General features: G+C 52.4%; 5 protein-coding genes across 10 annotated transcripts; 4 read left to right on the top strand and 1 right to left on the bottom strand.

The window, feature by feature from the left end:
- The first annotated feature begins 2,989 nt into the window (after nt 1-2,989).
- Nucleotides 2,990-14,394, top strand: Sh2d3a (SH2 domain containing 3A). The gene is made up of 10 exons (XM_041669564.1): nt 2,990-3,121; nt 8,348-8,481; nt 9,416-9,765; nt 10,005-10,078; nt 11,045-11,514; nt 11,961-12,076; nt 12,226-12,400; nt 12,487-12,598; nt 13,049-13,234; nt 13,862-14,394. Exons 2-10 carry the CDS (start codon nt 8,392-8,394, stop codon nt 14,020-14,022), a joined length of 1,734 nt encoding a protein of 577 aa, XP_041525498.1. The 5' UTR covers nt 2,990-3,121; nt 8,348-8,391; the 3' UTR covers nt 14,023-14,394.
- A 413-nt stretch (nt 14,395-14,807) lies between these two features.
- Nucleotides 14,808-27,933, bottom strand: Trip10 (thyroid hormone receptor interactor 10). Of its 2 annotated transcripts, XM_041669701.1 has the most exons (15): nt 27,830-27,933; nt 26,528-26,643; nt 26,374-26,430; nt 24,242-24,389; nt 24,105-24,167; nt 23,411-23,515; nt 23,197-23,325; nt 22,461-22,607; nt 22,152-22,346; nt 20,667-20,834; nt 20,346-20,455; nt 16,830-16,962; nt 16,496-16,641; nt 15,960-16,078; nt 14,808-15,247 (listed from the first exon to the last, which is right to left on the bottom strand). In XM_041669701.1, exons 1-15 carry the CDS (start codon nt 27,851-27,853, stop codon nt 15,099-15,101), a joined length of 1,809 nt encoding a protein of 602 aa, XP_041525635.1. In that variant the 5' UTR covers nt 27,854-27,933; the 3' UTR covers nt 14,808-15,098. The 2 variants fall into 2 exon arrangements, with proteins under 2 accessions (XP_041525635.1, XP_041525636.1); XM_041669702.1 differs by lacking the exon at nt 20,667-20,834 and having other exon boundaries at nt 14,809-15,247.
- A 1,883-nt stretch (nt 27,934-29,816) lies between these two features.
- Gpr108 (G protein-coupled receptor 108) lies at nt 29,817-81,637 on the top strand. 5 transcript variants are annotated; one of them, XM_041669009.1, is made up of 17 exons: nt 29,817-29,983; nt 30,587-30,706; nt 32,175-32,225; nt 32,375-32,457; nt 33,320-33,444; nt 33,540-33,733; nt 33,819-33,923; nt 35,355-35,488; nt 35,590-35,665; nt 35,966-36,039; nt 36,135-36,252; nt 36,652-36,782; nt 36,905-36,948; nt 37,195-37,244; nt 37,324-37,407; nt 37,486-37,610; nt 81,475-81,637. In XM_041669009.1, the coding sequence occupies exons 1-17, from the start codon at nt 29,849-29,851 to the stop codon at nt 81,545-81,547; spliced, it is 1,722 nt and encodes a 573-aa protein (XP_041524943.1). In that variant the 5' UTR covers nt 29,817-29,848; the 3' UTR covers nt 81,548-81,637. The 5 variants fall into 5 exon arrangements, with proteins under 5 accessions (XP_041524943.1, XP_041524944.1, XP_041524941.1 ...); XM_041669010.1 differs by lacking the exon at nt 81,475-81,637 and adding an exon at nt 38,354-38,825 and having other exon boundaries at nt 29,817-29,974; XM_041669007.1 differs by lacking the exon at nt 81,475-81,637 and adding an exon at nt 38,274-38,825 and having other exon boundaries at nt 29,817-29,974.
- On the top strand, nt 46,021-79,050 carry LOC121459351 (complement C3-like). Its single transcript, XM_041669004.1, has 41 exons — nt 46,021-46,145; nt 47,165-47,354; nt 48,115-48,277; nt 48,373-48,443; nt 49,169-49,263; nt 49,361-49,443; nt 49,554-49,644; nt 49,730-49,832; nt 50,011-50,137; nt 50,252-50,367; nt 50,452-50,598; nt 51,084-51,293; nt 51,836-52,042; nt 52,439-52,597; nt 52,820-52,949; nt 53,453-53,524; nt 53,672-53,872; nt 54,518-54,626; nt 55,043-55,128; nt 55,792-55,934; nt 56,027-56,239; nt 57,141-57,207; nt 57,303-57,389; nt 58,459-58,662; nt 59,212-59,287; nt 59,563-59,722; nt 60,676-60,774; nt 62,320-62,476; nt 63,121-63,284; nt 64,847-65,005; nt 65,454-65,513; nt 65,620-65,710; nt 65,822-65,873; nt 70,535-70,622; nt 70,723-70,812; nt 72,070-72,175; nt 72,668-72,757; nt 73,305-73,388; nt 78,473-78,556; nt 78,636-78,771; nt 78,869-79,050. Exons 1-41 carry the CDS (start codon nt 46,069-46,071, stop codon nt 79,008-79,010), a joined length of 4,989 nt encoding a protein of 1,662 aa, XP_041524938.1. The 5' UTR covers nt 46,021-46,068; the 3' UTR covers nt 79,011-79,050.
- A 7,251-nt stretch (nt 81,638-88,888) lies between the features above and the next one.
- Nucleotides 88,889-116,326, top strand: LOC121459724 (complement C3). Its single transcript, XM_041669699.1, has 41 exons — nt 88,889-89,015; nt 90,034-90,223; nt 90,954-91,116; nt 91,212-91,282; nt 92,027-92,121; nt 92,219-92,301; nt 92,412-92,502; nt 92,588-92,690; nt 92,869-92,995; nt 93,110-93,225; nt 93,310-93,456; nt 93,942-94,151; nt 94,857-95,063; nt 95,874-96,032; nt 96,255-96,384; nt 96,888-96,959; nt 97,107-97,307; nt 97,952-98,060; nt 98,499-98,584; nt 99,245-99,387; nt 99,564-99,776; nt 100,655-100,721; nt 100,817-100,903; nt 101,992-102,195; nt 102,792-102,867; nt 103,143-103,302; nt 104,290-104,388; nt 105,846-106,002; nt 106,647-106,810; nt 108,210-108,368; nt 108,815-108,874; nt 108,981-109,071; nt 109,183-109,234; nt 110,537-110,624; nt 110,725-110,814; nt 112,074-112,179; nt 112,652-112,741; nt 113,709-113,792; nt 115,749-115,832; nt 115,912-116,047; nt 116,145-116,326. Exons 1-41 carry the CDS (start codon nt 88,939-88,941, stop codon nt 116,284-116,286), a joined length of 4,989 nt encoding a protein of 1,662 aa, XP_041525633.1. The 5' UTR covers nt 88,889-88,938; the 3' UTR covers nt 116,287-116,326.
- The last annotated feature ends 10,987 nt before the right edge of the window (nt 116,327-127,313 follow it).

Here is a 127,313-nt window from a genome sequence, read left to right as displayed (position 1 = left end):
GCTGCGAAAAGCCTTCTTCCCAGCTTGTCATGAGGGCTGTGCTCATGAACTCACACCAGGGAGATGAGCTAATCTTCCCACAGGCGACAGTAATGGACGCGGTGGGGAGAGTGAGAAGGGAGTCCAGGACTCATTGAGGGTTTCTGGGGAAAGTAAGGGGGAGTTGAGGGTAAGTACGACCAAGATAAAGCGCTAGTGCAGAGCACTCTACATGACAGTCAAGGAATGTGAATATAAATATACAGTAGAAAGGACACTCTGCTTTTACAGCCAGGTTTTCTTTTTCATTTTTGTTACATTTATTTGCGCACTTTGCATGTATGTATGTATGTGTGTATATATGTGTGTGTATGTATATGTCGTTTGTGTGTATGTGTGAAGACATGCTTAGGACACAGTTTCTATGTGGCAGTCAGAAGTCATGAGGGAGGGAGTCTGTTCTCTCCTTCCACCGTGTGAGTCCCAGGGATTGAACTCAGATCTTCAGGCTTGGCTGCAATCACCTTTGTCCACTGAGCCCCTCTCACCACCCATTTTTTCTTTTTCCTTTTGCTCTTGTGCTGTGAGCGCCATGTGTTGGTGCGCGTCTGTGTGTGAGTGTTGGTGCACACCGTACACACACCTTGGCTCGTGTGTTGAGGTCACAGGACCACCTCGGTGCAGGAACTCCCTTCCGCATCACTTAGGGCAGGGTCTTTCTCGCTCTTTCTCTTGCTCCTGGCTAGCTTGTCCTTGAGCTTCCACAGTTGCCTCCCCTCCCATCTCATCCTGGGAGCCCTGAGAATCAAGTTCAGACTACCGCCTCTTGCTTAAGCCCTGGGGATCTGAATTCAGGTCTCTCATCTACATAGCACACATGACTAAACCATTTCCTGAGTCTCCAAATGTCATTTCTCCCTGAGGTATTCCCAAATTTCAAACCATGGCCTTTCTCCACCCTTTCCTTTCTTTTCCCTTCCCTTCAACTCTGATACCCAATAAATCTGACATCTTCCCTGCTGTGAGTTCCCCTCCGAGCCAAAGCCATTATTGCCCTTTCCTGTGATCCATTAATTCACTTGTTTAACAAATATTTACTGCCTTCCTGACTATACTTATTATTTAGCTCCTACTACTTTGGCAAGGAAACCTCTCTCCAATTTAACCTACCAGGTTGCAAGTAGCTCCCCTTTCACTCCGTCTTTTCACCGTTATGGCCACTAGGCGGCGCTAGACTGCTTCCCTGGGCCGGCCTGACTCTGATTTGCATAGCAGGGAGTTGGGGAAGGGGTGGGCACAGCCTGGAAACCCTCTCTTTTGCAATTCTACAGGCGAGGACAGTTTCCATTCCCTATTTTTGGCATCTGCGACTTCCTACGCGTCCTCTCCCTCTTCTATAAACTGGGTAACAATTTACTTTCTCTGCACACGGTCAGGGTCGGAGATTAGCGGGGGCGGCCAGGCTGTAAAAAATGAGGTAAGCATGAAGGCAGCCACTAAGACACCAAATTCAAATTCCGTCCCCACGACTCCCAAGCTGTGGTACATATGCACGAATGACTTGGCTACCCCACCCCCATGCCTCAGTTTCTCCACTAAGAAAATGGGGGTGGGGTGGGTGACGTGAATAGTATCTATCGTATCCTAGAGGGATATGAGTGAAAATTAACCCGTTGGGGCACGGCTACCAAGCTGAATTGTCTTGGTATACAGCAGGTGTTCAATAAGCGGTGCCGCTATCATATAGAATACTTTAAAGCCGGGCGGTGGTGGCGCACGCCTTTAATCCCAGCACTCGGGAGGCAGAGGCAGGCGGATCTCTGTGAGTTCGAGGCCAGCCTGGTCTACAAGAGCTAGTTTCAGGACAGGCTCCAAAAGCTACAGAGAAACCCTGTCTTGAAAAACCAAATAAATAAATAAAATACTTTAAAGACTTTCATATAGCCCGGACTGGCCTTGAACTTCACTACACAGTTGAGGCTGTCTGAACTTCTGATCCTCCTACCTCCACCTCCTTAGTGCTGTAGTGACAGGTGTTCTCCACTCCACCTTTATACAGCACTGGCCTTGGAACCCAGTTCATGACTGCTGGGCCAGGGCTCTAGCCACCGAACACCCGCCTAGAGAGACTTGAATAAACGTGGCCTTTAAGAAACGTAGTATTGCCTCTCTTGCCGCAGATTCCCAACCTCCAACTTCCTCTGCCTCGTCTCTAGGCATCAGGATCGAGTCCCACCCCAACCTGAGAACCCATCAGAACCCTCTGTCCTCATCCTGGCTCAAACTCCCGCCCTACTCCATCTTTGACGGAGGCTGTCGCTTTTCCCCACAAGTCTCTCCATTCTAAACCCAGGCAGGATTGGCGCGGGGAGGGAAGGGAGGGAATAGCTGGAGGGAGCAGGAGTTGACCCCACAGTCCAGGGCTGCTCTGAACTGATCTGGATCCCTGGAGATTTGGAGAAACACCCTCAACTCGGCCAGATCCTAGGAAGACATGGCATGCGGTAAAAATCGTTCTAGAGCTTGAGGCTGGGGCTCACTGGGTAGAGCGCTGTCCAGCGTGCACGAAGCCGGGGGTTCGGTCCCGGGCACCGCATAAACTAGATATATAGATGACAGTGCACAACTGTCCTCCCAGCACTCGGGAGGTGGAGGCGGGAGAATCAGGAGCCCAAGGTCCTCGGATAGGTAAACGAGTGCTATAAAAATGTGGGGGAGCGGGGAGAAAGAAGGAAAGGGAGGAAGAATCCCAAACCGTGGTACTAAGGGGGGCGCAATGGTGAGCAGGCGTGGCGCCTGTTTAAAGAGCGGGGCTGTATGGAGTTGCCAAGGACGAGGAGTCTATAGAGAACAAGAAGAGAGCGCGCTCACTCACGCAGAGACTTAGGGGCTCGGCTACGGGCAAAGACAGGTTCCCAGAGGGCGGGGTGAGCGCCTAGGAGGTTCCTTTGGAGGCGGGGCCTGAAGGGGAGGGGCAGGTGGGGCGGGGCCTGGAGGGGCAGGGCCAGGTGCCCAGCCTGGGCTCCAGCCAGGTGGAGGACTGGCGAGGTTGAGCCTGGTTGGGGCGTGGACAGTTCGCACCTCAGCTGCTGAGCCTCCTGATTGAGTCCCGTCGGATCCCCCACAGCAGAATCCGGACCAGGTGAGTGTGGGGGTGGTCTTTGGTAGATCCAGGGGTCCCTACTGGGATGGGGTGGGGCCGTTAGCTCTCAGGGAGAACCCGAGTATCCATCCAAGAGAGCCTGCGGGGGGGGGGGGGGGTCGGAAGAAGTCTCCAAGTGAGTGGCTGCGAGTCCTGCGTGTCCGGGAACCCGGGTGTGTCTTGGGTGGCCCTCGCGCAGCTCCCAGCGTGTTTCCTGCTGTCTGCGGAAATACTCTCGGCTTCCACTTTGGTGCACGCTAGCGCAAATCCGGATCTGCCCCTCCCTGGCTGGCTGCCCCAAACGCTTCCTAAAGTCGCCTGTGGTCGCCGGTTTAAAACGAGGTGCTCCCTTTACTGTGAGGTCTCCCCTCCTAGCCTTTTCTTTACCTCTGGTCCCTCCTCGCTCACATTAGCACGTTGTGAAAACATCAAAAAACGCCCGTCTAACGGCCTCACCCTTATTTCCCTCATCACACACACACACCCAGGCATCCCAAAGCTCTGCCTTGCTGCCTCAGTCCAAACCTAGGTCTCAGCTCTCGGGTCCTTTCCTCCTGGAAAGGGTCTTTCATACTTAAAGAACACCAGTCCCCGGGGCTGGTGAGATGGCTCAGCTGATAAAGGCGTTTATCCCTGTCCCTGAAGTCCGCTAGCCTGAGTTCCGTCCTGGAATCCACGTGGAGACCAGAGGAGGAAACTGTCCATTGGCCTCCACCCTCGAACCCTGGCACTCCCGCACACGATAAACTTTAAATTAAAAAAGAACCCTGCCCCTCTAGCCTTCCGTACCGAAATCTTCCTGTGTCACTATTTGCACTCGGAACTCTTAGAAATGATCTCCTCTGCTCCTCTGTTGGTTGTTGGTTGCAGCTGAGGATCGGTTAATTGGGTCTAGGACAGGTTGGTGTTACAAAGTAGGTCTTAAATCACCATATCAGCTCAGAGTTGAAGGTGAGATCCCGGAACCCCAACTCTACCTGCATCTGTCTGTGAGGTGTCTGCTGGCCACTGCACCCTGAATGTGTGCAGACACAGGAAACCTACACACCTCACTCGAGTTTGCCTGTCCCCTTTCCTGGTTCCCCTCCCCTGCCCAAATAAGTTATCCCCCAAAAGACCCAGACGACAGTTTCCTTGACGTGGGGCTGCACCTGTGCCATAATATACTCCTTGAGCTCCCCAAACTTGGTTCTGCCTCGCCCCCATTCCCGCCGAAGGTTATTGGCGAAACAGGAATTTGTCAGTGTGACTGCCACAGCCGCGGGCCCCACCCAGGTGACAAACAGGAAGTGTACACGTTTGGGAGCACACCTGGCTTCAGGTGTGCAGTGCCTGCGGCAGCTCTCTCCCAGCCCCGGGGCCCCAGGTCTCAGGACTTAGTTGAGGATGCCCCGCCCCCCTGTCCTGGAAGCAGTGACTCACGAGGCAGGAATCCTGCTGTGCCTCTCCGCAGCCTTGCCAGGGCCAAGACTCTGGAGATAGGTAGACAGACACACACAGATACAAAGATCCATTGCTGGATGGGTATATAAACAGACAGACAGACAGACAGACAACTACGATAAGATAGCCAGCCCTCCCTCTCACCCAAGATAATTTTTTGAACAGATATTTGAGGCACAAGCTGGGGCCTGTGGAAAAATGTCTGAGATCTAAAATCTAACCATAATATACTAACTAAATAGTTGAGTTACCAAACACAAAAAGAAACTCAAAATGTAAAGTCACCATTTGCCGATCAGTCTCCAAGTTTGACTTTTAAACGGTCTTGAAGGCAGGAACTATGCGGGAGGGTGGGCCTGCAAGTCAGAGGTAGAGTGCTTGCTCACTTAGCGTACGAAGCCCTGGGCTCCATCCACAGCGCAGCACCTAAAAACCCCAGCCTAGGGGTTCAGGCCTTTCAGTCCAGCGCTGGGGAGGTGAAGACAGGAGGATCAGGAGTTCAAAGTCATCCTGGGCTGTACAGTGAACTCCAAGCCAGCCTGGGCTACAAGAGAACATCAAAACAAGCCTTGTGTTCTGCTGAAGAGTTATATAGTTAAGAGTAACATGTTGCACCTTGGCAAGGAGTCTCGAAAGTGCAGTTGCTGGTGTGAGATGACTTCGGCCACTATTTGATTTTATTCTTACTGTTTGAGAGTTGTTTTTTCAGATTGGGTCTCACGCCACCATAGCCCAGGCTTACCTTGACTCAGGACCCTCCTATCTCAGCCTCCAATGTGCTGAGTTTATAGCTGTATCCAATTTAAATAGTGATAACTAAAGTAAGCGAGTTACTTATGCCCACATTTATCTATACATTTCTGTTATTTCAACATATACATTGTTTCTCCTTTATATGTGAGTGAGTGTCAGCCCATAGTGGGCAGTGCCACCCTGTGCAGGTGGAGCTGGGCTGTATAAGACACTGGCAGAGAGCCAGTGAGCAGGCCTCCTGAAGTGTTCATGTGTTCTTTCTGCTTCAGATACTATATACATACACACACGCGCACACACACACACACACACATGCATATATATATATATATATATATATATATATATATATATGTATGTGTGTCTGAATGGATGCCGTGTGGACAGGGGATGTGGATGTGTTTGGAGGTCAGAAGTTGTGGGATCCCCTGGGGTTGAGGTTACAGACTGTTGTGGGTTGCAGTGTGGTCGCTGGGATCTGAACTCAGGTCCACTCTTGTCTGCTGGACCCTCTCTCTTGCCCTCTGCCTCCATCACTGCCTGAGTTCCTGCCTTGACTCTCCTTGGGGATGGAATGTGACCAGGAAGTGTAGCCCAAATAAATCCTCTCCTCCACCAAGTTGCTTATGAACAGTTTCCTCCCAGACAGGACAGCACACCAGGACAAAGGCAGACCATTTTATGTAAGATGTACTCACTTGTAAATAAGTGTGGTGTGTTTATTTGTATATAAAAATTTCTCATCCGAGCTGGGAGCTGTAGCTCAATAATAGAACTCACGCTTCTCATGGCCATGGCCCACAACCCCAGTGTGAAACAAGGCCTACACTATTAATATTGAGATATTTAAGCTGGGCGGTAGCTCAATGTCTGTCCCTGCCAGGTGCTTAGGAGGCCCCAGGTTTAAACCCCAGTTATACACACACACATTCGCTGTGCATACTGGCACACACCTTTAATCCCAACACTCAGGAGGCAGAAGCAGGTAAATCTCTGTGATTTCCTAGCCAGTCTGGAATACACAGCCAGTTCCAGGCCAGCCAGTGTGACTATGTTCAAAATATACAAATATACATACATGCATGCAAATATGGCTGCAAATTGCTTGTTTAATTTATCATATGCATTCATTTCGTGTGTGTGTGTGTCATAATATAGCAGCATCTGAGCTGTGCTACAATATGGACTCTTTACAAGAGCCCAGTGTAGAATCAGGCTAGATGTCCATCAACACAGAAATCAGAAAGATATGCAGCTCAGCACTCAAGACATGGAGGCAGGAGTTTGAGACCAGCTGGGCTATATGATCTCCAAAGTAAAAAAAAAAAAAAATGGGAGAGGAATAAAAGGGGGATGTGGTGGGTGCGTGCGTTCATATGAATATTATGCAGTTATAGAGAAAAATATATAATTTGCAGGAAAATTGATGGGACTGAGGACTGTCATGTTAATTAAAATAAACCAGACCCAGAAAACAAATACTATGTTTTCTCTCACATGTAAAATACATATAATCAAGCACTTATTATATGTACACACAAGTACATATATAATGTGAAATTAAAAGATGAATTACTGCCGGGCGGTGGTGGCGCACGCCTTTAATCCCAGCACTTGGGAGGCAGAGGCAGAGACAGGCGGATCTCTGTGAGTTCGAGACCAGCCTGGTCTACAAGAGCTAGTTCCAGGACAGGCTCCAAAACCACAGAGAAACCCTGTCTCAAAAAAGCAAAAAAAAAAAAAAAAAGATGAATTACTTAGACATGAAACTGAACAAGGATAATTGGGGTGTGCAGGCAAGAGAGGGTAATGGGGGCCCAAAAACATGATTGGGGAAATTGTGTTTGCACAATTGTCCCCTGCCCCCACGTAAAATGCTGGCTGGCCATGGTCACACATTGCAGTAAGCCCAGCCTGGGGCAGGCAGAGACAGGAGGCCAAGGAGCCTGGCCAAAATGACAGTCTCTTTGTTCACTATACACCCAACAGCCTCTCAATTCAACATGCCTAAGGGTCCAAACATCTGCGTGCACACACATGTGCACATACCACATGTACATAAATAGAGTGGGTGATGGGGTGAGTATGGGCGAATTATATTATAAACAGGGATGACGATGTCATGATGGAATTCACTGTCATGTGTGCTGAACACAGGATTGTTCTAGCTTCATTCCTGTTGCTGGGGTAAGACACAGACCCAGAGCCGCTTAGGAGCAGACAGGACTCTACCGCAGCTTCCAGGGCACAGTTTGTCACTGAAGGAAGTCAAGGCAGGAACATAGGCGAAGCTTGTGGCAAAAAAGGTGGAGGAAGCCTGTTTGCTGGCTCTCACACAGACCCACATCTAGCTTCCTGATACAGCCCGGCACCACCTTCCCAGGGGATGAATCGTACCGTCCACAGGGAGCTGTCCCTTCTACACAATTAACAATGAAGACAATCCCCCCACAGACATGCCCACATGTAAATCTGATCATGACGAGACCTTACCCAAGACTCCCTTCCAAGGTGACTTCACACTGTATAAAGTTAACAGTTAAAAATGACTAGAGCATCGGGAACCCACTAAGGCCAGCTGGCCTGGGTCTGAAAAAGCATGGGATAAAACAGGACTTGCTGAACATAGCGGACAATGAGGACTACTGAGAACTCAAGAACAATGGCAATGGGTTTTTGATCCTACTGCACGTACTGGCTTTGGGGGAACCTAGGCAGTTTGGATGCTCACCTTACTAGGCCTGGATGGAGGTGGGCGGTCCTTGGACTTCCCACAGGGCAGAGAACCCTGATTGCTCTTCGAGCTGATGAGGGAGGGGGACTTGATTGGGGGAGGGGGGAGGGAAATGGGAGGCGGTGGCGGGGAGGAGGCAGAAATCTTTAATAAATAAATAAATAAAATATGTTTTATCTTGAAAAAAAAATGACTAGAGCAAAGCTAAAATGAATAGTGGAAATTTCAAAAACGAGATGATGGAAGGATGAGACCCAACCCCTCAGTGTGCAGGACTCACCGCTCCCATTTTGCAGATGTGGAAGACTGAGGCAGGGTGGATGTGCAAAGTTCGGCCCTGATGCCTTTTGCCAAGAGCTCCATGCAGGCACCACAGGATACAGACAACCTTACCTGCCAGCCCTGGTACCACGGTCAGCTGTCTCGACAGGTATGGACCCTGTAGGCGAGTGGGAAGACTGTCCCACATGAATGTGGGAAAGTCTGGATTTTAGGTGAGCAACTTGGAGCCAGGGTCTGTTGGGGACAGGTGGGCTGGAGGACGGGAGACACTCTTGAAGCTTGGCCTAGTGGGAGCTATCGGATGAACAGAAACCATCCCCGTTTCCCGGGATACTGCTGCGGATGGTAATGGAGACTGAACAGACCCCATACTCTCTGACCCCTGTGTGTCTCCCACCCTGGCCCCATCTCCACCCTGGCACTTTCCTTTGAGGTTGAGCCCCCTTGCCTCTACCTCCTTACTGCCGCATACTCAAGATGGGACCCTGAAACATACAATAAAATTATGGCAAACAGGAAGTTAAGTGATTGCCCAGAATTCAGACATGCTGAGTCCAGATCCTAGCCCTACAGTTCACATTCTGTGGGACTATGGACAATGTATTTGAATTTTCTGAGACTCAGTTTCCCAGTCTATAGAGTGGGGACCAGCCAGGTAACCTCAACACTGCAGAAGTTCTGCAGTTCAAGGCCACTTTGGGTTACATAGTGAGAGTTTATCTCAAAAATAAAAAGAAAAGATGGCTCAGCGGTTAAGAGCATTGCCTGCTCTTCCAAAGGTCCTCAGTTCAATTCTCAGCAACCACATGGTGGGTCACCACCATCTGTAATGAGGTCTGGTGCCCTCTTCTGGCCTTCAGGCATACACACAGACAGAATATTGTATACATAATAAATATATATTTTAAAAAAAAAGAAAAGAAAATCAATAATTCTAGGGTCCTAACCCAGGAATCAGAACCACTGGAATCCCCCAGTGAGGGGCTGGGGGCGTGGTCAGGGATGGGGCCCCTACTTCAAGGTGCCTTTTGTTGACTGGAAGGGGAGGGTTCTGGAAACACCCAACTATTCTGCATCCTCAGGAAGCTGAAACCCTCCTACTACAAGATGGCGACTTCCTTGTTCGTGCCTCGGAGTCCCGAGGGAGCCACCCTGTGATCTCCTGCCGCTGGCGAGGCAAGATCCTACATTTTGAGGTGTTCCGAGTGGTGCTGCGGCCTAGGCCTGGTCGCCCGCAGGCCCTCTTTCAGCTAGAAGACGAAAGGTTTCCCAGTATGTCTGCCCTGGTCCACAGTTACGTGACCCGCAGGCGACCGCTGTCCCAGGCTACAGGAGCTGTGGCCTCCAAGCCCGTGAGACGTCAGAGGCCGCTGACTCGCAGCTTCAGTGAGGACGTGCTCACCGACATCCCGGCTGCCCCCAGGCCTCTCAGGTATTCAGCACTGAGGCTTCTCCTGACTTACTATTTCGGGCAGGGTCTCATGTATCCCAAGCTGGGCTCAGACTCGCCTGAACTGCAGACGCCCCCTGCCTTTACCTCTGCCAGTCTAGTCGCAGAATGAAGAACTAAGAGATGCCATCACCAAAGTGGCCGGCAGGTTGATGGAACTGGTTGGCAGCATTTTCTCCACTAGGGCTGGACTCACAGCCCTTTGCACCTCTGTCTCCTAGGCCTAGGAAGTGGAGTTCCAGCCAGCCTGCAGGATTGGACCATTCAGGAAGGGGAAAACGTGATGATACAGCAGGTGAGGGGGCCCCCCAGGCCCACAGAGACTGGAGTGCCATTCTACCCTGAGTGAGCTCAGGCCCCTGGATCTCCTCTTGAGACCCTGCTTTCTTGCTCTGGTCAGTTGAGAGCTTCTTGATACTGCTACAAGAGCGTAAGTGTGTATTTGTGTGTGTGTGTGTGTGTGTGTGTGTGTGTGTGTATGTATCAGGTTTGGGTCGCAAGAGAGTATACCTGTGTTTGTACATCAAGCCTGGGTCATAAGTGTATAGTGTGAGTGTGTGTGTGTCTGTGTGGTCTGTGTGTATGCATGTTTGCACCATTCTTGGGTCATAAGTGTGTATTCATGTGTTTGTGCATCAGGCCTGGGTCATAAGTGTGTACTCGTATGTGTGTGTGTGTGTGTGTTAGCCTAACTACTTGAGAGGCCAACACTGGAAGATCTCCAGTTCAAGGTTACCTGTAATATCCACTGAAATCCTCTCCCAGAAAAAGGTGGGGCGGGCAGGGGAGATGGCTCAGAGGCCACAGGAGTATGAATACCTGAGTTTGGATTCCCGGAACCCATGTTTTAAAAAGTCAAGTGCAGTGATGTGTGTTTGTTATCCAGTGCTGAGGGGTGAAGACAGGAAGATCCCTGGGGCTCACCGGGTCACCAGCCTGACACAGCCAGGAGTCCCGGGCCAGTGACACAAACCTGTTCAAATCAAAGCAAATCAAGTCGATGATGCCTGAGGGACAACACCTAAGGTCATCCGCTGACATCCATACCGTGTGCATGCATGACCACACACACACACGAACACAGAATTCAGAACATGCCCCAAGTGTTGAAGGTTTGTTTTCAAGGTGGCAGAGTCTGAGAGGCTGGGAAGGGATCCTCTGTTACTGGATGGAAGCAGGAGAGCCAGAGAGCTGTGCTCACTCCCACCCCACTCTGCCAAGCTCTCTTCTGCAAGCAGAGCCGTATCTTCCCTTGTCCCAGGAGCACCCCCTGCTTTTGGATCTGCCCTGCACCGGACAGGCAGCGAACCCACGTTGCTGAAGGCCCTGCCTCACCTGGGAACTATGGCAGACAGTCTCACGGCCTCTGATGGACAGCTTCATGCAAAGGCTCGCTCCGTGCCCCTCCGGACGCCCTCCTTGGCCTCTGGACATCCCCCAACATACTGTGAACTTCTCCCCCGAGTACCCAGTGCTCAGAGAACGACTCCCAGACCGAGCTGTCCGGAGCCAGCGGTCTGGTGGTGGGAAGCAGAGGAAGACGAGGAAGAAGACAGATGCTTCATAAGACCACAAGCTGAGGTCTCATTTTGCATCCCTGGCCACCCCTCCGGCCTGCTGGGTCCCCAGAACAGACCCTTGGACCCTGCAGTTCTGTGTACCCTCCGAAGCTTGCTGGTGGCACACCATCCTGAGAGTACTGCTCTGCACCTGCTGTTGGTGGACTGCCAGGTGCGGCACCTGCTGGGGTCCTCCACCAGCAAGGGGCTTTTCCCGGGGAGGAATGAACAGATGTCTGTTTACAATAGATAGGGCACTAGCCACAGAAGAAACGATTCCACCTGAGTCTAGTTTAGTGAGCGTGTATGGGGTTACTTCCTGGAGCACCGGTGACTCAAAGACTGCATCCCCTAAAAAGCCCAATGCTACCAAACACTGCATTCCTGGCGCCCCCTGCAGGCAGCTCTAGACATTGTTAGTGCTTATGAATCTTGTGACCCTTGTAATCATCAGACTTCTTGAGACTTCCTCTCTTTCCCTGGCCTTGTTAGTTAACTTCCCTGCTCCATCCAGGAGGGGTTATTTCTGTTAGGAGGAAATGGTTTCACCAGAGGCAGACTCCAAGGGATCATCAGAACGCTTAGTTTGTTCCACGTGTTTTGTGTTCTCTTGTCAAGGCTATAGGCCTGCTGGGGGTGACCAAGAGTCAGAAAAGTGCCATGGGCGTCGCCTCTGGTCTAGAACTTCTCACACTTCCTCACGGTCACTGCCTGAGGTTGGAGGTGCTAGAGAGGTGAGGTGTGGGGTCGGGGCTTGTGACTTTCTAACTCAGTTTCTGCTAACGTTCCCCATGGTGGAGGGGGCTGGGCAATCCACTTCCTGCCCCCTCTCCCATCACAAACTCTCCTACTGTCCCCAGACCCTTGCATTCCACCTCCACAGGATTGAGACCCTGGCACTGGCTGGGGCCCTGGCTGTGCTGGGTTGCTCGGGGCCCCTGGAGGAGCGCGCAGTCGCTCTGAAAGGCCTGGTGGATCTAGCGTTGGCGCTGAGGCCTGGAGCGACAGGGGACCTGCTGGGACTGGCTGGGGTCATGGGCGCCCTGCTCATGCCCCAGGTGTGTTGGGAATAGGGTTGGGGAAGAAGCCCGGGTGCAGGTAACGGGAAAGATGGCACTAGCTGGGCTCCTATCTCCGTGTCCAGGTATCCAGGTTAGAGAGCACTTGGCGTCATCTACGAAGGAACCACACGGAGGCCGCGCTGGTCTTTGAACAAGAGCTAAAGCCTCTGATGCGGGCTCTGGATGAAAGTACAGGTGAGAGAGGTCCTGGGCTGTGCCTCGCCTGCCTCTGGCTTCTTCCCAGCCCCAGGGTCCTGCTCTGATCCAGTCCTCCCACCCCCACCCCACCTAAATTTTCCCTCTCCCTATTTTAGGTTTCTTGCTCTAGGCTGCTAGCTACATCATATGCTCTTCCCCTGCCCCAGCCTCCTTCCCAGCTCCAGGATCCGTCCCAGCCGTATGCCTGACCCAGCCTAGGCTTCTTCCCTGCTCTGGGTCCTGGACTCCACTCTAGCCCTGTGGCTGACCCCATCCTAGGCATTTCTCTTTAAATTCTTCCCCAGTGCTAACCACCTTCCCTACACTAGGCCCTGGCCTCGCCCCTCCACCCTCTGCCCTCCACCTCTGCCTTTGATCACGCCCCTGTTACCACCTAGGCTCTACCCTGTGCCCCATCCCACCATCCAGATCCTACCTTTCCCACAGGACCCTGCAACCCAGGAGAGGTGGCCCTGCCACACGTGGCACCGGTAGTACGCCTGCTTGAGGGCGAGGAGACCTCTGGGCCGCTGGACGAGTCCTGTGACCGGCTGTTGCGCACTCTGCTCGGGGCGCGACAGGTGGCCCGCGATGCGCCTCTGTTCCGCAGGGCGGCAGCCCAGCGCCTGCAAGGTGAGCGATGGCCCCTTGGAGGCCAACCTAGCCCAAGTTTTCCAAAGTCTCACCCAACTGGGACCGCCACACCCCCGGGGGAGGACCCAACCCCAATCATAAACCACAAATAGTGCTCTCCACTATAAAAGGGACCACGGAGCCCAGCGGAGCTATGTCCAGCGGTGTCCCACCCCAACCTCTGGCCTGGGAATATCTGGCCCCATTGGGGTTCCCTCCAACATGACTTCTTCCCCAGTCAAGTCACACTTGCCTCCCACCTGGGCCCAGCCAACCTCTAAGACACTTATCCTGGGTAATTTCTAAGACCTTGGGTGTCCACACCCTGCAAAGGGGCAGGCTCAGTCCAAGGTTTGCTGAGCTAGATGGCCATGCCCTTTAATCCCGCCTCCAGGCGTAGCCTCTAAGACAGGGCTCCCTGAATGGTACACCTAGGCTGGTCACCCTGTCTCGTGTTGTTCTGCACCCTGCCCTTACCCCCGCAGAGATCAAGGGCCCCCTTCCCCTGCTAACCCCTGCCCAGGAGGCACTCCCCACTGGCTCCTATGGGTCAAAGTTCCTAGCATTAAAAGGCAGGTATGGGAGAGGCCTGAGCCACACCCCAAGCGCACGTGACTCTGCCTACAGGATTCAGGCCTAACCCAGAACTCTGGGAGGCACTGACCACCGGTTTCCTGCGCCGCTTACTCTGGGGGAGCAAGGGGGCCCAGGCCACCAGAGCCAACCGCCTGGAGAAGTTCCATCATGTCCTCAGCATCCTGTCCCAACAACTAGAGCCTGGGGGCTGAGAGACTCCAAGGAGGCCACCCCCAGCTATTAAAGAAGCATCTGAATGGACTTGGCGCAATGGTCCACACCCGCAACTCCAGCACTTGAAATGGAGATGGAGGATCGGGAGTTCAAGGCGGGCTCAGCTACCTCGTTTGAGGCTGGCCTGGGCTATATGAAAATTATGGTCAAAGTTTAGAAAAATCTCTGTCTTAAAATGGACCCCAAGAGATTGGGGTATAATAGCTGCCTCCTTTTTACCAAAATGCCTTCTCAGGTAGGGACCCAGAGACCAACCCTCACACTCCTGTATATACATACCCTACTCATCCATGCGTACTTTCTGGGGTATCCAGAAAGCAACCACATGGTGAGCGCTAGACTTTTCTAAATAAAAACACTTTACAGATCTGGTATCTTAAATGCTGTGTGACTCTGAGCAAACCATCTGACATCTCTGTGCACTCTAGGAAAATGTAGCAAAATGAAAGCTTAAGGAACGAGTGAGTTGCCAGGTATATAGGTGACAAGCTTCAGTAATACAAGGAGGGCTTGCCAGGGTGTACCTAGGTTCGCCTCCAAGAAAGGGCGGCTTTTATATTTTTAACTTGGGAAGGGTCTATGCAGGTAAGAGTGCAGTTGCCAGAGCTGGTCACAGGGGGCGCAGTTTTGGATGGCTGTGAGATGCAGACATTGCTGTTCAAAACTAACTCAGGGTCCTCCGTGAGAGACGCCAGCACCCGCTGCCGAGATATCTCTCCACTGAGGTACTTTTTGAGGGTCCATTCCCAATACTGGAGGCACAGACTCCAAGAACTTTATGTAATTATATATACTTTTTAATATAAAACAAAACTTGGCCCAAGCCGAGTGGCAGGAAGAGAGGTCTTAAATGAAGAATATGTACAACCACGCAGGAAGGCACAATGGGTCCCTGGAGGGTGATGGGTGGGGTGGAAGAGAGGGAACAGCGGGTTACACAGGTCTCAGCCAAAAGCCACGAGGGCAGGAATAAAGTGCAAGGTCTTGGGGGCCCCCCTGTGGCCCAGAAGCAGCAGCCGACAGCCCTGCCCCTCGTCACCCGCTCTGGTGGGGTTCAGTTGAGCGTGACTTGGAGGTAGGAGGTGGGCACATAGCCCTCGCCTCCCTGTTTCCGCCTGACCCGTGTCCATCCGTCACCTTTGTCTTCCTCCATCAGACTGAGGTCTTCCCCCTCCGACATGGAGATGGTTCCCTCGCTGGATCCTGTTGGGGAGTAGGGTGAGGATAGGTCAGGTTTGGTGAATGACATCGGAAGTCACAGCTCCGAGCAACTGCACCTGCCCTGGCGCGAGGGTTAGTGCTGTTAGCTTCCCTTCGGCATCTCTTCCACCCTAGAGATAAACCTCCGCCATGTCTGTGAAGGAGTTTCTAGACTGGGCGAATTTAGACGGGAAGCCCCACACTGAATGTGGACAGCACTGTCCCACAGACTGGGGTCCCAGAATGAGAAACCAAGAGCCTGTAAGCCGCTCAGGAGGAAAAGGTGCTAGGCGCCATGTCTGACAACTGGAGTTTGGTCCCGAGGATACGCATGCTCATTCCTGGAGGCTGTCCTCTAACCTCTCTCACACAAAAAATAAGTAAGAATATTTGAAAATAAAAGATAGCCAGGCGGTGGTGGCGCACACCTTTAGTCCCAGCACTCGGGAGGCAGAGGCAGGCGGATCTCTGGGAGTTTGAGGCCAGCCTGGTCTACAAGAGTGAGTTCCAGGACAGCGTGGACTGTTTCACAGAGAAACCCTGTCTCGAAAAAAAAACTAAAAAGATAAAATAACTCTTCCTTATACTGACTCCCCAGGTCCTTCCTTTGGCCAGTACTGGGGACTGAACACTGGCCAGACACCCTCCCACCGAGCTACAGCCTTCACACGAAGCTCCTGTCGTCAAGAAATGGTAACTCATGCACTAGACCCACCTTCAAAGTGGTAGATCGCTACACACTGGCCAATAGGGGAGGCAGGCTCTTCAAAGTCCTCATCAAACTCAGTATAGATGGGGGTGTCCTGGCCTTCCTCTGAAGGGGGCTCTTCTGAGCTGCTTGGACATGGAAGAAAGATGAGGGCCTGACCCTCCATCTAAGCCAGCCCAAGTCCCTCACTGGGGGATTCTAGGTGAAGACTCCATCCCCAACCTCGCCCCAGGCCCTCACTGAGAGATTCTAGGTGGAGCTCCACCCTGACCACACCCCCAGCCCCTCACTGGGGGATTCTAGGTGAAGACTTCATCCCTGACCACTTGGGGATTCTAGGCGGGGCTTCACCCTGACCACGCCCCCAGGCCCTCACTTGGGGATTCTAGGCGGGGCTTCACCCTGACCACGCCCCCAGGCCCTCACTGGGGATTCTAGTTGGGGCTCCACCCTGACCACGCCCCCAGCTCCTCACTTGGGGATTCTAGGCCAGTGCTATACCAAGCTCAGGCCTCATAGCTGCTTCTGGTTTCTCTGCTTACCTCTCCTTATTATCCTGGGATCCACTGTTGCTGCTACTGCTGCTATCAGGTGGGGCAGTAGCTGGGGGATCAGGGGGCCTGGAATGACGGCTCAAGCTGTCTCCCCGGTTACTGAGGACCCGGCTTTCAGCTTCTGCTAACCAAGCCTAGGGTTGGTTGGGGATCACAGCATGAGCTCCAGGCAGGGTACTGAGGTCGGCCCACTCTTTTCTGACATCACCCACGCACACCCAAAATTTGACAAAAGACAGTTAGTTAGGTCCTATCCCTGTCCCCCACCCAGCAGTGACTCAGCTCAGGCTGTCCCCGCCCCTCCCCAGGGCATCCCTCTGACCTCATACTTCTGCACTTCCAGCTTGAGTCTCTCGATGTTGCCCAGGGTCTCAGCAATGCGGGGCTCTAAGCTGGCAGGGTCGCCCATCTGCGGTGTTTTCTCATATACGTCTTTCATCTTCTTCAGGGCCTCCCTGAGACCAGACACACAGACAGACAGACAGACAGACAGGAAGGAAAGCACACACTCCTGTGACCTTAACAAGTGAAAAACAGGGTCGAGGAAAGGAAAGATGCTGGTCATGGGCTCCGATGTGCCTGGGCACCGCACCACGAGCTGAGGCCGGAAAACAGCAGGTTCAAGGCCAGCCTCGGCTAACCTGAGTGACTTAATGAGGCTAGTCTCAGAAATATCAAAACAGGATTGTAGAGACTACTCAGTGGGTAACACACATGCTGCCTACGTGTGAGGACATGAGTTTGGTCCCCACAGCCTAGGTAAAAAAGCCAGGCATGGTGGTGTGTTGTTGCTTGCAATCCCAGCACTGGGGACACAGACACAGGAAGATCCCTGGGGCTTGATGGCCAGCCAGTCTGGCTGAATCTGAGCTGCTAGTCAAAGACCCCATCTCAGACAGGGGAGATGGCTCGGTGGTAAGAGCGCCAGCCTAAGGACTTGAGTTTGAATCCCCAGCACCCATGTAAAAATCTGGATGCAGTTCCCATAGGTGCCTGTAACTCAAGCACTATAGGGGCAGAGACAGAAAGAGGTGAAAACTCAGAGCTGTTGGCTGTCAGTCTGGCTGCTGGTTCAGCAAGCAACCTTATCTCCAGGGAGTGAGAGAGATAGAGCAGCCACCATATGAGATCCTCGGGGCTCTGTGCAGGCAGGGTTGTGCACAGCTGCCTGTGTGCACAGGCATGCGCGCATGCACGCACACACACAAACCACACAAACCACGCCTGAGACACAATACTCAGGGTGTCCTGTGGTCACCACAAGCAAGCACACACATGAACACACATGTGAAATAAACAAATAAGCCAGATATGGTAGCACACTCAAGATCCAGGCCAACCTGGAAAATTTAGCAAGAACCCAGTCTCAAAATAAAACATAAAAAGAAGGGCCAACAAGAGGGCTCAGCAGATAAAGGCAATTGCCACCAAGCCTGACAACCCGAGTTTGACCAGGAATCCATGTATTCAAAGGAAAGAACTAGGGCAAGTTGTTGTTACCTGACATCTACACAGAGACCGTGGCATGTATAAGTAAGCCCATACACAAAATAGATGAATTAATAAAAACAAAATTAAAAAAAATAATAAATAAGTAAGCTGAAAAGCCAGCCTTCTGATTCCAGGCAGGCAGACAGTCCACTCCTCTAGGACCGTCCAGGCTGCACGAAACTCCAAGCATGGCAGAAGTCCCATGATTTCCACTCCGCAGAGGCCACGTGTGAACAGCCAAGCAGAATCTGGCCAGCCACCTGCTAACAAGTGGTCGGCGTCACCCCTATTATGTAACTGGGCTGGGAGAGGTTTCGTTGCTTGGAAAGAATGACTGAAGATTTTCTTGTCTGGCGAATTTTTTTGTGCGTTAATATTTTGCTATCCAGCATTAGATAACTCAGCTCTCTCCCTCCTATTGCACGGTGACTCAAGACTGACAGAGTTCCTGACGTTGAGCTGTCTTGGTAAGACTCCACTGCCTGGGCTTTTTGTTTTGTTTTCCAGTCTACTAAAATCTTTGAATCTGAGCCTAGGTCCCGATTTTGCAATTCCAGCTACTTGGGAGACAGGCGGGAGAATTGGAAGTTCCAGAACAGGCTGGACAACTTATCCAGACCTAGTCTCAAAATAAGTAAAAGAATCCTTAGGTGAGGGGTTGGGGTGTGGCCAAGGATGGAGCCCGGCCTAGGATCCTGCAGGGAAGAAATGGGGGTGTGGTCAGGGTGGAGCCCCGCCTAGAATCCCCCCATGGGGGCGTGGTCAGGGGTGGAGCCCTACCTGGAATTCCCCCATAGAGGTGCTGGGGATGTGGCAAAGGGTAGAATCCTGCCTAGAATGCCCTAGTGCTGCTGAGAGTGGTTCCTAGCCTACAGAGGACAGCCCTGTCACAGAAACTATAATTGTAGCCAAGTATATATTAGAACAGATATAATTTATCTGTTCCCTTAATTCCTATTATACCTGCCTATGTGTGCACTTACAAGCCATCACACGTGTCTGGAGGTCGGAGGACAATTTGTGGGAGTGGGTTCTCTCCTTCTACCATCTGAGACTAAAGTCAAGTCCTCCAGCTTGGGTGGCAAGTGCCTTGAGTCATTGAGTCAGCCCAGTGAGAGCATTTTTGAGAGCAGAAGTGGAGTAATGTGAGCCAGAGATTTTCTTGGTTTTTCCTCAGTGATGTGGGGAGGTGGCAGGGGAGGACGGGGACAGGAAGACGGGCGCACAAGCACTCATACCTCCATCTGCTGCAGTGACAAGTAACCGGTTCTTTCCTGTTTTTACATTTCAGTTCTTCACTGTTTGGAGACTCAAGAAGCCCAGGATGGCTTTGAACTTATGACCCTGCTGCCTCAGCCTCCTGAATGCTGAGATTACAGACAGGCACCACCACACCCAGCTGTGTGATAGGAATCTCCTTTAATCCATCAGAGGCCAGGATATGGCTCGGTCAATAGTGCTCACCATGTAGGCACCATGTCCTGATCTCAACCCCCAGCTCCCATGGACAAAGCCCAGCATGCGACCTCATGTCTGCAGTCCCAGCATTGGGGAGGCAGAGAAAGGAGACCCCAGGTCTCACTGGCTGGCCAGCTCAGGCCACTCAGCAAGCCCAAGTTCCTGTGAGACCCTGTCTCATAAAAAGTCATGTGAAGCTGGTGTCATGATGGACAGAGTCTCTAATACCATCACTTGAGATCTGTGATTTCAAGACCAGCCTGGTCTTCATCAAGAGTTCCTGGCTGCTGGGCGGTGGTGGCGCACGCCTTTAATCCCAGCACTCGGGAGGCAGAGGCAGGCGGATCTCTGTGAGTTCGAGGCCAGCCTGGTCTACAAGAGCTAGTTCCAGGACAGGAACCAAAAAAGCTACGGAGAAACCCTGTCTCGAAAAAAAAAAAAAAAAAAAAAAAAGAAGAAAAAGGAGTTCCTGGCCAGCCAGGGCCACATGGGGAGACACCATCTCAAAAACAAACAAGCAAACCAAAAATAAAACCGACAAACAAAAGGACAAGGTAGGGGGCTGGAGAGACTGCTCAGTAGTTAAGAGCACCTACTGAGCAACCTTGAGGACCTGAGTTCTGACTCCTGCACCCAGTTCCAAGCTGGGTACAGCCACACACCACCTGCTACCTTGGTGGGCAGAAACAGGACAGCCAGCGATTACTGGCTGCCAACCAGACACAAAGTCCAGTGTGAGGAGAGACCCTGCCTCCCAGATAGAGAAAAGAGGATGCTGACCGCCTCCTTTGGCCCAGCATAGCTTTTACAGCAATACACACACCCAGAAGACAAGAATCCCTGCTTCATTCCACATTCATCTCCTGCCTCCTCCACCGCACATGCTCACCTCTGGTCCTCCTCCTTCTGCAACTCCCGGTTCCTCTCTTCCAGCTGTTGTTGGAGTCGCTTTCTCTGCTGCTCTGGGGGCAGATGACTGAAATCTTCAGTGACCACGGTCTGCAAGGTGAAACAAAGGCTGAGCTTGGGATTTGGGATCCTTAAACTTCCGAAGAGCCTCTCTCGCTCCTGAGATACCAGGTCCACCTTCCTCCCCAGTCAGGGCTTTTCGGGAGTGAGGCCATGCATACAGCAAAGCTGGAATATGGGGGGGACGACCCAGCAGGCGGCAGGAAAGAGCCCAGGGTCCCACCATCCGGCCTCAACTTACCCCACGGCCGCCTCGGAGGCTGCGGAAGGATGCTAGCCGCGGTTTGACAGACTTACTGATCTCGCTCAGTATGGCCAAGGGGTCGCGGCCAGAACGGGGGGACGGGGATCCATCAGACAATGTGGAGGGTAGGTGACCCCCCAGGAGGGACAGGGATGGGGGACGCGGCTACCGGTGGGGGCCAGGGAAGTGGGGGGACCAGTCAGGGATGGAGGCGCGAGGATGTAGTCGAAGGATGGATGGACGAAAGGAAGGATGGACGGACGGGACACAGGAAACAGGAAAAACAAAAATGGAGAAAGAGGGAAAATAATGATAAGAAAAATCACAACTGAATTGTAAGATCACACAGAAAAACACCTGTAAAAGCAACAACGGAAGACCTGGGAGGTGCCAGGGAAGACAGGAGATAGGGAGCCAGGGCCAGCCAGAGGGCTCAGCAGGGAAAGGGGTTTGCTGCCAAGTCCTGGGTTCTGATATCCCAGTACGGAAGGAGAGAACTGATCCCCATGAGCTATTCTCTGACCTCCACACGTCAAAACATACATAAATAAAAAAACCCAGTAAGTTAAAAAGGATACGAGGCAGACAGGTGTCCCTTGAGTCTCAAGGACTCATGCAGCACCTGGGGAGACCAGGTACCCATGCTCCTCTCTGCCCTGCTTTCCGGGCTCACCGTCTCTAAGGTAGTGGGACAAGCCTAAGCAAAGGCTGTGGACACATAGATGATCCAGTATGAAAAAGGCTTGCCACCACCAAGCATGACAACTCTGACTTTGGTCCCTGGGACCCAGGAGAGACTTGGAGTCCTGATAGTCCTCCTGTGACCACTACATGTGCACAAACATACAAATACACATGATATACATAAATAAATAAATGTAACAATTTTTTTTTAAAGACTCAGGGTGGTCAGACATATAGGCTAAAGGGGACAGACAGGGGGAGAAGTGGGGGGTAGCCAGTGCTTGCCTACATTGGGAAGTCCAGGCTTAGCAGGAGGGGTGCCGGGTGGCAGATAAGAGGGGTCTCAGAGTCTTAAGTGGAATGGAAAGAATAAAGTGACGGGAAGGAATCGCTAAAGAAGGAGCCATTGTAGAGAGATAAACAAGGGGTGTCAAGGTAGACATTGGACCCTAAAAGTCAAACTCCCAAGGAGAAAATGCACAGGAGGGAGAAGGATTGGGGGGCAATATCACAGCTGTGAGGCCAACATGAGCTCTTCAAGGGTCCCAGGATGCAGCAGAAAATGCCACAGGCTCCCTACCAGTCCCCTCTCATCCTCAGAGGGACTCGCAAGCCAGCCAGTGGGCTAGCAGGCTGGCCTTCCTCTCTTTCCTTCCCTCTAGCCTGGGCCCACAGCCAAGAGGAAAATTCCTGCCCCAGGACTCGGCGTTCCATGTGGCTGGCGCTGACTCAGTGAGGACCTCGGCTGACTGTCACCCCCTCCCACCCACTCCTCACCCCAAGAGCTCCGGACCCCACCTTATTCTTTTTCCCAAAAGGCCAGCGCTTGGCCCGGCTGCGGCTGGAGGCTGCTCGGAGCTCAGGCCTGCCATCCGGGGTGCCCAGGCTGCTGTCGGAGGGCACTCGGCTCATGACTTGACTAAAGTCTTCGAATTCCAAGTCGCCCGGGCGGGCGAACCCTGACTTGTGTAATTCGATGAGGACTTGCGAGTCCTGTGGGAAGGGTCAAGGAATGAGGGACAACCAGCGGCTAGCTCAAGGTGCTCCTTTTGGGGAGCCCCCCCTCAGCCCACACTTCATCCCGCTGGGCCCACAATGAGCACCCACATTCTTAGCGTCCACGGACTCGGCAGCCACCTTCATTCCCTCCAAACATTTGCCGATAATGGGAACCACCTGCAGCTCAGCCTCGGATAAGAGCCCGTACCCGGCGCCCAGGCGGGTGGCCCGGCGTTCATCCATGTCCTGCAGCTTCTGGAGAGCCAAAAAGAGCATGGGGTGAGCCAACCCTGCCAACACCTCCAGGCTGAAGACATCAGCCCCCGCCAAACCCAGGCTGAAGAGCTTAAGACAGAATCATCTGCCCTCACGACCCCTGGGGCAGGGGTCAGAGTCTCAGGGCCAGGAGCTCAGAAAAATTGTCTCAAAAGAGGTTGTTATAAGGAGTCAGAGCATTGAATGAAAAGTACATGCAACACAGACAATCCTAACGCCAGGTTGGGACAGAGAGTAGGGAAGACAACTGGGGAAATTTTGAGGGCTAGAACTTATTAGAGCTGGGCTCAGAAGGAGGAACAGGAATTTCAAAACCAAAGAGTGATATCCCTTTCTCGCTTCCTTCTTCTATCTACCCATCCCTTCCTTCTCTCCCTCCCTTCTGAGGCAGGCTCTCCTGAAACTTGCTATGTAGACCAGACTGGCTTTGAAACTTTGGCTAGCCTCCTGCCTCTGCCTCCAGACTGCTAGAGCTGTAGGTGTTCTCCAATCTTTCTAGAGGTAGGGACGGGACATGGCAGCTAGGGTGCAGACAGCAGTGTAGGCATTAACTAACTCAAGTGCTCACATCGAATATCTGGGGCATCTGTGAGAAGTAGAAGTGGGCCTGGTCTCGGTTGAAGCGCTGAAGCTGGGCTGCGTATTCGTTTTTGCTCTCCTCCGCCATGTGGTTCCGAAGGTGGGCTTGCTGCTTGGCCTGAGAAGTGGGACGGCAAGGTGGAGGTCATAGTCAGGCACTGGCTTCACCCTACTCCAGTGGCACCAGCCTGTCACATACATACCTTCTCCACATCTGCCTTGGTGGCATTAATATCCTGATCCAGCCGTTCGGCGGTGTGAGCAGCTTTCTCGGCCTCGCGGCAGTCTCGCTCAAACTTCCGCTTACTCTACACAAGACACAGGAGGATGAAGGACGTGCCTTCCCCCAGGAGCACTGCGAGGAGGTCTAAGTTTACAGGGAGCTGTGTATCAGGCAGTTACCCCAACCCAACACTAAGGAGGTGGAGGCAGGAGGATCAGGAATTCAAGGCCAACCTGGACCAGCACATGAGACCTTGTCTCAAAAACCAAAATAGAACGAGAAAAATGGCTCACCAGGTAAAAATGCCTCTCAAGAAAATCTGACTACCTGAGTGCATATTCCCAAAACCCCACAGAGGTGGAACAAGAGAAGTGACTCCAGAGAAGAGTAGTCCTGGAGACATACACACATACACACACACATACACACATACATACACACACACATACATACACACATATACACACATACATACATACATACACAAACATACACACACACATGAGTTCAAGGCCAGGCCAGCACGGGCAACATGAGACCCCATCCCAAAATAAAAGGTGTAGGCACAAAAGGTGTGCTGGGTACCCCTGAGGAAACGGGGCCTGGTCACACATGAGTAGCCACCCCCCAGCTCTTCTGGGCCTGAGCTACCAGCTGCCCGCATGTTCACTCACAGTCTCCAGCTGCTTGAAGCCATTTTCCAGCTGCTGCTGGGCCCGCCGGCCTTCCTGGAAGTGCTATGCAAACAAATGGAGACCCTGAGTGAGGTTCCCACAGGGCCCCCAGCAAGCATGGGTGGGAGGGGACTCACCATCTTCCTCTCCTGCTTCATCTCCTGTGAGTACTTGGCCAACTCCAGACACACTCGGATGCCCAGGCTCTCGGCCACCAGTTCTCGCTGGCCTGCGAAATCATTGACCTCCTGGAGAAGCTGAACGAAGGATTGCTGCTGGCTGAACCTGGTGGAAGGAGACAAGCAGAGCTCAGGACCAGAGAGGGGCAAGTGTAAACGCTGCCTGTCATCCCAGGGCCGGGCAGGAGGATGGGGAGTTTGAGGCCAGCCTTGGCTACTTGAGACCCTGGGAAGAGAGGAAGGAAGGGAAAAAGATAGGGAGGGAAGGAGAAAGGAAGGGAGAGATGATTGTAGTTGGAGGCATAATGGTTACAACATCTTTGTTGTTGTTTGAGATAGGATCTCACTATGAAGCCTTGGCTGGCCTCACAGAGACCCACCGGCCTCTGCCTCCGAGTGCTGAGATTAAAGTTGTGTGCCCCCATGCTCAGCCTTGATGACATCTTATATGTGTAACTCCCCTAGGGCTGGTGGCAGAACCCTAGAATCAAATTTTTGTTTGTTTTTGTTTATTTAGGTTTTGAGGCAGGGTCTGGCTATATATTCCAGGCTAGTCCAGAACCCTTGCTCTTCCTGCCTCAGCCTCCTGACTGCGGAAATCACGGAGCTGAGCCACCATGCCTAGCACCCCTCATCAGATTTTACAGTGAGAGGTATGAATACAGTAATCCTTCAGTAGCCATGGCAGCCATTTCTAGGGTTCCTAGAGGGTACCAAAGCAAAGGATCCTGAAGGTCTTCAATGAACAGCAGGGTTTGCACAGACCCTCCCTAGATGACTCAGGGAACCTCATACGATGTAAACACAATGACCAAAAAAAGTCTGCCAATGTTCCAGAAAGGAACAATTTTGTTTTGTTAGTGCATTTTCAGTCCTCAGAGGCTGGAGCTGGAGGCACCGAGTGGGTAGAGAGCCCCGCTAGCATGCGTGAGGCCCTAGCTCCACCACCAGCATAACAGGTACGATGGCTCACATCCGCCACCCAAGCACTCTGGAGTCTGAGGCAGGGAGATCAGTCCTGAGCTAGATAGCAAGTTTGAGGCCAGGTCGGGCTACTTGAGACCGCACACACACACTTTCCAAGCCTTGAAAACCCTCATCACTGAGCGGAGTATCATTCACATCACGTCACCAATCTAACCAGCTATCACAAACAACTATCTTAATTTTTGGATTAAAATTTTTATTTACGTATTTACTAAAAATATAGTCTCACTTATGTAGCCCAAACTGTCCTAGAACTTTCAATCTCCTGGCCTTGGCCTCCAGAGTGCTGGGATAACAAGCATTTGCCACATGCCCAGGTCACCGTTTAGATTTTAAAGGGAAGGTTTCGGAATGCAGTTAAAAGTTCCTGGAAATACCTACAGACTGGCTACCAGTATAGGTGAGCTAGTCCAGAACCCAAGGGTGCTAGAATCACAGCTATGCACCGACATACCCAGCTTTGGCCATTACTTTTAGACACATAAATTCAGTTCATCTTCTCACATACCAGATGGAGTAGGCATCACAGCCACCAGAGCCTTTGCAGATTAGAAAACAGGCAATAAAAGTGACTGGCCCAAGCCTGGCTTAGTGATGCCTGCTGGTCAGGTCAGCTCCTGGGAGCCCAAGCTCAAGGACTGCCTCACTAGAGATGAGTCCTGGCTATGGAGGGAGTAACTGAAGAACCAAAACAAGGAGGCAAAGATAAAGCTAGGGTCAACTAGATGGCTTAACAGGTAAAAGGTGCTTGCGGCTAAATATGATGACCTGAGTGTGATCCCTGGAACCCACATGGTGAGGAAAGAGCCAGCAAGCTGTCCTCTGACTCCCACAAGTGTCCTATGGCGTATATGGGTGCATCTTGCCCTCAAAACTAGAAAAAGAGTAAGTAAAAATCCACTTACCCCAAAGAACTCAGCTAAGCTGAGAATTTACAAAACAAAAAGGGCGCTCTGCTGGAAGGGGGTAAATTCCACCTCGGGTCACCCAGAACTTTAACAGGCGATAGGACTGGAGGTGCACCATAGACGGCCTCTGGGAAGGAGAGAGACCCTCGCCCCGCCCCCCGACCCTACCTCCCAGGGAGTCTTTCCCATTCTTACTTGACTTCGGGGTCATCTTTTGTAGGTCTCTTGGGAAGGTACTTTTTCACCAGGCTCCTAAAGGTGGGCACAGAGGCAGGGAGACTAAGAACCTGGCACTCCCGCTGGCTCCCTGCAGAGTCCCAGAGTGGAGAGCACCAACCCTCGTGCTCACCGGAGTTGCTTGGCATAAGCCTGCTCCACCTCGGCGCGTTCTTTCACGAACTTCACGTATTTGTCCAACAGATCCAGCCCCCACTGCGTGTGGCGTTCCAACACCTCAAACTGATCCTGATTGCAGGGATTGGAGAGGGTCAGTGTCACCTGGTGGGGGGGGGCTACCTAAGACCCAGCGACCCGAAGCACGGAGGCGGGACAGGACACAACCTCGTGGCTCAGCCTTTCCAGCAAGGACTGGCTGGCTTCCCCAGGCACCGCCCCGGCGTGGCGCAGGGGGAGGCAGGAAGCTGGCGGGAACCCCCATCTCCTCCTCCCGGGAAGGGCCTGGACAACAGGGCCAGGGCCCCAGACCAAACGGCGGGGTCTCACAGAGTCGGAGTGGCCAGCAAGGGTGTTGGGAGGAGGCTAAGGCACTCCAGCTCCCCCAAATCCCCTAATCTCCTCAAATTCCGGAAAATTAAGCGGGCTTGGCACAGAGGGGAAGGGTTTGTGTAACTAAAAGTGCGTGGAAGCGGGGAACCTCAATGGCCAGATTTCCCCATTCTCCATGATCCCCCGGGATCCTCCTATGAGTGACTGACTCAGTTTCCCCTGCTTCTGTGATGCCTCCACTTCAGTGGCTCACCCCCAGTACACCCGAAGACTCCACCGCCTCCAGAAAGAGGAGGGGTCAATAGTCCGAAGATTCAGGGAAACTTCGAGGGCTTCCTGGGTGAGGTTAAGTGGCGGGTAAGGGGTGGCTCCGCCCAGCGCCCGGGGCCAAGTTCTGCAGCCCCCCTTCCCCTCCCCCTCAGCGACCCAAGCCCTTAAGGGCAATTGCAAGCGCGGTGGGGGGTGGTGGTGGTGGGGAATCAACCTGGTGAGGCCCCACGTGGGAGAGAAGGTGACCAAAGGATACCCTCCCCCTCCTAGCTGGAGAGGCGAGAGACGGGCAGGGACCCAGGGGCCGTAAGATTAGCCTCCAAGCCAGGCCAGAGCGCTCAAAATAGGTGACCTCGCCCAGCTGTCCCCCCCTTCCTGGCCTGGTCCAGGGACTTCTTGTGATGGCCTCATTCTCAACTCTGTGCCTCAGTTTCCTTATACCGGCCCTAGGCAAAGTATCCCTAGGGCCCTCTGGGCATCTAGAAAGTCCCTAAGGAACTTTTGAAAGAGAGTGCTGAGGGCAGAGGGCGGGGACCCACGGAATCAGCTGCAGGGGAAACCGCGGAGTCCCGGCAAAGGTACATCGGGGACAAAGAGCGGAGAGGCCAGGACCCCAGCAAAGGAGAACCGTGGGAGCTGGGGGTAAAGGACTCACCCACAACTCGGTGCCCCAATCCATGTTGGTCCTGCCGCCGAGAACGCCACCGCCTCCTGCCCGGGTCCCCGCCACCCTCCACCGGAGACTCAGCCCCAGGGCGATGTGCCCAACCCCGCCCCGCCCCGCCACCATGCCACGCCCACTAAACTGGACTGCCACGCCCCTTCGCGTTTTGCCACGCCCCCGCTCCGCGAAGCCCCCAGCGGAGCTTTCCTAAGGGCGGAGCCCAATGAGGAGTAGCTCAAAGGATGCCGCGCCCTCCCTTAAAGGGCCTTTGGCCTCCTTAAAGGACGCCTCGATTTATTTTCCAACCTGTACCCCCATTTACTCTCCTCTGCCATCCCAAACTATTCATCCTTTCCGTTTAACTTCGCATTTCTTATAAAGGATCAAAATATCAAAACCCCAAACCCAAGGAGTCTTTCCCACTTCTCTCTGACTCCATGGCAGGGAAAACCTGCGGTCAGTCACTAGGCTTTTGCGGGACCAACTAGGCTCCAGAAATCTCCATTTCGTCCCACTAATGGTCTGGTTCTCTCCGGCCACAGAGCAGATGGGATGATTTCGATCCAGCCCAGGACGCACCTCCAGCCAAGGCCAGGTCCATTAGCGCACACCCCCACCGCAACCTGACTTCCCTTCCTCCCCGCCAGAGCCTCCTCTAAGAAACTGAGGACAGGTTGCCCTTGGAGCTCCAGTTCTGGATTACACACACACACACACACACACACACCAGCTCATGCTTGCACATGACTGCCCATTTCCCAGCCTCATTCACTGAGGCCCAATCAGTACTGAGCACGGGATTCCCATGGAGTGCCCCCTCCCGCCAGTTTAGACTCTAGGGCCCTGAGGCTCAGAAGTTCGGGTCCTCCCAACCATAAAAGTCCTTTCACACCTTGTAAATCCCCTTGAGGCTCCCAGATGAAAGGGAAGAGGCCCTGGTGGCTCCCACCCTCACTCTCCCGGGTCATAGGTGCTTTCTCCGCTGCTGAAGAAATCTCAAAACATCCCCTAGTGCTTCAGCTGGAAGAGAAGGGCAGTCCGGACGGACTTCTGAGAAAAAAATGCCCTGGAGCCCGGCTGGAAATGAGGCTCTGGTGAACCTTAGCCCCACCTGCTGGCTGCTTGAGGGCTAAATTCCCAGATGCAAAACCAGGCGGGGGCATGGGGGAGGAGGGAGGAAGAGAAGTCAGAGGCCCGACGGGAATAAGGTATCAAACTAGGAAGGGAAGTTTAGCGCCAGAGTCAGCAATTTAATTAAGAGTTGAAGACTTTACAACTGGAGTCCAGATCTGGGGGTCTCAGTAGAAGATGAGGACCCGGTGTGTAAAATGGGATGAGGTGCCTAGGATCGGAATGGAGAACGGTCAGGGTTTCAGTTTGAAGTTAGGGCTCAGCTGCTGCAAGGGAGTTAAGCCTGGGGCGGAGTCTTGCAGGTGGGACCTACAATGGCACTCGGCCTGAGATCAGAGGTCAGTATAGGGTCAAGAATTTTAGGCTTCTCAGTGGCCCAGGAAAGTTGGAACAGGGCAAGCCTCAACAGATGCTTATGTTTACCAAAAGCTCTACTTCTGGCCGGGTGCCACGTTTTGGTTGGGGGTGGAGGTGGGGGTGGGGTGGAGGATGGGGAGGACGAAAGTGCGTCCCTTGGCATACTGGGAAATGTAGTTTTGCGTGCCTGAATCAGCTTTCCCTGGGTTCTGGGTAATGTAGTCTTGGGCCGTTAAGAGTTGAAGAAGGAATTCCGCTTTAAGGAACGGATATGAGTTCCTAGATCATTGGTGAGTCGTCCTGTTCATCAAATTGCATCCGGAACGATTTGTCTAGGGATTGGAGAGCATGAAATAGGGGCTGAAAGGACTAAATACGCCCATTTGGGAGGCCTTCTGTTCATCAAAAAAGCTTCAGTTGGTAATTGGGTGACTCGGCCACATCGTGCAACGATTGGCTGAAAAGTAGGCGGGCCTTATCAGGCGTCAGAGGCGGTGTCGTGGGGCAGTCGTAGCCCCGGAGATGGCAGTGAGCGAGAGGAGGGGGCTCGACGGTGGGAGCCCCGCGCAGTACGGATGGGGACGCTTGTCGTTGCTAGTGCTGATGCTGAGCGGCTGCTCAGGTCGCATCCACCGGCTGGCGCTCACAGTGAGCCTCGTAGGCTTGGCCTCGCCCTACTCCCCACTAGCTCCTCTAAATAGAACTTTCGCACCCCCCCACTGCAGGCCGTGAGTGGTCTCGTCCCGGGCACCCCCACCCGGTGCTCGCTGTAGATTAGCCTGGTTTAGGGGGCGGGACTCCATCTCCCGGGACCCCTGACTCCTGGCCCTTTAAATTCCGGGGGACCCTAGGTAACAACCATAGGACCTGCTGGGAAGAGGGGGTACCTGGTAGCATCTTCCTGGAGTTAACTTCGATAGGCGGTTGGGGAAACTACTTTGAAAATTTAGCCCAGATAGAATCGAAAAGTTTTCTGTGAAGTCGAAACTGATCACACCAGCATGTGTACCTCACTCTCGGGGCAGTGCACATTAACATGGGGCCTTTCACGGGGGTGTCAGGGTTTCACCTGGACACTTAAACACACCCTGTAGCTGCCTGGGAGGGACTGAAGCAAAGAAATACCACCACTGCCGCCACTACCCTGCATCTGGAAAGCCTTTCTCACGTGCTTGTGCCCTGAATAAAAGATGTCCAGAGGCTCTTGGGAACTGGTGGAGAAAATGCCCTTGCCGCCACGGCCTCTCTGGTTTCCTGCAGGGGGAGAAGAGAGCTGACATCCAACTGAACAGCTTCGGATTCTACGCCAACGGGTCTCTAGAAGTGGAACTGAGCCTGCTTCGCCTGGGCCTCCAGGAGGCAGAAAAGAAGTCATCAAAGGTGAGAAGGTTTACGCGAGGGTTCAGTGCACAAGTTCTGGAATCCTGCCCTCGCCCGGTCCCTCACCCATGGGATCTATGGCAAGTCCCATAGCCTTCTTGAGCCTCAGTTTCTCCACCTGTCACTTGGGTATGAATACAATGTCTCCTTGGTGTCCCTGCTGGCTGAGGCAGGAGGATCAAGTTACCCAGCCCCACACTGGGAGATTTCCACAGGTGCTCTACTACTGAGCCACTCCCACCCCACCTCAGCCCCTTTGTAGCACAACACTTTATACATATATTCATAATGTATTTTGACCATACCCCCCTACTCCTCTCCAGGACTCCTCCAAATTCCATGTCTTTTGGTTTTTAAAGATGTAGTCTCACTGTGTAGCCAAGCTAGCCACAGGCTCAGAGATCACCCAGACCTTTTTTTTTTAATATTTATTTATTATGTATACAATATTCTGTTTGCGTGTATGTCTCCAGGCCAGAAGAGGGCACCAGACCTCATTACGGATGGTTGTGAGCCACCATGTGGTTGCTGGGAATTGAACTCAGGACCTTTGGAAGAGCAGGCGATGCTCTTAACCACTGAGCCATCTCTCCAGCCCCCCACCCAGACCTTTTTTATTTTTATCTAGGGCCATAACCTTCAAGAAAACTGGCTGTCCCTCCCCCAGCGCCCATCAGCTAGATGTCAGGGTTCAAGCACCCCTCTTCTCCACATGCTGAAATGCTGACTGGGAGTTGAGCAGCAGCAGTGTCCAGGAGACATTGTTTCTCTCTGGTCCTCCTCAACCTCTCTTACACTCTCCCGTCTCCCTCTTCACCAGTGTTCCCTTGGTAGAAGAGGTGCAATATGGATGCCCGGCTCATGGTAGCCTTATTTTTCCTTTCTTGTTTTCGGTGGGGGGGGGGTGTGGTTGAGACAGGGTCTCACCAAGTAGCTCTGGCTGCCCTGGAACTCACTATTGTAGACCAGGATGGCCTCGAACTCACAGAGATCCGCCAAGTGCTGGGATTAAAGGCGTGCACCACTATGCCCAGGCACCCTTGTTTTGGCAGTTTGCTTTGAGACAGGGTCTCATGTCGTCCAGGTTCGCCTAAAAATCAAGCCCCTCCTGCCTCAGTCTCCATAGCCCATGACAGTGCATGCCCTACCCTGTCCAGCACCATTGGCGTTGTAGGTGGGTAAACCAATCAGGCTGTGAAAACTCTTGCAGAGAGCACTGGGAGTCTGGTGGAGCAGGTCATTGAGCGTCTGGCACATGGTGGGTGTTGAGTACCTGCGAGAGGAGCCAGGTGTGGCGGTACACGCTGAGGCAGTCGGATTGATGCAAGTCTCACAGCAGCCTGGGCACCAGCCCGACCAGCCAGGGCTACCTGCGAGCTCCGCTCTCAAAGCAGAGCAGAACGAGGTTGGATGCCTTCTGCTGCAGAGGGTGTTTTGGAAGCCCCTCACTGTTTTCTCCTTCCATCAGGTGGGGTTCAGCCTGAGTCGCGTCCGATCTGGCAGCGTTCACTCCTACTCGGTGAGTAGCGAGCATCAGAGGGGATGAGGGAACTAATATGGTGTGGAGGGCCTGTCTTCTTCCTGTAAAGAGTACAGCCCTGGGTGAATGAATGGATAACACGCTGAACTAGGCAGTTGTAACCCAGGTCCTCTCTGTCCACTCCCCAGAGCCGGAACTTGCACGGATGTCCTCTGGAGAGAAACAGCAGCAACTTCCTGGTCCTTTTCCTCATTAATATCCAGGACCTGCAGTGAGTGGAGACAGAGGACCCCCCCCCCCCCAAGATCCACAGCCCTAGGGAGAAAGCTAGTCTCTTTGCTACATGGCGCAGCGTGTGTTTGTGTGTGTGTGTGTGTATGTATGTGTGCACCCACACGCATGCTACTGGATATTGAACCTACTGCCTTACAGATTGTAGGCTAGTACTGTAACCTCGCCAAGCCTCCCCCTCAGTGGGGGATTCTAGGCGGGGCTCCACCGTGATCACGCCCCCAGCCCCTCACTGGGGGATTCTAGGCGGGGCTCCACCGTGACCACGCCCCCAGCCCCTCACTGGGGGATTCTAAGCGGGGCTCCACCCTGACTACGCCCCCAGCCCCTCACTGGGGGATTCTAGGCGGGGCTCCACCCTGACCATGCCCCCAGCCCCTCACTGAGGGATTCTTGTGGGGAGACTTCACCCCTGAGCCATGACTCCAACCCTCTTTGTACTTAAAAAAAAGAAGAAAATAAAATGAGCTTTTCACATTCCTATTATAGAAAATATATTAATTTGGGAAAGTAAAAAAATAAAAAAGACAGGGGCTCAATACGTTTTACCAGTTTGGGCCTTGAACTCACTCTGTAATCCAGGCTGACATTGAACTGCCTCTGCCTGCCAAGTACCTTGGATCACAGGCCTTTTGCCCGCAGACCAGGCCATGTTGTCTGCCCTTCCCAGTAGACCGATAGTTGCTATTACAGACAACCAAGAATGTGCCCGCTACCTTGATGGGTAGTGGCCAGATGCTAAGATTTGGTGATTCTCCAACCCCTTCAGGAGGGCATCCACATATGTGGTGTACCTGGCCACAGACTTCACCATCTCCTTTCCCTATTCTCCCTCACCCAAGGGTCAAAGTCCTAAAATTTGGAGAGCAGAGGAAGTTGCTCATTTCCCCTGGTCTCCTCTCGGACGCCCCTGCCCAGTCGAGCCTCCTGAAGTCAGAGCCAGCAGACACCCCTAAGGGGAGCAGTGGTAAGTCCGGGAGGCTGGGTGGAGCTAGCTGCCCTGGATGCACCCCAATTTTCTGCCTGTCTGTCTTTTGACAGTTTCTTACCCATCCCCTACAGAGACTTCTGCAGTCAAGGAAGGTCAGGTAAAGCCTGGAGCACCCCATGTTTCAGGAGAGAAAACTACCCCGGGGGTACATGGACACTCAACAGAGGGCCAGCCACAGAGGCATCCGCCCACACAGGACCTCGGTGGGAAGGAGACGGAGCTGGTGTTGGGGCTGGGCCACCTGAACGACTCCTACAACTTCAGCGTGAGTACCTGCCTCACCCGCATGTCCCCACCTGCCCTGAGCCTCTGCTGGAGGACACTCCTGAGACCCCCCTCCCTGCGACCAGTTCCACGTGGTGATTGGCTCCAGGGATGAGGAAGGCCAGTACAGCCTCAACTTCCACAACTGTCACAACTCCGTTCCTGGCAAGGAGCATCCGTTCGACCTCACCGTGAGTATCCAGGGACAGGGTGCCCCCGCCCACCTGACCGGCATTGTCTCCATCCTGTGCTTACGGGGGGGGGGGGGGGGGGCATGCAGCACAGCACATGTGTGGAGGTCAGAGGAGTCAGTTCTCCCACCTGTGGGCTCCAGGGATCAAACTCAGGTCATCAGCTTTGGCTGCAAGCTTCTTCATCCACTGAGCCATCTTGCCACCTCCTGGATGAACTTCCTAAAGTCCTCTGTTGGGCTTTGGTGACACATGCAAGCTAGGGTATGCACTGTCCTGATCAGAAGTATTTAAGGGAAAACAAAGGTGTGTCTATTTCAGGTGTGTACAGAACGTATGTGTATATGTCCATTCATCTGTGCAGGGGAACTTGTATGGTGTGCACAGGAACTCATAGTCAGCCCCCAGTGGCGTTCCTCGGATGCTGGCCTAGAACTCACTATGTAGACCAGGCTGACCTCGAACTCACAGAGGTCCGCCTGCCTCCGCCCGGTGCTGCAAGTGAAGGTGTGTGCCACCACCGCCAGCTCACCTAGTTTTTGGAGACGGGGTCTCTGACAGACCTCAGGGATCCTCCTGTCTGCACTGCCATGCTAGGATTTTTTATGTGGGTTCTGGGGACCTGAACTCAGCTCCTCACGATTGCAAGGCAAGCACCTTCCCTAGCTGTGTCATGAACAACCTGTAGGCCCGGTTTACGTGTATTTTGGATGTGAGTGTGTGTGCAGTGCGTGTGGAGGTTGGAGGGCAGGTTGCAGGAGTTTGTTCCTTCCTGCCTTCACGTGTGTTCCAAGGATGGCTGCCTGAAGTTGTCCTTGATGCACACACACACATAAACAGAATCACACAGTATGTCCTAGATCAGTGGTGCTCAGCTTCTGAATCTCGACCCTTTGGGGGCCACGTATCAAATATCCTGCTTATCAGATATTTATAGTACAGTTCAGAACAGTAACAGAATTACAGAATTACTGTTATGAAGTAGCAACAAGACAGTTCTTTGGTTGGGGGTCACCACAACATGAGGAGCTATATTAAAAGGGTCGCAGCATCAAGAAGGCTGAGAACCACTGGCCTAAGTGATCCAGTCACAACATGGGTAGTTGTATTGGATACTATGAGTCGTTTTTCTCCTGGGTGGCCCCTCACTGACACCATGTAACACCTCTGTGTCCCTGGTTTACATCTCCAGCCTTCCCCAATCTTCTGGAAATGTGGCAGGCCCTGTGCAAATGCTTGTCACTTTGTACAAAGACTGGGTCCTCCCTGGGTGTTGGTCCTCTATTGCTTCTGGAGTATGGCTATGCACCCATTTGAGAGATGGGACCAACTGAGGCTCTAGCTGGCAAGTGGATGAGCCGGAGACTGGAACTCTCCAGAAACCCAGAGCTAGAGCCACAGGGGCAAGGCCACCTGCCTCCCCACTTCCAGGTGATGATCCGAGAGAAGAATCCGGAAGGCTTCCTGTCAGCGGCAGAAATGCCCCTCTTCAAGCTCTACCTGACGATGTCTGCCTGCTTCCTGGCTGCTGGCATCTTCTGGGTGTCCGTGCTCTGCAAGAATACGTAAAGCGCCTTCCCGCCCTCCCCGCCCTGCCCGCTGCCTCTCTGAGGGCCTCATGTCCTGATCTCAAAGGTGCTCTCCCTCCCCATTCCCCCTCCGGCAGATACAGTGTCTTTAAGATCCACTGGCTCATGGCAGCCCTGGCGTTCACCAAGAGTGTCTCCCTGCTTTTCCACAGCGTGAGCAACCGGGGCCTGGCGGCACAAGGGTGGGATGGTGAGATGGGACATCTGTCCGCCTGCGCACCCTGTCCAGCTCAGCTCAGCTCTCACGGCCTACCCTCCAGGACCATCCGCTGGTCCAGCACTGAGTGTCCCCCACCAGCTGTGACACTCCCCCCCCCCCCGTGGTGGAGGGGATCCATGGCGACTGGCTGTTTGCATTTCCCTCCCCAATCACCCGTCCATCCCACACCTCTGCCCCTGAGCTGCCTCACCCGGTCCTCCTCTCTGACTGCCTGTCCCTCTGCCTGCCTCTAGATCAACTACTATTTCATCAACAGCCAAGGCCACCCCATCGAAGGCCTCGCCGTCATGCACTACATCACACACCTGTGAGTCACCCGGCTCTGTCCACAGGTGGGGGAGGCAGGCGGAAGGGGCTGGGCCCCCACCTCATCACCAGACCTCCCCCACCCTGGCTCCCCAGGTTGAAAGGTGCCCTTCTTTTCATCACTATTGCCTTGATCGGCTCAGGCTGGGCCTTTGTGAAGTATATGCTGTCGGACAAGGAGAAGAAGATTTTTGGAATTGTGATCCCCCTGCAGGTATGTGTGTGGGTTCCTCAGGAGAGAGTGGAGACATAGGGAGAGATTCAGAGAGGAATGCTAAGGATTGATGCAGGGAGGGATGCTGGGGTGGGGTACGGGGAGGGATTCTGGGGTGGGGTGCGGGGAGGGATGCTGGGGTGGGGTAGAGGAGGGATGCTGGGGTGGGGTACGGGAGGGATGCTGCGGTGGGGAACAGGGAGGGATGCTGGGGTGAGATAGAGGAGGGATGCTGGGGTGGGGTACAGAGAGGGATGCTGGGGTGGGGTACGGGGAGGGATGCTGGGGTGGGGTACAGGGAGGGAAGTCCATGGTGGTGGAGGATTTGGCAGTTCATTTTTAGTGTACAGGAGCAAAAGGATGGGAATCAAATCAGGTGGTGTCCTGCTAACCCCACAGGTCCTGGCTAATGTTGCATACATTGTCATCGAGTCCCGTGAGGAGGGTGCCAGTGACTATGGACTCTGGAAGGAGATCTTGTTCCTGGTGGACCTCATCTGCTGCGGTGCCATCCTCTTCCCAGTCGTGTGGTGAGGAGCCGGCCCTGCCCCTCAGCCCCGCCGAGCCCCCCCCCCCCCCACTACCCCACAGAATACTCTTGTTTACGGGGTTGGGGTCATGTTCGCTTCCCACATACTTCCTCCTGCTCCAGGTCCATCCGGCATCTGCAGGACGCATCCGGCACTGATGGGAAGGGTGAGGCCCCTCCTCAAGGGTTTTCCAGCCCTGTGTTCTCTCTGACACCAGGGGCCAGGGCCCGTGTCTTCATGACTGTGTTTGCGTCTCACTCCTCTGTCCCCTCTCTCCCCCTTGCCAGTTGTTCTTTCTACATCTCATCCCGTAGCCTTGGAACTGCCCCCCAGCCCTGTCCCCTCCTCTGTTGCCCTCCCCTCCTACCACTTTGAGTGACCCCCCCCACCCCCATTCTGTGCCCTCCCACAGTGGCAGTGAACCTGGCCAAGCTGAAGCTGTTCCGACATTACTACGTCATGGTAGGATTCCTGCCCTTCCCCAGGCCTGACTCTCCCCACGACTCTCTGCCCCTGACCCCCATGCCCCACGTGTCCCCAGGTCATCTGCTATATCTACTTCACTCGCATCATCGCCATTCTGCTGCGTGTGGCTGTGCCTTTCCAGTGGCAGTGGCTGTACCAGGTGAGCGGAGCAGAGCAGGGTCCCCAGTAGGGTGGGTGGCCAGGGAGTCCCCCACTGATCCTATGCCCTGGCTCCTAGCTCTTGGTGGAGAGTTCCACGCTGGCCTTCTTCGTGCTCACCGGCTACAAGTTCCAGCCAGCTGGGGACAACCCTTACCTGCAGCTGCCCCAGGAGGATGAGGAAGATGTACAGATGGAGCAAGTGTGAGCAAGCTATGGGGTGGGGGGTGGCTGGGGTTAGACCTAGGCTGCTTCTGGGGCTGCGGCTAGACAGGATCATGGGTGTGTGGGGCCAAAAAGGAATAAAGGTGGGGTGTGGGTAGCCTTCAAACTGGTCTGAGTGGCACTTGGAGATAGATAGCCTCTGGGGTGTGCTGAGGAGCTGAAGGACAGATGTTCCACAGGATTCGTAACATAGAGGGCTGGCAGGTCTGGAGTCACTCTGGGCCGATTGGAGCTCTGGTAGGAAGTGATGGGCTCTGTCACCTAGGCCCAGGAGACCTCAGAGGCCAGGTGGGCCGGACCGGGTCACTCTGGAGTGGTAGGCTCTGTCACTTAGGCCCAGGAGACCTCAGAGGCCAGCTGGGCTGGACCGGGTCACTCTGGAGTGGTAGGGGTGTCACCTAGGCCCAGGAGACCTCAGAGGCAGCTGGGTCAGACCGGGTCACTCTGGATTGGTAGGAGTGTCACCTAGGCCCAGGAGACCTCAGAGGCCAGCTGGGTCAGACCGGGTCACTCTGGAGTGGTAGGCTCTGTCACCTAGGCCCAGGAGACCTCAGAGGCCAGCTGAGCTGGACCGGGTCACTCTGGGGTGGTTGGAGCCAGGCTGATTTGACAGCAGGGTTAAGACTAACATACTGACTACAGGCCTAGGTCTGGTTGGGGATGGAGGACTGGGATGGTCCCTTCAGCTCCTGGACCCTGCTTCTGCTGTGTGCCTCACCCAGGATGACGGATTCTGGATTTCGGGAAGGCCTGTCCAAAGTCAACAAGACAGCCAGTGGCCGGGAGCTGTTGTGATTTCCTTTCATCCAGCCGCCACCCTCAGTCCTTCTGCACCCTGCACACCTGCTTTTGTCCCCTGGTGTGCAGGGAGACCTAGGGATTCGTGCCAAGATACACAAGGCGCGGGTCCCCAAGGAGCCTTCCAAAAAATGACGCCCCTCCCCACTCCCCGACACTGCATCCCTGTCCTCTTCAGCCTTTCAGTACAATAAGGACCGGTCTTTTTTTTTTTTTTTTCATTTCTTGAATTTCCTGATGCTGAGGGGTTTGAGTGCCTAAGACAAGCTGCATCTATGATCTCAGATCCTGGATCCTCAGTCCAGGTGGTAGCACTTGCCTGTCATCCTCTGAAGATCCTCATGAAACTTTGGGCTGATCAGTAGACAAATAAAGATAAAACAGAATTCATAGTGAGGAGAGGATGGTCTGTCAATGCTGTGCCGGGCCCTGTGGTGGCTGTTGGGGAACGTGTGACCAAGTTCCCCCTCCCAACTCAACCCTCAAGTCACCAGACCCAGGATGAGGTTCCCACAGGGACTGGCCCAGCCACAGACTTCTGGAAGGTGCGGACGAACCAGTGTCCTCTGAAAACAGGCCTGAGCATGTGACTGAGCTAAGGGAACCCAAAGTGCTTGCAGGTCCCAAACCTCCATGAAGATGGCCTGTGTGCTTATAATCCCACTAGGGCAGTGGGGAGGGCTAGATCCCTGGCCCTGGCCACAGCCTGGGCCCTCAAGACACCCTGTTTCAAAACCCAAGGGACAGCAGACACAGCCCCTGACTGCCTGTGACCTTAGGCCACAGAGAGAAGAGCAGAGCGTGGCGGCTCAAGCCTCTAACTCCAACATCCAGGAAACTGAGGCAGGAAAGTACTAGGGTTTGAGGCTAGCCTGGGCTAAAGAGATCTGTTCATGTAGAAATGGATAGTCATGGCCCTAAGGGTCCAGCACCAACCTTGTCCTAGCCTCTTGGAGACCCCCTTACGGTTAGTTCTTCAAGATGGCTGTCTCTGCCCTCCCTTGAGGATATCAGGAATGTCTTTCAGAGTGCAGAGACACCATGGTGGGGGTGGGGGGATAAGGAGGGGCCAGGGGCCCTGGTTGAAGCTTCCACAGTTAGGAAGTGAGGCCAGCTGCAGACCAGATGAACAAATAGCCCAGCCAGCCTGAAGCACTACAGGCTGGGGAGGGTGTGGAAGGGGGTGGTGGGAAGTAGAGCCAAGCCTGACAGGGCAGCAGCAGGCAGAGTCCTAAGAACAGACTGTGAGGCTTTGTGCCAGGCCCACGGGAGCCATGAAAGAATCAGAGGAGGGTCGGGGCACTGTGCAGCTGGACACGCGGAAGTAGACACGGTGATCACACTCCAAAGATGGGCACACCCTAGTGCTCACCACTTGTGCATGTGTCCTGACAGTGGAGAGGAAGATCTGAAGGGAAGCGATGAGGGCACCCTAGTGGGTTCCAGCGTCCTCACAGGGAACTTGGCCCACCGTGGTGGCACATGCCTTTAAACCCAGCACTCAGCACTGGGGAGGCAGAGGCCTGGTCAACAGCGTGAGTTCTGGGACAGACAGGACTACACAGAGAAACCTTGTCTCAAAGTACAAAACAGAACAAACAAAAAATCCTGGGCAGGAGAGATGGCTCAGTAGTTAAGAGCACTGGCTGCTCTTCCAGACATCCTGGGTTTGTTCCCAGCACCCACATGGTAGCTCAAGATTAACTCCAGTTCCAGGGGTTCTAACACCCTCACAGATACATACACAGACAAAACACCAAAGCACACAAAATGAAAATAATAAACGGGACAAGGTAAGCTGGAGCGGAGGGCAGGCAGGTGAAGTGCTATACATAGCTTTCACACCTGTTCACACCTGTCCTCGCAGTGCCTCGGGTGCCAGCAGGATGTGAGCTTCAGAAAACCTGGTTGTGCAGTGAGACTGCAAACAAAACAGAACAAATCCAAAGGGGAAGACAGAGGAGGGAGGGGAGGGAGAGAGAGGGGGGAGGGAAGGGGAGAGAGAGGAGGGAGGGAAGAGGAGGGAGAGGAGGGGAGAGAGATGGGGAGGGAAGGGGAGAGAGAGGAGGGAGGGAAGAGGAGGGGAGAGAGATGGGGAGGGAAGGGGAGAGAGAGGAGGGAGGGGAGGGAGAGGAGGAAGGGAAGGGGAGAGAGGAGGGAGGGAAGGGGAGAGAGAAGAGGGAGGGAAGGGGGAGAGAGGAGGGAGTGGAGGGAAGAGAGAGGAGGGAGGGAAGGGGAGAGAGGAGGGAGGGAAGGGGGAGAGAGGAGGGAGGGAAGGGGGAGAGAGGAGGGAGGGAAGGGGGAGAGAGGAGGGAGGGAAGGGGAGAGAGAAGGGAGGGAGGGAAGGGGAGAGAGTGGAGGGAGGGAAGGGGAGAGAGTGGAGGGAGGGAAGGGGAGAGAGTGGAGGGAGGGAAGGGGAGAGAGAGGAGGGAGGGAAGGGGGGAGAGAGGAGGGAGGGGATAAGAGGTTATAAGGCACCTACCTGAGGGTTCTGTCTGCAAGGTGTGGTTCACTGTCTCTGGAGACCAGGCTCAGACCTGCAGGGGAGGGATGTAGGGGGGGCCCCAAGTCTGGACTCTGACCCCGCCCCCATCTTTTTGTGCCATCTGGGGTACCCCAAGCCCCACACGGAGCTCAGGGAAGAAGCTGTTGTCACAGCCTTATAGATGGTGCAGGGGTCAAGGTCCCCAAGAGTTAATGAGTTACGGGGTAGGGAGAGAGGTCACCCAGCCTGGGTGCTCGCTGGACAGGAATTCCAGGAACATGGGCTTCCAAGCATGGAGAGAATCCTGTGCAGAAAGGGGGGAGGGGAGCACAGGGATAATCACACCCATCAGTCAGAGTTGAGGGGTCTGCCACCCAGAAATCAAATGCACCCCTTTCTTTCATTCTCTCCTGACACCAAAGCTCAGCACTGACAGGAGAGTCTGCAGCTCCCTCATTCTGTAGTTTGGGACAGGGGCTCTCTCTGTAGCCCAGGCTGGCTCACAGAGATCTGCCTTCCTCTGCCTCCCTGGATATGTGGAACACTGTGAGAGGCATTTCTCTCAGCTTTTTAGCTATGTTTGCGCAAAAATATTTTATTTGAATTATTTTAGTTTTTAGGAGGCATCTCATGTAGCCCAGGCTGGGCATATACTCTCTCTGTAGCCAAGGATATCCTTGAATTCCTGATCTCCCAGGTACTGAGAAGTCAGGCCTGCTTCACCACATCTGACACACTATGTAGCCCAGGATGACTCGGAACTTCTGGTAGTCCTCCTGCCTCAGATTCTCAGGAAGAATGACAGGCACATACCACCATGCCTGATTGTGCTTTCCAGAGAGTGTGTGGGTGCACGTGTGTGTGCGTGTGTAGGCCCTAAGTTGATGTCCAGTGTCTCCACTTGTCACTCTGCACTTCTGTTTACTTACCAAGGTCTCTCACAGAACCCAGAACTCACTGGCTCCCTCTGGTCCAGCAAGCCAGCTTGCCCAGGACCCAGGGAATCCCTGTCTCTCTGCTGGAGTTAACAGAGGATGCCAAAATGGCAAAGTCACTAGATTTGTATCCCCTGAGCCACCTTTCCAGGTCTTGCTATGCACCCAGGTTGGTTTCAAATGGCAATGCTCCCTCCTCAGTTTAAGTGCTGGAGTGGCAGGCATGTGCCACCTCACCTGGCATGGCTCTACCTGTTCAATGTTTGTGTGTGTGTGTGTGTGTGTGTGTGTGTGTGTATGTGTGTGTGTGTGTGTGTATGTGCAGGTGCAATTTTTTTAGCCAAATACTTTGCACAGATCTTATGCAGTCTTGAAGCCAGAACGATGGGTTTGTGGCCCCCACTCCCTGAGAATCCCTGCACATGCTCCCCTCCACACTGGCTCAGGAGGCCCACTCTCCCCCTCCTGATGTTCTGACACAAGTTGTTATTTCCCCAGAGGAAAGGCATGGGGATCAAGAATTCCCCTTCTCTCTCCTCCCAAACCTTCTCCCTCCCAGTGGGCCCTGGTCCTATCATGGCTTCCAGGTTACCTCCCAGCACTAAATGGCTGTTGTGCAGCGACATCCTAGAGATTGGACCCTTCCCACATCACCCCCCAGATCAGAAGCAGGAATGACTGTGAATGCTCAAGTTGAGAACTGATCTCCCACACACACAGCGCCCCCAGCCACAGGGTGAATCCTTTGTATTCAGGCCTACAGGTCACTCACCTCCACAAGACAGAGTAAACAGGTCCACAAAAAACAAACCAAATCTAGTAGCCTGAAAGAAGCCATCAGCAGTAAATCACAAATCCTTGTATTTCAGACTGGAGTAAAACAATGGAACCAGGAAAAAGTCTGGGGTGAGGTGTGGGGTGGACACAAGCCTGGCCACCTGAGTTCTACCCAAGGGACACATAACACTGGAAGGAAGAAGGGGACACCTACAAGTGTCCTCTGACCTCTGCACACACGCCTGAATATATGTAATCATAAATATTTTAAGATGCAATTTTTAAAATACGTGATAAATAGAAATAAAACCAAGAAAGCAAGTGCCTGGGCAGAGGAGGCAGAAGCAGAAGTAAGGGGGAGCACTTGGAGATCCAGTTTCAAAAGTTGGGCCCCAGTTTTGGAGGCAAGCTAATGTACCTCCCCTCCTCCCTCCTCCCTTTCTGCCTTCCACAGAAAGGATGTTGCAATCCCAGCTAAAAGACAAGCCAGGTTTGTTCTAACTCCCAGCCACCCCTGTGCCCCAAGAGGCCAGGAAAACTGAGTGGTTTACAGGAAATCATGAAACTTTCCCCTTAAACCCTTCAGGGGTGTTCGCGAATACCTGTTCTTGGGTTGGGCATCATCACCTTGGTTTACAATGTTCACACACAGCCATTCACGGCTATGTCGCATAGGACAGGTTGGTGGTGGTGGTGGTGGTGGTGGAGGTCGTGGTGGTGGTGGTGGAGGTCGTGGTGGTGGTGGTGGTGGTGGTGGTGGTGGTGGTGGTGGTGGTGGAGGTCGTGGTGGTGGTGGAGGTCATGGTGGTGGTTGTGGTGTTGGCGACAGGAAAGGCAGACAGATAGCTCCACTGGGGTCCAGTCACTACCCACGACTCTCAGAAAGTTCCTGGGCAGGTGGGTGTGACCACTCACCAGCTCTAGGCACTCAGAGCTGAAGGCATGCTGGGGGCAGTGCTTGCCTAGCAAACATGAAGTCCTGCGTTCCATCCCCAAAACCAAATAAACCAGGCATGGTGAGAACCTGGCACCCAGCACACAGGGGGTGACGCAGTAGAAGCAGGGGTTGAGGTCACCTTTCTTTACATGGGGACTCTGAAGTCAACCCAGGCTACAGAAGACACTATCGTAAACCAGAAAAACAAAGAAGAAACAGCTAGATTTCGTGGCTGCCCCTTGAATCCCATTCAGCACTTTGGAGGCAGAGGCAGGAGGACCTCTGAGTTCTCGGCCAGCCAACCCTACATAGGATCCTTTCTCAACAGATCTGAAATTCATCAAGCAAGACCTAGCAGCCACGACTGAGGAAAACTGGGAATTCATTTCCTGGAATTTACAAACCAGCCAGCAGGTGTCTAAATCTGTAGAACCCTCAGGGCGCAAGCTGGCAAGATCCAGTAAGCCCTGGGAGACACCAGCTGTGCTGACACTCTGCTTGGCAGGAAGAAACTGAGGCACAGGTCTCTCCCATGCCTCAAGAGAGTGGCAGCTTAGACAGGAAGTGTCTGCCAGTGAGTGAGGCCGGTGATGGACCGGCTGTTTCCACACCAGGGCAGTTGGCAGGAGTGGTAAGGGTTCTGTGAGCATTGATTTGGAACAGTCTTTGAGGAAAATCTTTCACACACAGAAAACACAGACTATCCAGGGAAGCCGGAAGAGCACAGAGAAGAGGCTAAGAGTTACTGTTGAAGCTGTGGTTGGACTTTGACCTTTCTCTAGGAACAGAGTCGCTGGGGCCAGAGAGATGGATTATTGGTTGTCATCAAGCACGGGTTGCCCATCCAAAAAATTTGTGTTCCATTCCCAGCAACCAAATCAGCTCACCCAAACATCTGAAATTCCAGTTCTAGGGGATCCAACGTCTTATTCTGGCCGCTATAAGCATCAGACATGCATGTGGTGCACAGCCATACATGCAGGCAAAACACACAGACACATACCTATAAAATAAATATTTAAGTTGGGTGGTGGTGGTGGTGGTACACGCCTTTAATCCCAGCAGAGGCAGAGGCAGGTGATTTTCAGTGAGTCTGAAGCCAGCCTGGTCTACAGAGCGTGCTTCAGGACAGCCAGGACTGTTACACGAAGAAAGCCTGTGTCGAAAAACCAAAATAAAAAAACAAAAGGCATGCAGGTGGCAGCACAGGCCTTTAATCCTAGCACTGGAGAGGTAGAGGCAGGCAGATCTCTGTGAGTTCGAGGCCAGTCTGGGCAACAGAGCCAGTTCCAAGAGAGGCAGGAGAAACCAGACTACAGGGAGAAACCCTGTCTTATGAACAAAAAAGAAAAGGAAAGGAAAGGAGAGGGGAGGGAAGGGGAGGGATGGGTAGAGTGGGGAGGGAAGAAAAGGTGTCATGTAGCCCAGACAGGCCTCTAACTTGGATGTGAGGCTGACATTGATCTCTCGATTGTCCTGCCTCTATGTCCTAGTACTAGGTTGATAGGCCTGCAACCTAGAATTGAGTTCCTTGCTACTGAGACCAGTACCCAGTCCTTCATGTGTGCTGGGCAAACTCTTTTCCCTAGCACACTTCTTGGCGAGTGAACAGCCAAGCTGAACTGTCCTCACCTCCAAGAAGCCCTCCTGGATCGTTTCAGCAGCTGAATTCTTTCTTGCTGCAGAAAACATCCCACATAGCTGGGACTGAGTGTTCAGGGGTACCCAACACCAACCCTCCTCATAGGAGAGGCTTGGTTTATAAATGCCTTTGTAAGCTGGCCGTGGTGATGCCGGCAACCAGGAAGGTGGAGCCAGGAGGATTGCTTGGATGCAGGAGTCCAGGAATATTTAGCACAATGGTTCGTAAGCTTCCTGATGCTGCGATCTTTTAATATAGCTCCTCATGTCATGGTGACCCCCGCCAACCACAAAATTATTTTCATTCCTTCATTATGGCTGTAATTTTGCTTCTGTTATGAATCGTAATGTAAACACCTGATATGCAGCCCACAGAGGGGTCATGACCCACAGGTTGAGAACTGCTGGTTTAACAAGACCTGTGGGTGGGGGTGGGGGGCAGGGAGAACCAGACAGACGGACAAGCTCTGGTGCTGGAACCCTGCTCAGTGTGGAAGGAGTCTCTTTAGACTTCAATTGATTTTTGTTTGTTTGTTTTTTGTTTTGGGGTTGTTCTTTTTTTTTTGTAACCAAGTACAATAGTGATCAGCCAATGTTCAGCATTTGGCCTTGACCCCAAGAGGAACCTGAGGCAGGGGAATGCCAGGGAAATGGGCCTTGGGTTACTCCCCCAAGACATGTTGGCCCCAGGCTTGTGAAAAGCTTAGGAAACAGTGTTGCAAAATCTGGGGCAGTCCCTGGATACAGGAATGAGGAGGGCCCAGAGGAGGAGGTCCACATAAGAGGCAGCCCTCTGCAGCCTGGCTCACTCCTGCCTGCCCCTGCCCCTCACCTCTCTCACTCCCTCCACCTTAGTCCTCCACTATGGGACCTGCTTCAGGGCCCCAGCTGCTGTTGCTGCTGCTGCTGGCCAGCTCCCCCCTGACTCTGGGGAGTCTCATGTAAGTAGTTACCTTCTGGGGTGCAGTTCCGGGTAGACTTCCTAAGTTACCTGGGTGAGAGTGCTCTCTGTGGGGGAAGGGTACACGATATGGGCGTTAGGAGTTTGTGGTGGGGACTGGGAGATGGCTCGGTGGGGAAGAACTCTTGCTGCATGAACATGACCCTTGGTCAAACTCCCAGCACCCATGAAAAAGCCAGGAGTGACCTCAGTGCCCGTAACCTCACACTGTATGTGGCTGGAGACAGCCCAGCACCAGGTTCAGAGAGAGAAGACCTTGGCTCTAGGGAGTAAGGTGTGTGAGTGGGAACACAGGACACGTGACATCGCCCTCGGGCCTCCACACGCACGCATGTCAGGAGCATGCACGTGAACATATGAACACACAGAATCTGGTCCGCTTGAGTGTCAGGGTATTTACAGACTCATGGTCATCAAATCCCCTACTGTAGCACTGGGGTGCCTGCTTATAGCACAGAAGATCTGTCGACTTAGTGTGTCTGTGATGCCTCATGGCTTAGGCATTGGTGAGGTTGAGATTTGTGAATTGGGGCACTGTTGGGGTCTGCAACTGTTGACTGTGTGGACTGTCAAAACCAAGCTCAGATATTGCCTGATGACTCTGGCCTGTTATCCCAGCTACTCTGGAGACAGAGGCAGGAGGTGCGCACATTCTAGGCAGGCCTGGACTACATAGTGAATTCAGGGCTAGCTTGGGCAACTTAGCAAGACACTGTCTCCAAATAGAAGAGTGAGAAGAGGTGAGGGTAGCTCGGTGATAGAGCACTTGCTCCTGCGAGCCAAGTGCTAAAACCAGGGAGAGCCAGCTTCCAGTGACTGAGGGGAAGGGAGAGGGAGGGAGGTGATGGTCCTTGGGGAGGAACATGGATCCAGGTGTCTGCTCTGGCACCCAGCACTGAGAGCCCTCCAGAAGCAGCGACAGGGCCAGCCAGGCACTGACGGGTGAGGGCTGGAGTCTGCAGTCTTGAGGTGACATCGTCTCCGGTACTCCTCACGCAGGTATTCCATCATCACCCCCAATGTCCTGAGGCTGGAGAGCGAAGAGACCATCGTGCTGGAGGCCCATGAGGCACAGAAGGACGTTCCAGTATCAGTCTCTGTGCACGATTTCCCAAAGAAGCAGGTGCTGACCAGCGAGAAGACATTGCTGACAGGCGCCACTAAACACCTGGGCACCGTTAAAATCAAGGTGGGCAAGGGAATGTGGAGCTACAGACAACTACAGCCCCTTAGGTCCAGCCTGAGTCCCCTCTCTTGAGTCCCACTCCTCTGAGCCCCACCCCTCATACTCTACCTTCTAAGTCCCTAGCCTCTGTGCCCTGCCCCTCTAAGCCCCGCCCCTGGGCCCCTCCCCTCTGTGTCTCCACTCCTCTGAGCAACTCGCTCAGAATCTACCTTTTAAGTTCTTCCCCTATGAGCCCCACACTCTAAACCTCGCCCCTATGAGCTCCACTATCACGCCCCCAGCACCTCTGAATTCTGCCATCTGAGCCCGTCCCCCATGAGCCCCGCCCACTGAGCCCCTCCCCTCTGAGCGGCATCCACTTAGCCCCTCCCCTCTGAGCCCCTCTCCTCAGAATCTACCATCTAAGTCCCTCCCCTCTTAGAACCACCCCTCTGAGCTCCGTCCCTCTGAACCCGCCCTCCGCAACTCTGAACTCCGCCCCTTTTAGCCTCTACCCTCTTAGCACCTCCCATCAGAGTCCCCACACCTCTGAGCCACTCCCCTCAGAATGTACATTCTAATTTCCGCCACTCTGTGCTCTGCCACTCTGAGACAAACCCTTCTGAGCCCCTCCCCTCAGAATCTACATTCCAAGTCCCTCCCCTCTGAGCCGCTGCAAAAATCCACTCCCTGAGCACCAACTCTCTGACTCCTGCCCCTCTGAGGGGAGATACAGAAGGTCCAGAGGCTCAGACTCCTGACTGCACCCCCGATCCATGTGCAGATTCCCGCCAGTAAGGAGTTCCAGACAAATAAGGGGCAAAAGTATGTGACAGTGGTGGCAAGCTTCGGGCAAACGGTGGTGGAGAAAGTGGTGCTGGTGAGCTTCCAGAGTGGGTACCTCTTCATCCAGACAGACAAGACCATCTACACCCCAGGCTCCACGGGTAAGTGCTGCGGCTGGCTGCACACACCAGGGCTGGAGGACCCTCCCAGAACCTGAGGTCTAATGGGACTCGCTTGTCTCCCCCACACCATCCAGTCCTCTATCGGATCTTCACCGTTGACGACGAGCTACTGCCCGTGGCCAGGACGGTTGTCATCACCATTGAGGTACCAGCTACTGAGTTTCCCAGAGAGCCTCAGAAAGGGGCAAATGGCTACACAGCATGGCCAGTGCAGAGGAGCCAGAGACCTAGGGATCCCCATACAAGGGATACCAATAGGGAAGGTCATAGATGCAGGATCTGAACCCAGAGAAGCTCCCTGAGCCTGTTTCCCAATCAGAAGGTTGGGATGACCCTTAATTGTAACTCCCTGTAGTATAGTCTGCCCAGTAGAGGGCGCCTGGGAAAGCCTGAGTGAGGGTTTCCCCTCCTTCTCCCCAACACTCAAGTGGCTCCCACTTATTTAGAATGAAAGCCCAAGTCTTCCTTGCAGGGCACGAGGGCTGCTCATCCTGCTGCTCATCCTGCCGTGTTCCTTGCCTTCCTCCTCCCTCTGTCTCTCATTCCCTCTGCTACACACACACACACACACACACACACACACACACACCACCCCTGATCTTGTAAATACCCAGGCATTTGCTGGATGAACTATGTCCTAAGCCAGTGAGATCAGGACCTTTTATCTAAACATACCTAGAATGCACAGCACAGAGAGGCTGAGCCATCTGCCTGAGATCAGCCAGCTTGTAAGTGGCACAGTAGGGATTTGAACCTAGGCAGAGTGACCAAGGTCTATGCTTCTAACTGCCACCTCAGCAGACATAGGAATGGTGTGATTGGGTCTCACAGAGTTGCTTTATCCCATATGCCTTTCCTGACTCCTTACAGACCCCCGATGGCGTGCCCATCAAGAGAGACACTCTGTCTTCCCAAAACCAGTATGGCATCTTACCCTTCTCTTGGAACATTCCAGAACTGGTCAAGTATGTCTGGGTCTCCAGGAACGGGACTCCCCTGTCACAGGAGAGGGATGGGGAGGCGCTTGGAGGCCCGGTGGGTCACACTCCTCATTTCTTGCAGCATGGGACAGTGGAAGATCCGAGCCTTCTACGAGCATGCACCACAGCAGATCTTCACCGCACAGTTTGAGGTGAAGGAGTATGGTAAGTCCGGGCGGACCGGACAGGCTTGGGATAAGGACAAGGCTGCTGTGCCTGTGCTTACCTGGCAGCCCTGCCAACACCATCTTTGCCATCTCCACACCCCATCCCAGTGCTGCCCAGTTTCGAGGTCCTGGTGAACCTTGAAAAGCCATTTTATTACATCGACGACCCAAAGGGCCTGGAAGTTTCCATTTCGGCCAGGTGAGGGTCGGGGAGGTGCATGGGGGACGGGTCTCCAGCCACAGTCAGAGAGGTCTTCAGTACCCGAAATCTTCGTCCCTCGCAGGTTCCTGTATGGGAAGAACGTGGACGGGATGGCCTTCGTGATCTTTGGGGTCCAGGATGGCGACAGGAAGTTGTCTCTGTCCCAATCCCTCCAGCGCGTGGTGGTACTGCCCCTGCCCCTGACAGCCTGGGACCTTGCCATCTCCCCTGAGACCACGGCCCCGCCCCAGAGCCTCTCCCACCTCTTAGTCCCTCCCAGTCCCTCCTCTAGCTGGACCCAGCCACTAGTCCTGAGCTCCTCCCCTTCCCAGTTCCTCCCTCAGGCTCCCCTATCCTCCACAGATCGATAATGGTTGGGGGGAGGCAGTGCTCCAACGACAGACTCTGCTGGATGGGGTACGGCCCTCCAACGCTGATGCCCTGGTGGGGAAGTCCCTGTATGTCTCAGTCACTGTCATCCTGAACTCAGGTAAGTCCTGTTTAGGTGAGGGAAGTCAGATAGCAAGGCTAGCCTGAGGGAGGAGGCCTGGCCCTGTGGAGCAGCTAGGGAGCCTGCCAGGACCTTTTCCACTCCTCCCCTCAGGTAGTGACATGGTGGATGCAGAGCGCAGTGGGATCGCGATTGTCACCTCCCCGTACCAGATCCACTTCACCAAGACACCCAAATTCTTCAAGCCAGCCATGCCCTTCGACATCAAGGTAAGATGAGGGGCCAGTCCCCGCTTCCAGCTGCTTCCCTCCGACCACACCACCTGACACTTCCCCACCCGCCTCTGTCCACAGGTGTTTGTGACCAACCCTGATGGCTCTCCAGCCCCCCGAGTGCCCGTCGTCATTGAAGGATATGACTCACAGGCTGTCACCCAAGATGATGGTGTGGCCAGGCTGAATGTCAACACACCCAACAACCGCAATAGACTGACCATCACAGTGAGTGTCCAGAGCTCAGATCCTAGTCTCCATGGCCAGAGAACTACTCAGGGCTCTGCTGGCTCGTGACGGGTTCCGTGGGTCACCCTGAAGATGCCACATCGCTGTAACAAAAAAAACCTGACAAAACCCACTTCAGAAAGGAAGGTGTCCAGAGAGTCCAGTGACTGGGTGGGCACAGAGGCAGGAGACTACCTAAAGCAGCTGTTCACATGCCATCCGCAGAGATGAGCAATAGCATTCGGCTAGGCTGCTTTTTCCTCTTCAGTCCAGTGCTCCAGCTCAGGGGAGGACGGTGCCACCCACAGGGTGGGTCTTCCCAACCTAGAACCCCTCACTGGCATGATCAGAGCTCACCTCCTGGTAGATTCTGCATGCTGTCTAGCTGGCAGTCAGTATGGAGCATCACAGGGCCTGTGTGAGCTTCAGCGATTCCACCCTGGGCAGCGCTGGCAACCAGCGTGCCTCCCTCTTCCTCTACCTAGGTACGCACTAAGGACAATGGTATCCTGGATACACGACAAGCAACCAACACCATGACGGCACAGCCCTATGGCACTATGCACAACTCCAACAACTACCTGCATCTGGCAGTGTCTCGTGAAGAGCTCAAACCAGGGGACAACCTCAAAGTCAACTTCCATCTTCGCACAGACCCGGGCCAAGAAGCCAAGATCCGCTACTACACCTACCTGGTCCGTGGTCACCAGAAGCCTCAGCTCCCCTACACGACTCTCCAGTATCCTAAAGATCCCTGCCTGGCCCCAGGGTCTTCACTGCCTATCTTAGGGATCCCCGCCCAGCCCTGGGGTCTCCTCTAACAATCCTAGTGATTCCCGCCCATCCCATGTTCTCCCCTGCCCATCCTAGAGATCCCCTACCAGTCCTGGGGTTTCCCCTTCCCATCCTAGGGATCCCTTTCCAGCTCCGGGGTCCGCCTAACAATCCTAGGGATCACTGTCCCACCCTAGGGTCTTTCCTAACATTCCTAGGGATCCCTACCCAACCCCGGGGTCTCACCTGCCCATCAAGGGATCCCTGCTCACCCTCAGGATCTCCCCTGCATATTCTAGGGATCCCTGCTCTGCCCCGGGATCTCTACTGCCCATTCTAGGAATCCCTGCCAAGCCCCGTGGTTTCCCCTGCCCATCCTAGGGATCCCTGTACAGCTCCGGGGTCCCCTACCCATTCCACCTAGCCCCATCCTGGTTCTCATGCCAGCCCATCATCCTTTCAGATTATGAACAAAGGGAAGCTACTGAAGGCAGGCCGCCAGGTTCGGGAGCCTGGCCAGGACTTGGTGGTCTTGGCCCTGCCTATCACCCCAGATTTCATTCCTTCCTTCCGCCTGGTGGCTTACTACACCCTGATTGGAGCCAATGGCCAGAGGGAGGTGGTGGCAGACTCTGTGTGGGTGGATGTAAAGGATTCCTGTGTAGGCACGGTGAGTCTCTCTCTCTCTCTTCATCTTCTCTCTCTTTCATGTCTCTTCCCCTCTTTCCTTTCTTTTTCTTAAAGACATTGTCTCACTATATCCTGACTGTACTGAAATTCATTATGTGGACTAGGTTGGGCCTGGAATTCCCAGTGTTCTGCCTGTTTTTCACCTCCATCACTTCAGCCCTTTGCATCCCTTCTTTCTCTCTTCTCTTCCCAACCCTCTCCTGGCCTCGCTCACTTTCACTTATCTCTTCCCTCCACTCCTACCCCATTCTCTCTTCCTCCCACTCTCTCCCCCCATTTTCTCTTTCCCTTTAGTCTGTCTCCCCTCCCTTCCCCTCTCTCTCTGTGGTCCTTCCAAGGTTGACTCATCCATCTTGCTTCTCTGCCCTCCCTATAGCTGGTGGTGAAGGGAGACCCTAGAGAAAACCGACAGCTGGCACCTGGGCAGCAAACAACACTCAGGATCGAGGGAAACCAAGGGGCCCGAGTGGGCCTGGTGGCCGTGGACAAGGGCGTGTTTGTGCTGAACAAGAAGAACAAACTCACACAGAGCAAGGTGAGCACCTGCGTCCCAGAGTCTGGCCTGAAGGAGAGTCTGGGGAAACGAGGGTGTAGGGTGTGCCCGAGGCTGAGCTGGGAGTTTGCTGGGGGCTGCATATGAGCATTTGAGGGATGAGGATGGCCAGGTCGAACATCATGGTGGGTTGCAAGAAGCTCTGCCGACCTGGCCTCTCCCCCTCCCACCTCTGCCACCCAACCCATCTCATGCCACCTGCAGATCTGGGACGTGGTAGAGAAGGCAGACATCGGCTGCACCCCAGGCAGTGGAAAGGACTATGCGGGGGTCTTCGCAGATGCAGGACTGGCCTTCAAAACAAATGAAGGCCTGCAGACTGAGCAGAGAACGAGTGAGAAAGGGAACAGGGGTTGACAGGAGGGAGGACATGCCTTCACCCCCAGATGCCCACCAAGAGCAGGACCCTGAGAGCAGGAAACTGAGTCTCGGCCCCTCCTTCACCGCAGCACCTGCTGTTTTGTTTAAAATTCATTTTCAATTGCATTTAATTGAAGTGGTGTGTGTATGTGTGTGCACGCTTCTGTGAATGGACATGTGCATGGGTGTGCATGCAGATGTGCATAAATGTGCATATGTGTGCACATGTGTCTGTGTGTGCTCACACCACAGCATGCATGTGGAGGTTAGAAGACAACGTGCACCAGTCAGTTCTCAGCTTCCACCACTTGGGTCCTGGCAATCTAACAGGTGATCAGTATTAGCTGCAAGCCCCAATACCAACTGAGCCATTTCACCAGCCTCCATTGGTGCTCCCTGAGCCCAAGTCTCTTCTACTGCAAAAAAAAGATGCAATAAACCCCCGTCTCCCCCATCTCACTCTCTGCTCTCCCTCAGAATCAGAGTGCATCAAGCCAGTTGCCCGCCGCCGTCGCTCAGTACAGCTGACGGAGAAGAGGATGGACAAAGGTTAGGAGTCCTCTGCTGATGCCCATCCTCACCCTGTTAGAATCCCAAGGGAGGCGGGGAAGGTCCTGCCATGGGAAATTCTATCTGGAGCTGGGTCCTATGCTCTCCTGATGACTAAGGCTGACACCAGGTCCGGGCCTCCCACAGCGGGTCAGTACACGGACAAGGGTCTGCGGAAGTGTTGTGAGGATGGCATGCGCGATATCCCTATGAGGTTTTCCTGCCAGCACCGGGCACGCTTCATCAGCAAGGGGGAGAGCTGTGTGAAGGCTTTTATAGACTGCTGCAACTACATCACCGCGCTTCGTCAGAAGCACCAGCGAGACCAAGTGCTGGGCCTGGCCAGGAGTGAGTGGAAACTCATGGGGTGACATTGGGGATGGAGGCTGAAGGGAGAGGACAGGGCTGCTCAGTGATGCAGTGGCTGCACCTTTCTGCTGGAAGAGTAGCCCAAAGACTGTGACCCCAGCCCTGAACCCTGGGAAGACAGAAGGAGGAGGATGGAGGCCAGTTGGGCTACATACCAAGGAAGAAGCTGAGAAAGTGAGGGAGAGCTGGCTTGGGGAAAAGAGTGGAGGAGAGGGAGCTCAGGGCATTCCTCACAATGCCTATGCCCCCATCCCACAAACCAAGGTTAAGCTCTACAACCCTTCCACATTGAATCTAGATGTGGTGGAACATGCCTCTCATTCCAGAACTCAGGAGGCTGAATCAAGAGGATTACTGCAGATCCCAGGCCAGCCTGGGCTACCTAATGAGTTCCAACCAGCTTGGATCATGCTCGTCTTGATTCCAATACATCCGTAGAACATGATTTTTAGTTTTTATTTCCTGGATGGAGAGAGGAATCCCCACAAATCCCCAATGTGTCTGGGACTGGCAGAAAACCCTCACCCCAGGGCGAATGCATTTACACAGCTCAGAAATGCACGCTAGGGAGCCACCCCAGAGTGGATCTTTTCCCAGACCACAGCTACATCTACCCATCCTCAGGTGACATGGATGAAGACATAATGCCTGAAGAAGATATCGTCTCCCGAAGCCAGTTTCCAGAGAGCTGGTTGTGGACCATAGAGGAGTTGAAGGAACCAGAAAAGAATGGGTATGGCTCGATGTTCAGGGATAAAGGTGCTGCCTCCCAAGACTGACGCAGTGGAAGGGGAGAACCAATTCCCACAGGTTGTCCTTAACCTCCACCTGAAGGTCAGGGCAGAAGGATGCTACACTCTCTCTCACACACACAGAGTAGATATATTTTTTAAAATGCAAGTGAGGCTAGGACATCCCTAGTCCACATCTCTGCCAGAGGGCAGAAAGCATCTTCCCAGACAAGCTAATTCGCATATGATTTGCTTGCTTGCACCTGCTAACTTCCTGTCACCTCTGGAGTCACCATGGAGGTCCATGGCCTGCAACCCAGAGCTCCTCTTTAACCTGTCCCCAGGGGGCCTCCCACCTCCACACCCGTCTCCATCCTGCTAGATCTCACCACTTGATTTTAAATTTTTGCCCTCTCAGAATCTCCACGAAGGTCATGAACATCTTTCTCAAAGACTCCATCACCACCTGGGAGATTCTGGCAGTGAGCTTGTCAGATAAGAAAGGTAAGGGAGGGGCTAGGGAGGGAGCTCAGCGGTGAACTGCTCCCTGAAAACATCTCCTAAATTCCTTCTGCAGAACCTGCAGAGAAAGCAGGGTTCCTGCTGCCAGTTGTAATCCCAACTCTGGGGAACCAGGAACAGGAGGAACCCTGAGTCTTCCTTGCCAGGCCGCCAAGCCAATCAGTGAGCTCCAGGGTCAGTAAAAACCCTGGGTTAAAAAATGAGATAGAGGGCCTGAGGAGCTCAGTGTCTAAAAGCATTTACTAATCTTGCAGAGGGCCAGAGTTTTTGGTTCCCAGCCCCCATTTTAGTTAGACAACTTATGACTGAGTGCAGTTCCAGGGGAATCCGATGCCCTCTTCTGGCCTCCTAGGGTACTGCACTGATATGCACACAGACACATGTGTACATACATAAACTTCAATAAGGTGGAAGAGCAATTGAAGATGACACCCAGTGTCAATCTCCTGCCTCCACATGCATGTGCACATGTAAACACACAGGTTGGACACAGCTGGCCGTGATGGCCATGTGCATGTTTAGTCTCTACCTGTCTGCGAATGGGATCAGCCATGGCCGGCTAGGGAACTTGAAAGAGGTTCTGGCTGCCCCCACCCCGCACAGCCCTCCCACCAGGACCCTTCACACTGCTCTCTCTGTCCACAGGGATCTGTGTGGCGGACCCCTATGAGATCACAGTGATGCAGGATTTCTTCATCGACCTGAGGCTGCCCTACTCCGTGGTGCGCAACGAGCAGGTGGAGATCAGAGCTGTGCTCTTCAACTACCGTGAAAAGGACAAGCTTAAGGTGGGAGCCAGTCAGTTTGAACAGGATTCGTGAACCTGCCCTCACCTGCCCTCGTCCCCCCTCACCTGCCCTGGTCCCTTTCTCCCCTGTAGGTGAGGGTAGAACTGTTGTACAACCCAGCCTTCTGCAGCCTGGCCACCGCCAAGAAACGCTACTACCAGACCGTTGAAATCCCTCCCAAGTCCTCCGTGGCAGTGCCTTACGTCATTGTCCCCTTGAAGATTGGCCTCCAGGAGGTGGAGGTCAAGGCTGCTGTTTTTGGCCAGTTCATCAGTGATGGTGTCAAGAAGACCCTGAAGGTCGTGGTGAGTCCTTGGAGGCATCTACTACCCCTAGCCTTCCGATCTCCCTGCTGTTGGCCAGGCTCTGAGACACCAAGGATCATAGCAAGGCCCAGGTGATACAGAACTTAGAACTGGCTGGGTCTCGGTGTGTAGAGCCCTGAACTAGTTCATACAAATCTCTGGGCTCTGGGCTCAATGGGATATGGACTGTCATCCTAGCACTGGGAAGGTGGGGCGAGAGAATCATGGATTTGAGGATGGCAGGGGTAACTCGATGAAACACTGTCTCAATTTTTGAAAAAGGGAAAAGTCCTAGGCAGATGGCTCCCCTGGCCAAGTGCTTGCTGTCCAAACATAAGGACCTGAGTTCAGATCCCCAGAGCCGAAAGGGTAAGACAGAGAAAAAGGATCACTGATTACCGAGAGACTGCCTCAAAAGACAGGATCAGAAGAAGACATATAGCCTTGATATTTTCACATGCACACACTCACATGCATGCACACAATTTGCACATACTAACACATGCATGCACACAATACATACATATGTGTACACAAATGCACACCTCACATCACACATGCACTTACACAGGCATGCACACTCGAACACTCTTGTATACATGCGTGCACACTTATACACACATGTACACCCCAAACACGTGCACTCCCACGTTCACCTGCACATACAAAAATGCTTGCACACTTGCACACACTCACACATACACTCACACACAGATACACACACATACATGTAGTATAAGTCGTCCCCCCCCCCCCCCCCCCCCCCCCCCCCCCCCCCCCCCCCCCCCCCCCGTCTTTAACCATTAAAGTATTCCTGTTACTCTTGAGCTAGCCTGGTTACTTATACCGACCTAATTTGTTACAATGTGTCTCTTGTCATTTAATCCATCCTCCTTCACAGCCTGAAGGCATACGAGTCAACAAGACTGTGATCACCCGTACACTGAATCCAGAGAAGCTTGGCAAAGGTGAGGAGGCAGGAAGAGCAGGCAGAGTGGTGTGGGGCACCAGGAAAAGGGCAGGGGGGCTGGTGCAATCCACCTCTCTCACTCTCACCCTGCAGAGGGCGTGCAGAGGGAGGATGTGCCCGCTGCAGACCTCAGTGACCAAGTGCCGGACACGGACTCTGAGACCAGAATTCTCCTGCAAGGTAAGATGGCCACTTCCTGGCATGAGGGTGCAGGCAGGGGTCAGGGCAGAAGCTAATGGAGCGCCATCTCATGGGGGAAGGGGGAAGACCCTGCACCAGGATACAGGATTCAAATCTCAACTCTACTATGTCAGGTTGATTGATCTGGGACTCATTTCTTAACATAATGCCTCCCCATGCCTCAGTTTCCCCTGTGAAAAATGAGGGCAACGATACTGTCTTAGTCACTGGTCTATCACTCACTGCCCGGAAATACCATGACCAAGGCAACTCATATAAAGGAAGCAGTTACCGGGGGCTTGCTTACAATCAGTCCACAATCATCATGGCGGGGGAAAAGACAGGCATGGCACTGGAGCAGTAACCAAGAGCTACATCCTGATCCACGGGCAGAGGGAGAAGGAGCGAGGCTGGGCCTGCTGTGGACTTTTGAACCCCCTAAGTCCACCCCAGTGATGCACCTCCTCCAGCAACGATTAGCACACCTCCTAATCCTTCCCAGACAGTTCTACTAACTGGGCACCAAGCATTCAGAAGTAGGAGGCACTGGGGGCCATTCTCATTCAGACACCACAGATACTCTCTGCCTGTTTGCTGGGAGGGTTGGGCCATAGCATTCCAACCCCCACTTTATCGGGAACAGTGTGGCTTGTGCCTGCACGTAGGAGCCTCCTGCAGAAGTTAGTTCTGCAAATAGCACATGCTGGGAAAGATAATTAAATGAGAAGCCACACCCTCCAAGTACAGAGCTTCTGCTCCTCCTACCTGGATCCAGGAAGAACGAGAAGGGGGCGTTGTGCCCCTCCGACAAGCCAGCATAAGAGACAGTGCCCAACTCCAAAGTAATTTGGGGATTAAATGAGATGCTCTATGGAGCTCTCCAACAGACACTAGCAAGGAACCCTAAGCCAGAGCTATCTGGCTGTTGCCATTATCTTGACTAAAAGTGAAATTAAATGTCCAAGACGAGGCACAACCTCCCCCTAAATCCTCCTGCCGTCCCTAAGTCCTGGGCTTTCTCTGGTCAGAGACAGAACTGACAGGCCTTTTCCTCCACACTCTGCTCCAGGGACCCCAGTGGCTCAGATGGTCGAGGACGCCGTGGACGCAGAGCGGCTGAAACACCTGATCGTGACCCCCTCGGGCTGCGGGGAACAGAACATGATCGGCATGACACCCACAGTCATTGCCGTGCACTACCTAGACCAGACAGAACAGTGGGAGAAGTTCGGCCTGGAGAAGAGGCAGGAGTCTCTGGAGCTCATCAAGAAAGGTGGGGCCTGTGCTGGAAAACAGCAAACCAGCTTCTCTTCCAAAGATCTCTCTGGTCCCCAGGAGCTCCGCCCCTCTGCCCAGAGGCCCCGCCCCCTCTGACCAGAGGCCCCGCCTCTGCACCAAACCCTCCCCCACAGGTCCTCCAGAGAAGGTTTCCCTCACTGTCTGGTCCCTCCCTCTACACCAGACCCACCCCTCAGAGCACTCTCTCCAGTGCTCACTCTCCTCAGGCAGGCCCTTCCCGACCATGCCTCCGCCCTCCCACCCCCAGCTCAGCTTTCCTCTTCAAGCCTTCCTTTAAAATCCACGCCCTTCCCAGGATCCTGATCCTACCCTCTTTGAACCCTCATCCCACCTCACATAGGTGCCACCCTTGTCCTGCCCGTGGGGCACCCACTGCCGACCTTAGTCAGGCCAGGCTCAACACACCCCTTCCTTTATTTTTTATTTTTTTAAAGATTTATTTATTTATCTACTTACTATCTTAATTACTGAGCCATCTCTCCAGCCCACCCCTTCCTTTAGTGACCCTTTCTACTTTCCACAGGGTACACCCAGCAACTGGCCTACAAACAGCCCAGTTTTGCCTATGCTGCCTTCAGGGACCGGGCACCCAGCACCTGGTAAGTACAGATGCTCAGTTTGACCTTCTCTGCCTCGACAGCCACCCTAGCAAGTCCTGAATCCCTACCAAGAGTGGTTTGGCCCCTATCTGTCTACAGCCAAGGCTGCAGAACTGAATGAACCATAGACTTCTTTAAGCAACCTACTTGATGCACCTTGAGCCAACCAAACTGAGTGGCTGGGGATCTGCCCCTCTCTGCTCTTTGGTGGGTGCAGATGTCATTCTCTGGCTCTCAAAGTCGATTGGTTCATACATGGTGTCCCCCACCCCCAGGCTCACAGCCTACGTGGTCAAGGTGTTCTCTCTGGCTGCCAACCTCATTGCCATCGACTCTCAGGTCCTGTGTGGGGCTGTTAAATGGCTGATTCTGGAGAAACAGAAGCCAGATGGAGTCTTTCAGGAGGACGGACCCGTGATTGAACAACAAATGATTGTAAGAGGCATGGGGATTCCAGACAGAGATAGGTAGAGGGTCCCAGGAGGGAGAGGAGAGAACACTGCTCCATCTGCCTGTTCACTTGGTGGAGGTGGGAGCCCAGTGAATAAATTTGTAAAACACTAAAGGATTGCAAGGATCCAGCGGCTGATAGAACCAGCCACAGGAGGGACATGCGTGGTATAGTGCTTGGTGGAGACCAGAGAGCCCTCCAGGTCCACCCACCTTTTTCTTTTTCTTTGATTCTTTGTTTCTTTCTCTTCTCTCTCTCTCTCTCTCTCTCTCTCTCTCTCTCTCTCTCTCTATCTCTCTCCCCCCAACCCGCTCTCCCCTTACCTCCTTTTCTCCCTCCCTTTTTCTTTCTCCTCTTTCTTTCTTTCTTTCTTTCTGTCTTTCTTTTTGAGACAGTAACTCACTGTCCCAATGTTCACCAATTAGGCTAAGCTGGCTGGTCCCTGAGCCCCAGAGATCCGGCCATCTCTGCCTGTCCAATACCAGGGTCACAAGTACATGCCACCACGCCCAGATATTTAACGTTTTAAAATGTGAGTCTTGGGACATCAAGCCCAGGCTTGAGGCTTGAGCCATCTCCCCAGGTCCTACTAAGTGTTTTGACTCATGATAGTCCACATTTTCTGTAGATCTGTTGGGGGATCTCCACCGTAGATCAAGGAGCATTTGTCTGTCTGTGGAGTAGCTGACCGGCTCATGCCCATCCTGTTGGGCAAGAAGCCCTGTGAAGGCTAGCCATGTGTGCTTTTCCTCAACCATTACACCCTACTACACCAGGGACAGCAGTCCAGGGGGACCCCAGTGACACAGAATGAACAAACAATTCAATTGATTCGCACTAGCGGGGTGGCGGTGCTGAGCCCAGACTCCACAAGTCTTCAGGGTACTTGACAGCCAGGTTTAGATGCATAAAGATTCTCTTCTGCTCCTCATCACAGGGTGGACTCCAAAACACCAAGGAGGCCGATGTGTCTCTCACAGCCTTCGTCCTCATAGCACTGCAGGAAGGCCGAGAAATCTGCGAGGGGCAGATCAACGTGAGTGTCCTGTCAGCCACCCAAACTGTGGGGAGGGGTGTTCTCGTTTCTTCTCTACTGCCGTGATCGAACACTAAGACCAAAAGCAACCAAGGGAGAGAAGGGTTTCTTTCAGATTATAGCTCCAGATCATGGACATCCCCGGGGGAGGGGTGGGAGTGGGGGAAGTTGAGGCAGGGACTCAAGGGCAGGCATGTTTGCTGTTCCATTACCTCAGACCAATGACCTCAGCTCACTCACAGCCAAAGCAATGGTGCTGCTGGCTGCTTCACTGACAGGCTTAGACCTTCTTGGACAGCTCAGGACCACCTGCCTTGGAATGGTGCTGCCCACAGCAGCCTTCCCACATCTCCTAACACTGAAGAGAATCCCCACAGACGACCAAGGTCCCGCTGATCTAGGCAGTTCGCCAACTAGGGTTCCCCTCCCATAGCCCGGGCTATATCAGGCTGACAGTTGACGCTAATGAGGGGAGAGGTTGTTGCCTTGAGCTGGGAGGTTTGGCCCTCTCTACTTACGGAAAAATGGTCTGATGAAAAACCATGACACCTGGTGTGTTATCGCTGTGATCTCAGAGGTTTTCACAAAAACCTCTGAAAAAGTATATGACTTTTCCTGGGGAGACACAAAGAAATGTCTATCATCCTAGATAGTGATCAGTACCAAACCAAAAAAATGATTGCCCCAAGTTCAGCTTATTGAACATTGCATCAGGTTTATTGGGGTCACCTATGGGAGCATGGGGACGCAAGGGCAGCTGAATTGCCAAAAGGCACACCCCACCATGGATAATGAACTGCACAGCTAGAGTTCCTGGCACAGCCTGTGGGCGGGTCTACCCTAGAGACCCCCTCCCCCAGCGGTGACTTTCTGCACAGCTAGAGTTCCCTGCACAGCATGTGGGCGGGTCTACTCTAGAGACCCCCCCCCCATCCGTGGCTTTCTGCCTTTTCAGCCAGGAGGGGCTGTCTCCATCTCTCAGCTCTCACGAGAGTCCCGAGTTTTGGGGCCTTCTAAGCCTCTAAGTCTCTTGCTGTCTTTCTGAGTTTTATGAACCACTGCCACCCTCTCGGAGGGAATGTTTCAACTCAACGTGAACAGCTACCCACCCATCCAAGTTCAGTGAATGTGCAAATGGCAAACCCCTCCTAAGGCGACATGGTGACCATGAAGATGGAGGAAGGCTCCACCTGGCATGCTGAATCTGCTTTCTAGTATATGCCAATGTGGGACATTTTATGACATCGTTTTGTTTAGGGACAACCTCTGGGGAGTATTTACATGACCATAATTCACCATTGTTATGAGGCATGGCTCATCCAACCAAGAACCCACAGTCACACCCTCTTCTGCACACACCTAGTGTACAGATTCTCCAGGCACATAAAAGGGTTCAGCAGAGGGCACCACACTAGTCCCAATGACTAGAGGACTCTTAAAGTCATGGGAGTCCTACCACCAAATACAGGGGAGCCCCACAGGGCAGATGCTATCCTGGTGGCCCAGAAGTCATGTTTGTAAGATCCCAACTGTTGTGTCTCACAGAGCCTCCCCGGGAGCATCAACAAGGCAGGGGAGTACATCGAAGCCAGTTACCTGAACCTGCAGAGACCATACACAGTGGCCATCGCTGGGTATGCCCTGGCCCTGATGGGGAAACTGGAGGAGCCTTACCTCAGCAAGTTCCTGAACACAGCCAAAGGTGAGGAATCGCCTCAAGGGGAAGGGTGTGTGGTTTGGGGTGAGGTTCACCTCAAGGGGAAGATCCTGGACACACAGTGAGCCAGGACACATGGTTCTTAGCTGAGGGGTGGGGTGGACAGCCCCACACTGACTGCACTGGACCCCTCTCAAGTCTGTTAACTCTTCAATGTAAATCACACAAGAGTCCTGGGGCATCTTTCATTCAACCATACCCTGGGAGTTCACATTCAGAGGGGGACTGAAGGAGAGGCAGGGGTTGCTGGACTGGAGATGTTCTTGAGTTCTTTTCCTGTTTCTGTTATAAAGTGCCTTAGTGAAAGCAACTCAAACGAGGAAGGCTTCATTTCAGCTCACGGGTGGAATCCATCATAGCTGGGAAATCAAGGCAGTGAGAGCTAATCAGAAAGCAGTGAGGTGTTGGGTTCATTCCTCCATCTTACCCATTCCGATACCCACCACAGAGAAAGGTCACGATGGGTTCTTCCATATCAGGGGATTGTCTCCCAGGTCACTCAGACTGACAGTCCACAGTGAGCACAAGAGAGTTGGACATAAGCATGGCCTCCTGGACATGGGGCAGGCCAGATCCCGAGTCACTCTCAGGTACACAGTGGATGAGAGGCTGGGGTGTTTCCTGTGCAGATCGGAACCGCTGGGAAGAGCCCGGCCAGCAGCTCTACAATGTGGAGGCCACGTCCTATGCCCTCCTGGCCCTGCTGCTGCTGAAAGACTTCGACTCTGTGCCTCCTGTGGTCCGCTGGCTCAATGAGCAAAGATACTACGGGGGCGGCTACGGCTCCACGCAGGCAAGTGGGCTCCCCGCAGGCATGTGGGCTCCAGTTCCAACGTTTGCTTCCCAGGTTTCCCGGAGGAGACACCCAGACCCAGGCATGTAGCTCCTCTGTCTGAGCAGTGCAGGAGACTTCAGACTAACAGAGAAACTGCATCATGTGCCTTGTTTCCCAGGCTCCCAATGGCACCCTTCTTCACTGGAAGGTTCTACATTATATTCTTCATTAGACTAGGCTCCTAGTGTTCCCCGTTCTCATTAAAATGTTCTAGATTATGTTCCTAGGCTCCCCCCCAACAGCACCCTAACTGGAAAGTTCTAGGTCACGTTCCTAGTTCCATCAGTCTTTTGATGCCTGCCATCACTGGAAGATTCTAGAACATGGTCTCAATTTGACCTGGCTCCCAGTGTCTCCCTTTGTCATGTGTGGGCTCTAGATAATGTTCATGGGTTCAGTATACTCCCAATGTCACCTTATCACTGGAGTGTTCTAGATTGCTTCCTTCATTCATTCCAGGAGACTCTCAATGTTCCCCACCTCTCCCGTGTGTGGGGGGGTTCTAGATCACATTCTTTGTTCCACTGGATTCTCAAATGTCACAGTCTCCACAGTCAGTGAGTTCTAGACCAAGATCCCATTACCACCCACCTTTCATGTTTTGTCGTTGGTGTATTCTATTTCTGTTCTCACCTCCACAAGGGCACTGCCCAATGCATCTTTCTCTAGAACTTTCCAGATGATGGTTTTGGCAATTTAGGGCAAGCTCAGTCTCCGTCTTGATCTTTCTTGGGCTCCCAGTCACTTTTCGGTGTTCCATCCTCCATATCACTTCAGAGGTTGGTGCCCCCACACTCTGGGTCTATTGTCTTTCTCATGAGATGGTTCTAGACTAATTCCTGGCTCCCTAAGCCCTAGAGTCCTCCCTTTTGAGGAGTTTTGAGGTTCTAGACCTTCAGTCTTACACTTGAATTACCACCTGTGAGGTGGCAGGGAAGCCTGTTTCTTCGGCACCCCTCGGCTGCAGCTCAGTCCAGGTTGCAGGGAAGGAAAGGGAGGCATGTGTATGTCCTGGTAGATACTGGCGTGTTTTCAGCATCGGCAGTATCTCAACAAAACCTTGCTCAATTGGAGAATTTTAGACAGTCCTTCGGTGCCCAGTGACCTCTGCTAGTCCCTTCACACTCTGGCGGGTCCTAGGTCACAGGCTGACTGTTAACCATCGCTGACCTGAGTTTCTAGTGACCTCCGCTTCTCCCTTCACCATCAGGTGGTTCCTAGCCCACAGGCTGACTGATAATCATTCCTGACTTGAGTTTCTAGTGATCTCTGCTAGTCCCTTCACGCTCTGGTGGGTTCTAGATCACAGGCCGACTGATAACTATCCCTGGCCCAATTTTCAATCACAGGGAGCTCTGGGACATCCACCCCTTTCCAACTTTATCTTTGCAGTCTCCGGCACGTTCTGTGTGTGGTGCTGATGCCATAATTCTGACCCTTACGTGGTCATCTCTCCCCAGCACTTCCTAACCACCAATGAGAATGCAAAGCTAACCATCTTTCCCTCGCACGGGCTCTAGGCCACCTTCATGGTATTCCAAGCCTTGGCCCAATACCAAACAGACGTCCCTGACCACAAGGAGTTGAACATGGACGTGTCCTTCCACCTTCCCAGCCGCAGCGTCCCAACCATGTTCCGCCTGCTCTGGGAAACTGGCAGCCTCCTACGATCTGAAGAGGTATGGTTTTACCCCTCCCTCCATCTCATCCACCTTCTGTACCATCCAGGACTGCAGGAGAGAGGTCAGATGCCTTGCAGGAGCCATATGAGCTCACGTGTATGCATGTCTGTGTCCAGATGTGGGTACATTTGTGTGGTGGGGGCAGAGGACAACCTTACATGCCATTCCTTAGGTGCTGTCCATATTACTTGTTGAGCTAAGTCTCTCACTGGGCTAAAGTTTACCAAATAGACTAGACTAGGTGGCCAGCAGGGCCAAAGATCCCCCTGTCTCTGCCTCCCCAGTACTAGGATCTCAAGCCCATGACCAGTTTGTTTGACATGGATTCTTCGGATCAAACCCAGGTTCTCACATTTATCAGGCAAACACCTTGCCTACTGGGCCATCTTCCTGGTCCTGAAGCTGGCTGTTAACTTCCCCTCTTCTCTCCCCCAACCTTGTGCAGACCAAGCATAACGAGGCCTTCTCTCTGACAGCCAAAGGAAAAGGCGAAGGCACATTGTCGGTAAGGAAGGGGACCCACACCTGCTGGACCCATCTTTTTCTCCTGCCCCCTCTCCCTGTCCTCAGCCATTCAGTGTTCTCATGGGATCCTGCGCTCATCCCCCCAGGTAGTGACAGTGTATCATGCCAAAGCCAAAGGCAAAGCTGCCTGCAAGAAGTTCAACCTCAGGGTCACTATAGAACCAGCCCCTGACACAGGTAAGAGGAATGACGCCCCTGTCACCTTCTGACCCCAGTCCTGTCCCATCCCTGCCCTCCTCCTGAACCAGGACCCGAAGATACCACATATGCTTCTGCTTCTATTTGTAGCCAAGAAGCCCGCAGATGCCAAGAGAACCATGACCCTTAGCATCTGCACTAGGTGAGGATCTGGGTCCCTGAGGTTCATCCTGGTTACTCTCTCCCTCTAGAAAGACTTCGTCATCGTGTTAGGCCAGAGCCCCTGCTTTGGGCATGCCGCAAGCACTGTACCCATGAATGGTATCCTCAGTCCATCTCCTTCCCCTCTGTTCACTTTTTCATTCACGCTGGCAAGCTTGCCATCCCCCGGGCACACCACACATCTCTCACAAGACCATTCCCTCCATCGTCCCTCCTGCCTAGCGCCGTTGGCATCACATTCAGACTTCACGACCTGGGCAGTTTTTGCTTTTCTTATTTGTGACCATCTCTGTTGGCCTGTTTCCTCTCTCCATGATCATGTGAGCACACATACTCGCGCATGCATTGTGTATGTCTGTGTCTGTGTATGCGTGCACATGTGTGTATATGTATGTGAGTGTGTGTTTGTGTGTACGCATTTTTCATGCCACAGCTTACACATGGAGGTAGGAAGACAATTTGTAGGAATTGGATCTCTCTTTTCGCCATGTAGGGTCTTGGTATTGAACTCAGGTTGTTAAGTGTAGTGGTTAACACCTTTACCCACTGAACCATCTCCCTGGCCTGGAATTTGCCAAGTACACAAGTCTGGCCAGGCAGTGAGCCTAAAGATCCTCCTGACTAAAAAAAAAAGATCCTCCTGACTGTGTCCTCAGGGCTGGAACTACAAGTGTGTTCCAGGGAGATGGCTCAGTGATTAATGGTATTAGCCACCATAGGTTGATCTCTTCTTCTTAACATGGATAACGGGGGATTAAACTCAGGTATAGAAGGAGCTGTGGCCAGGCCTGATTTATGTCCTGCCTGGACCACACTCGGCTAGCTTTACACCCGAAATAACAACACACAAATTGTATTCATTTAAACACTGCCTGGCCCATTAGCTCTAGCCTCTTACTTGCTGATTCTCACATCTTGGTTAATGTGTGTAGTACCACGAGGTGATGGCTTACCTGGAAAATTCTAACCTACGTCCACCTTGGGCCGGAGCTTCATCACGACTACCTCACTGCCTTCTTCCTCCCAGCATTCTGGTCTGTCTTCCCCGCCTACCTATGTTCTGACCTATCAGGCCAAGAAGTTTTCTTTATTAATTAACCAATGAAAACAACAGATAGATAGAACACACTGCTGCATCATTTCCCCTTTTTCTGTTTAAACAAAAAGGAAGGCTTTAACTTTAACATAGTAAAATTACATATAACAAAACAGTTATCAAGCTAGAATTACAGTTACAATATTTATATCTAGTTTATCTTTTATCATAACTAAGAAAAACTAAAATTATGACTATCCATCCTTCAACCCCATCAAAGACTCCAGAAGGATACAGTATTACCTAAGTAAACAAGAAGTAAGCAACTTCCAAAACTCTAGAAATGACAGAGACATCTTGCTGCCTGGACAATCACCCAAAGTTCTTTTGTACCGTTGGGCATCCATCTTCGGCCTTCAGGCCCATATTATCCAGTAGATTTTTCCTTGAAGCAGGAAACTTCAAAGACAGTTCAGTCACTATCTGCTGTGTCCTGCAGAATGTCTTGCAGACTCTATAAGGAATCAGGAACCCTGAAAGATCATCTCACTTTTAGGCAAGTTCAACAGTCCTCTCTCTGTGGGTTCTGTGTTTATACAACAGTCCAGGCAAGAGCAGTTTCTTGCCCAAATGGCTATCAAACTCCACAAGGAGCCTCTTTGATGCCCATCTTCCTCTTGAAGTAGGTTTGTGCTGCCAGGAGCAGACATGTCTCATTGTCATGAAAAACCCTAAGTTATTAAAGCATTTTAAATACCATATTCTGCAGTCTTTGAAAGATATGAAGAATGCCTATCTAACTAAAACATATATATATATATCTAGAAAATCTAACTAACGTGACTACAAGCTTGACAATTATTGATGATTATCCATTAACAACCTATATTTCCTAATTATACATTACATTTTAAAATGAACTGCACAATCACAATATCTCAATCAAGAGCAAAAACACATATACATATGACAAAATCAACCTTAACTTTATACCAATAAAGCAAAATTTATATCAATGTAAATTATTCATATCTATATCATATCCCCCTTTAAATGTAAAAGAACATTTATAAACAGTATTTGGGAATATGGGCACAGTTTTTTCTCTCCAAACTGCTTCGTGCTGAATGGGGGTGCTGTTATTCAGGTCTTTCATGGTATAACCTGTGTGCTAGATTCATCTCAGTAAGCAGTTGAGTAAAGTAAATTTTTTGAAGGTGTTCACAGCAACCTTTCAGGAGGGCATGGTCTATCATACCATATTGGGATAGAAGCAATCCACAGGGTCTCACCCTCTGTGAAAACAAAAGAAGGACTTTTCCAAAGCATCATAACCTTAGATCCAAATTTTGAAGTCAAGGTATTTTCAAAATATCTATGTTGGATTAGTTCAGCAGCATTTATAAACAAATATCTTTTAGTAGCTGTTGCTCCTTCCTCAACATTCAAACAATGCAAAGAGAGCATACTAGCATACGGTATCAAGATTCTCTGTGTATTTTTTACCTTTGTGAGGCTTTATTTTAATCTGTATTCTTTTTTTAACTTTTACTTTTTGAGACAGGTTCTCTGTATATTTTTGTCTTGGAATAACTCTGTAGACCAGGCTGTTCTTGAACTCACAGAGATCTGTCTGTCTCTGCCTCCCAGGCATTGGGATTAAAGGTGTATCCTGCCATTCCTTGAAGTAACAAAGGTCAATATACCTCTGCCTTCCAAGTGTTGGGATTAAAGGTGTATACCACCATACCCAACTACTCTCTTTTTCTTTTTCTTTTTTTTTTTACTTTAAGAAATTAACCTTTAGCCTACATATATTTTTAACACATCGTAAACTATTTAGAGGTTTTCTTCGACTTTGAATCTTTCTTTTACTGAATATCTCTCTTTTTGTGAACACATGAGTCTTTAATTTACCAAGCAATATCGGTAGGACTAATGCCGTGGCTTTGGTGGCTGGATCCAGCCCATTCCTTAGCATTACAGCCTCACAAAGACATACCGGCTGTAGCCATGTTTATCGCCACAACTCTATGGCATTTCAAGGTCCCTGCCAGCAAGCAAGCTGCAGCATTCTGCTCACAGACCACACTCAGTCAGACTGCCTGCCTGAGTCAGAGTTTGCCCTGGCAGGATGGCCCAGAAAGCCAGCATTTTAAAACAGCTCAGCTTTTTTCCTGCTAAGGCTGAAAACCAAAAAGCATACATTCAGCTTTCCATCAACACCGTTTAAGTGTTTCATGGTAGGACCTCTTAAAAGAGCTTCAAGGTTTTGCAGCTAAAGCTGAGTCAGAAAGCCTCTCTTAGATGAGAGTGCTTGCTTGCCTCTAGCAAGCAGAGTAGACCCGAGAAATTGCTGCTATCAAGAAAACATGTTTTACTCTATTCCTTCCCAAGCTTTCTCAGGCTTTCTGTGGATTCAGTTATCCACGTCTGGGTCCCATTTGTAGAAGGAGCTGTGGGCAGGCCTGCTTTTCATTCTGCCCGGATCACACACAGCTAGCTTTACGCCCAAAATAACAACATACAAATTGATTTCATTTAAACACTGCCTGGCCCATTAGCTCCAGCCTCTTACTTGCCAATTCTCACATCTTGGTTAACCCATTTGTCTTCATATGTGTAGCACCATGAGGTGGTGACTAACCAGGAAGATTCGAACCTATGTCCACCTTGGGCTGGAGTTTAATCGCAACTGCCTCACTGCCTTCTTCCTCCCAGCATTCTGTTCTGTCTTCCCCGCCTACCTATGTTCTGACCTATCAGGCCAAGCAGTTTTCTTTATTAATTAACTAATGAAAACAATAGATAGATAGAAGACACTCCTATATCATTCAGGTCCTCATGTTTGGACAGCAAGCACTTTAAATGATTAAGCTGCCACGCTGGCCTTTCACACTGCCACAACAGCCCTCCACACTGCCACGTTGTCCCTCCACACTGCCACACCAGCACTCCACACTGCCATGTTGTCCCTCCACACTGCCACGCCTGCCCTCGACACTGCCATGCCAGGCCTCCACATTGTTAATCAAGCACTCCTCACTGCCACGCTGGCCCAGCACACTGCCACAACAGGCTGCCACAGTGGCCCTCCACTTTGCCACACCGGCCTACACACTGCCACGCTAGCCCTCCACGTTACCACTCCAGCCCTTCACACTGCCACACTGCCCTCGACAGTGCAAAGCAAGCCCTCCACATTGCCACACTGTCCCTCCATATTGTCAGGTTAGCCCTTCAGACTCCCACACTGGTCTTCCACATTGCCAAGCCAGCCCTCCACACTGCCATGCCGGCCCTCCACCACTCCATACCATCCTGCCAGTCATCCACACTGCTAAAGAAGCTCTGGGATGACTCACTAAGTAGCCCAGGCTATCCTCTGCCCATAATCCTCCCACCTCAGCCTCTGACAGCATCATGAACCATGGTGCCTGTCTATGTCTACTTACATTGCCCTCAGACAAGTGTTTCCCAAACCAAACTCTTCTTCAGTGCTGGGTGGGAAGCAGGAGCCTGGAGTGAGACCTATCATCCAGACACTGACCCTGGATGCCGCCCCCATCCTGAAATCACACAACCTTTTATTCTGCCATGGACAGGTACCTGGGAGATGTGGATGCAACCATGTCCATCTTGGACATCTCCATGATGACTGGATTTGTTCCAGATACAAACGACCTGGAACGGGTAGGGAGGCTGGGGGCTAGGGTGCAGGAGAAGAGTGTGGGGTCTGGAAGAGGCTGCAGGGAGACGAGGAGGGATTTTCACCAACTCTGCTCTCCCTCAGCTGAGCACGGGAGTGGACAGATACATCTCCAAGTACGAGATGAACTCAGCCTTCTCCACCAAGAACACCCTCATCATCTACCTCGAAAAGGTACTGTTGCCTCAGGGGGGCTTCCATGCCTCTCTTCCTTCCCCTTCCTAGCTGAGTTTCTCCCTCCATTGTGACAGTTAGCTCAGGCTAGCCCCAGGCTTGGGAATACAAGATCTGTGCTGTGAGGTGGTCAGAGAGTTTGTAAAATAAGGTGACCAGCCTAAGACTGTCGCCAGTCGCCCTCATAGTCTAATTGGTGTGGGTAAGTGACAAGAGACAGAATTCTGCTCCATATGCAGGGACCAGATTCCTTCCACATTGGGGTCTGTCATCCTTAGGATCTCCGCGTTTGTAGCAATAGCCTAAGAGAAGTGAACTTTGAGTGAGTATGACAGTGAATGCAGGGTCTCTCTGTGTAGCCTGAACTGTCTCCAAACTCACAGCTCCTCCTGCCTCATCCTCCTGACCACAGGAGTGATAGTGGTACGTCACCATACCCGGCTATCTGTGATGTTTCATGAGCACTGTCACAGCACCCTTTACGTTGTTCTCAAAACATCTGAGGTGGTGTGACATAGAGAGGGACTTAGCTCAAAGTTTTGGATAAGAACGGCCGGAGACTGATTGATCCCAACTATTTAGCCTCTAACAAAAGCGTCCAGGCATGATGGACAGAGAGAGCGCAAGGATAAAGCCGCACACTGCAGGCAGGGCCGAGAGAAGTCCAGGAAGCCCACTCGTTTTTGTAATGACCTACATCAAGGTGACAAAGCCAGCTCCTCCCAGACAGGCATTAATCCCCAATGACCCAGTTATCTCCCCTAAAGGTTGGGTCTAGTTTATGTCATTACATTGTGGATGCGGTATAAATGAAGAGAAGTCATATTCAAACAACAGCAGGGAGACAGTGACCAGCCAGCCGGAGCTCTGTCACCTGATACCTCCAACTCGGAGTGAGGCTGCAAACATTCACTGATGCTGATTCTTCCCACACCTTCTAGAGCAGGGCTTCTCAACCTTCCTGACACCACAACCCTTTACTGTGCCTCCTCGTGTGGTGCCGACCTCCAACCATAAGATTTGTTTTATTGCTACTTCATAACTGAAATTTACTAGTGTTATGAATCATAACGTAAATATCTGTACTTTCAGATGGTCTCAGTTGATCCCTGTGTAAGGGTCATTCAACCCACAAAGGGGTTACAACCCACAGGTTGGAGACCACTATTCTAGAATATGCTCGGTCCCACAACTCTTTACAGTGGTTCCAAGGACTCCCTCTGTGACACTCACTGACCAGCTCCATTCTTCCCCTAGATCTCACACTCCGAAGAAGAATGTCTATCCTTCAACGTTCACCAGTTCTTCAATGTGGGACTTATCCAGCCTGGGTCGGTCAAGGTCTACTCCTATTACAACCTGGGTGAGCAGCCAGCGAGGACTGGATATTGGGTGTTCTGGGTGTTTAAGGAACCTGGAGATCTGAGCATCAGATCTGGCAGCACCAATGATCAAAACATTGGGGGTCCTGGGGATCCATGTGTTGAGTTTCCTTGGGTCCTAGGAATAGAAGGAACTTGGAGTCCAAGGATTTGCAGGTTGGGTTTTGAGGGTCCCAGAGACCTAGACATTGGAGGTCTGAGGGTCACAGGGATCTGGAGGCTGGGGGGCCTGAGAATCCCTGGGACCTAGAATTTTGACATCTGAGAGTCTCAGGGCTCTAAATGGAGTCTCAAAACAATACTATCTAAAGGCTGAAAGATCAAAGACCTGGGGTCTGAGCGTCACAGGGGTCTGAGGGTGGGGATCCAGCATCTCAGCGCTAAGGGAACTCAAACATTGGGCATTTCCTAGCAGAAATGATCCCCAAGGAGCAGTTCCTGGCCCTCTGACTTCTTCTCACCTCTCTCCACAGAGGAATCCTGCACCCAGTTTTACCATATGGATAAGGAGGATGGAATGCTGAGCAAGCTCTGCCACAACGAAATGTGCCGTTGTGCTGAGGGTGGGCACCAGGAGGGTGGGCTCCTAGAGGGTGGGCGCCAGGAGGGTGGGTGCCAGGAAGGTGGGCACCAGGAGGGTGGGCACAAGGAGGGTGGGCACTAAAAGGGTGGGAACCAGGCAGTGGACACCAATATGGTTGGCACCTGGAGGGTGGGCACCTGGAGGGTGGCCACCAGGAAGATGGGCACCAGGAGGGTGGGTACCAGGAAGATGGGCACCAGGAGTGTGGGTACCAGGAGGGTAGGCACCAGGAAGAAGGGCACCACTAGGGTGGGCACCAGGAAGAAGGGCACCACTAGGGTGGGCACCAGGAAGATGGCACCGGGAAGATGGGCACCAGGAGGTGGGCACCTGGAGGGTGTGAAGCGTGGATACGGGCAAGACACAGCGACACAGAATCTCTTCTCCCATGGGTGGGGAATGGCCTGAAAGCCTCATCAAGGGGATATGGAGTGGGATAGGTGTCCCCTCTGGGTCCAGCCCCAACACAGACAGTGGGTCCTGGAGGGTCAGAGGGACTCAAGAGCCTGTATCCCCCTCCCCTGCAGAGAACTGCTTCATGCATCAGGCACAGGACAAGGTCAGCCTGAACGACCGGCTAGAAAAGGCTTGTGAACCTGGAGTGGACTACGGTAAGTGTGGCTTCTAGTGGGTTTGTCAGACCTTGCAGAGTGAGCGACAGGTGGCTTGATGGTGTGTGACCAGCAGGGAACAGCCGTGGTGCGTGTGGCTGTGTGTGACTGTTGTGTTTGGGACATGTGTAGATGTGTAGCGAAGGGCCGTTGGCCGTGTTGTGTGATGTTCCCTGGGGAGACATTCACCCCAGATAGAGCACAGACCACCCAGGTCCAGCCTGCTGAACCAGTGAGTTGCTGGAGTTCCTCATGAGAGCTGGAATGAGGGGTTCCTTGCAGGAGGGTGAATGACTTTTATAGGCTCTGGAAGAGGCCTTGTGGGCCTTGTAAGTCTCACTTATTTCCTGAGTCTCAAGGGCCCTTCCTCCAGAACCTGAAGTTTCAGTGACAAGAACGTAGCTAAACAGTAGGGAATCTGTGGTGAGAGAAGGTGGGTTGACCACGGGTGGGGTTGGCCAGAAGGCTGTAGTCCATAGCCATGGCTGAGTGGGACTGTGGATGGGGACAGCTCAGTCAGTATGGCTCTGTATACCCAAGCATGAGGTTTGATCCCCAGCACCTAGCTAAAAAACTCAGCATGGTGGCACCTGTCACTAACTTGAGCACCAAGGAGGTAGAGCCAGGAGGTTCTCAGGGCCAACCTAGCCATGTCAGTGAGTTCAAGGTCTCAGTAAGATCCTGTCTCAAAAAAACCACAAGGAACACGGCTGGCTGGAGAGCTGGCTCTGTGAGTTCGAGCACTCCACATCAGATGTCTGGAATGTCACCTCCAGGAGAACCAGCACCCTCTTCTGGCTTCTGCAAGTGCTGCACTCACACACATAGACATGCAAAAACAGAAAAGGACAAAGGTGGTCTCTGACCTCCACACACACACACACACACACACATGCACCCGCCCACACACATGACCGTGTACACATATTCCGATTGGCCTCTCTGTGACAGAGGACGACCTAAAGCATCTGGGGAGGGAAAGTTTTTTTCATTTTATAGTTGACCGTTTGTCATCAAGGGAAGAATTGAAGCAGAGACCACAGAGGAATGCCGTGTCCTAATGCCCCAACAGCCTGGCCTGCTTAGCTACCTTTCTTAAACAGCCCAGGCCCACCTGCCTAGGAATGGCATTGCTCACCGTGGGCTGGACACACCTTATTAGTTAACAATGAAGAAAATGCTCCCACAGACATAGCCACAGGCCACGCTGATGAAACAGTTCCTTAGCTGAGATTCCCTCTTCCAGGTCTGTCAAGTGGATAACAGATACCATGACAACATGTGAACATATTCACATAGACACAAACATGCACACATGGTAGCTACAGCTATGCATGAGCCTGTAGCTGTAGGTGATTGTAATTGCACATGCCTGAGTGTGAACTGGACGTGTTTTAGTGATTGTGGTGACTTTGCATAGCTGTATATTTGCAGTGAGTGGTCAGGGGTGACTGTGGATCACAGTTATAACCATTATGAACATGACTGTCCTTGCACCTGGCTAATCATGTGTGTGGTGTGAATTGGCCGGTTACCATGGTTGCATGATACTGTCTTTGGGGATGGCTGTGCTGAGAAGAGTTGCCTCTGTGTGCGTGACTACTTGCCTAAGACTCTACTTGTGTCCATGGTATGTGTGTGTAGTGAGGAGGCGAGCAGGCCTGCTTTTCGTCCCACCGGGCTCTCACACTGCAAGCTTCAAACCCTAAATAACAACACACAAACTGTAATCATTTAAACACTGCTTGGCCCATTAGTTCTAGCCTCTTATTGGCTAATTCTCACACCTTGATTAACCCATTTCTAAATAATCTGTACAGCACCACGAGGTGGTGGCTTACTGGGAAAGATTCAGCATGTCTGACCTGGCAGCTGGCTCCATGGCATCTGCCTCACTGCCTTCTACCCAGCATCCTGTTCTGTTTACTCCGCCTACCTAATTTTCTGTCCTATCAAAGGGCCAAGGCAGGTACTTTATTAACCAATGAAAATAACACATAGACAGAAGGTCCACCTACATCATTTTCCCTTTTTCTGTTTAAACAATAAAGAAAGGCTTTAACTTTAACATAGTAAAATTACATATAACAAAACAGTTATCAAGCAAGAATTACAGTTACAATATTTATATCTACTTTATCTTTTATCATAACTAAGGAAAACAATAACTATCTATATATTCCTCAACTCCATCAAAGATTCCAGAAGGAAACAATATTACCTAAGCAAACAAGAAGTAAACAACTTCCAAACTCTAGAAAGGACAGAGACATCTCGCTGCCTGGACAATCACCCAAAGTTCTTTTGTACCGTTGGGCATCCATCTTCAGCCTACAGGCCCATAGTATCCAGCAAACGTTTCCATGAAGCAGGAAATTTCAAAGACAGTTCAGTCACTATCTGCTGTCTCCTGCAGAATGTCTTGCAGACTCTTTCAGGAATCAGGAACCACGAAAGACCATCTCACCTATAGGCAAGTTCAGCAGTCCTCTCTCTGTGGGTTCTCTATGTCCAGTTTATGCAACAGTCCAGACAACAACAGTTTCTTGCCAAAATGGCTATCAAACTCCATAAGGAGCCTCTTCGATGCCCATCTTCCTGTTGAATTAGGTTGGTGCTCCCAGGAGCAGATGTGTCTCATTGTCATGAAAAGCCCTAAGTTATTAAAACATTTTAAATGGCATATTCTGCAGTCTTCGAAAAATATGAAGAATGCCTATAAAACTAAAATATATCTCTATGTATCTATAAAATCTAACTAAATTGATGATTATCCATTAACAACCTATATTTCCTAATTATACATTACATTTTTTAATGAACTGCACAATCACAATATCTCAATCAAGAGCAAAAACACATATACATATGACAAAATTAACCTTACCTTTATACCAATAAAGCAAAATTTATACCAATGTAAATTATTCATATCTATATCATATCCCCCGTTAAATGTAAAAGAACATTTATAAACAGTATTTGAGAATATGGGCACAGTTTTGTCTCTCAAAACTGCTTCATGCTGAATGGGGGCGCTGTTATTCAGGTCTTTCATGGTATAACCTGTGTGCTAGATTCATCTCAGTAAGCAGTTGAGTAAAGTAATTTTTTGAAGGTGTTCACAGCAACCTTTCAGGAGGGCATGGTCTATCATACCATATTGGGATAGAAGCAATCCACAGGGTCTCACCTTCTATGAAAACAAAAGAAGGACTTTTCCAAAGCATCATAATCTTAGATCCAAATTTTAAAGTCAAGGTATTTTCAAAATATCTATGTTGGATTAGTTCAGCAGCATTTATAAACAAATATCTTTTAGTAGCTGTTGCTCCTTCCTCAGCATTCAAACAATGTAAAGAGAGCATACTAGCATACAGTATCAAGATTCTCTGTGTATTTTCCATCTTTGTGTGGCTTTATTTTAATCTGTATTTCTTTTATTTTTACTTTTACTTTTTGAGACAGGTTCTCTGTATATCTTTGTCCTGGAATAACTCTGTAGACCAGGCTGTCCTTGAACTCACAGAGATCTGTCTGTCTCTGCCTCCCAGACATTGGGATTAACTGTGTATCCTGCTATACCTTGAAGCCATAGAGGTCACTATACCTCTACCCCTTGAAGTCACAGAGGTCAATCTACCCTTGCTTCCCAAGTGTTGGGATGAGAGGTGTGTAGCACCACACCCAACTACTCCCTTTTTTTCTTTTTTTTTTTTTACTTTTAAGAACTTTAACCTTTAGCCTGCACATATTTTTAACACACTGTAAATCATTTAGAGGTTTTCTTTGTTTTTGAATCTCTCTGTACTGTATCACTCTCTCCTTATCTGACCACATGAGCCTTTAAATTACTGAACAATATGGGTAGGATTAATGCCATGGCTTTGACAGCTAGATCCAGCACATTCCTTAGCTTTCGACCCTCATGGCAGAGGTACTTGGTGTAGCCATTTTTATTGCCACAACTCTATGACATTTCTAGGTCCCTGCCAGCAAGCAAGCTGCAGCATTCTGCTCACAGACCACACTCAGTCAGACTGCCTGCCTGAGTCAGAGTTTGCCCTTGCATGATGACCCAGAAAGCTGGCATTTTAAAACAGCTCAGTTTTTTTCCTGCTAAGGCTGAAAACCGAAAAGCATGCATTCAGCTATCCATCAACACTGTTTAAGTGTTTCGTGGCAGGACCTCTTAAAAGAGCTGCAAGGTTTTGCAGCTAAAGCTGAGTCAGAAAGCCTCTCTTAGATGAGAGTGCTTGCTTGCCTCTAGCAAGCGGAGCAGACCCAAGAAATTGCTGCTACCAAGAAAACATGCTTTACTCTATTCTTCCCAAGCTTTCTCAGTCTTTCTGGATTCAGTTATCCACGTCTGGGCGCATTCTGTTGATGAGGCAAGCAGGCCTGCTTTTGGTATCTCCCGGCTCCCGCACGACTAGCTTTACACCCGAAATAACAACACACAAACTGTATTCATTAAACACTGCTTGGCCCATTAGTTCTAGCCTCTTATTGGCTAATTCTTACATCTTGATTAACCCACTTAAATTAATCTGTGTAGCACCATGGGGTGGTGACTTACTGGGAAAGATTCACCATGTCTGACCTGGCAGCTGGCTACATGGCGTCTGCCTTAATGCCTTCTACCCATCATCCTGTTCTGTTTACTCCGCCTACCTAATTTTCTGTCCTATCACAGGGCCAAATCAGTTTCTTTATTAACCAATGAAAATAACACATAGTCAGATGACCTTCCTCCATCATGTGTGTCTATGAAGGTGCACGTGGTTCTGTGGCCTGGTGTTGCTTGTAGCCTCAGTCACATGAGACTTCACCATGGATGGCTGTGCCTGTGGGTTGCTCTAACTACTCCCAGGTAGCTCTGGCGGATCACATGAGTGTGTCTGAGCATGGCTGTGGGATGGCCTTGTTATGTGCATTCCTGGGAGGGGACAGGCTGAGGTGTTGGTGGCTCTGACTTAGCCTGTCTCTGCTTTTGTTGGGGGAGTCACATGGTCAGGTGCATGTGCTGGTGAGAGCCCACTGGCCAACCCAGCTCATGCCCATCACTGCCCCTCCCCCTACAGTATACAGGACCAGGCTAGTTGCTACGAAGCTGTCTAATGACTTCGATGAGTATGTCATGACCATCGAGCAGATCATCAAGTCAGGTAGCTAGCCCTCTGTCCTCCCACCTCCCCATCCCCGCTCCCTCTGCAGGAACTCAGCCTCCCCTTCCCTGCTCCACAGGCTCAGATGAGGTGCAGGTCGGGCAGGAACGCACGTTCATCAGCCACATCAAGTGTAGGCAATCCCTGAAGCTGCAGAACAAGAAGCAGTACCTCCTGTGGGGCCTGTCCTCTGACCTCTGGGGAGAGAAGCCCAAGTAAGTGTCCACCCTGCTGCTGTGCTGTGCAAGTGGCTGACCCTTTAGCCCCACCCACTGCCCCAGGAGCCCTCCTCACCTGTTCTCCCTTCCCCAGCACCAGCTACATCATTGGGAAGGATACTTGGGTGGAGCTCTGGCCCGAGGCTGAAGAGTGCCAGGATGAGGAGAACCAGAAACAGTGTGAGAACCTCGGTGCGTTCACAGAGAACATGGTGGTCTTCGGCTGCCCCAACTGACCACAGCCCAGCCCTCCAATAAAGCTTCAGTTATATTTCACTCTCTTTCCGGTGTCTGGAGTTATGGTGTGTGTGTGTGTGTGTGTGTGTGTGTGTGTGTGTGTGAACTTATATCTGTGCAAGGTATGTGTGTGTGCATGTACATGTAGACACCAAAATTCTTTCCTTTTTTTCTTTTCGTTTTTTTTTTTTTGCTTGTTTGTTTTTCTTTTCATTTGTTTTTCAAGGCAGGGTTTGTCTGTCCTGGAACTCACTACATAGACCAGTTTGGCCTCAAACTCACAGAGCTTCGCCTGCTTCTGCCTCCTGAGTGCTGTGATTCAAGGCATGGGCCACCACCGCTGACATCTTGCATTTTTATTTATTTCATTTTCAAAAATATGTATCAATGAAATGTGTGTCTGCATGAGTCTTATGAGTCACATGACCCTTGGAGGCCAGGAAAGGGAGCTGAAGCTACAGGTGACTGTGAGCTGCCTGATGGGGGTGTGGGGGTGCTAACTAAACCCAGGTCCTCTGCAGGTGATTTTACCACAGAGCCACCAATCCATCCCCAGAAATTGTTAAAATGTGTGTGTGTGTGTGTGTGTGTGTGTGTGTGTGCAGTACTCACCGAGACCAGAAGAGGCCTTAGATCTCCTGCACCTGGTGGTTATGAGCTGCAAAATACGGACGCTGGGAACTGGGCCTGGGTCCTCTGCAAGAGCTCTTAACCACTGAGCCTTTTCTCCAGCTGTGTGTACCTTGTTTTGTGAGGCAGGGTCTCTCCCTTTCACCTGTGCTCACTGACCAGCTAGGCTATGTCTCTCTGTACTGGGATTTCGTGGGCTCTGAGGACAGACATCTAGTCCTCACACCTACACAGCAAACATTTTATCAACAGTTATCTTCTGATCCACTCTGCTGTTTCTAGACATACCTGTGCCCCACCCCCGACACCTGCTGACTCACCTGCAGCTCAGTCACACACACACACACACACACACACACACACAAACGCACCTACTGACTCACCTGGAGCTCAGACCTCTCCCACACCTGCCTACTAACCAGGAGCTGAAGCACACACACACACACACACACCTGCTGACTCACCTGGAGCTCAGGCACACACATACACACACCTGTTAACCCACATGGAGCTCAGACACATGACACACACACCTGCTGACTAACCTGGAGCTCAGACACACACACATACACCTGTTAACCCACCTGGAGCTCAGACACATGACACACACACACCTGCTGACTTACCTGGAGTTCAGACACATACAAACACACACCTGCTGACTCAACTGGAGCTCACACACACACACACACACACACACACACACACCTTCTTTATCTCCTAGAGCTCAGACACACCACATACACATACCCTTCACACACACCTGATGACTTATCCACATCTCAGACACTCACCCACACACCTGCTGACTCACCTGGAGCTCAGACATACACCCACACATAATTGCTGACTCTCTTGGAACTCAGCCCCATCTCATCACTTTTCTGAGCAGCTGTGGTTCACATGGTCTGTGCTGCCGTTTCCTCCAGGTATAGATATTCGATGACAGAGTTCAGGAAATATACAAATCAAGGTTCCTGCCCTGTTAATGTTTCCGTCCTGACTTCCTCTGATAATGTGGTCTGTGATCTGTGATCTGGAAGTGTAATCCAAACAAAGCCTCTCCTCCCCGACTTGCCTTGGTCAACTAAAGCTAGGGGCTATACTGGGGAAATAAGTAAAGATGGGGTAAGACCTAGGCTGCTTCTGGGCAGATAGGCAAGATCATGTGTGAGTGGGGGGGGGGCGACAAGGACTAAAGGTGGGTGGGAGTAGCCTTCAAACTAGTTTGAGTGGCGCTTGGAGACGGCCTCTGGGGTGTGCTGAGGAGCTGAAGGACAGGTGGTCACAGGGTGCGTAACCTAGAGGGCTGGCAGGTCTGGAGTCACTCTGGGCGGACTGGGCTCTGGCAGAAAGTGATGGGCTCTGTCACCTAGGCCCGGGTGACCTCGGAGGCCAGCTGGGCCGGACCGGGTCACTCTGGATTGGTAGGAGTGTCACCGAGGCCCAGGAGACCTCAGAGGCCAGCTGGGTCAGATAGGATCACTCTGGAGTGGTAGGGGTGTCACCTAGGACCAGGAGACCTCAGAGGTCAGCTGGGCCGGACCGGGTTACTCTGGAGTGGTAGGAGTGTCACCTAGGCCCAGGAGACCTCAGAGGCCAGCTGGATCAGGCCGGGTCACTCTGGAGTGGTAGGCTCTGTCACCTAGGCCCAGGAGACCTCAGAGGCCAGCTGGGCTGGACCGGGTCACTCTGGGGTGGTTGGAGCCAGGCTGATTTGACAGCAGGGTTAAGACTAACATACTGACTACAGGCCTAGGTCTGGTTGGGGATGGAGGACTGGGATGGTCCCTTCAGCTGCTGGACCCTGCTTCTGCTGTGTGCCTCACCCAGGATGACGGATTCTGGATTTCGGGAAGGCCTGTCCAAAGTCAACAAGACAGCCAGTGGCCGGGAGCTCTTGTGACTTCCTTTCATCCAGCCGCCACCCTCAGTCCTTCTGCACCCTGCACACCTGCTCTTGTCCCCTGGTGTGCAGGGAGACCTAGGGATTCGTGCCAACAAGGTATACAAGACACGGGTCCCCAAGGAGCCTTCCAAAAAATCACGCCCCTCCCCCCACACTGCATCCCTGTCCTCTTCAGCCTTTCAGTACAATAAGGACCGGTCTTTTTTTTTTTTTTTTTTCATTTCTTGAGTTTCCTGATGCTGAGGTGTTTGAGTGCCTAAGACAAGCTGCATCTATGATCTCAGATCCTGGATCCTCCCGTCCAGGTGGTGGCACTTGCCTGTCATCCTCTGGAGATCCTCATGAAACTTTGGGCTGATCAGTAGACAAATAAAGATAAAACAGAATTCATAGTGAGGAGAGGATGGTCTGTCAATGCTGTGCCGGGCCCTGTGGTGGCTGTTAGGGAATGTGTGACCAAGTTCCCCCTCCCATCTCAACCCTCAACAGTTTTTCAAGTCACCAGACCCAGGATGAGGCTCCCACAGGGACTGGAAGGGGCAGACGAACCAGTGTCCTCTGAAAATAGGCCCAAGCGTGTGACTGAGCTGTGGGAACGCAAAGCACTTGCTGTTCCTGCTCTGTGACCTGAGTGCAGGTCCCAAAGCCTCCATGAAGATGGCCTGTGTGCTTATAATCCAACTAGGGCAGTGGGGAGGGTTAGATCCCTGGTCCTGGCCACGGCCCGGGCCCTCAAGACACCCTGTTTCAAAACCCAAGGAACAGCACATGCAGCCCCTGACTGCCTGTGACCTTAGGCCACAGAGAGAAGAGCAGAGCGTGGCAGCTCAAGCCTCTAACTCCAACATCCAAGAAACTGAGGCAGGAAAGTACAAGGGTTTGAGGCTAGCCTGGGCTAAACAGATCTGTTCATGTAGAAATGAATAGTCATGGCCCTAAGGGTCCAGCACCCACCTTATCCTAGCCTCTTGGAGACCCCCTTATGGTTAGTTCTTCAAGATGGCCTGTCTCTGCCCTCCCGTGAGGATATCAAGAATGTTTTTCAGAGTGCAGAGACACCATGGTGGGGGTGGGGGGATAAGGAGGGGCCAGGGGTCTGGTTGAAGCTTCCACAATAAGGATGTGAGGCCAGCTGCAGACCAGATGAACAAATAGCCCAGCCAGCTTGAAGCACTACAGGCTGGGGAGGATGTGGAAGGGGGTGGTTGGAGGCAGAGCCAAGCCTGACAAGGCACCAGCACTAAGTACTAAGGCAAAGTACTAAGAACAGACTGTGAGGCTTTGTGCCAGGCCCACGGGAGCCATGAAAGAATCAGAGGAGAGTCGGGGCACTGTGCAGCTGGACACGTGGAAGTAGACACGGTGATCACACTCCAAAGATGGGCACACCCTAGTGCTCACCACTTGTGCATGTGTCCTGACAGTGGAGAGGAAGATCTGAAGGGAAGCGATGAGGGCACCCTAGTGGGTTCCAGCGTCCTCACAGGGAACTTGGCCCACCGTGGTGGCACATGCCTTTAAAACCAGCACTCAGCACTGGGGAGGCAGAGGCCTGGTCAACAGCGTGAGTTCTGGGACAGCCAGGACTACACAGAGAAACCTTGTCTCAAAGTACAAAACAGAACAAACAAAAAATCCTGGGTAGGAGAGATGGCTCAGTAGTTAAGAGCACTGGCTGCTCTTCCAGACATCCTGGGTTTGTTCCCAGCACCCACATGGTAGCTCAAGATTAACTCCAGTTCCAGGGGTTCTAACACCCTCACAGATACATACACAGACAAAACACCAAAGCACACAAAATGAAAATAATAAACGGGACAAGGTAAGCTGGAGCGGAGGGCAGGCAGGTGAAGTGCTATACATAGCATTCACACCTGTTCACACCTGTCCTCACAGTGCCTCGGGTGCCAGCAGGATGTGAGCTTCAGAAAACCTGGTTGTGCAGTGAGACTGTGCAAACAAAACAGAACAAATCCAAAGGGGAAGACAGAGGAGGGAGGGGAGGGATGGGAGGAGGGAGAGGAGGGTATAAGGCACCTACCTGAGGGTTCTGTCTGCAAGGTGTGGTTCACTGTCTCTGGAGACCAGGCTCAGACCTGCAGGGGAGGGATGTGGGGGTGCCCAAGGCTGGACTCTGACCCCGACCCCATCTTTTTCTGCCATCTGGGGTACCCCAAGCCCCACACGGAGCTCAGGGAAGAAGCTGTTGTCACAGCCTTATAGATGGTGCAGGGGTCAAGGTCCCCAAGAGTTAATGAGTTACAGGGTAGGGAGAGAGGTCACCCAGCCTGGGTGCTCGCTGGACAGGAATTCCAGGAACATGGGCTTCCAAGCATTTAGAGAATCCTGTGCAGAAAGGGGGCAGGGGAGCACAGGGATAATCACACCCATCAGTCAGAGTTGAGGTTTCTGCCACCCAAAAATCAAATACACCCCTTTCTTTCATTCTCTCCTGACACCAAAGCTCAGCACTGACAGGAGAGTCTGCAGCTCCCTCATTCTGTAGTTTGGGACAGGGGCTCTCTCTGTAGCCCAGGCTGGCTCACAGAGATCTGCCTTCTGCCTCCCTGAATGTGTGGACCACCGCACCAGGCATTTCTCTCAGCTTTTTAGCTATGTTTGTGCAAAAATATTTTATTTGAATTATTTTAGTTTTTAGGAGGCATCTCATGTAGCCCAGGCTGGTCATATACTCTCTCTGTAGCCAAGGATATCCTTGAATTCCTGATCTCCCAGGTACTGAGAAGTCAGGCCTGCTTCACCACATCTGACGCACTATGTAGCCCAGGATGACTCGGAACTTCTGGTAGTCCTCCTGCCTCAGATTCTCAGGAAGAATGACAGGCACATACCACCATGCCTGATCCTACTCTCCAGAGAGTGTGTGGGTGCACGTGTGTGTGCGTGTTTAGGCCCTAAGTTGATGTCCAGTGACTCCAGTCATCACTCTGCACTTCTGTTTACTTACCAAGGTCTCTCACAGAACCCAGAACTCACTGGCTCCCTCTGTTCCAGCAAGCCAGCTTGCTCAGGACCCAGGGAATCCCTGTCTCTCTGCTGGAGTTAACAGAGGATGCCAAAATGGCAAAGTCACTAGATTTGTACCCCCTGAGCCACCTTTCCAGGTCTTGCTATGCACCCAGGTTGGTCTCAAATGGCAATGCTCCCTCCTCAGTTTAAGTGCTGGAGTGGCAGGCATGTGCCACCTCACCTGGCATGGCTCTACCTGTTCAATGTTTGTGTGTGTGTGTGTGTGTGTGTGTGTGTGTATGTGCAGGTGCAATTTTTTTAGCCAAATACTTTGCACAGATCTTATGCAGTCTTGAAGCCAGAACGATGGGTTTGTGGCCCCCACTCCCTGAGAATCCCTGCACATGCTCCCCTCCACACTGGCTCAGGAGGCCCACTCTCCCCCTCCTGATGTTCTGACACAAGTTGTTATTTCCCCAGAGGAAAGTCAAGGGCATCAAGAATTCCCCTACTCTCTCTTCCCAGACCACCTCCCTCCCAGCGGGCCTGGTTCAATCACAGCTTCCTGCTTACCTCCCAGCACTAAATGCTGTTGTGCAGCGACATTCCAGAAACTGGACCTTCCCACATCCCCCGCCCCCCCCCCCCCCCAGACCAGAAGCAGGAATGACTGTGAACCCTCAAGTTGAAAACTGATCTCCGGTGCGTGCACACACACACACACACAGCTCCCCCAGTCACAGGGCGAATCCTTTGTATTCAGGCCTGCAGGTCACTCACCTTCACCAGACAAGGTAAACAGATCCACAAAGGACAAACCAAATCTAGTAGCCTCAAAGAAGCCACCAGCAGTGAATCACAAAACCCTTGTATTTCAGACTGGAGTAAAACAATGGAACCAGGAAAAAGCCTGGGGTGAGGTGTGGGGTGGACACAAGCCTGGCCACCTGAGTTCTATCCAAGGGACACATAACACTGGAAGGAAGAAGGGGACACCTGCAACTGTCCTCTGACCTCTGCACACACGCCTGAGTATATGCAATCATAAATATTTTTAAGATGCAATTTTTAAAATATGTGATAAATAGAAACAAAACCAAGAAAGCAAGTGCCTGGGCAGAGGAGGCAGAAGCAGAAGTAAGGGGGAGCACTTGGAGATCCAGTTTCAAAAGTTGGGCCCCAGTTCTGGAGGCAAGCTAATGTACCTCCCCTCCTCCCTCCTCCCTTTCTGCCTTCCACAGAAATGATGTTGCAATCCCAGCTAAAAGACAAGCCAGGTTTGTTCTAACTCCCAGCCACCCCTGTGCCCCAAGAGGCCAGGAAAACTGAGTGGTTTACAGGAAATCATGAAACTTTCCCCTTAACCCCTTCAGGGGTGTTCGCGAATACCTGTTCTTGGGTTGGGCATCACCACCTTGGTTTACAATGTTCACACACAGCCATTCACGGCTATGTCGCAGAGGACAGTGTGGTGGTCGTGGTGGTGGTGGTGGAGGTCGTGGTGGTGGTGGAGGTCGTGGTGGTGGTGGTGGTGGTGGTGGTGGTCGTAGTGGTGGTGGTGATGGTAGAGAAGGTCGTGGTGGTCGTGGTGGAGGTCGTGGTCCTGGTGGTGGTGGTGGTGGTGGTGGTGGTGGTGGTGGTGGTGGAGGTCGTGGTGGTGGTGGAGGTCGTGGTGGTGGTGGAGGTCGTGGTGGTGGTGGTGGTGGTGGTGGTCATAGTGGTGGTGGTGATGGTAGAGAAGGTCGTGGTGGTCGTGGTGGAGGTCGTGGTCCTGGTGGTGGTGGTGGTCGTGGTGGTGGTGGAGGTCATGGTGGTGGTTATGGTGTTGGCGACAGGAAAGGCAAACAGCTCCACTGGGGTCCAGTCACTACCCACGACTCTCAGAAAGTTCCTGGGCAGGTGGGTGTGACCACTCACCAGCTCTAGGCACTCAGAGCTGAAGGCATGCTGGGGGCAGTGCTTGCCTAGCAAACATGAAGTCCTGCGTTCCATCCCCAAAACCAAATAAACCAGGCATGGTGAGAACCTGGCACCCCAGCACACAGGGGGTGACGCAGTAGAAGCAGGGGTTGAGGTCACCTTTCTTTACATGGGGACTCTGAAGTCAACCCAGGCTACAGAAGACACTATCACAAACCAGAAAAACAAAGAAGAAACAGCTAGATTTCGTGGCTGCCCCTTGAATCCCATTCAGCACTTTGGAGGCAGAGGCAGGAGGACCTCTGAGTTCTCAGCCAACCAACCCTATATAGGATCCTTTCTCAACAGATCTGAAATTCATCAAGCAAGACCTAGCAGCCACGACTGAGGAAAACTGGGAATTCATTTCCTGGAATTTACAAACCAGCCAGCAGGTGTCTAAATCTGTAGAACCCTCAGAGCGCAAGCTGGCAAGATCCAGTAAGCCCAGGGAGACACCAGCTGTGCTGACACTCTGCTTGGCAGGAAGAAACTGAGGCCCAGGGCTTTCCCATGCCTCAAGAGAGTGGCAGCTTAGACAGGAAATGTCTGCCAGTGAGTGAGGCCGGTGATGGACCGGCTGTTTTCACACCAGGGCAGTTGGCAGGAGTGGTAAGGGTTCTGTGAGCATTGATTTGGAACAGTCTTTGAGGAAAATCTTTCACACACAGAAAACACAGACTATCCAGGGAAGCCGGAAGAGCACAGAGAAGAGGCTAAGAGTTACTGTTGAAGTTGTGGTTGGATACTGACCTTTCTCTTGGAACAGAGTCTGTGGGGCCAGAGAGATGGCTTATTGGTTGTCATCTAGCACGGGTTGCCCATCCAAAGTATTCTTTTTCGATTTTCAGCACCCCTATTCTGCTCTCACAAACATCTGAAATTACAGTTCTAGGGGATCCAATGTCTTCTTCTGCCCGCTATAAGCATCAGACATGCATGTGGTGCACAGCCATACATGCAGGCAAAACACGCAGACACATACCTAAAAAATAAATATTTAAGTTGGGTGGTGGTGGTGGTACATGCCTTTAATCCTAGCAGAGGAAGAGGCAGGTGATTTTCAGTGAGTTTGACGCCAGCCTGGTCTACAGAGCGTGCTTCAGGACGGCCAGGACTGTTACATGGAGAAAGCCCGTCTCAAAAAACCAAAATAAAAAAAAAAAACAAAAAAACATGGAGGTGATGGTGCACGCCTTTAATCCTAGCCCTCGGGAGGTAGAGGCAGGCAGACCTCTGTGATATTAGGCCAGCCTGGGCTACAGAGCTAGCTCCAGGAGAGCCAGGAAAACACAGAGAAACCCTGTCTTATAAGCAAAAAGGAAAAAAAAATGGAAAGGAGAGGGGAGGGGAAGGGATGGGAGGAGTGGGGAGGGAAGGAAAGGTGTCGTGTAGCCCAGAACTCTAACTTGGAGGTGAGGCTGACTTTGAACTCTCGATTGTCCTGCATCTATGTCCTAGTACTGGATTGATAGGCCTGCAGCACAGAATTGAGTTCCATGCTACTGAGACCAATACCCAGTCCTTCATGTGTGCTGGGCAAACTCTTTTCCCTAGCACACTTCTTGGCGAGTGAACAGCCAAGCTGAACTGTCCTCACCTCCAAGAAGCCCTCCTGGATTGTCTTAGCAGCAGAATTCTTTCTCGCTGCAGAAAACATCCCACAGAGCTGGGACTGTGTGTTCAGGCCTACCCAACACCAACCCTACTCATAGGAGAGACTTGGTTTATAAATGCCTTTGTAAGCTGGCCTTGGTGATGCCCGGCAACCGGGAAGTTGGAGGCAGGAGGATTGCTTGGATGCAGAAGTTCAGGATTATTTAGCACAGTGGTTCTTAAGCTTCCTGATGCTGCGATCTTTTAATATAGCTCCTCATGTCATGGTGACCCCCACCAACCACAGAATTATTTTCATTACTACTTCATGGCTGTAATTTTGCTTCTGTTATGAATCGTAATGTAAACACCTGATATGCAGCCCACAGAGGGGTCATGACCCACAGGTTGAGAACTGCTGGTTTAACAAGACCTGTGGGTGGGGGTGGGGGGCGGGGAGAACCAGACAGACAGACAAGCTCTGGTGCTGGAACCCTGCTCAGTGTGGAAGGAGTCTCTTTAGACTTCAATTGTTTGTTTATTGGTTTTTTGGGGGTTGTTTTTGTAACCAAGTACAATAGGGATCAGCCAAGGTTCAGCATTTGGCCTTGACCCCAAGAGGAACCTGAGGCAGGGGAATGCCAGGGAAATGGGCCTTGGGTTACTCCCCCAAGACATGTTGGCCCCAGGCTTGTGAAAAGCTTAGGAAACAGTGTTGCAAAATCTGGGGCAGTCCCTGGGTGCAGGAACAGGGAGGGCCCAGAGGAGGAGGTCCACATAAGAGGCAGCCCTCTGCAGCCTGGCTCACTCCTGCCTGCCCCTGCCCCTCACCTCCCTCACTCCCTCCACCTTAGTCCTCCACTATGGGACCTGCTTCAGGGCCCCAGCTGCTGCTGCTGCTGCTGCTGGCCAGCTCCCCCCTGGCTCTGGGGAGTCCCATGTAAGTAGTTACCTTCTGGGGTGCAGTTCCGGGTAGACTTCCTAAGTTACCTGGGTGAGAGTGCTCTCTGTGGGAGAAGGGTACACGATATGCGCGTTAGGAGTTTGTGGTGGGGACTGGGAGATGGCTCGGTGGGGAGGAACTCTTGCTGCATGAACATGACCCTTGGTCAAACTCCCAGCACCCATGAAAAAGCCAGGAGTGACCTCAGTGCCCGTAACCTCACACTGTATGGGGCTGGAGACAGCCCAGCACCAGGTTCAGAGAGAGAAGACCTTGGCTCTAGGGAGTAAGGTGTGTGAGTGGGAACACAGGACACGTGACATCGCCCTCGGGCCTCCACACGCACGCATGTCAGGAGCATGCACGTGAACATATGAACACACAGAATCTGGTCCGCTTGAGTGTCAGGGTACTTACAGGCTCATGGTCCTCAAATCCCCTACTGTAGCACTGGGGTGCCTGCTTATGGCACAGAAGATCTGTCGACTTAGGGTGTCTGTGATGCCTCATGGTTTAGGCATTGGTGAGGTTGAGATTTGTGGATTGGGGCACTGTTGGGGTCTGCAACTGTTGACTGTGTGGACTGTCAAAACCAAGCTCAGATATTGCCTGATGACTCTGGCCTGTTATCCCAGCTACTCTGGAGACAGAGGAGGAGGTGCGCACATTCTAGGCAGGCCTGGACTACATAGTGAATTCAGGGCTAGCTTGGGCAACTTAGCAAGACACTGTCTCCAAATAGAAGAGTGAGAAGAGGTGAGGGTAGCTCGATGATAGAGCACTTGCTCCTGCGAGCCAAGTGCTAAAACCAGGGAGAGCCAGCTTCCAGTGACTGAGGGGAAGGGAGAGGGAGGGAGGTGATGGTCCTTGGGGAGGAACATGGATCCAGGTGTCTGCTCTGGCACCCAGTACTGAGAGCCCTCCAGAAGCAGCGACAGGGCCAGCCAGGCACTGACGGGTGAGGGCTGGAGTCTGCAGTCTTGAGGTGACATCGTCTCCGGTACTCCTCACGCAGGTATTCCATCATCACCCCCAATGTCCTGAGGCTGGAGAGCGAAGAGACCATCGTGCTGGAGGCCCATGAGGCACAAAACGACATTCCAGTCTCAGTTTCTGTGCACGATTTCCCAAAGAAGCAGGTGCTGACCAGCGAGAAGACAGTGCTGACAGGCGCCACTAGACACCTGGGCACCGTTAAAATCAAGGTGGGCAAGGGAATGTGGAGCTACAGACAACTACAGCCCCTTAGGTCCAGCCTGAGTCCCCTCTCCTGAGTCCCTCTCCACTGAGCTCTGCCCCCTGAGACCCTCCTATCTGAGTCCCACTCCTCTGAGCCCCTCTCCTCAGACTCTACCTTCTAAGTCCCTCCCCTTTGAGCCCCGCCCCTCTGAGTTCCGCCACTGGGACCCGCCCCTCTGATTTCCGCCACTGGGACCCTCCCCTCTGCGTCTCCACTCTTCTGAGCCCCACCCCTCAGAATCTACCTTTTAAGTTCTTCTCCTCGGAGCCCCGCCCCTCAGAACCCTGCCCCTCTGAATCCCCCCTCGCTCCGCCCCCACCTCTCGATTCCGCCCCTCTGAGACCCTCCCCTCTTGCCCGCCCACTGATCCCCTCCCCTCTGTGTTCCCACACCTCTGAGCCCCTCTCCTCAGAATCCACCTTCTAAGTCACTCTCCCCTGAGAACCACCCATCTGAACTCCGTCCCTCTGAGCCCCCCCCCATCTGAGTCCCCACACCTCTGAGCCCCTCCCCTCAGATTCTACATTCTAAATTCCGCCGCTCTGAGCTCCGCCCTTCTGAGACCCACCCCTATGAGTTTGTCCCCTCTGAGGCCCTCTCCCTGAGTCCCTACACTCTTACTCCTGCCCCTCTGAGGGGAGACACAGGAGGTCCAGAGGCGCAGACTCCTGACTCCACCCCCGATCCATGTGCAGATTCCCGCCAGTAAGGAGTTCCAGACAAATAAGGGGCAAAAGTATGTGACAGTGGTGGCAAGCTTCGGGCAAACGGTGGTGGAGAAAGTGGTGCTGGTGAGCTTCCAGAGTGGGTACCTCTTCATCCAGACAGACAAGACCATCTACACCCCAGGCTCCACGGGTAAGTGCTGCGGCTGGCTGCACACACCAGGGCTGGAGGACCCTCCCAGAGCCTGAGGTCTAATGGGACTCGCTTGTCTCCCCCACACCATCCAGTCCTCTATCGGATCTTCACCGTTGACGACGAGCTACTGCCCGTGGCCAGGACGGTTGTCATCACCATTGAGGTACCAGCTACTGAGTTTCCCAGAGAGCCTCAGAAAGGGGCAAATGGCTACACAGCATGGCCAGTGCAGAGGAGCCAGAGACCTAGGGATCCCCATACAAGGGATACCAATAGGGAAGGTCATAGATGCAGGATCTGAACCCAGAGAAGCTCCCTGAGCCTGTTTCCCAATCAGAAGGTTGGGATGACCCTTAATTGTAACTCCCTGTAGTATAGTCTGCCCAGTAGAGGGCGCCTGGGAAAGCCTGAGTGAGGGTTTCCCCTCCTTCTCCCCAACACTCAAGTGGCTCCCACTTATTTAGAATCAAAGCCCAAGTCTTCCTTGCAGGGCACGAGGGCTGCTCATCCTGCTGCTCATCCTGCCGTGTTCCTTGCCTTCCTCCTCCTCTGTCTCTCATTCCCTCTGCTACACACACACACACACACACACACACAAACACACACACACACACACGCACAAACACCGCCCCTGATCTTGTAAATACCCAGGCATTTGCTGGATGAACTATGTCCTAAGCCAGTGAGATCAGGACCTTTTATCTAAACGTACCTAGAATGCACAGCACAGAGAGGCTGAGCCATCTGCCTGAGATCAGCCAGCTTGTAAGTGGCACAGTAGGGATTTGAACCTAGGCAGAGTGACCAAGGTCTATGCTTCTAACTGCCACCTCAGCAGACATAGGAATGGTGTGGTTGGGCCTCACAGAGTTGCTTTATCCCATATGCCTTTCCTGACTCCTTACAGACACCTGATGGCGTGCCCATCAAGAGAGACACTCTGTCTTCCCAAAACCAGTATGGCATCTTACCCTTCTCTTGGAACATTCCAGAACTGGTCAAGTATGTCTGGGTCTCCAGGAACGGGACTCCCCTGTCACAGGAGAGGGATGGGGAGGCGCTTGGAGGCCCGGTGGGTCACACTCCTCATTTCTTGCAGCATGGGACAGTGGAAGATCCGAGCCTTCTACGAGCATGCACCACAGCAGATCTTCACCGCACAGTTTGAGGTGAAGGAGTATGGTAAGTCCGGGCGGACCGGACAGGCTTGGGATAAGGACAAGGCCGCTGTGCCTGTGCTTACCTGGCAGCCCTGCCAACACCATCTTTGCCATCTCCACACCCCACCCCAGTGCTGCCCAGTTTCGAGGTCCTGGTGAACCTTGAAAAGCCATTTTATTACATCGACGACCCAAAGGGCCTGGAAGTTTCCATCTCGGCCAGGTGAGGGTCGGGGAGGTGCATGGGGGACGGGTCTCCAGCCACAGTCAGAGAGGTCTTCAGTACCCGAAGTCTTCTTCCCTCGCAGGTTCCTGTATGGGAAGAACGTGGACGGGATGGCCTTCGTGATCTTTGGGGTCCAGGATGGCGACAGGAAGTTGTCTCTGTCCCAATCCCTCCAGCGCGTGGTGGTACTGCCCCTGCCCCTGACAGCCTGGGACCTTGCCATCTCCCCTGAGACCACGGCCCCGCCCCAGAGCCTCTCCCACCTCTTAGCCCCTCCCAGTCCCTCCTCTAGCTGAACCCAGCAACCAGTCCTGAGCTCCTCCCCTTCCCAGCTCCTCCCTCAGGCTCCCCTATCCTCCACAGATCGATAATGGTTGGGGGGAGGCAGTGCTCCAACGACAGACTCTGCTGGATGGGGTACGGCCCTCCAACGCTGATGCCCTGGTGGGGAAGTCCCTGTATGTCTCAGTCACTGTCATCCTGAACTCAGGTAAGTCCTGTTTAGGTGAGGGAAGTCAGATAGCAAGGCTAGCCTGAGGGAGGAGGCCTGGCCCTGTGGAGCAGCTGGGGAGCCTCCCAGGACCTTTTCCACTCCTCCCCTCAGGTAGTGACATGGTGGAGGCAGAGCGTACTGGGATCGCGATTGTCACCTCCCCGTACCAGATCCACTTCACCAAGACACCCAAATTCTTCAAGCCAGCCATGCCCTTCGACATCAAGGTAAGATGAGGGGCCAGTCCCCGCTTCCAGCTGCTTCCCTCCGACCACACCACCTGACACTTCCCCACCCGCCTCTGTCCACAGGTGTTTGTGACCAACCCTGATGGCTCTCCAGCCCCCCGAGTGCCCGTCGTCATTGAAGGAGTTGACTCACAGGCTGTCACCCAAGATGATGGTGTGGCCAGGCTGAGTGTCAACACACCCAATAACCGCAATAGACTGACCATCACAGTGAGTGTCCAGAGCTCAGCCCCTAGTCTCCACAGCCATAGAACTACTCGGGGCTCTGCTGGCTCGTGACGGGTTCCGTGGGTCACCCTGAAGATGCCACATCGCTGTAACAAAAAAAACCTGACAAAACCCACTTCAGAAAGGAAGGTGTCCAGAGAGTCCAGTGACTGGGTGGGCGCAGAGGCAGGAGACTACCTAAAGCAGCTGTTCACATGCCATCTGCAGAGATGAGCACAAGCATTTGTCTAGGCTGCTCCTTCCTCTTCAGTCCAGTGCTCTAGCTCAGGGGAGGACGGTGCCACCCACAGGGTGGGTCTTTCCAACCTAGAACCCCTCACTGGCATGATCAGAGCTCACCTCCTGGTAGATTCTGCATGTTGTCTAGCTGGCAGTCAGTATGGAGCATCACAGGGCCTGTGTGAGCTTCAGCGATTCCACCCTGGGCAGCGCTGGGAATCAGCGTGCCTCCCGCTTCCCCTACCTAGGTACGCACTAAGGACAATGGTATCCTAGATACACGACAAGCAACTAATACCATGACGGCACAGCCCTATGGCACTATGCACAACTCCAACAACTACCTGCATCTGGCAGTGTCTCGTGAAGAGCTCAAACCAGGGGACAACCTCAAAGTCAACTTCCACGTTCGCGCAGACCCGGGCCAAGAAGCCAAGATCCGCTACTACACCTACCTGGTCCGTGGTCACCAGAAGCCTCAGCTCCCCTACACGACTCTCCAGTATCCTAAAGATCCCTGCCTGGCCCCAGGGTCTTCACTGCCTATCTTAGGGATCCCCACCCAGCCATATGGTCTCCCCTGCCTATCCTAGGGATCCCCGCCCAGTCCTGGGATCTCCCCTGTCAATCCTAGGGATGCCTGCCCAGCCCTGGGTCTCCCCTGCCTATCCTAGGGATCCCTTTCCAGCTCTAGGGTCTCCCTTCCCATCCTAGGGATCCCTACCCAGCCCCAGGGTCTCCCCTGCTCATCGTAGGGATCCAGGCACAGCCCTAGCGTCTCCCCTGCCCATCCTAGATATCCCTGCCCAGTCCTGGGGTCTCACCTGCCCATCCTAGGGATCCCCGCCCAGTCCTGGGATCTCCCCTTACATTCCTAGGGATCCCTGCCCAACCTCAGGGTCTCCCCTAACAATCCTAAGGATCCCTACCCAACCCCAGGTCTCCCCTGCCCATCTAGGGATCCCTGCTCAACCCCAGCATCTCCCCTGACCATTCTAGGGATCCCTGCTCAGCCCTGGGACATCCACTGCCCATTCTAGGAATCCCTGCCAAGCCCCGGGGTCTCCCCTGCCCATCCTAGGGATCCCTGCACAGCCCTGGGGTCCCCTACCCATTCCACCTAACCCCTTCCGGGTTCTCATGCCAGCCCATCATCCTTTCAGATTATGAACAAAGGGAAGCTACTGAAGGCAGGCCGCCAGGTTCGGGAGCCTGGCCAGGACCTGGTGGTTTTGGCCTTGCCTATCACCCCAGATTTCATTCCTTCCTTCCGCCTGGTGGCTTACTACACCCTGATTGGAGCCAATGGCCAGAGAGAGGTGGTGGCAGACTCTGTGTGGGTGGATGTAAAGGATTCCTGTGTAGGCACGGTGAGTCTCTCTCTCTCTTCATCTTCTCTCTCTTTCATGTCTTTCCACTATTTCCTTTCTTTTTCTTTTTTTCTTTTTTTTGGTTTTTCGAGACATGGTTTCTCTGTGGCTTTGGAGCCTGTCCTGGAACTAGCTCTTGTAGACCAGGCTGGTCTCAAACTCACAGAGATCCGCATGCCTCTGCCTCCCGAGTGCTGGGATTAAAGGCATGCGCCACCACCGCCCGGCCTCCTTTCTTTTTCTTTTTCATTTTTTTATTTTATTTATTTTTTTATTTTTATTTATTTTAATATTTTATTTATTTATTATGTATACAATATTCTGTCTGTGTATGTCTGCAGGCCAGGAGAGGGCACCAGACCCCTTTACAGATGGTTGTGAGCCACCATGTGGTTGCTGGGAATTGAACTCAGGACCTTTGGAAGAGCAGGCAATGCTCTTAACCTCTGAGCCATCTCTCCAGCCCCTCCTTTCTTTTTCTTAAAGACATTGTCTCACTATATACCCTGACTGTACTGAAATTCATTATGTGCACTAGGTTGTCCCTGGAACTCACAGTGTTCTGCCTGTTTTGCACCTCCATCACTTCAGCCCTTTGCATCCCTTCTTTCTCTCTTCTCTTCCCACCCCTCTCCTGGCCTCGCTCACTTTCACTTATCTCTTCCCTCCACTCCTACCCCATTCTCTCTTCCTCCCACTCTCTCCCCCCATTTTCTCTTTCCCTTTAGTCTGTCTCCCCTCCCTTCCCCTCTCTCTCTGTGGTCCTTCCAAGGTTGACTCATCCATCTTCCTTCTCCGCCCTCCCTATAGCTGGTGGTGAAGGGAGACCCGAGAAATAACCGACAGCCGGGACCTGGGCAGCAAACAACACTCAGGATCGAGGGAAACCAAGGGGCCCGAGTGGGCCTGGTGGCCGTGGACAAGGGCGTGTTTGTGCTGAACAAGAAGAACAAACTCACACAGAGCAAGGTGAGCACCTGCGTCCCAGAGTCTGGCCTGGAGGAGAGTCTGGGGAAACGAGGGTGTAGGATGTGCCCGAGGCTGAGCTGGGAGTTTGCTGGGGGCTGCATATGAGCATTTGAGGGATGAGGATGGCCAGGTCGAACATCATGGTGGGTTGCAAGAAGCTCTGCCGACCTGGCCTCTCCCCCTCCCACCTCTGCCACCCAACCCATCTCATGCCACCTGCAGATCTGGGACGTGGTAGAGAAGGCAGACATCGGCTGCACCCCAGGCAGTGGAAAGGACTATGCGGGGGTCTTCGCAGATGCAGGACTGGCCTTCAAAACAAATGAAGGCCTGCAGACTGAGCAGAGAACGAGTGAGAAAGGGAACAGGGGTTGACAGGAGGGAGGACATGCCTTCACCCCCAGATGCCCACCAAGAGCAGGACCCTGAGAGCAGGAAACTGAGTCTCGGCCCCTCCTTCACCACAACACCTGCTGTTTTGTTTAAAATTCATTTTCAATTGCATTTAATTGAAGTGGTGTGTGTATGTGTGTGCATGCTTCTGTGAATGGACATGTGCATGGGTGTGCATGCAGATGTGCATAAATGTGCATATGTGTGCACATGTGTCTGTGTGTGCTCACACCACAGCATGCATGTGGAGGTTAGAAGACAACGTGCACCAGTCAGTTCTCAGCTTCCACCACTTGGGTCCTGGCAATCTAACAGGTGATCAGTATTAGCTGCAAGCCCCAATACCAACTGAGCCATTTCACCAGCCTCCATTGGTGCTCCCTGAGCCCAAGTCTCTTCTACTGCAAAAAAAAGATGCAATAAACCCCCGTCTCCCCCATCTCACTCTCTGCTCTCCCTCAGATTCAGAGTGCATCAAGCCAGCTGCCCGCCGCCGTCGCTCAGTACAGCTGACGGAGAAGAGGATGGACAAAGGTTAGGAGTCCTCTGCTGATGCCCATCCTCACCCTGTTAGAATCCCAAGGGAGGCGGGGAAGGTCCTGCCATGGGAAATTCTATCTGGAGCTGGGTCCTATGCTCTCCTGATGACTAAGGCTGACACCAGGTCCGGGCCTCCCACAGCGGGTCAGTACACGGACAAGGGTCTGCGGAAGTGTTGTGAGGATGGCATGCGCGATATCCCTATGAGGTTTTCCTGCCAGCACCGGGCACGCTTCATCAGCAAGGGGGAGAGCTGTGTGAAGGCTTTTATAGACTGCTGCAACTACATCACCGCGCTTCGTCAGAAGCACCAGCGAGACCAAGTGCTGGGCCTGGCCAGGAGTGAGTGGCAACTCATGAGGTGACATTGGGGATGGAGGCTGAAGGGAGAGGACAGGGCTGCTCAGTGATGCAGTGGCTGCACCTTTCTGCTGGAAGAGTAGCCCAAAGACTGTGACCCCAGCCCTGAACCCTGGGAAGACAGAAGGAGGAGGATGAAGGCTAGTTGGGTTTCATAGCAAGGAAGAGGCTAAGGGAGTGAGAGAGAGCTGGCTCAGGGAAGGGGAAAGGGGAGAGGGAGTCCAGGGCATTCCTCACACTGCCTATGCCCCCATCCCACAAACCAAGGTTAAGCTCTACAACCCTTCCACATTGAATCTAGATGTGGTGGAACATGCTCTCATTCCAGAACTCAGGAGGCTGAGGCAAGAGGATTGCTGCAGATCCCAGGCCAGCCTGGGCTACCTAATGAGTTCCAACCAGCTTGGATCATGCTCGTCTTGATTCCAGCACATCCGTAGAACATGATTTTTAGTTTTTATTTCCTGGATGGAGAGAGGAATCCCCACAAATCCCCAATGTGTCTGGGACTGGCAGAAAACCCTCACCCCAGGGCGAATGCATTTACACAGCTCAGAAATGCACGCTAGGGAGCCACCCCAGAGTGGATCTTTTCCCAGACCACAGCTACATCTACCCATCCTCAGGTGACATGGATGAAGACATAATGCCTGAAGAAGATATCGTCTCCCGAAGCCAGTTTCCAGAGAGCTGGTTGTGGACCATAGAGGAGTTGAAGGAACCAGAAAAGAATGGGTATGGCTCGATGTTCAGGGATAAAGGTGCTGCCTCCCAAGACTGACGCAGTGGAAGGGGAGAACCAATTCCCACAGGTTGTCCTTAACCTCCACCTGAAGGTCAGGGCAGAAGGATGCTACACTCTCTCTCACACACACAGAGTAGATATATTTTTTAAAATGCAAGTGAGGCTAGGACATCCCTAGTCCACATCTCTGCCAGAGGGCAGAAAGCATCTTCCCAGACAAGCTGATTCGCATATGATTTGCTTGTTTGCACCTGCTAACTTCCTTAGGTCTGCAATGGGCAGACCTGTCTCCTCTGGAGTCACCATGGAGGTCCATGGCCTGCAACCCAGAGCTCCTCTCTCATCTGTCCCCAGGGGCCTCCCACCTCCTCACCCAACTCCATCCTGCTAGATCTCACCACTAGATTTTAAACTTCTGCCCCACTCAGAATCTCCACGAAGGTCATGAACATCTTCCTCAAAGACTCCATCACCACCTGGGAGATTCTGGCAGTGAGCTTGTCAGATAAGAAAGGTAAGAGAGGGGCGAGGGAGGGGGCTCAGCTGTGAACTGCTCCCTGAACACATCTCCCAAGCTCCAGCCGCAGAACCTGCAGAGAAAGCAGGGTGTCCTAGTGTCAGTTTGTCATCCCAATGCTGGGAAGCCAGGAACAGGAGGAGCCCTGGGTCTTCCTGGCCAGGCAGCAGAGACAATCAGTGAGCTCCAGGGTCAGAAGAAAACCTGGGTCAAAAAATGAGATAGAGGGCCAGAATAGCTCAGTGTCTAAAAGCATTTACTAATCTTGCAGAGGACCAGAATTTGGTTCCCAGCCCCCATTCTAGGCAGCTCACAACTGCTTGCAGGTCCAGGGGAATCTTATGCCCTCTTCTGGCCTCCTTGGGTACTGCACTGATATGCACACAGACACATGTGTACATACATAAACTTCAATAAGGTGGAAGAGCAATTGAAGATGACACCCAGTGTCAATCTCCTGCCTCCACATGCATGTGCACATGTAAACACACAGGTTGAACACAGCTGACCGTGATGGCCATGTGCATGTTTTAGTCTCTACGTGTCTGCAAATGGGATCAGCCATGGCCGGCTAGGGAACTTGAAGCAGGTCCTGGCTGCCCCCACCCCGCACAGCCCTCCCACCTGGACCCTTAACACTGCTCTTTCTGTCCACAGGGATCTGTGTGGCGGACCCCTATGAGATCACAGTGATGCAGGATTTCTTCATCGACCTGAGGCTGCCCTACTCCGTGGTGCGCAACGAGCAGGTGGAGATCAGAGCTGTGCTCTTCAACTACCGTGAAAACGAAAAGCTTAAGGTGGGAGCCAGTCAGTTTGAACAGGACCCGTGAACCTGCCCTCACCTGCCCTGGTGCCCCCTCTCCTGCCCCAGTCCCCCATCACCTACCCTGGTCCCTCCTCACCTGCTCTGTTCCCCCCTCACCTGCCCTGCCCCCCCCCCCCTCACCTGCCCTGGCCCCTTTCTCCCTTGTAGGTGAGGGTAGAACTGTTGTACAACCCAGCCTTCTGCAGCCTGGCCACCGCCAAAAAACGCTACTACCAGACCGTTGAAATCCCTCCCAAGTCCTCCGTGGCAGTGCCTTACGTCATTGTCCCCTTGAAGATCGGCCTCCAGGAGGTGGAGGTCAAGGCTGCTGTTTTTGGCCAGTTCATCAGTGATGGTGTCAAGAAGACCCTGAAGGTCGTGGTGAGTCCTTGGAGGCATCTACTACCCCTAGCCTTCCGATCTCCCTGCTGTTGGCCAGGCTCTGAGACACCAAGGATCATAGCAAGGCCCAGGTGATACAGAACTTAGAACTGGCTGGGTCTCGGTGTATAGAGCCCTGAACTAGTTCATACAAATCTCTGGGCTCTGGGCTCAATGGGATATGGACTGTCATCCTAGCACTGGGGAGGTGGGGCAGGAGAATCATGGATTTGAGGACGGCAGGGGTAACTCAATGAAACACTGTCTCAAATTTTGAAAAAGGGAAAAGTCTTAGGGAGATGGCTCCCCTGGCCAAGTGCTTGCTGTCCAAGCATAAGAACCTGAGTTCAGATCCCCAGAGCCAAAACAGAAGACAGAGGAAAAGGATCACTGATTACCAAGAGACTGCCTCAAAAGGCAGGATCAGAAGAAGACATATAGCCTTGACATTTTCACATGCACACACTTACATGTATGCACACAATTTGCGCATGCTCACAATGCACACACACAATACACACATATGTGTACACACATGAGTACACACTACACATACACAAATGCACACCTCACATCACACATGCACTTATACAGGCATGCACACTCGAACACACTTGCATACATGCATGCACACTTATACATACACGTACACCCCAAGCACGTGCACTCCCACGTTCACCTAAACAAAAATGCTTGCACACTTGCACACACTCACACACACATACACACTCACACATGCACAAACATACATGTAGTGTAAGTTTTCCCCCTCTTTAACCATTAAAGTATTCCTGTTACTCTTGAGCTAGCCTGGTCACTTATACCGACCTAATTCGTTACAATGTGTCTCTTGTCATTTAATCCATCCTCCTTCACAGCCTGAAGGCATACGAGTCAACAAGACTGTGATCACCCGTACACTGAATCCAGAGAAGCTTGGCAAAGGTGAGGAGGCAGGAAGAGCAGGCAGAGTGGTGTGGGGCACCAGGAAAAGGGCAGGGGGGCTGGTGCAATCCACCTCTCTCACTCTCACCCTGCAGAGGGCGTGCAGAGGGAGGATGTGCCCGCTGCAGACCTCAGTGACCAAGTGCCGGACACGGACTCTGAGACCAGAATTCTCCTGCAAGGTAAGATGGCCACTTCCCTGGCATGAGGGTGCAGGCAGGGGTCAGGGCAGAAGCTAATGGAGCGCCATCTCATGGGGGAAGGGGGAAGACCCTGAACCAGGATACAGGATTCAAATCTCAACTCTACTATTTCAAGTTGATTGATCTGGGACTCATTTCTTAACATAATGCCTCCCCATGCCTCAGTTTCCCCTGTGAAAAATGAGGGCAACGATACTGTCTTAGTCACTGGTCTATCACTCACTGCCCGGAAATACCATGACCAAGGCAACTCATATAAAGGAAGCAGTTACCGGGGGCTTGCTTACAATCAGTCCACAATCATCATGGCGGGGAAAGGACAGGCATGGCACTGGAGCAGTAACCAAGAGCTACATCCTGATCCACGGGCAGAGGGAGAAGGAGCGAGGCTGGCCCTGCTGTGGGCTTTTGAACCCCCTAAGTCCACCCCAGTGATGCACCTCCTCCAGCAAGGCGACCCCTCCTAATCCTTCCCAGACAGTTCTACTAACTGGGCACCAAGCATTCAGAAGTAGGAGGCACTGGGGGTGATTCTCATTCAGACACCACAGATACTCTCTGCCTGTTTGCTGGAAGGGTTGGGCCATAACATTTCCAACCCCCACTTTATCGGGAACGGAACAGTGTGGCTTGTGTCTGCACGTAGGAGCCTCCTGCAGAAGTTAGTTCTGCAAATAGCACATGCTGGGAAAGATAATTAAATGAGAAGCCACGCCCTCCAAGTACAAAGGTTCTGCTCCTCTTACCGGGATCCAGGAAGAACGAGAAGGGGGTGTCACGCCCCTCTGACAAGCCACCATAAGAGACAGTGCCCAACTCCAAAGTAATTAGGGGACTAAATGAGATGCTCTATGGAGCTCTCCAACAGACACTAGCAAGGAACTCTAAGCCAGAGCTATCTGGCTGTTGCCATTATGTTGACTAAAAGTGAAATTAAATGTCCAAGACGAGGCACAACCTCCTCCTAAATCCACACAGGATTTAAATCCTCCTGCAGTCCCCAAGTCCTAGGCTTCCTCTGGTCAGAGACAGGCCTGACAGGCCTTTTCCTCCACACTCTGCTTCAGGGACCCCAGTGGCTCAGATGGTCGAGGACGCCGTGGACGCAGAGCGGCTGAAACACCTGATCGTGACCCCCTCGGGCTGCGGGGAACAGAACATGATCGGCATGACACCCACAGTCATTGCCGTGCACTACCTAGACCAGACAGAACAGTGGGAGAAGTTCGGCCTGGAGAAGAGGCAGGAGTCTCTGGAGCTCATCAAGAAAGGTGGGGCCTGTGCTGGAAAACAGCAAACCAGCTTCTCTTCCAAAGTTCTCTCTGGTCCCCAGGAGCTCCGCCCCCTCTGCCCAGAGGCCCCGCCTCTGCTCCAAACCCTCCCTATCCCCCACCCCCCGCACCCCCCACATGTCCTTCAGAGACGATTTCTCTCACGTCTGGTCCCTGGACACAGACTGAATCATCTTTCCAGAATCCACGCCCTACTTGAGCGTGCTTCCCTCTCCTCAGGCCTGTCCCACCCCTCATAGCACTCTCTCTCTCTCTTTGGGCTCACTCTCCTCAGGGAGGCCCACCCCCGCTTCCCCAGCTTAGCTTTCCCTCTTCAAGCCTTTCTTTAAAACCCACTCCCTTCCCAGGATCCTGATCCTACCCTCTTTGAACCCTCATCCCACCTCACATAGGTGCCACCCTTGTCCTGCCCGTGGGGCACCCACTGCCCACCTTAGTCAGGCCAGGCTCAACACACCCCTTCCTTTATTTCTTATTTTTTTTAAGATTTATTTATTTATCCACTTACTATCTTAACCACTGAGCCATCTCTCCAACCCACCCCTTCCTTTAGTGACCCTTTCTACTTTCCACAGGGTACACTCAGCAACTGGTCTTCAAACAGCCCAGTTTTGCCTATGCTGCCTTCAGGGACCGGGCACCCAGCACCTGGTAAGTACAGATGCTCAGTTTGACCTTCTCTGCCTCTATAGCCACCTGAGCAAGGCCTGATTCTCTACCAAAAGTGGTTTGGCCCCTATCTGTCTACAGCCAAGGCTGCAGAACTGAATGAACCATAGACTTCTTTAAGCAACAGGCTTCATGCTCTTTGAGCCACTCAAATGCAGTGACTAGGGCACCGCCACTTTCTGTTCATTGGTGGGTGAAGATGTCATTCTCTGACTCTCAAAGTCGATTGGTTCATATGTGGTGTCCCCCACCCCCAGGCTCACAGCCTATGTGGTCAAGGTGTTCTCTCTGGCTGCCAACCTCATTGCCATCGACTCTCAGGTCCTGTGTGGGGCTGTTAAATGGCTGATTCTGGAGAAACAGAAGCCGGATGGAGTCTTTCAGGAGGACGGACCCGTGATTCACCAAGAAATGATTGTAAGAGGCAGGGGGATTCCAGACAGAGATAGGTAGAGGGTCCCAGGAGGGAGAGGAGAGAACACTGCTCCATCTGCCTGTTCACTTGGTGGAGGTGGGAGCCCAGTGAATAAATTTGTAAAACACTAAATGATTGCAAGAATTCAGCAACTGACAGAAACAGCCACAGGAGGGACATGCGTGGTATCGTGCTTGGTAGAGACCAGAGAGCCCTCTAGGGGCACTTCCCTTTTTCTTTTTCTTTTTCTTTTTAAATATTTATTTATTACGTATACAATATTCTGTCAGTCTGTATGCCTGCAGGCCAGAAAAGGGCACCAGACCCCATTACAGATGGTTGTGAGCCACCATGTGGTTGCCAGGAATTGAACTCAGGACCTTTGGAAGAGCAGGCAATGCCCTTAACCTCTGAGCCATCTCTCCAGCCCTTTCTTTTTCTCTTCTGAGACAGTATCTCACCGTTCCATGGCTCACCAAGAAGGCTAAGCTGGCTGGTCCCTGAGCCCCAGAGATCCGGCCATCTCTGCCTGTCCAATACCGTGGTCACAAGTACATACCACCACGCCCAGATATTTAATGTTTTAAAATGTGAGTTCTGGGACATTAAGCCCAGGCTTGAGGCTTGAGCCATCTCCCCAGGTCCTACTAAGTGTTTTGACTCATGATAGTCCACATTTTCTGTAGATCTGTCCGGGGATCTCCACCGTAGATCAAGGAGCATTTGTCTGTCTGTGGAGTAGCTGACCGGCTCATGCCCATCCTGTTGGGCAAGAAGCCCTGTGAAGGCTAGTCATGTGTGCTTTTCCTCAACCGTTACACCCTACTACACCAGGGACAGCAGTCCAGGGGGACCCCAGTGACACAGAATGAACAAACAATTCAATTGATTCACACTAGCGGCAGGAGCTGAGTGCAGACTCCCAAGTCTTCAGGTATTTGACATCCAGGTAAAGACGCATAAAGATTCTCTTCTGCTCCTCATCACAGGGTGGATTCCGGAACACCAAGGAGGCCGATGTGTCTCTCACAGCCTTCGTCCTCATAGCACTGCAGGAAGCCCGAGAAATCTGTGAGGGGCAGATCAACGTGAGTGTCCTGTCAGCCACCCAAACTGTGGGGAGGGGTGTTCTCGTTTCTTCTCTACTGCCGTGATCGAACACTAAGACCAAAAGCAACCAAGGGAGAGAAGGGTTTCTTTCAGATTACAGCTCCAGATCATGGACATCCCCGGGGGGGGGGGGTGAGTTGAGGCAGGGACTCAAGGGCAGGCATGTTTGCTGTTCCATTACCTCAGACCAATGACCTCAGCTCACTCACAGCCAAAGCAATGGTGCTGCTGGCTGCTTCACTGACAGGCTTAGACCTTCTTGGACAGCTCAGGACCACCTGCCTTGGAATGGTGCTGCCCACAGCAGCCTTCCCACATCTCCTACCACTGAAGAGAATCCCCACAGACGACCAAGGTCCCGCTGATCTAGGCAGTTCGCCAACTAGGGTTCCCCTCCCATAGCCCGGGCTATATCAGGCTGACAGTTGACGCTAATGAGGGGAGAGGTTGTTGCCTTGAGCTGGGAGGTTTGGCCCTCTCTACTTACGGAAAAATGGTCTGACGAAAAACCATGACACCTGGTGTGTATCGCTGTGATCTCAGAGGTTTTCACAAAAACCTCTGAAAAAGTATATGACTTTTCCTGGGGAGACACAAAGAAATGTCTATCATCCTAGATAGTGATCAGTACCAAACCAAAAAAATGATTACCCCAAGTTCAGCTTGATGAACATTGCATTAAGTTTATTGGGGTCACCAATGGGAGCATGGGGACGCAAGGGCAGCTGAATTGCCGAAAGGCCCACGCCACCGTGGACAATGAGTCACAAAAGCTGCACATCTAGAGATCCCTGTGCAGCCTGTGGGCGGGTCTACTCTAGAGATCGCCCCCCACAGCGGTAGCTTTCTGCCTTTATAGCCAGGAGGGGCTTTCTCCATCTCTCAGCTCTCACGAGAGTCCCGAGTTTTGGGGCCTTCTAAGCCGTTAAGTCTCTTGCTGTCTTTCTGAGTTTTATGAACCACTGCCACTCTCTCAGAGGGAATGTTTCAACTCAACGTGAACAGCTACCTACCCATCCAAGTTCAGTGAATGTGCAAATGGCAAACCCCTCCTAAGGCGACATGGTGACCATGAAGATGGCGTGCTGGATCTGCTTTCTAGTATATGCCAATGTGGGACATTTTATGACATTGTTTTGTTTAGTGACAACCTCTGGGGAGTATTTACATGACCATAATTTACCATTGTTATGAGGCAGGGCTCATCCACCCAAGAACCCACAGTCACACCCCCTTCTGCACACCCCTAGTGTACAGATTCTCCAGGCGCATAAAAGGGTTCAGCAGAGGACACCACACTAGTGGCCCCAATGACTAGAGGACTCTTAAAGTCAGGGGAGACCCACCACCAAATACAGGGGAGCCCCACAGGACAGATGCTATCCTGGTGGCCCAGAAGTCATGTTTGTGAGATCCCAACTGTTGTGTCTCACAGAGCCTCCCTGGGAGCATCAACAAGGCAGGGGAGTACATCGAAGCCAGTTACCTGAACCTGCAGAGACCATACACAGTGGCCATCGCTGGGTATGCCCTGGCCCTGATGGGGAAACTGGAGGAGCCTTACCTCAGCAAGTTCCTGAACACAGCCAAAGGTGAGGATTCGCCTCAAGGGGAAGGGTGTGTGGTTTGGGGTGAGGGTCACCTCAAGGGGAAGATCCTGGACACACAGTGAGCCAGGACACATGGTTCTTAGCTGAGGGGTGGGGTGGACAGCCCCACACTGACTGCACTGGACCCCTCTCAAGTCTGTTGACTCTTCAATGTAAATCACACAAGAGTCCTGGGGCATCTTTCATTCAACCATACCCTGGGAGTTCACATCCAGAGGGGGACTGAAGGAGAGGTGGGGGCGGCTGGACTGGGGATGCTCTTGAGTTCTTTTCCTGTTTCTGTTATAAAGTGCCCCAGTGAAAGCAACTCAAACGAGGAAGGCTTCATTTCAGCTCACTGGTGAAATCCATCATAGCTGGGAAATCAAGGCAGTGAGAGCTAATCAGAAAGCAGTGAGGTGTTGGGTTCATTCCTCCATCTTACCCATTCCGATACCCACCACAGAGAAAGGTCACGATGGGTTCTTCCATATCAGGGGATTGTCTCCCAGGTCACTCAGACTGACAGTCCACAGTGAGCACAAGAGAGTTGGACATAAGCATGGCCTCCTGGACATGGGGCAGGCCAGATCCCGAGTCACTCTCAGGTACACAGTGGATGAGAGGCTGGGGTGTTTCCTGTGCAGATCGGAACCGCTGGGAAGAGCCCGGCCAGCAGCTCTACAATGTGGAGGCCACGTCCTATGCCCTCCTGGCCCTGCTGCTGCTGAAAGACTTCGACTCTGTGCCTCCTGTGGTCCGCTGGCTCAATGAGCAAAGATACTACGGGGGCGGCTACGGCTCCACGCAGGCAAGTGGGCTCCCCGCAGGCATGTGGGCTCCAGTTCCAACTTTGCTTCCCAGGTTTCCCGGAGGAGACACCCAGACCCAGGCATGTAGCTCCTCTGTCTGAGCAGTGCAGGAGACTTCAGACTAACAGAGAAACTGCATCATGTGCCTTGTTCCCAGGCTCCCAATGGCACCCTTCTTCACTGGAAGGTTCTACATTATATTCTTCATTAGACTAGGCTCCTAGTGTTCCCCGTTCTCATTAAAATGTTCTAGATTATGTTCCTAGGCTCCCCCCCAACAGCACCCTAACTGGAAAGTTCTAGGTCACGTTCCTAGTTCCATCAGTCTTTTGATGCCTGCCATCACTGGAAGATTCTAGAACATGGTCTCAATTTGACCTGGCTCCCAGTGTCTCCCTTTGTCATGTGTGGGCTCTAGATAATGTTCATGGGTTCAGTATACTCCCAATGTCACCTTATCACTGGAGTGTTCTAGATTGCTTCCTTCCTCCATTCCATGGGACTCCCAATGTCTGTCTGTCTTTCTGTCTCTCTCTCTCTCTCTCTCTCTCTCTCTCTCTCTGTCTCTCGTGTGTGGGTTCTAGATCGCATTCTCTGTTCTGGGTTCTCAAATGTCACACTCTCCTATAGGTGAGTTCTAGACCAAGATCCCAATTCCACTCAGCCTTTCATGATCACCTTTTGTCGTTGGTGTATTCTATTTCTGTTCTCACCTCCATGAGAACACTGCCCAATGCATCTTTCTCTAGAACTTTCCAGATGATGGTTTTGGCAACTTAGGGCAAGCTCAGGCTCGGACTTGATCTTTCTTTGGGCTCCCAGTCACTTTTCGGTGTTCCATCCTCCATATCACTTCAGAGGTTGGTGCCCCCACACTCTGGGTTTATTGTCTTTCTCATGAGATGGTTCTAGACTAATTCCTGGCTCCCTAAGCCCTAGAGTACTCCATGGACTGCCACCTGTGAAGTGGCAGGGAAGCCTGTTTCTTCGGCACCCCTCGGCTGCAGCTCAGTCCAGGTTGCAGGGAAGAAAAGGGAAGCATGTATATGTCCTGGTAGATACTGGCGTGTTTTCAGCATCGGCAGTATGTGAACAAAACCTTGCTCCCTTGGAGGATTGTAGACCGTCCTTTGGTGCCTAGTGACCTCTGATACTCCCTTCACCGTCGGGTGGTTCCTAGGCCACAGGCCGACTGATAACCATCCCTGGCCCAATTTTCTCTCACAGGGAGCTCTGGGACATCTACCCCTTTCCAACTTTATCTTTGCAGTCTCCGGCAGGTTCTGTGTGTGGTGCTGATGCCATAATTCTGACCCTTACGTGGTCATCTCTCCCCAGCACTTCCTAACCACCAATGAGAATGCAAAGCTAACCATCTTTCCCTCGCACGGGCTCTAGGCCACCTTCATGGTATTCCAAGCCTTGGCCCAATACCAAACAGACGTCCCTGACCACAAGGAGTTGAACATGGACGTGTCCTTCCACCTTCCCAGCCGCAGCGCCCCAACCATGTTCCGCCTGCTCTGGGAAACTGGCAGCCTCTTACGATCAGAAGAGGTATGGTTTTACCCCTCCCTCCCTCGCATCCACCTTCTGTACCATCCAGTGCTGCAGGAGAGAGGTCAGATGCCTTGCGGGAGCCATATGTGCTCACGTGTATGCATGTCTGTGTCCAGGTGTGGGTACATTTGTGTGGTGGGGGCAGAGGACAACCTTACATGCCATTCCTTAGGTGCTGTCCATATTACTTGTTGAGCTAAGTCTCTCACTGGGCTAGAGTTTTCAAATAGACTAGACTAGGTGGCCAGCAGGGCCAAAGATCCCCCTGTCTCTGCCTCCCCAGTGCTAGGAGCTCAAGCCCATGACCAGTTTGTTTGACATGGATTCTTGGGATCAAACCCAGGTTCTCACGTTTATCAGACAAGCACCGTGCCTACTGGGCCATCTTCCTGGTCCTGAAGCTGGCTGTTAACTTCCCCTCTTCTCTCCCCAACCCTGTGCAGACCAAGCAAAACGAGGCCTTCTCTCTGACAGCCAAAGGAAAAGGCGAAGGCACATTGTCGGTAAGGAAGGGGACCCACACCTGCTGGACCCATCTTTTTCTCCTGCCCCCTCTCCCTGTCCTCAGCCGTTCAGTGTTCTCATGGGATCCTGCGCTCATCCCCCCAGGTAGTGACAGTGTATCATGCCAAAGCCAAAGGCAAAGCTGCCTGCAAGAAGTTCGACCTCAGGGTCACTATAGAACCAGCCCCTGACACAGGTAAGAGGAATGACTCCCCTGTCACCTTCTGACCCCAGTCCTGTCCCATCCCTGCCCTCCTCCTGAACCAGGACCCGAAGATACCACGTAACCTTCTGCATCTATTTGTAGCCAAGAAGCCCGCAGATGCCAAGAGAACCATGACCCTTAGCATCTGCACCAGGTGAGGATCTGGGTCCCTGAGGTTCATCCTGGTTACTCTTTCCCTGTAGAAAGACTTTGTCTTCATGGTAGGCCACAGCCCCTGCTTTGGGCATGCCACAAGCACTATAACCATGAGTGGTATCCTCAGTCCATCTCCTTCCCCTCTGTTCGCTTCTTCATTCGCGCTGGCAAGCTTGCCATCGCCTGGGCACACCACACATCTCTCACAAGACCATTCCCTCCATCGTCCCTCCTGCCTAGCGCTTTTGGCGTCACACTCAGACTTCACTCCTGGGACAGTTTTTGCTTTCCTTATTTGTAATCATCTCTGTTGGCCTGTATCCTCTCTCCGTGATCATGTGAGTGCACACGCTAGCGCATGCGTCGTGTATGTCTGTGTCTGTGTATGCGTGCACCTGTGTGTATATGTATGTGAATGTGTGTTTGTGTGTACGCATTTTTCATGCCACAGCTTACACATGGAGGTAGGAAGACAATTTGTAGGAGTTGGATCTTGCTTTTCGCCAGGTGGGGTCCTGGGATTGAACTCAGGTTGTTAAGTGCAGTGGTTAACACCTTTACCCACTGAACCATCTCACTGGCCCTCCACCTTGTTCTTTGAGACAGGTCTCTCGCTGGCCTAGAATTTGTCAAGTACACAAGGCTGGCCAGGCAGTGAGCCCAAAGATCCTCCTCACTGTGCTCCCAGGGCTGGAACTATAAGTGTGTTCCAGGGAGATGGGCTAAGTGATTAATGGCATTAGCTACCATGGTTGATCTCTTCTTCTTAACATTGATAATGGGGGATTAAAACTCAGGTCCTCATGTTGGCACAGCAAGCACTTTACTGATTAAGCTGCCACGCTTGCCGTCCACACTGCCACGCTGGCCGTCCACACTGCCATGCTGGCCCTCCACATTGCCACACTGTCCCTCCATATTGTCAGGTTAGCCCTTCAGACTCCCACACTGGTCTTCCACATTGCCAAGCCAGCCCTCCACACTGCCATGCCGGCCCTCCACCACTCCATACCATCCTGCCAGTCATCCACACTGCTAAAGAAGCTCTGGGATGACTCACTAAGTAGCCCAGGCTATCCTCAGCCCATAATCCTCCCACCTAAGCCTCTGACAGCATCATGAACCATGGTGCCTGTCAATGTCTACTTACATTGCCCTCAGACAAGTGTTTCCCAAACCAAACTCTTCTTCAGTGCTGGGTGGGAAGCAGGAGCCTAGAGTGAGCCCCCTCATCCAGACACTGACCCTGGGTGCTGCCCCCATCCTGAAATCACACAACCTTTTATTCTGCCATGGACAGGTACTTGGGAAATGTGGATGCAACCATGTCCATCTTGGACATCTCCATGATGACTGGATTTGTTCCAGACACAAACGACCTGGAACGGGTAGGGAGGCTGGGGGCTGGGGTGCAGGAGAAGAGTGTGGGGTCTGGAAGAGGCTGCAGGGAGACGAGGAGGGATTTTCACCAACTCTGCTCCCCCTCAGCTGAGCACGGGAGTGGACAGATACATCTCCAAGTACGAGATGAACTCAGCCTTCTCCACCAAGAACACCCTCATCATCTACCTCGAAAAGGTACTGTTGCCTCAGAGGGGCTTCCATGCCTCTCTTCCTTCCCCTTCCTAGCTGAGTTTCTCCCTCCATTGTGACAATTAGCTCAGGCTAGCCCCAGGTGTGGGAATACAAGATCTGTGCTGTGAGGTGGTCAGAGAGTTTGTAAAATAAGGTGACCAGCCTAAGACTGTTGCCCGTCTCCCCCATAGTCTAATTGGTGTGGGTAAGTGACAAGAGACAGAATTCTGCTCCGTATGCAGGGACCAGACTCCTTCCACATTGGAGTCTGCCATCCTTAGGATCTTCGCGTTTGTAGCAATAGCCTAAGAGAAGTGACCTTTAGGTGAGTTTGACAGTGAATGCAGTGTCTGTCCATGTGGCCTGAACTGTCTCAAAACTCACAGCTCCTCCTGCCTCGTCCTCCTGACCACAGGAGTGATAGTGGTATGTCACCATACCCGGCTGTCTGTGATGATTCATGAGCACTGTCACAGCACCCTTTACGTTGTTCTCACAAAACACCTGAGGTGGTGTGACATAGAGAGGGACTTAGCTCAAAGTTTTGGATAAGAACAGCCAGAGAATGATTGATCCCAAGTATTTAGCCTCTAACAAAAGCGTCCAGGCATGATGGACAGAGAGAGCGCAAGGATAAAGCCGCACACTGCAGGCAGGGCCGAGAGAAGTCCAGGAAGCCCACTCGTTTTTGTAATGACCTACATCACAGTGACAAAGCCAGCTCCACCCAGACAGGCATTAATCCCCTATGACCCAGTTATCTCCCCTAAAGTTTGGGTCTAGTTTATGCCATTACATTGTGGATGCGGTATAAATGAAGAGAAGTCATATTCAAACAACAGCAGGGAGACAGTGACCAGCCAGCCGGAGCTCTGTCACCTGATACCTCCAACTCGGAGTGAGGCTGCAAACATTCACTGATGCTGATTCTTCCCACACCTTCTAGAGCAGGGCTTCTCAACCTTCCTGACACCACAACCTTCTACCGCGCCTCCTCATGTAGTGCCGACCTCCAACCATAAGATTTGTTTTATTGCTACTTCATAACTGAAATTTACTAGTGTTATGAATCATAACGTAAATATCTGTACTTTCAGATGGTCTCAGGTGACCCCTGTGAAAGGGTCATTCAACCCCCAAAGGGGTTACAACCCACAGGTTGGAAACCACTATTCTAGAATATGCTTGGTCCCACAACTCTTCACGGTGGTTCCACGGGCTCCCCTGTGACACTCACTGACCAGCTCCATTCTTCCCCTCAGATCTCACACTCTGAAGAAGAATGTCTATCCTTCAATGTTCACCAGTACTTCAATGTGGGACTCATCCAGCCCGGGTCGGTCAAGGTCTACTCCTATTACAACCTGGGTGAGCAGCCAGCGAGGACTGGATATTGGGTGTTCTGGGTGTTCAAGGAACATGGAGATCTGAGCATCACATCTGGCAACACCAATGATCAAACAAGGGGGTCCTGGGGATCCATGGGCTGAGGTTCTTTGGGTCCTAGGAATATAAGAATTGGGATACTCGGAGTCCAAGGATTTGAGGGTTGGGGTTTTGAGGATCCCAGAGACATAGAGGTTGGAGGTCTGAGGGTCACAGGGATCTGGAGGTTGGGGGGCCTGAGAATCCCAGGGACCTAGAGTTTTGACATCTGAACATCTCAGGGCTCTAGATGGAGTCTCAATACAATACCGTCTAAAGGCTGAGCGTCACAGGGGTCTGAGTGTGGGGACCCAGCATCTCTGCACTAAGGGAACTCAAACATTGGGCATTTCCTAGCAGGAATGATCCCCGTGGTGCAGTTCCTGGCCCTCTGACTTCTCACCTCTCCCCACAGAGGAATCCTGCACCCGGTTTTACCATATGGATAAGGAGGATGGAATGCTGAGCAAGCTCTGCCACAACGAAATGTGCCGCTGTGCTGAGGGTGAGCACCAGGAGGGTGGCCGCCTGGAGGGGGGGCACAAGGAGGGTGGGCGCCTGGAGAGTGGGCACCTGGAGGGTGGGCACCAGGAGGGTGGACAACAGGAGGTGGACACCAGGTGGGTGGACACCAGGAGGGTGGGCACCAGGAGGGTGGGCGCCAGGAGAGTAGGTGCCAGGAGGGTGGGTGCCTGGAGGGTGGGTGCCTGGAGGGTGGGCACCAGGAGGGTAAGTACTAGGAGGGTGGGCACCTGGAGGTGGACACCATGTGGGTGGACACCAAGAGGGTGGGCACCAGGAGGTGGGCACCAGGAGGGTGGGCACCAGGAGGGTGGACACCAGGAGGGTGGGCACCAGGAGGGTGGGCACCTGGAGGGTAGGCACCTGGAAGGTGGGCATCAGGAGGGAGCGCATTAGGAGGGTGGACAACAGGAGGGTGGGAACCAGGAGGGTGGACATCAGGAGGGTGAGCACCTAAAGGGTGGGCGCCTGGAGGGTGGGCAGCTGGAGGGTGGAACTGGGAGGATGGGCACCTGGAGGGTAGGCACCTGGAAGGTGGGCATCAGGAGGGAGGGTACCAGGAGGGTGGGAACCAGGAAGATGGGCACCAGGAGGGTGGACAACAGGAGGTTGGGAACCAGGAGGGTGGACATCAGGAGGGTGGGCACCAGGAGGGTGGACACCAGGAAGGTGGGCACCTGGAAAGGGGCACTATGAGTGTGGGTACCATGAGGGTGGGCACCAGGAAGGTCGGCACCAGGGGTGTGGGTACCTGGAGGTGTGAAGGGTGGATCCGGGCAAGACACAGCGACACAGACTCTCCACTCCTATGGGTGGGGAGTGGCCTGAAAGCCTCATCAAGGGGATATGGAGTGGGATAGGTGTCCCTTCTGGGCCCAAACCCAACACAGACAGTGGGTCCTGGAGGGTCAGAGGGACTCAAGAGCCTGTGTTACCCACCGCCCCTGCAGAGAACTGCTTCATGCATCAGGCACAGGACAAGGTCAGCCTGAACGACCGGCTGGAAAAGGCTTGCGAACCTGGAGTGGACTACGGTGAGTGTGGCTTCTAGTGGGTTTGTCAGACCTTGCAGAGTGAGCGACAGGTGGCTTGATGGTGTGTGACCAGCAGGGAACAGCCGTGGTGCGTGTGGCTGTGTGTGACTGTTGTGTTTGGGACATGTGTAGATGTGTAGTGAAGGACCGTTGGCCGTGTTGTGTGATGTTCCCTGGGGAGACATTCACCCCAGATAGAGCACAGACCACCCAGGTCCAGCCTGCTGAACCAGTGAGTTGCTGGGGTTCCTCATGAGAGCTGGAATGAGGGGTTCCTTGCAGAAGGGTGAATGACTTTTATAGGCTCTGGAAGAGGCCTTGTGGGCCTTGTAAGTCTCACTTATTTCCCGAGTCTCAAGGGCCCTTCCTCCAGAACCTGAAGTTTCAGTGACAAGAACGTAGCTAAACAGTAGGGAATCTGTGGTGAGAGAAGGTGGGTTGACCACGGGTGGGGTTGGCCAGGAGGTTGTAGTCCATAGCCATGGCTGAGTGGGACTGTGGATGGGGACAGCTCAGTCAGTATGGCTCTGTATACCCAAGCATGAGGTTTGATCCCCAGCACCTAGCTAAAAAACTCAGCATGGTGGCACCTGTCACTAACTTGAGCACCAAGGAGGTAGAGCCAGGAGGTTCTCAGGGCCAACCTAGCCATGTCAGTGAGTTCAAGGTCTCAGTGAGATCCTGTCTCAAAAAAACCACAAGGAACACGGCTGGCTGGAGAGCTGGCTCTGTGAGTTCGAGCACTCCACATCAGATGTCTGGAATGTCACTTCCAGGAGAACCAGCACCCTCTTCTGGCTTCTGCAAGTGCTGCACTCACACACATAGACACATGCAAAAACAGAAAAGGACAAAGGTGGTCTCGGACCTACACACACACACACACACACATGCACCCGCCCACACACATGACCATGTACACATATTCTGATTGGCCTCTCTGTGACAGAGGATGACCTAAAGAATCTGGGGAGGGAAAGTTTTATTTCATTTTATAGTTGACCATTTGTCATCAAGGGAAGAATTGAAGCAGAGACCACGGAGGAATGCTGTGTCCTAATGCCCCAACAGCCTGGCCTGCTTAGCTACCTTTCTTAAACAGCCCAGGCCCACCTGCCTAGGGATGGCATTGCTCACCGTGGGCTGGACACTCCTTTTTAGTTAGCAATGAAGAAGACGCCCTCACAGACATAGCCACAGGCCATGCTGATAAAACAGTTCCTCAGCTGAGATTCCCTCTTCCAGGTCTGTCAAGTGGATAACAGATACCATGACAACATGTAAACATTGTCACACAGACACAAACACGCACACATGGTAGCTACAGCTGTGCATGCGCCTGTAGCTGTAGGTGATTGTAATTGCACATGCCTAAGTGTGAGATGGATGTGTGTTTTGGTGACAGTGGTGACTTTGCATAGTTGTATATTTGCAGTGAGTGGTCAGGGGTGACTGTGGATCACAGTTATAACCATCATGAACATGACTGTCCTGACACCTGGCTAATCATGTGTGTGGCGTTATCTGGCCAGTTACCATGGTTGCATGATACTGTCATCTGGATGACTGTGCTGAGAAGAGTTGCCTCTGTGTGCGTGACTACTTGCCTAAGACTCTGATCGTGTCCATGGTATGTGTGTCTATGAAAGTGCACGTGGTTCTGTGGCCTGGGGTTGCCCGTAGCCTCAGTCACATGAGACTTCACCATGGATGGCTGTGCCAGTGGGCTGCTCTAACTACTCCCAGGTAGCTCTGGCGGATCACATGAGTGTGTCTGAGCGTGGCTGTGGGATGGCCTGGTTGTGTGCATTCTTGGGAGGGGACAGGCTGAGGTGTTGGTGGCTCTGACTTAGCCTGTCTCTGCTTTTGGTGGGGGAGTCACATGGTCAGGTGCATGTGCTGGCGAGAGCCCACTGGCCAACCCAGCTCATGCCCATCACTGCCCCTCCCCTACAGTATACAGGACCAGGCTAGTTGCTACGAGGCTGTCTAATGACTTCGATGAGTATGTCATGACCATCGAGCAGATCATCAAGTCAGGTAGCTAGCCCTCTGTCCTCCCACCTCCCCATCCCTGCTCCCTCTGCGGGAGCTCAACCTCCCCTTCCCTGCTCCACAGGCTCAGATGAGGTGCAGGTCGGGCAGGAACGCACGTTCATCAGCCACATCAAGTGTAGGCAATCCCTGAAGCTGCAGAACAAGAAGCAGTACCTCCTGTGGGGCCTGTCCTCTGACCTCTGGGGAGAGAAACCCAAGTAAGTGTCCACCCTGCTGCTGTGCTGTGCAAGTGGCTGACCCTTTAGCCCCACCCACTGCCCCAGGAGCCCTCCTCACCTGTTCTCCCTTCCCCAGCACCAGCTACATCATTGGGAAGGATACTTGGGTGGAGCTCTGGCCCGAGGCTGAAGAATGCCAGGATGAGGAGAACCAGAAACAGTGTGAGAACCTCGGTGCGTTCACAGAGAACATGGTGGTCTTCGGCTGCCCCAACTGACCACAGCCCAGCCCTCCAATAAAGCTTCAGTTATATTTCACTCTCTTTCCGGTGTCTGGAGTTATGGTGTGTGTGTGTGTGTGTGTGTGTGTGTGTGTGTGTGTGTGAACTTATATCTGTGCAAGGTATGTGTGTGTGCATGTACATGTGGACACCAAAATTCTTTCCTTTTTTTCTTTTCGGTTTTTTTTTTGTTTGCTTGTTTGTTTTTCTTTTCATTTGTTTTTCAAGGCAGGGTTTCTCTGTCCTGGAACTCACTACATAGACCAGTTTGGCCTCAAACTCACAGAGCTTCGCCTGCTTCTGCCTCCTGAGTGCTGTGATTCAAGGCATGGACCACCACTGCTGACATCTTGCATTTTTATTTATTTCATTTTCAAAAATATGTATCAATGAAATGTGTGTCTGCATGAGTCTTTATGAGTCACATGACTGCAGGTGCCCTTGGAGGCCAGGAAAGGGAGCTGAAGCTACAGGTGACTGTGAGCTGCCTGGTGGGGGTGTGGGGGTGCTAACTAAACCCAGGTCCTCTGCAGGTGTTTTTACCACAGAGCCACCAATCCATCCCCAGAAATTGTTAAAATGTGTGTGTGTGTGTGTGTGTGTGTGTGTGTGTGCAGTACTCACCGAGACCAGAAGAGGCCTTAGATCTCCTGCACCTGGTGGTTATGAGCTGCAAAATACGGACGCTGGGAACTGGGCCTGGGTCCTCTGCAAGAGCTGTTAACCACTGAGCCTTTTCTCCAGCTGTGTGTACCTTGTTTTGTGAAACAGGGTCTCTCCCTTTTACCTGTGCTCACTGACCAGCTAGGCTATGTCTCTCTGTACTGGGATTTCATGGGCTCTGAGGACAGACATCTAGTCCTCACACCTACACAGCAAACATTTTATCAACAGTTATCTTCTGATCCACTCTGCTGTTTCTAGACATACCTGTGCCCCACCCCCGACACCTGCTGACTCACCTGCAGCTCAGACACACACACACACACCTGCTGATTCACCTGGAGCTCAGACACCCTCCCACACACACCTGCTGATTCACCTGGAGCTCAGACACCCTCCCACACACACCTGTTGACTAACCAGGAGCTTAAACACACCACCCACACACACCTGCTGACTCATCTGGAGCTCAGGCAAACCACACACACACATGCTGACTCATCTGGAACTCTGATAACCACACACACACACACACACACACACACACACACACACACACACACCTTCTGAATTACCTGGAGCTCAGACACACCGCCACACACCTGCTGACTCACCTGGAGCCATACACAAATCCACACACCTCCTGATTCATCTAGAGCTTAAATATACTAGCAACACACCTGCTGACTAACCTGGAGGTCAGATACACCACACATAGCTGATTACTCAACTGGAGCACAGATACACCACCCACACACCTGCTGACTCACCGGTGGCTCAGACACCCCCACACACCCACATCTGGTGACTCACCTGGAGCTCAGACACACAAGCACACACCTGTTGACGCACCTGGAGCTCAGACACACACACACACACACACACACAACTCCTGACTTTCCTGGAGCTCAAACATACCACCCACACACCTGCTGACTCACCGGTGGCTCAGACACCCCCACACACCCACATCTGGTGACTCACCTGGAGCTCAGACACACAAGCACACACCTGTTGACGCACCTGGAGCTCAGACACACACACACACACACACACAACTCCTGACTTTCCTGGAGCTCAAACATACCACCCACACACCTGCTGACCTACCCAGAGCTCAGACACCCCCACACACATATCTGCTTACTCACCTAGAGCTCGAACACAAACCCACACACCGGCTGACTCACCTGGAGCTCAGACACACACAAATAGACACCTCTGATTCGCCTGGAGCTCAGACACACACAAATACACACCTCTGATTCGCCTGGAGCTCAGACACACACAAATACACACCTCTGATTCGCCTGGAGCTCAGACACACACAAATAGACACCTCTGATTCGCCTGGAGCTCAGACACACACAAATAGACACCTCTGATTCGCCTGGAGCTCAGACAAACCACACAGATACCTTCTAACTCACATGGAGCTAAAATACACACATACAAACACACACAAACACACATGCCTGATGAGTCACCTGGAGCTCAGATGCACACCCCCACACCTGATGACTCACCTGGAGCTCAGACACACACCCACACACTTGATGACACACCTAGAGCCATACACAAACCCACAAACCTGATGAGTCCCTGGAGCTTAGACACAAACCAACATACTTGATGACTCACCTGGAGCCATAAAACATCCACACACCTGCTGACTCACCTGGAGCTCAGTTACAGCACCCACACAAACCTACCATCTCACCTGGAGCTCAGACACACCCCACATATACCTGCTGACTCACCTGGAGCTCAGACACACTCCCAAACACCTGCTGACACACCTGGAACTTAGACACGCACACACACACTTAATTACTCACCTGGAGCTCATACACACACCCACACACCTGCTGACTCACCTGGAGCTCAGACACACCACCCCCACATACCTTCTGACTCACCTGAAGCTCAGACACACACCCACACATGCTGACTCACCTAGTGCTTAAATATACAGCCACACCTGCTGACTCACCTGGAGCTCACATACACCACATACCTTCTGACTCAGCTGGAGCTCAGGTACACTACCCACACACCTGCTGACTCACCTGGATCCCAGACACCCTCACTCCCCCACACCTGCTGAGTCACCTGGTGCTCAGACACACAATCACACACCTGCTGACTCACCTGGAGCTCAGACACACCTACACACCTGCTGAGTCTCCTGGAGCTCAGACACACCTACACACACACACACACACACACACACACACACACACACACCTTCTGATTCACCTGCAGCTCAGCCCCATCCCATCTGTTCTCTTTCCTGGGATGCTGTGGTTCACATGGTCTGTGCTGCTGTTTCCTCCAGGTATAGATATTCCCTTGTGGAAGGAGGATGATAGGGCTCTGGAAACATACAAATATCAAGGTTCCTGCCCTGTTTATGTCCCTGTCCTGATTTCCTCTGATGATGAACTGTGGTCTATGGTCTGTGATCTGTGGATCTGTGATCTGGAAGTGTAATCCAAACAAAGCCTCTCCTCCCCGACTTGCTTTGGCCATGATTTCTCATTGCAGCAATAGGAACCCTAACTAGGACGCACTGTCTTTGTCATTATCTACCACTTCTGGCTCTTACAGTCTTTCCACCCCTTCTTCTGCAATGGTCCCTGAACGTCAGAAAGAAGGGGTACAGAATATATGTTACACTTAGGAATGAAAATCTTCAGTCTCCTTATTCCCTTCATCACCAACCAATGCAAAGAGAAAATTCTCACATGACCGTTGAGAGCTGTGTTGATCTGAGGGTCTAGCAAAGAGTCATCAGGATCAGTTCAGCACTGTGTCCGTTGAGCAGTAGGTCTTCCCCTTGGTCCTGTGACCTGTCTAGCCACAGATCCCTGGCCTGGTAATTGTGCTACGTGCAGACGTCTTCCCGCGGAGGGGGCTTAATCAGGAGATGGGTTGGTTACCATGGGGTATTTGTGTCACTGTTGTTCAGTGGACGTGTCTTGCCAAGCAGTCATTACTGTAGCTCTCAGTGTTCACAGCTGGGAAAGTCTGAAGGTTACTCCTCTCTGGTAGAGTGCATAGAAACTTCCAGCACTGTGAAAGCTAGTCAAAAGAAATGAAGCTTCCGGGACACATCACTTTGACTTCTCTGTGTTCTGTGACTCAAATACGTGGTGTCTTCAACAATGGGATCTTTGTTATTATCTTAGTCCTGGGGTTATCCAAAGCATTGACACTAACATGTAATCTTCGGGGGTCTATGAGACTTCATTAATCAGCAACCCCAAAAGAAGTAAGCCATTCTTGGTATCCGGCTTTTTCTTTGTTAGTCAGTGGTGTCTAAGAGGAGCAATGATATTTGTGGCACCCCGTTCATTATAGGGTATGAGGAGGATGGAGAGATGTGAGAAGGATGGAGAGATGTGAAGAGGATGGAGAGATGTGAGGAGGATGGAGAGATGTGAGGAGGAGGATGGAGAGATGTGAGGAGGATGGAGAGATGTGAGGAGGATGGAGAGATGTGAGGAGGGGATGGAGAGATGTGAGGAAGATGGAGAGATGTGAGGAGGATGGAGAGATGTGAGGAGGAGGATGGAGAGATGTGAGGAGGATGGAGAGATGTGAGGAGGATGGAGAGATGTGAGGAGGATGGAGAGATGTGAGAAGGAGGATGGAGAGATGTGAGAAGGAGGATGGAGAGATGTGAGGAGGATGGAGAGATGTGAGGAGGATGGAGAGATGTGAGGAGGATGGAGAGATGTGAGGAGGATGGAGAGATGTGAGGAGGGGATGGAGAGATGTGAGGAGGAGGATGGAGAGATGTGAGGAGGATGGAGAGATGTGAGGAGGAGGATGGAGAGATGTGAGGAGGATGGAGATATGTGAGGAGGATGGAGAGATGTGAGAAGGATGGAGAGATGTGAGGAGGATGGAGAGATGTGAGGAGGATGGAGAGATGTGAGGAGGAGGATGGAGAGATGTGAGGAGGATGGAGAGATGTGAGGAGGAGGATGGAGAGATGTGAGGAGGAGGATGGAGAGATGTGAGGAGGATGGAGAGATGTGAGGAGGAGGATGGAGAGATGTGAGGAGGAGGATGGAGAGATGTGAGAAGGATGGAGAGATGTGAGGAGGAGGATGGAGAGATGTGAGGAGGAGGATGGAGAGATGTGAGGAGGAGGATGGAGAGATGTGAGGAGGATGGAGAGATGTGAGGAGGAGGATGGAGAGATGTGAGAAGGATGGAGAGATGTGAGGAGGAGGATGGAGAGATGTGAGGAGGATGGAGAGATGTGAGGAGGGGATGGAGAGATGTGAGGAGGAGGATGGAGAGATGTGAGGAGGATGAAGAGATGTGAGGAGGAGGATGGAGAGATGTGAGGAGGATGGAGAGTTGTGAGGAGGAGGATGGAGAGATGTGAGGAGGAGGATGGAGAGATGTGAGGAGGATGGAGAGATGTGAGAAGGATGGAGAGATGTGAGGAGGATGGAGAGATGTGAGGAGGAGGATGGAGAGATGTGAGGAGGAGGATGGAGAGATGTGAGGAGGAGGATGGAGAGATGTGAGGAGGAGGATGGAGAGATGTGAGGAGGAGGATGGAGAGATGTGAGGAGGAGGATGGAGAGATGTGAGGAGGAGGAGGATGGAGAGATGTGAGGAGGATGGAGAGATGTGAGGAGGATGGAGAGATGTGAGAAGGATGGAGAGATGTGAGGAGGAGGGTGGAGAGATGTGAGGAGGAGGATGGAGAGATGTGAGGAGGATGGAGAGATGTGAGGAGGAGGATGGAGAGATGTGAGGAGGAGGATGGAGAGATGTGAGGAGGAGGAGGATGGAGAGATGTGAGGAGGAGGATGGAGAGATGTGAGGAGGATGGAGAGATGTGAGGAGGAGGATGGAGAGATGTGAGGAGGAGGATGGAGAGATGTGAGGAGGAGGATGGAGAGATGTGAGGAGGAGGATGGAGAGATGTGAGGAGGAGGATGGAGAGATGTGAGGAGGATGGAGAGATGTGAGGAGGAGGATGGAGAGATGTGAGGAGGAGGATGGAGAGATGTGAGGAGGAGGATGGAGAGATGTGAGGAGGAGGATGGAGAGATGTGAGGAGGAGGATGGAGAGATGTGAGGAGGATGGAGAGGTGTGAGGAGGAGGATGGAGAGATGTGAGGAGGAGGATGGAGAGATGTGAGGAGGATGGAGATATGTGAGGAGGAGGATGGAGAGATGTGAGGAGGATGGAGATATGTGAGGAGGATGGAGAGATGTGAGGAGGATGGAGAGATGTGAGGAGGATGGAGAGATGTGAAGAGGATGGAGAGATGTGAGGAGGGGATGGAGAGATGTGAGGAGGAGGATGGAGAGATGTGAGGAGGAGGATGGAGAGATGTGAGGAGGATGGAGATATGTGAGGAGGATGGAGAGATGTGAGGAGGATGGAGAGATGTGAGGAGGATGGAGAGATGTGAGGAGGAGGATGATGGAGAGATGTCAGGAGGAGGATGGAGAGATATGAGGAGGATGGAGAGATGTGAGGAGGATGGAGAGATGTGAGGAGGAGGATGATGGAGAGATGTGAGGAGGAGGATGATGGAGAGATGTGAGGAGGAGGATGATGGAGAGATGTGAGGAGGAGGATGGAGATATGTGAGGAGGATGGAGATATGTGAGGAGGAGGATGGAGAGATGTGAGGAGGAGGATGGAGACATGTGAGGAGGATGAAGAGTTGTGAAGAAGATGGATAGAGTTTGGGTTCCTTGTCCTAAGTTCATAAGGTTACTGCAGAGGACACAGATTGTGTTCTCAGAGGCCAGTTCTGCAAGCTTACACCTAGCTGTAATTCTGTCCTCAGGGAAGTTGGTGCCCTCTTCTGGCTTCTGCAGGCACCAGGCACACATGTTCATACGCCCACAAGAACACACATACCTAGGCCGGGCGGTGGTGGCGCACGCCTTTAATCCCAGCACTCGGGAGGCAGAGGTAGGCGGATCTCTGTGAGTTCGAGACCAGCCTGGTCTACAAGAGCTAGTTCCAGGACAGGCTCCAAAACCACAGAGAAACCCTGTCTCGAAAAACAAAAAAACAAACAAATAAAAAAAAAAAACAAGAACACACATACCTAAAAATATCTATTAAATATTGTAATTTGGGAAGCCATTGAGTAAGATTGCTAATGTGTGCACATATCTTCACGCTGCCTACATGTCACAGGGAATCCAAGAGTGCCACCCTTCTTTGGTCATCACCCATGCTCAGCTGGGACCTTTGGTGAGGCAAGTGTCTTTGACTCACTTTGGTTCCTGTAAGGAACCCTCATCCATGCTTCCATCACCAGGATAAACTCTCTGGTTCACCAAGCTGTACTCATGTGAGACCTTTCCTTTTGCCCTTTATTCTCCCCTTTACTTGCAAGGAGACATAGAAATCATCTCTCCAGGAAAAGCAAAACCACCTAAGACCTGGGAGCCAGCAGGTTCTGCCCTCCTCCCCAGGCACAGGGCTCCTTCCTCATCCCACTCCCATTTTTGCATGTCAGCTCTCAGTTCTCATTCACTTCAGTATCACTGCTCTCCTCAGCCACAGCTAGATGCCCCTTCACTTGCGAGAGATGAGCCTCATGTTCTTGTTTCCCTGTGGGCTCCCCTGAGCCTCCTCAGGTTCCCCGAACCTCCCCGGGCTCCTCTGAACCTGCTGGCTCCCCAGAACCTCCCTGGTGTCCCCATGAGCCTCCCCAGGCTCCCCTGAACCTCCCCGGGGCTCCTCTGAACCTCCCCGGGCTCCTCTGAACCTCCCCAGGCTCCCCTGAACCTCCCCAGGCTCCCCTGAACCTCCCAGGGCTCCCCTGAACCTCCCAGGGCTCCTCTGAACCTCCCCGGGCTCCCCTGAACCTCCCAGGGCTCCTCTGAACCTCCCCAGGCTCCTCTGAACCTCCCCAGGCTCCTCTGAACCTCCCAGGGCTCCTCTGAACCTCCCGGGCTCCTCTGAACCTCCCCAGGCTCCCCTGAACCTCCCCAGGCTCCTCTGAACCTCCCCAGGCTCCTCTGAACCTCCCCAGGCTCCTCTGAACCTCCCCGGGGCTCCTCTGAACCTCCCCGGGGCTCCCCTGAACCTCCCGGACTCCTCTGAACCTCCCAGGGCTCCTCTGAACCTCCCAGGGCTCCTCTGAACCTCCCCGGGCTCCTCTGAACCTCCCCAGGCTCCCCTGAACCTCCCGGGCTCCTCTGAACCCTGCCTGGCACCCTCACACCTGTACTTGCTGTGTGGGTTAATCTAGATTGTCAACATGACAGGAGACAGAATCACCATGGAAACAATCCTCTAACTATCTCTGTCCCTGATAAAGAAGAGGACCTGCCCTACAGCTAAGTTGCATCATCCTCTGGGCTGGGGTTCTGGGTTGAATGGAAAGGAGAAGATGAACCTAACACCAGGGTTCACCTCTCTGCTGCTTCACTGTGGACCTGACTTGAGCAGCTGGCTCACCATGACAGGCTCTTCCCACTAACTGTAAGCAAAGTAAACCCTTGGCCTCTGCCTTCGTTCTGATTTCTGATGAACCACCACGGCCGAGAGCATCTCGGCAAGGAAAGGGTTTATCTGCCTTACACTTCCAAATCAACATCCATCACTGAAGGAAGTCAGGACAGGACACACACTGGGCAGGAACCTGGAGGGAGAAACTGGTACAGAGGCCGTGGAGGCTGCTGCTTACTGACTTGCTTGCATGGCTTGCTCCATCTGCTTTAGTATAGAACCCAGGCCCAGCAGCCAGGGATGGCACCACCCTCAATGGGCTGGGCCTCCGTCATCAACCACTAATTAGGAAAATGTCCTACAGGTTTCCTATGGTTGGATCTTCTACAGGCGTTTCTTCCTTGTCTCAGATGACTTTAGCTTGTGTCAAGTTGACACAAAAATTCACTCCTTGTCAACCTGACACACAAACACATAATTGTTAGACCACACCCTTTCCTTTCTTGTTCATTCCCAAGATCACATGTTAATATTAACATTACAATATAAAACATTTCACAATCTTAAAAGGCCCCACAGCCTTATAAACTCAAACACTTTGAAATTTAGTTTCCTTAAAGCTTCAAGATCTCTTTTAACATCTAAACATCTTTAGTCTCTCAACTGTGGGTTCCTGTAAAATTGAAAACAAACTAAATACTTCCTTATTTCAAGAAGGAAGAACCAGGGCACAGTCAACAACCTGGACAAAACCAAACCAAACTCCAACTGCGTAAGTAGACAATGTTCAATGTCTAGGATCCACACATAACTTCTGGGTTCCAACAAGGTGCTTGGATCACTTCTCCAGCTCTGCCCTCTGCCGCACACACAGCATGTCTTCTAAACAGAGGCAGGCTTCACTCTGCCGCTGCTGCTGTTCTGGTGGTCAGTCCATGGTACTGACATCTCCAAAACGCTGGGTCCTTCACTGACACTGGGTCTGTGCCTCAACTCTGGCCTCTCACAGCACCAGGCCTCAGCTGCTCTCCCAGACCCCCTCATGCCTTCAAAACCAGCACCATTGGGTGACCCTTACACCTCCCAAGTTGGGTTGCCAGCATGAGGTTCAACCCTGGGCACCTCTGAGCACAGCTTCTGTGTGCACCCGGGGTGGGGGGGGAGGGATGGAGGATGCCTTCCACATACACTTCCTACATTTCCTCTCAGTTATGCTGGTCTCTTCTTAATCCCGGCTGATTCTGCAGCCCCAGCTGAGCTGAACCAAGGAAACTTACTTCAAATACAAAGCACTCACCGTAGTCTTCTTGTTGTTTTGTCTTGTTGAAATAAGGTCTTTCTATAGCCCTTGCCTTCTGGTCACTCGGAAGACCAGTTTAGCCTTGAACTCTGCCTCCCAAGTGCTGGGACTAAAGGTGTGTATCCCACACCTAGGAAGCCCTGGTTGTTTGAGGGGCTCTCAAATGTCCCTCTGTAACTTCACAAGACAGGCCCCCATCATCTGCCCTGTCCTCAGCTGTCTGACTGCCCCCACCAGGCTCCCACAAAACAGCCCAAAGGGCTCTGCATACTCAGAGTTCAGTTGCCACTACGGTCATCCCCAAAACATGGTCATGTCTGTCACCTTAGAATTGCTATTGTGTGATAAAACACCATGACCCAAAGCAACTTGGTTTAGAAACTGTGGAAGATGCTGCTTACTGGCTTGCTTCCATGCCTTGCTTAGTCTGCTTTCCTAGAAAACCCTGGACCACCAGCACAGGGGTAGCATGGTCCCTGCTCCCAGCCGCCTGGCTAGCTTATACCCCGAAATAACAACACACAAACTGTATTCATTTAAACACTGCCTGGCCCATTTCTATTAATGTGTGTAGCACCACGAGGTGCGCTTATGGGGAAGATTCTAACCTACGTCCATCCTGGGTCGGAGCTTCATCGCATGTGCCCTGGAGAGGAGCGGCATGGCGTCTGAGCTCACTTCCCTCCTTCCCAGCATTCTGTTCTGTTTACTCCACCCACCTATGTTCTAACCTATCAGGCCAAGCAGTTTCTTTATTGATTAACCAATGAAATCAACAGATTGATATATGACACTCCCACATCAGGGGACATTTTCTTCATTGAGGTTCCCTCTTCTGAAGTGACCCCAGCTTGTGACAAACTGTCCAGCACAGACTGTAAGAGACTAGCAAATTCTTCCAGGCAGATCCAGTATGGTGGGACACTCCAGACTGCTGAGTCGTTTGCATGGTCCCAGGAATGAAGCTGAGCGGGGCAACAACAAGAAAAGACAAACACAGCCGTGTGGGGCACCTGGGGTCAGACGGTCTGGGCCTCCGGCACCCCCATAGCTCAGCACCTGTATCATACAGGGTTGAACAGAGAGGCGGGGTTATTGCCAATGGCTGAAGGAAGCAGCTTGTGACAGACAGATAAGTGAGGAGACAGGGCTTACGCACACACAGGGATCTGGAAAGCAGGTATTTAACCTCCATAGGAGCAGTCTCTGTGGGGGAGCCATCTTCAGACGGACAACACCCAGGGGGAGAATGGAGGATGCTTTCCACACACCCTGTCAACACGGAGCAGAAGAGAAGGCTTCTCTGTTTCCATCAGGTTTGGAAACTCTGTAGTACTCGACATGGCCATGTCAACAGCACTCATCCCTCAGTACCTCACGTACTCGGGCTTCCTGGAGGGGCCGCTCCTGAGGCAGGTGAAAGGGTGGGACCCCCACTTGGAAAAGCAGTGTGGCAGAGCATTGGGGTTCTGTGATCACAGGACTGTCATCCCTTTGTGAGGTCAAGCACTACAGCATGGGAGCCACTGATGTTGGGAAGGGGAGCTGGTACCTCCTGAGCACCCCTGAGCCCTTGGAATCTGGGTGTGTGTGATGGGGCTTAGGTCC

The sequence above is a fragment of the Microtus oregoni genome, unplaced genomic scaffold (assembly GCF_018167655.1).
Source record: "Microtus oregoni isolate MIOR12 unplaced genomic scaffold, Mior012 000019F_ref0000042, whole genome shotgun sequence".
NCBI lineage: Eukaryota > Metazoa > Chordata > Mammalia > Rodentia > Cricetidae > Microtus > Microtus oregoni.
The sequence above is the reverse complement of the archived record's forward strand: the minus strand, read 5'-3'. Positions and strand labels throughout refer to the sequence as shown.

Coding starts and splice junctions, on each gene's coding strand:
- Gpr108 (XM_041669005.1), top strand. CDS start 29,849: ATGGCAGTGAGCGAGAGGAGGGGGCTCGACGGTGGGAGCCCCGCGCAG. Junction 29,984..30,586: donor TGGCGCTCACAGTGAGCCTC/GTAGGCTTGGCC, acceptor GGTTTCCTGCAG/GGGGAGAAGAGAGCTGACAT. Junction 37,408..37,485: donor AGTGGCAGTGGCTGTACCAG/GTGAGCGGAGCA, acceptor CCTGGCTCCTAG/CTCTTGGTGGAGAGTTCCAC.
- Trip10 (XM_041669701.1), bottom strand. CDS start 27,853: ATGGATTGGGGCACCGAGTTGTGG. Junction 22,347..22,460: donor AGTCCGTGGACGCTAAGAAT/GTGGGTGCTCAT, acceptor CCCTTCCCACAG/GACTCGCAAGTCCTCATCGA. Junction 16,079..16,495: donor TCCCAGGATAATAAGGAGAG/GTAAGCAGAGAA, acceptor ATGTCCAAGCAG/CTCAGAAGAGCCCCCTTCAG.
- Sh2d3a (XM_041669564.1), top strand. CDS start 8,392: ATGCCTTTTGCCAAGAGCTCCATGCAGGCACCACAGGATACAGACAAC. Junction 10,079..11,044: donor AAAACGTGATGATACAGCAG/GTGAGGGGGCCC, acceptor CCCTTGTCCCAG/GAGCACCCCCTGCTTTTGGA. Junction 13,235..13,861: donor GGCAGCCCAGCGCCTGCAAG/GTGAGCGATGGC, acceptor CTCTGCCTACAG/GATTCAGGCCTAACCCAGAA.
- LOC121459724 (XM_041669699.1), top strand. CDS start 88,939: ATGGGACCTGCTTCAGGGCCCCAGCTGCTGCTGCTGCTGCTGCTGGCC. Junction 103,303..104,289: donor TGATTCACCAAGAAATGATT/GTAAGAGGCAGG, acceptor TCCTCATCACAG/GGTGGATTCCGGAACACCAA. Junction 112,180..112,651: donor CTACTCCTATTACAACCTGG/GTGAGCAGCCAG, acceptor CTCTCCCCACAG/AGGAATCCTGCACCCGGTTT.
- LOC121459351 (XM_041669004.1), top strand. CDS start 46,069: ATGGGACCTGCTTCAGGGCCCCAGCTGCTGTTGCTGCTGCTGCTGGCC. Junction 49,444..49,553: donor GTTTGAGGTGAAGGAGTATG/GTAAGTCCGGGC, acceptor ACCCCATCCCAG/TGCTGCCCAGTTTCGAGGTC. Junction 57,208..57,302: donor TCCAGAGAAGCTTGGCAAAG/GTGAGGAGGCAG, acceptor CTCACCCTGCAG/AGGGCGTGCAGAGGGAGGAT.